Source organism: Dysidea avara, chromosome 4 (assembly GCF_963678975.1).
Source record: "Dysidea avara chromosome 4, odDysAvar1.4, whole genome shotgun sequence".
Lineage (NCBI taxonomy): Eukaryota > Metazoa > Porifera > Demospongiae > Dictyoceratida > Dysideidae > Dysidea > Dysidea avara.
This window is the reverse complement of record NC_089275.1, coordinates 46008342-46142331: the sequence shown is the minus strand read 5'-3', so window position 1 is coordinate 46142331 and position 133990 is coordinate 46008342. Positions and strand designations below refer to the sequence as shown.

The 133990-nt window shown below is 38.5% G+C and overlaps 8 protein-coding genes and 6 long non-coding RNA genes across 31 annotated transcripts; 9 read left to right on the top strand and 5 right to left on the bottom strand.

Moving 5' to 3' along the window:
• Nucleotides 1–27926: 27926 nt before the first annotated feature.
• LOC136253911 (protein NLRC3-like) lies at nucleotides 27927–30275 on the top strand. Its single transcript, XM_066046570.1, has one exon. It carries the CDS (start codon nucleotides 27927–27929, stop codon nucleotides 30273–30275), a length of 2349 nt encoding a protein of 782 aa, XP_065902642.1.
• A 3566-nt stretch (nucleotides 30276–33841) lies between these two features.
• LOC136252449 (uncharacterized) lies at nucleotides 33842–34641 on the bottom strand. Of its 3 annotated transcripts, none has more exons than XR_010699573.1 (4): nucleotides 34546–34641; nucleotides 34278–34490; nucleotides 34169–34216; nucleotides 33842–33917 (listed from the first exon to the last, which is right to left on the bottom strand). It is a non-coding gene; the product is annotated as an uncharacterized lncRNA (long non-coding RNA). The 3 variants fall into 3 exon arrangements; XR_010699572.1 differs by having other exon boundaries at nucleotides 34542–34638; XR_010699571.1 differs by lacking the exons at nucleotides 34169–34216; nucleotides 34278–34490; nucleotides 34546–34641 and adding an exon at nucleotides 33969–34120.
• A 21177-nt stretch (nucleotides 34642–55818) lies between these two features.
• Nucleotides 55819–57441, top strand: LOC136253910 (protein NLRC3-like). The gene has a single exon (XM_066046569.1). It carries the CDS (start codon nucleotides 55819–55821, stop codon nucleotides 57439–57441), a length of 1623 nt encoding a protein of 540 aa, XP_065902641.1.
• Nucleotides 57442–58852: 1411 nt separating this feature from the next.
• LOC136253909 (protein mono-ADP-ribosyltransferase PARP3-like) lies at nucleotides 58853–60199 on the bottom strand. Its single transcript, XM_066046568.1, has 5 exons — nucleotides 60136–60199; nucleotides 59935–60024; nucleotides 59285–59374; nucleotides 59057–59234; nucleotides 58853–58911 (listed from the first exon to the last, which is right to left on the bottom strand). Exons 1-5 carry the CDS (start codon nucleotides 60172–60174, stop codon nucleotides 58853–58855), a joined length of 456 nt encoding a protein of 151 aa, XP_065902640.1. The 5' UTR covers nucleotides 60175–60199.
• Nucleotides 60200–60218: 19 nt separating this feature from the next.
• LOC136253908 (protein mono-ADP-ribosyltransferase PARP3-like) lies at nucleotides 60219–67850 on the bottom strand. Its single transcript, XM_066046567.1, has 7 exons — nucleotides 67608–67850; nucleotides 63492–63616; nucleotides 62348–62512; nucleotides 61388–61564; nucleotides 60888–61035; nucleotides 60466–60524; nucleotides 60219–60422 (listed from the first exon to the last, which is right to left on the bottom strand). Exons 3-7 carry the CDS (start codon nucleotides 62501–62503, stop codon nucleotides 60219–60221), a joined length of 744 nt encoding a protein of 247 aa, XP_065902639.1. The 5' UTR covers nucleotides 62504–62512; nucleotides 63492–63616; nucleotides 67608–67850.
• A 9891-nt stretch (nucleotides 67851–77741) lies between these two features.
• On the bottom strand, nucleotides 77742–100028 carry LOC136252442 (protein mono-ADP-ribosyltransferase PARP3-like). 9 transcript variants are annotated; one of them, XR_010699567.1, is made up of 19 exons: nucleotides 99803–100028; nucleotides 89865–89989; nucleotides 88715–88879; nucleotides 87744–87920; nucleotides 87259–87406; nucleotides 86911–86966; nucleotides 86700–86867; nucleotides 86581–86649; nucleotides 86380–86469; nucleotides 85532–85621; nucleotides 85301–85478; nucleotides 85002–85148; nucleotides 84656–84922; nucleotides 79171–80115; nucleotides 78925–79118; nucleotides 78763–78866; nucleotides 78470–78701; nucleotides 78151–78252; nucleotides 77742–78090 (listed from the first exon to the last, which is right to left on the bottom strand). XR_010699567.1 is itself a non-coding variant. In XM_066044869.1 (14 exons), the coding sequence occupies exons 3-13, from the start codon at nucleotides 88868–88870 to the stop codon at nucleotides 84664–84666; spliced, it is 1455 nt and encodes a 484-aa protein (XP_065900941.1). In that variant the 5' UTR covers nucleotides 88871–88879; nucleotides 89865–89989; nucleotides 99803–100028; the 3' UTR covers nucleotides 82917–83033; nucleotides 84656–84663. The 9 variants fall into 9 exon arrangements, 1 of the variants encoding a protein (XP_065900941.1); XR_010699565.1 differs by having other exon boundaries at nucleotides 78151–78701; nucleotides 78925–78953; nucleotides 79018–79118; XR_010699564.1 differs by having other exon boundaries at nucleotides 78151–78701; nucleotides 79171–79992; nucleotides 80042–80115.
• On the top strand, nucleotides 77753–81333 carry LOC136252441 (protein NLRC3-like). Its single transcript, XM_066044867.1, has one exon. It carries the CDS (start codon nucleotides 77910–77912, stop codon nucleotides 81219–81221), a length of 3312 nt encoding a protein of 1103 aa, XP_065900939.1. The 5' UTR covers nucleotides 77753–77909; the 3' UTR covers nucleotides 81222–81333.
• LOC136254246 (uncharacterized) lies at nucleotides 95231–96111 on the top strand. Its single transcript, XR_010700387.1, has 2 exons — nucleotides 95231–95510; nucleotides 95760–96111. It is a non-coding gene; the product is annotated as an uncharacterized lncRNA (long non-coding RNA).
• Nucleotides 100029–111557: 11529 nt separating the features above from the next.
• On the top strand, nucleotides 111558–115554 carry LOC136252430 (protein NLRC3-like). The gene has a single exon (XM_066044858.1). The coding sequence runs from the start codon at nucleotides 111970–111972 to the stop codon at nucleotides 115063–115065; it is 3096 nt and encodes a 1031-aa protein (XP_065900930.1). The 5' UTR covers nucleotides 111558–111969; the 3' UTR covers nucleotides 115066–115554.
• Nucleotides 115169–116383, bottom strand: LOC136252431 (uncharacterized). 4 transcript variants are annotated; one of them, XM_066044859.1, is made up of 8 exons: nucleotides 116144–116383; nucleotides 116002–116099; nucleotides 115920–115957; nucleotides 115786–115862; nucleotides 115682–115737; nucleotides 115489–115630; nucleotides 115387–115441; nucleotides 115169–115334 (listed from the first exon to the last, which is right to left on the bottom strand). In XM_066044859.1, the coding sequence occupies exons 5-8, from the start codon at nucleotides 115686–115688 to the stop codon at nucleotides 115185–115187; spliced, it is 354 nt and encodes a 117-aa protein (XP_065900931.1). In that variant the 5' UTR covers nucleotides 115689–115737; nucleotides 115786–115862; nucleotides 115920–115957; nucleotides 116002–116099; nucleotides 116144–116383; the 3' UTR covers nucleotides 115169–115184. The 4 variants fall into 4 exon arrangements, with proteins under 4 accessions (XP_065900931.1, XP_065900934.1, XP_065900932.1 ...); XM_066044862.1 differs by having other exon boundaries at nucleotides 116006–116099; XM_066044860.1 differs by having other exon boundaries at nucleotides 116002–116383.
• A 908-nt stretch (nucleotides 116384–117291) lies between these two features.
• On the top strand, nucleotides 117292–121084 carry LOC136252440 (uncharacterized). Of its 2 annotated transcripts, none has more exons than XR_010699561.1 (4): nucleotides 117292–117357; nucleotides 120203–120299; nucleotides 120806–120930; nucleotides 121011–121084. It is a non-coding gene; the product is annotated as an uncharacterized lncRNA (long non-coding RNA). The 2 variants fall into 2 exon arrangements; XR_010699562.1 differs by having other exon boundaries at nucleotides 120984–121082.
• A 300-nt stretch (nucleotides 121085–121384) lies between these two features.
• On the top strand, nucleotides 121385–122942 carry LOC136252438 (uncharacterized). Of its 4 annotated transcripts, XR_010699558.1 has the most exons (10): nucleotides 121385–121591; nucleotides 121643–121765; nucleotides 121816–121870; nucleotides 121917–121980; nucleotides 122030–122189; nucleotides 122242–122305; nucleotides 122357–122454; nucleotides 122633–122734; nucleotides 122782–122828; nucleotides 122879–122917. It is a non-coding gene; the product is annotated as an uncharacterized lncRNA (long non-coding RNA). The 4 variants fall into 4 exon arrangements; XR_010699557.1 differs by having other exon boundaries at nucleotides 121386–121591; nucleotides 122782–122942; XR_010699559.1 differs by having other exon boundaries at nucleotides 121387–121591; nucleotides 121640–121765; nucleotides 122633–122942.
• Nucleotides 122943–123341: 399 nt separating this feature from the next.
• On the top strand, nucleotides 123342–124265 carry LOC136252439 (uncharacterized). The gene is made up of 4 exons (XR_010699560.1): nucleotides 123342–123469; nucleotides 123521–123627; nucleotides 123746–123837; nucleotides 123884–124265. It is a non-coding gene; the product is annotated as an uncharacterized lncRNA (long non-coding RNA).
• Nucleotides 124266–133093: 8828 nt separating this feature from the next.
• On the top strand, nucleotides 133094–133541 carry LOC136254243 (uncharacterized). Its single transcript, XR_010700386.1, has 2 exons — nucleotides 133094–133317; nucleotides 133371–133541. It is a non-coding gene; the product is annotated as an uncharacterized lncRNA (long non-coding RNA).
• Nucleotides 133542–133990: the final 449 nt, after the last annotated feature.

Here is a 133990-nt window from a genome sequence, read left to right as displayed (position 1 = left end):
CTTATCCAGTGAACATGCCTTCACCTTCTTGGGAGGAGCATCAGGCTCATCTCCCTTGACAACAGTTTCTACTTCCTGTGATGTAACATGACATCATCGTATACTGTGAGAATCTATATAAGATGGATGCAGACATCATTGGGAAATACATATGTTCTAGTGATGCATGTACTAAATTTATAGTGTCCTTATTATACTAATGATTTGGGGTCCCAGCAAAAACAACCCTTCAGTGTGACTCAACAGATTAGCCATGATGATGGCAGAAAGACATAGAAAAAGAAACAAAATAACATCAAGCTCAGCGCTGCTCATTAATTGGGTCAATTAAACATGAATAGTGAATTTTGTACTTGTATTTCAGTTACCAGGGGTCACACAATCTAGCCAATCAACTCACATCATCATCATCCACTTTTAACAAAGTGTACTTGTCAGGTGCTGGAACAAAGTTGTCTCTGTTCTCCCATTTGTTCTTTGTCTTGTCCATGACTTTCTTCTTGAATTCCTTAGCCGCATTGTCCACACTACGGAAAGGACCCTCAGGCATTCTGACCTGTTTCTCCCTATAGATGAGATAAATTTATGTTCTTTAATTAGGAATAGAATAGAGGTGGGCCAATATGAATTTTAGTTGATATTCCGATAACAACTAAAATCGATCCGATATGATGGCATAGACCTTTTCTCTAACAAGTTACACTCTAAATTCAGTTGCAAGTGTTGGATTTTATTTAACAGCTGACATTACATTAACAGATGTCACTAGGATATTACTACAGCACAAATGCCCATAAATATACACCTGTATCTGCTGATTGTTTACACATGTTATTAATCCGATACTGATATGAAAAAACAAGGCCAATATAGCTGATAACTGATAGTCGATCCCATTATCGATACAAAATAGACTAAATCAATAAATGTAAACTGAACATAAGAAATCTCTTTTAAAAACTCTCCAAATTAAGGACACAATAGTAGACACCTCCATAACAAGAACAAAGAATTCAGTCTAACAGGTCTCTGGGCTCATACTTTATGTAGGATAATATTCCTGTGTTGCACACTTTGTATCACGTACGTGTGTAATCATTATTGAGTTCATACATGCGCTCCGAGCAGGGTCAGAATCCTAACCTTAACGATCGTTTTTTGTCTTACTGACCGTCCTCAAGGTTCCCTAGTGCCGGCAAGAGGCACCCAGAAAGGTTACAGAATTATTGTTCACGTTGTGTTTTTTGTTGCCATTTTATCCCCTACCAGACACTATGCCATTCACCTTCCGCCAAGGAGACCTTCCAAACTGGACCTGTCAGTGGACGTGGGACCGACTTCGCGGCGTAGGATGACACAATGGGAGTCTTACTGCAGCCTGTCCGATGAAAACGCACAAAACAGGTACAAGCCCTTATGCCATGCTTCTCTCGTGACACCCTGTCGATCGTACAAAACCTTGGGTTAACCGAGGAAAGAAAATGGAAATGATTCGCGCCGTTAAACGCTACGTAGATGGCCACGTCAATGAAACGGTTGAACGAAGACACTTCCGCAAATGCACACAACAAGTGGGTGAGTCGTTTGATGACTTTCTCGTGTCCCTTCGCGAACTCGTAAAGACGTGCAACTTCTGTTCAGATGCCTGCACTAGCAAAAACATTCGCGACCAGATCATTGATGGGCTGCTAGATGCAGATACCACCGAAGACCTTAGCTAAGGCAGTCAGCAAATGTCAAGCACAGGAAGCTGCCAAAAAACAGCGTGCTCACCTACACAACTACAACCCTGAAGTAGCTGCACTCCGCAAGCCACAAGACCAGCACCCTCGTCCTCCAACATCCACATGTCAAGACTGTGGTGCTCCAACCCACCCAGCCGGCCGGACCCAGTGCCCAGCTTACAATCAAACCTGCTTTAACTGCCATAAAGTTGGCCATTTTGCAAGGTTTGCCGAAGCAAGGCTAGGCACCATGGTCCCTTTACCGCCCCAGCCACCACGCCTCACCCCAGAAGACTATCTAACATTCGCCACGTGGCTTCCTCTGATCCAGCTCCATTAATCACAGTTAACATCACTTCTGCAAATGGTTCTTATTACTGTAAAGCTCTCCCTGATTCTGGTGCTGATATCTCAGCAGCTGGGAAAGAGATACTCGTTCACCTCAATGAAGACATCAACACTCTGGCACCTTCTAATGTGATCCCAAAGCAGTAAATGGAGCCAAGATGTTCCCCATTAGGAAAGCTTCCAGTCAAATTCCACCTTGGACAATCGGAACACCTTGAAGATGTACACATTTACCCAGACATCCAGGGTACCCTCCTCTCTTGGACGGCATGCAAGGCCCTCCAAATATTACCACCTTGCTATCCTAACCCCATAACATATCCAAAAGTACATGAAATGACTCTGCCACCAACCCCCTCCATCCCCACAGCACCCCTCACAGCTGATCACCTCACATTAGAATACCCTACTGTCTTTGATGGACAAATCAGGAGCATGAAGGCGAGCAGTTCCACATTTCCTTAACCGACGATGTAAAGCCTTTTTGTATCAACACACCACGGTCCATTCCATTTGCCTACCGCGACAAACTTCAAGCGGAATTAGACCTTCTACAATCGCAGCACATCATAGCACCAGTCACCACTGCCACAGAATGGTGTGCCCCCATAGTAGTGACCCCCAAGAAGGACACGGACAGAATCCGAATGTGTGTGGACCTCTCACACCTCAATCGTCACGTCCGCAGAGAACGATACCAATCAGATACCCCTGCACAGGCAATTGCTGACATTGCAGCCGCCAACGCGAAATTCTTCACCGTATTAGACGCCATGAAAGGCTACCATCAGTGCCCATTAGACCAAGATAGCCAAATCCTCACCACCTTCATCACACCCTTTGGCAGGTTTAAGTACCTCCGTGCTCATATGGCGTCTCCTCTATATCAGAACACTATGATCGTCGGATGGCCGAGGCTTTCTCGGGACTCACAGGTTTTCGCCGTGTCGTTGACGACATTATCATTTACGATAGTGATGAACATCAACATGCTACCCACGTTAGGCAATTTCTCCAACGCTGTGCAGACAAGCACATAGCCCTAAACCCAACGAAGTGCAAATTCAATCAGCGCGAAGTAACCTTTTGCAGGATTCACCCTGTCAGCACAAGGCTACCAAGTCGACTGTTCCATCACAGATGCCATCTCTCAGTTCCTACCCCTACTAACCGAACAGATTTGCGGTCATTCTTTGGCTTAGTCAATCAGCTGTCATCAAGCACACAAGCTGTAGCCTCACTACTCACACCACTCCGCCCACTCCTCAGCACCAAGAACGACTTCCTATGGTCACCTGATCATCAACAAGCCATCGAAGTAGTCAAAGATGCCCTCACAACTGCACCAGTTCTATCCTATTTTGATGCTAACAAGCCAACTCGTCTGTCAACTGATGCCAGCCGCCATGGCCTTGGCTTCATACTACAACAAAACAATGCAGGCACTTGGAATCTCATCCAGGCAGGGTCAAGATTCCTCACTGACACTGAATCAAGGTATGCCGTGGTGGAACTAGAAATGCTGGCCGTATGTTGGGCCGTCTCCAAATGCAAACTATTTCTAACAGGCCTACAGCACTTCACCATCATCACAGATCACAACCCCCTGATTCCGATCCTGAACAGCCACCGTCTAGACGAAATCGAAAATCCCTGACTTCAATGACTCAAAACACGGCTGATGGCGCACAACTTCACTGCACAGTGGCTCAAGGGCTCTAAGAATGATGCCCCTGATGCTTTATCACGGCACCCGGTGCACGACCCTCAGACAAGCGAAATGCTGGCTGAATTAGACATACATGATAATCCTGAAATGTCCTTTACAGAAATCAGGGCAATCATCAACACACACCCTGAAAGCTTACGCTTGCAAAAGCTACGCGAAGAAGCCGAACGAGATGAGGAATACCAGCTATTACAAAACTTTATAGTCAACGGGTTCCCAAAGACCCGTAAACAGTTACCAGAGCCCTGCAAAAGATTTTGGAATGTTCACCAACACTTAACCCTAGACGATGACCTGATTGTATATGGGTGCAGACTCCTCATACCCTCCACTATGCGTACCAAGTCCTTGCCAATCTTCACGAAGCCCACCAAGGAGCACTACGAACCAAACAACGTGCTAGACTAACCATATATTGGCCAGGGCTGGACAATGACATCGAAAATATCACACTTGCCTGTCAATAGTGCCAAGATCACCTTCCATCAAACTCTAAAGAACCCATCATTCAAAAACCAAGACCCACCCAACCATTCCAGGAACTCGCCGTGGACCTCTGCTCATATGCTGGCCATGATTATCTAATTATGGTAGACTGCTACACTGACTGGCCCGCTATCATCTCCATGCCACATAACACCACTACACCCCAAATCACTGCAGCTCTCAGGCAAGCATTTTGTAGGACTGCCATCCCAGACATTCTCTGGTCCGAGGTGGACCCCATCAGTTTGCACAACAATGGGGCTTTTTTCATAAGACATCATCTCCGTACCACCCACAGAGCAATGGCAAAATCGAATCCACAGTTAAATCGATGAAAAAAATTATTTACACCTCATGGAATGGTTGCTTCTTAGACGATGACAAATTTTGCCGTGCCCTACTTCAATACAGGAACACACCCTCTCCAAAAGATGGTGTGTCGCCAGCCCAAAAGCTTTTTGGACATCCTACCCAAGACACCCTTCCTGCTCATTGTCGCTCTTTCTCCCAAGAGTGGTAACGGAAAGCTGAAGAGACTGAGCAACAAGCTGAAACCATACAGAGATCTGCTGCAACCTACTACAATGCACATGCTCAACCCCTCACTGAGATTGAGATTGGAACTAATGTCGCCATCCAAAACCCCCGCACCAAACTGTGGGATATCTATGGCATCATCACAGCCATTTCACCAAACCGAAGATATTACGTCAAAACCTCCAGTGGCCGAGTGTTGGTTAGAAACCGTCGATTCTTACGCCGAAGAGTCCCCCTTTCTATACCACTACCGTCAGGTACCACAACGCTAGATCCTCACACAGACCCACTTCCTCCACCACCCCGCCACTCTACACGGGTCAAGTATCCAACCAAGCGTCTCATTGAAGACCCCACATGGAACTGACGTGATACTTATTGACTGTAGTTATTGACTGTAGCTAACCTAAATAAACATTTGTGATTTTTGTATGTACAACCTCCCAAATGCTTGGTGGGAGGTGTAGGATAATATTCCTGTTGTTGCACACTTTGTATCACGTGCGTGTGTAATCATTATTGAGTTCATACACTTTAAGGTTACGGAATAGTTTAAAATGTGTGGGAGGAACAAATTACAAAACCTGCTTTAAACCAAACTGGGTTAAATAATTTCAACAACTGTGTTGTGTTAGCAATACAACTAATTGTGCTTGTTTGTTTTTACTGCAGAACAACGACTGTTCTTGGGTGTGTGATCCACAATAGAGGATGTTTTATAAAAACGTGCTGCCAAAAACCAGACTAACAGATTACTGAATCCTTATAATTTCAACACAAGTGACTAAACAACTAACAGGGCTCAACCCAGAATATAAACCTAGAGGGGGCGAAGTAAGTTGCTTCGGATTCTAGGGGGGTCTGGGGGCATGCTCTCCCAGGAAAATTTTGAAAATTTAGGTGTAAATATACTCAATTTTGGTGAAATTTTACTATGATGCCATTGAATATTGACCATTGGATTATACAACTTTGGGACCAATTAAACCTTTCCATTTCTCAATATCTAGGTCCTGTGGAAGCGATTTTTAAAGCTACTGGTTGTATAGACGTTGTATTGAACTTTTAGTTGTTTTTTTTTCTCGAGTGAAACAAGCTCTTTGAAGGATTGTATTTGAGTTACTACTAGGAAGCAACACGCCAAAAACATTTCCACAGGACCTAATAAATCAAGACACACGGTAGTGTGTCGTGCGGCCCAAGAAGCCAGCGCGCAACACCCGTGAGTATATTGACAGGAAGAACGAAAATGCAATTTTCGCACCTCCGTAGCTCTGTGCTGCCTTGATGAAACAAGACAATTTTCGCTGTGGACACTCCCTCCAACTTCAGTACTCCACATTCCAAATTTGAGCGAAATCGCTTCAAGCGTTCCCGAGATATGTGACTTCAAAAATTGGCTTAGTTTCTTCATTTTTCTTCTTATTTTTCTTCCTCTTTTCGCACACTTACAAAAACTGATATAAAAGGCAAACGCAATATCCGATTGCCTTGAAATTTGGCACACAGAAGGGGGATATAAAGGCACATCTCTGTGCCAAATTTGGCTGGCATACGATAAACAGGCAAAGAGGTATTAGCAATTATTCACAAAAAAATAACACCAATATGTTGTCATACCTACAGGGTAAACCGCTTACGGGAAGAAGCTGAAAATCAGTGGGTGAATAGGTTAACTATTGAACCTCAAACCTTTTGTGGTTTGAAAGAAATCGAGTTAAAAACCAGGAAGATACAACGAAAAAACCAACAGTGTGTAACAGTTACGCAATCGAGATTAACTAATAAACAACGACTATACTTTCCACGCCCACCAGAAAAACCGCTTGGGGCAATGCTTTGAAATTCGCTGCACAGATGGAGTAATCATCTTAGAAAGGATCTTCAATGGTGTAGAAGAATCAGACTTAAAGCCACGGAGTTATAACACGAAATCAAACTTGGTGTAGCAAGTGCGAGATCAAGATACTCTAATAGAGCAGTCACCCTGAAAAGAATTCAAAAGATCAGCTAGAAACAAGTAACCTGTAGAGATAAGCTAGAAACAATTCACCCTATAGAGATATCAGCTAGAAGAAGTCACCTTGTAGAGAGTTCAGCTACATACAAATCGCCCTGTAGAGGGATCAGCTAGAAGAAATTACCCTGTACAGAGTTCAGCTACAAAGAAACCATCATGTAGAGAGTTCAGCTGCAAACAAACCACCTGTAGAGAGTCCAGCTACAAACAAATTACCCTGTAGAAAGGTCAGCTAGAAGAAGTCACCTTGTAGAGAGTTCAGCTACTAACTAGTGACCCTGTAGAGACATCAGCTAGAAGAAGTTACCTTGTAGACAGTTCGGCTACAAACAAATCATCCTGTAGAGAGATCAGCTAGAAGAAGTTACCTTGTAGATAGTTCAGTTACAAACAATTCACCCTGTAGAGAGATCAGCTAGAAGGACTCACCTTGTAGAGTGTTCAGTTACAAAGAAATCATGCACCATGTAGAGTTCTGTAATAAATATATGTATTATATATATATATATATAATTTGTACATTTATTGATAAAATTAAAGTATTCATCTGCTTCATCTTTCTTCTTCCTGTGGAAAAGAAAAAAAAGATAGGTTAAAAAAGCCCCAAAGCTGGCCATAGGCCGGCTTTGGGGTATACAAATACAAAAAGAAGTGAAATCTAAACCAAAACAGCTAAACTGTAAAAAAAGAGTGCGGCCCTCAAAAAGGCTATGGTGAAAAAAGATGTGAATTCCAAGGTGGCGGCCAAGAAATGGCTATCATGGTAGGTTAATGGTAAAAATTTTAATAACGACAATTCAGGTGAAATTTGTGCCAAGACCAAGCGGCACCACAATTCACCTGAATTGTTGTTATTAAAATTTTTACCATTAACCTACCATCACAGCCATTTCTTGGCCGCCACCTTGGATTTCACATCTTTTTTCCCCATAGCCTTTTTGAGGGCCGCACTCTTTTTTTACAGCTTAGCTGTTTTAGATTAGATTTAATATACAGTATCACTATGCCCCAGAAATGCCAATAGAGCCTACAGCTTTTGCTGTATGCTGTATTTCGCTGCGGAAAAATATGGTAGTGACAGCTGGAGCTGAGCGATGTATGGGCTGGTTTATTTGTGTTACTACAACAAATTGTAATGTTCCACCTGCCTCAAACTACACTGTAGCTATATAAAAACATTAAATATGAAGGGCTTCACCTTTATTTAAAAATTTTCACGCTGCTAGACTGGTTTTATGGGCTTCTCAAAAAGTATCGATAGACATTCAAAATTTTGAATGATTGCCCGTGACTATACCGTAACCATAATTATTACACAAATGGCAACACTTGAGAATTTTTTAAATTTGACAACAAACTACTACAATGTAGTGCTGAACAATACTAAAAATTTTACTGTCATGATAGTTATATCGCAATAGTGAATACTATCCCGATAGTTTATGAAACACTTTGCTCTTCACAAAGTCTTAGTTGTATAGCTATGATTTATGAGAGTTATTCTGCATCTACAGGACATTTATCAATTAACTGCGTGGGCAGCCAATGAATATGGACTTTTGGTATGGCTTTTACAGGCCACTCCTTTGTAAGAAAGCAGGGCCGAGCCCACGTCCAGCCAATCCGGCATTGGCTGGACCACTTTCAGCTACTTGAATTGTATAAAGATCAACATACTCTAATAGAGCAGTCATCGCAATACTCTAATAGAACATTTGGTATACAATATAGCCACTGTTCTACTTAGTCTAAGCCATTATACATGTACAGAAGCCATTGAGATTATAATTGCCAATGCATGCAATGCCATGCAGATAACTCACTGGAACTTTTGAATGATTTGAAGACAATTAACATACCTCAAAGATTACTAAAATTGTGAAAGTAAAATTTTAGATATGAAATTGAATTAATTGATATTGTTGTACAAAATTACCAGGATATATCCTTGATGTTAACAAAAAGGAGAAAGAGGCCTTGCAAATAAAATAGCTTCTAGATGCCATTTCAGAGCATCTATTTTCTTGGGGAGCATATCCCCCCAAACCCCTCTAGCTTGGTATGCTGTGTGTACTTATCACATGCAGTTGAATTGAGTATCACATGAAAGCAAATAATCTAAAAATCACATCAGATCAAGTGTACATGACTATGACCTCCATTGCAGTCCATGGATAGCCGGATCACTCAAAATCTCTGGGCTTCAGCCTTGTAAGAAAGCTGGTAATACTAACGTAAAACAGTATAGAAGGCTTGTTAATACCATTTTAATGCATATCTGACCTTATAACTATCGCGATAGTGATATCACTACTATCGCTATCATGATTTACTATCGTGATATATCGCACTATCGCTCAGCCCTACTACAAAGTGCATCAATCTTTGAACTTTGACAAAAAATCATTACCATTTACACAGTAAATTTGACACAACATCACAAGTGCTCAATCCCACTAGGAAAGGGCCTACCACTAAAGTCTATAAAGGTAATTAAAACTCCAATGAATAAAGAAAAAATCACAGACACTGTGGAGACTTGATCCTCCAGTCTAGGGATGTACCAAGCCCTTTACACACCATAACACAACACACAGTTACCACTCGGCTCCATCTGTAGTACATCTAGAATGCTCCCTGTAACATTAGGATCAGGTAGTATTTGTTGTTCTGTCCGATGATACTTTGGTTGAGCATACAGTTCCAGTCATCAACCACAGTGTAGCCATGGGCACCAGGTACCAAGTGGTCAACCTGTAGTGGATTATTATAATTGTATGTCAAATACTATAAACTTTATACATAACACATACAAGAGACGAGTAGATCTTACAGTTGCATGGTTTCCACTCTAAGTTCCACACACAACCAACTCATGATGAAATGCGCTTACGAGAAGACAAAACTCTCCCAATACTGGTACAAAAACTGAACACTAATTATTTTAAAGGCGCCTGATTGTCACATGGCGCTTACATCTCGTGTCACATACCGCGACCGCAGGTGTAGTTGCGGCGACTGGATCTTCGAGGGAATCGCTCTTTTCACAACTTTCATGACATTTCATCACTTAACCACAAGCGCCTGATGCCAATGAACGAAGGTAAATTAACGCATTGATCTGTCAATGCAGCTAACATCACGTGACCTATAAAAGGTTACGTAATGACCCTCAAACAAGGTATTGCACTGAAGCCTGATAGGCCTCTTACAGTGACGAAATTCTTCAACGTCTTATATAGCGAAACATGAGAGAATCAATGGTGGTTCCCACGTGTAGTTCTTTAAAAGTAACATCATTATGCATGCTACATAGAGCAGTGCTGGTATTTAATGCTTGGTCTTTGTTCCTGGCATTAAAATGTGGGTCGTGCATGTAGGGCAGGTACCAATGCTAGTAAGCATATAGTTTTTACTTTTGTGTGGTGAAGTTGGCTATTTGTCAATTTTTACAACTAGCCCAATCATCGTTTACAACTAGCCACTAGCTTTTTGGCCACAACCAGTCCCTTATGAAACCCAGGAGCTAGGTACGTAGCCCTCACACCTCTGAAACCTGCTAACTTATTTTCCAACTCCATCACCAAGATAAAATCATGATAAATAATTTCCTACCATTGATGCGTCATTTTCCTTCTCTCCATCACCATCCTCAAGTAACTCTTGTTTGCTGCCAGCATCATTTGTACCGAGATTTGGGTGATTGAAGTGCGTATTCCCCATGTGGTGGTAGTAGCAATCCTATGTAATTGTAGCACTGGCTCTATAAACGTTCCACAAATCCACTATAGTAGTTCCCATGTTTCTTTAGCCCAATACACCACACCATCACGTTTAAACTTCGGCGCCACTCGACATCACGTGATACCAGGTGTTTATGCACGATTTACAGGCGCTTGTGGTTAAGTGACGTAATGTCATGAACAGTTGTGAGAATGGCTCAAGTGAGGACCAATGCAAGTGGTCAGTAAGGGTAACCATAGTTAACGCTGCGTAATGCTGTCATTTAAACATATCTTTTTAGGGCGTGATCGTCCTGAATTGAGAGATCTAGTAAATCACGTGGTACCATCAGTAGCGAACCACTGGTATGACCTAGGACTACAGTTACTGGACCCAAAATATGAAAATGAATTAGACATCATTGAAGGAGATAAGAATGACACCAAAACATGTTGTAGGAAAATGTTTAGTAAATGGCTGAAAACTGATGAGCTGGCTAGTTGGGATAAAGTGATAGAAGCTCTTATACTTATTGGACTGAACAATGTGGCCAGTAAAATCAAGACTCTGCTAGGACAAAGTGAGTTAGAGACAGAGTTAGGGTCATTACTAACTCGTTAGCTATTACTTGCCATGTGACGTGCTACAGTTACATATTACTAACAGAAAAAAGTAACAAGTTACATATTACTTGTTAGGCTGTAACAAGTATTATATTATATTTATTTGTTACCAGCTATGAAGTAGCTCAACCTTCTAAATAAAGGCTATCAGCTTACAACTACAAGTAACACGAGTAAGTCATGGATTTCTCTGGTGTAATTCAGCCACAAAAATACTTTGTTGTAGTATCTTGGCCTCAAAGGTACTCCCCATACACTATCACTCTTTATTCATGCCTGCGACTCTGTCTCTAGTACTGTCTGGGCCCAAAAAGAAACCAACCACGAGGCTGACTACAATGTGCCTTAAAAAGAAGTGATGCGTTGTATTCGTTACAATTATTGTTATTGTTATTAGTGCTTTACAGTGACCAGCACTGAAGGTCTTATAGCAACATGTGCTGCAGCATTTGGATTACCTAACATAGCAAACTGGAACCTAAGAACAGTACTTGACCTAGCTAGCAAATAAGGTGTAACAGAACAAGCCCAAAGAAAGGAAAAAATTCCCAGGATTCGAACTGCAGATCACCCAATGTCTAGTTGGGGCCATGCACACTCATTGGATGTAATATCCGTTATATATTACTTGCTACTTCACTCTTTACTGCCCTGTCACGCGTTTACCCCCAACTCTGGTTAGAGATGATTAAACGCCACTCCAAGTAAATTTTCCACTTCCTGTACTCCACTCATGAATATTTGCATACAAGCGGGTAATCCATTATACCAAGAGTTCATAGTGTTAAGAAGAGAAGAGTTACTATGCATGAACTCTTGATTATACCACTTAATAGTTGAGAAACTTCTCTTGTATAGCTGCACCTTGTGTTGGAGCTTTGTGTTTGTCTTCATGCACTTATCAACTATGATTAAGTACTGTATACCGTATATCAATTAAATTTGGCGGCAAACTAAATTTGGAGAATTGGCAATTTGTCACTAAACCGTCAAATTTAAATTTTGTCAATATTATGTACAAACCTTGGGTCAAGCAGTTGTTGTAGTAGTTTCGACAAAACTGGTAAATTAGAATGTGTGTGGCTTACAGACTAGACTAGACTGAACTCGTACTTTATTAGTGGGTGTGGCTTCACATAAGCTGGGTTGCAGACAGCAACAGACATGAATTTGTACGCTGCCATTGATAAATGGTTGAGTATGCCTACAGACAGCAAATGATCATGATAAGTGGGTGTGGCCACTAAAATTGGGCTGCAGCAGTACAGATATTCAAGTACAGTAGGTACTAATTTATCTATGGAAGGAGGACCCGGATATTCTTTAAAGCAGATCAAATCCAGACTAGGGTATACAGGCTTTGCCTTTACCTGTATTTAATCATAATCATAATCAGCGACTCAGCCAGACTGATGCATGCAGTGACTGAATCCAGCGTAGACTACAGCATTGTCCTTATACTACTCGCCAATTTTTCAGTGAGAACATTTCGCCGAATTAAAATTTCGCCAACTGCAATTTTATAGCAATCGCCAAATATTATTGTTGCCAATATTTGTTGTTATACGGTATTAGGAACTTGGTGAATTTGCTGCTATAGGATTTTTTGAGAAAAAGTTTGGGATGGATTTGTAAGTAGCTGATACAGACCACTGATTTGGCGGATTTTATTTTGGTGAAACACCACCCACTCACCAAATTTGCCAAACTTTCCTAAAACATACTATAGGCTGTACAGTATGCAAGACAAACTGGAAGGTAATGAAAGAATCAGGTGAAGTTTTTAAATTCTAAATCCACAGCAGCTACAAGCTGCATAGTTGTGGGGTACACTTTGCATCACCATACATTCATGTGTGGTTGTGTGAATGGTTATCCGTTATTGCAGGTAGCGTGCATGCACGAGTGTGCGTGGGTGTGTATGCGTGCTCAGGGTTGTAGGTGGGGCTTTAAGTGCCTACCCTTCACCTGTGAGATATCCTGTGGGTTACTAGTCCTGCCCCAAGAGGATTTGCCTGCACTGGCTCACAGCACCTGAGTAATACACAGGTATCCCAGTGTTGGTTTACTTGGTAAACATGACTGTGCTAGCACGGTAGCGGACAGCTTTGTGTGAGTGCGTGTGTTACGTTATGTAACAACTTTACAGTGTCCAGCACTGAAGGTCGGACAGCATCATGTGCTGCAGCCTTTGGATTATCTAACCTTATACAGAATTAGAATTTAAAGAGATTACTTAACCTACGTAGCTGTGTGCATGTATCAGATTGTTTATAGCTGTTATCATTATCATTGTGTTGTCAGCTATCATTGCTTCTGCATACATTAGACCAGCTGTGATTTTGTAGAGCAATCTGGAATGCTCAGAAAGTACATATGCATGTATAATAGAGAATTCATTGATAATGTGGTACCATTTTTTATGATCAGGTGAATCATACAGTACGATAGTACTGTATAGTAGGGACCACAAAGGAGTAGGTGTGGCCCACGAAATAACATCACCCAAAACTAGCCTCAATTTTCCCTGACGACGATGAATCAGTATTGGTTAGGTGAAACTAAGCCCAAACAAGTTTTGAGATCAACCCGAAACACTTTCAACAAGTTGCTACGGAATTTTAAAAATAATTTATTTAATGGAATTTTCTACTGACTGACAGCCTGACTGACTGATGCTTCCAGACGAACGTAACTCGATAACAGCTAAGGCTACGGGCTTGATTTTTTCACTGTTCGACGTCGCTTTGGCCTGAGAGGTGCTACCACAGTATGTACAATGCATTCTTCATGGACTTACCAGTGTCCTCCTTTGTGTCCCATTCATCTTTGCTGACAGCAAAAAGTGTCAATTTGGGGGTGATAGCACGTGATGGCTTCCCTTCGTAACGGAAATCATCCGTATTTTTCATAGTGGCTGTTTTGATCGCAGAGGTGCTTTCAAACAGTTCTTGATTCGTACTGCTGTGTAACAGGTTGAACACAGCTGACAACAAAACGTAATGGATACTTCACTTTTCAGATGATAATTGATATAGCTGGGACGCGCAACACCATTTCAGATGCGGTATGCATGGGTTTACCAGTCATAATAATACTATTTACAAAAAAAGTTAACAACAAGTACACAGAAAAATTAGGAATTTTCAACTAGAGTAGGGACCATAGCACATCAATGAAAAGTACTGAAACAAGCTGGAGTAGTGCACGATATTAAATCACAGTAAAACAATAAGAAGTTTTATATCCCTTAGTTGAAAATTCCTAATTTTTCTGTGTACTTGTATTTTAATAGAATAGTGACTGTTTTGTTAGAGCATCTTAATCTTTATACAAAAAATTGAACTCCTTTACCCAATTGCTTAGTAGTAATACAGTTTCTACATGTAAACATATCCTTTGTCCTATTGGTTGAATAACTCCCAGCTTATTTTTGGTGTGAATCTTCCTCATAACAGATGATCATGATGGTGAGTATACCCACACTAAAACTGTTACCACTTGATGCTCAGTGAAGATGTCACTTTAGAGGGAAAGGTTGTTTGGAAGTTTATGACTTGATACACAATAATATCAGGCAAAGCATTTGTGCCTATGGTATAACCACTGCATGTTATTTATTTTGTGTGTGTATATAGTCTATCTGGCGTGCAGATCTCGTGCCACATTAAACACTTGTGCAAATGGAATACAATTAAATTAAAACATGCGTGTAACCACATCTGGTTACTCTGTAGATGATGGTGAGACTTGAATGACAACAAATCCGCCGGTTGTAGAGTTGATATAACAAACGATCGAGGCTGCTGTGCACTGTTGCCTGTCAATATATGTTGCATAGTTTTTGGCACAGGTGTGTAATGTGGCTGTTGCATGTTATTATAGTTAAAGTACTGCTGCACGTGAGTACAGAAAATACAGCACAAGGGGGCATTCTGAGAGAATAATACAGCACAAGGCAAAGCGGTATGCTGTATTTGCTCCAAGACCCCACCCGATGCTGTATTTTTCGTACACACAAGCATAGGCAATGCTTTAAGTGTTATATTGTACTTCCTGGTTTTCTAATTGTTCTGCATAACTGTACTGTACTTGCCCAATTTAAACTGTACTGTATATCTCACACAGTACAATTATGTGGATAATTGACATAATACTGAATGTGGAAAATACAGTATGCGTTGTTGCTCCCACGCAAGTACAATTATTATTATGAAATGAAATGATAACTTGCATTGTCTAAATGTATATTTTCATTACCAGGTTAAAAGTAATATATTGTGTAACTTGGTTATAAAAGTAACTAGATACCTCCAACTCTGTAATGGTTGTGCCATATATATATATTTTATAGGTGTTGCCATAAATATCAGCAGTGATGATCAAGGTAGACATGAAATAGTCACCAGCTATGATTCACATCAGTTAGGTATGTAAATAGATGGTATCATACAGTACGATAGTACTGTATAGTAGGGACATCGAAGGTGTGGGGGTGATCCATGATATAATATAACCCAAAACCTGCCACGATTTTTCCTCACAACGACATGACAGTATTGGTTGGGTAAAACCAAGCCCAAAAGTGTCTTCAGATCGACCTGAAACGTTTCCGTCACATTGCTACAGGATTTAAAAAAATTAATTCAATGGAATTTTCTACTGCTTGCCTGCCTGACACCTTCAGTCAAGCGTAGCGGAAATCTGGTTACAGCTACAGTCCTAATTCTTTCGCAGAAACGTTTCTAGTTTGCTTAAGAAAAAACCTTTGGTATATTGATAAGCATACAATGCTTGCGCTATTGTCTTACCTTTTATCCTTCTTTACCATGGCCATCAGTCAAGGTTCTACTGCTGAGTGTTAATAAGAGTACAGTACGGCTTCCATCTACCAGTGTATATTGCATCAAACTATTCGAATAGTACCCATAGTCGCTGGTTGCACCAAACTATTTGAACACATGTATGTGGCTTGCTGTTGATATCGATCACTCGCGGCGAGCTATATAGCAATGTGTAAGGTAAGTCAATAAAGATAGTTTATTTAGTAACAATGTTAAACTGAGTCTGGTCATCCAGGTCCCACTTTACAGATTATTCTGGTCTGACCCCACGTGCTAAATTAAATGTGGACGTGTTACTACACATCATAGCGTAGCCCTGCTTCTTTCATGAGCCACGCCCACTTACATAAATTACTGTCTGTAGACAGATGGTAGCCACGCCCATTCATCAGTCTGTAGGTATGCATGAATCCACGTCCATTATTGTCTGCAGGCTTATGTAGAGCCACGCCCACTGATCAGTTGTTATTGTATGAGTCATAATCTAGTATAATAGTGCTGTGATTAACTCTTTAAAAATATTGTAACTGGTTTTGTGAAAAGCAGGCTATTTAAATTAGTGGTCATGAGCTTACAAAAAAATTCACAAACAAGTATAAGAAAAAAATTAGGAATTTTAAATTAGAGTAGGGACAGTGTATAGTGCTGCAATAAAAAGTACTGAAACAAGCTGGATTGGAGTAGTGCGTAATGTACTACTGTGCATTGAGCACAGCACAATAGGGATATTCACTTATTATTGTTTTACAGTATTTGGACATTACGTACTACTCCGATTCAGCTTGTTTCAGTACTTTTTATTGCAGCACTATACACTGTCCCTACTCTAATTTAAAATTCCTAATTTTTTCTTATACTAGCTTGTACAAATCAGATATCATACTTTTATTATATAAGTATATAGCACTTTAGCGTGGGTGCTCAAAAGCGCCGCTCGGGGTTTAACTCGCATATTTCCCGGGCTATATCATGGGAAAGCGCTTTGGCAATGACTTTGATACCCAAGAAATGATGCGCTTTGACTCGTTATATTTAGCGACACAGAGCTTTGTATTGTGGGTTTCATTTTTGTAGTGGTTGCTAAGCTGAATATATTTGCTAAGATAGACTAGTTGGTTGTTACTAAAGGATAATGAAGGCACAAAATAATTGTTTGGACGATCGTGGATGTGTATTTCTACCCACCGCGTATCAGCCTTTGAACAGACCACGGAACAGCAAAGCTACTACTGCTATGTTGAAATAGGTTAGTAACTTACAGTCCTAAGTACTTAGCTTAATATAATAACTTACTTACTGTCCCAATAGCGAAGTTAGTTGGCTTAACTTAGTACAAAAATGATAACAATAAACTCCATCCCACAATTGCAAGTTCTCTAACATTGCGTGTTGAAGCATAGTAATGTGTATTAATGACATTTTAACGTATGGATAACGTTCTGATGACTATTAGCCCACGCTATTAAAGCCACGATTGATCTTCAGGTGCTACTGTATAAAACAAACGGGATGAGTTCTTGCTAGTTGTTTCACCTATTAGGTGAGTGTGCCCCAAGTGATATATATCACTTATACCACGGCTGCTTGGTATTTGCTGATATTATAGACCCGCAGCCCTCGGGCTTTGGGTATATATATCAGCAAATCCCTTGCAGCCGTGGTATAACTATTAAACATATATTAAGAGTTCACTATTTGTAAAGTAAATATTGTTGTAGTAACTGGATGTACTGTTGAAAACTGTACCAGTGTGTGAAATGTGATAATAATCTTTTCATCATTTTCCGTCATACAGTATATCATGGGTCATATATCACCTATCAATCTCTCACACCATGATTATTTATTTAGCATTGTAGCAACATCAACATTACCTAAATGTTTTTATACCATTGTGGGAGTATAGATAACGAATTTGGGAGGCAACCTTTCATGTTCACAGCACTGTAAGTAGAGGTCATATGAACTGTTAAAGTTTTTAACAAGTAGGTCAATAGTAAGCCATGACTCAATACAATAAATTTAATTTATTTACATACAATAGTTGCATGTTGTAGACATAAATCTAATCCAAAACAGCCAAGCTGTAAAAAAAGAGTGCGGCCCCCAAAAAGGCTATGGTGAAAAAAGATGTGAAATCCAAGATGGTGGCCACTAAATGGCTGTGGTGGTAAGTTAATGGCAAAAATTTTATTAATGACAATTCAGGTGAGTCTGGTCTTGGCACAAAATTCACCTGAATTGTTGTTAATAAAATTTTTGCCATTAACCTACCATCACAGCCATTTCTTGGCCGCCACCTTGGATTTCACATCTTTTTTCACCATAGCCTTTTTGGGGGCCGCACTCTTTTTTTTACAGCTTGGCTGTTTTGGAATAGATATCACTTCTTTGTATCTGTATACTCCAAAGCCGGCCTATGGCTGGCTTTGGGGATTTTTAACCTATCTTTTTTTTCTTTATCACAGGAAGAAGAAAAAGTTTTAAAGAAGATTTTAATACTTTAACAATTTTTGATTTATCAGTAAATATACAAATGATATATATATATGTACTACTTTCACACCTCAGATCAAAGGAAAGCCAGTGCATATATAATAGTTATACCATGGCTGCGAGAGATTTTGTTGATATATACACCCAAAGCCCGAGGGCTGCGGGTGTATATGTCAGCAAAATACCAAGCAGCAGTGGTATAAGTGATATATATCACTTGGGGCGCACTTACCTAATAGGTGAAAGAACTAATGAGAACTCATCCCGTTTGTTTTATACAGTAGCATCTGAAGATAGATCGTGGTTTTAATAGCATGGGCTAATAGCCATCAAAATTTTGTCCATACGTTAAAACGTCATTACTATGCTTCAACATGCAATGTTAGAAAACTTGCGATTGTGGGATGGAGTTTATATTGCTATCATTTTTGTACTAAGTTAAGCCAACTAACTTCACTATTGGGACAGTAAGTAAGTTATTATTTTAAGTTAAGTACTTAGGACTGTAAGTTACTAACCTATTTCAACGTAGCAGTAGTAGCTTTGCTGTTCCGTGGTCTGTTCAAAGGCTGGTATGTGGTGGTTAGAAATACACATCCACGATCGCCCAAACAATTATTTTGTGCCTTCATTATCCTTTAGTAACAACCAACTAGTCTATCTTAACAAATGTACTAAGCTTACCAACCACTACAAAAATATACAAAGCTCTATGTCGCTCAATGTAACAAGTCAAAGAGCATCGATTCTTTGAACTGGCTGGGTATCAAAGTCATTGGAAAACCGCTTTCTTATGATATTGCCTGGGCAATATGCAAGTTAAACACCGAGCAGCGCCTTTGAATGCCCACGCTAAAGTGGTATATGTATATATCACATATCGCACTGACTCAAAATCTTAATGAGATATATGCACTGCTACCAGTGCGTATATCTCGTTAACTTGAGACATTGCACACCTAATAGGAGTGCACACTATATCCAGAAATCATCAGATTTCTTTGATGTTATACTGTTATCCTCTTCTCTTATATAGGGAATCAAGCAAGCTGTGATTGTGGGGTTGAATTCTGCCAAACAACCTGTGATTGTGGGATTCAATTTTAATACATCAACAGTAGTTTGTTTTTCACTTTAGTAAATGTAGCAATTAAAGTAACATAATTAACACTAGTCTCTTAAAATTGCTATATTAACAATAATAAAATCAAACTACTGTTTGATGTATTAAAATTAAATCCCACAATCACAGTTTGTTTGGCAAAATTCAATCTCACAATCACAGCTTACTTGGTTCCCTATATAAGAGAAGGGTATAGCAACTAAAGATTTTGCCAATTAGGTGAGTCTACATGCTAAAGTAGAACATATTAGTTATACCACGGGCACTCGTGCTTTGCCTGTATATACGTACTCGCACTCGGGCCTGCAGCCCTCGTGCTTGTGCGTATATATCAGGCAAAGCACTCATGCCCGTAGTATAACTATTACATATATTACATGCAAATTATTCCCTACAGGATAACTTGTTTGCAGCTGATCTCTCTACTAGGGGACTTGAAATGTACTGAACTCTCTACAGGGTGATTTGCTTGCAGCTGAACTCTCTACAGGATTCTCTCTACAGGGTTTCTTGTTTCTAGCTGAACTCCCTACAGGGATATCTGTTTGTAGTTGAACTTTTACAGGGTGATTTGTTTGTAACTGAACTCAGTGATGTTGTTTAAATTGATCTCTCTACAGGGTGACCTGGTTCTAGCTGATCTCTCTACAAAACGACTTGTTTCTAGCTGATCTATCTACAGGGTGATTTGTTTGTAGCTGAATTTTCTACAGGGTATTTGTAGCTGAACTCTCTACAGGGTGACTTGTTTGTAGCTGATCTTTCTACAGGGTGAATTGTTTTTATCTGATATCACTATGGTGATTTGTTTGTAGCTGAACTCTTTACAGGGTGACTTGTTTGTAGCTGATCTCTTTTACGCGAATAATCGGTCATAACTCCATGAATGTTCATCGGATTCCTACCAAACGTGGTACTGAGATCTGCTGTAATGAGCCCGTTAAGTGTACCAAATTTCAGCCCGATTGGAGCACGCATTCGTGTTTTATGGTGGATTTTGCAATGTATGCGAAATGAAAAAAAACGAAGAAATTAAAATGAAATTTTGGTCGCTCATATCTCAGAACTGTGTGGAGCGATTTGCTTCAAATTTGGAGTGTAGACTCCCCTATCTGGCCGGCACTTCTGTAGTAAATTTGGTTCCAATTGGATAAGGGATCACAGAGCTACATAGGTGTGAATATTGCATTTTCTTTCTTCCTGTCAATATACTCACGGTGTGGCGCGCCAGTTTCTTGGGCCGCACGACACACTACTGTGTGTCTTGATACTAACTGATGCAATACAAAATGATCATCAAGGATGCCAGAAAAGATGCAACAACTGAGGTAAGGGCCTTACAAAATATTAAAACACTTGATGAAGCCAGAAATACGATAATGACCATTGCAGCACTTGATAATAAAGACAGTATTACAGAGGTGCTACTGCTGTCACGTTTCTAAGTTTTATCTCTTGACTAGGGATATAGGCAATTATTCAATTATCATGATAATCGTGATTATTTTATTGGCAATAATCAACATCATGTACTTTTCATCGATTAGCGATAATTGAAATCGGCAATTATCGTGTAATAATTGTGATAGTCAGAGAAATATTTGTAAATTTTCAGTGTAATTTTTCCGTTTAATTTACAACTCATGATATGTTTAGTGTTTTTCAATACAAGAGTTGAGTGGACAATAATCATGATATTCGTGATACTTGTTCATGACAATCATATAGCAAAATATCAATGTCTCCCATCACTACTCTTGACATTGATGCATTAGCTATAGTACCTTGCTAATATCAGCTTCATAAAATGGGCAAAAATGCCCCAAGATAAAATTGTAAAATGTAAAATTTTCAACATTTTAGTACCTCAGACAATAGTTGCCTTCAGCACAGCATTGAGTGTATTTTTCACTGTGACATCTGAGTCTTACCATTTTCATGTTTGTTCTATTTACCCTGTTGATCATTTTGATATTTATCTGTGCTAGACAAGCACAACTAAATACTTACACTTGTTGATTATATCACTAAATACAACATTTTATCATGCAGTATGGTAGTGGGATCATGGAGGTTCACACTTTCTCCCAAAAAAAAAAAAAAAAAACATTGACAAGAAATCAGTAGTACATGTACTGTATACGTATTAGGGATCATGGGGATTAGCAAAAAATATATCATCAGTCTCGTAATAGCTTCATGACACCTTAGCAGTATTGGTTAAGTAGAATCTAACCCAAAAGTGTCTCTAGAATAGCCAAAAATTCTTCTACGGAAATGTTTATTCAGTGGAGGAAATTACTGCTGACTGACTGACTGATGGATGGACGGACTCACTGACTGGTTGATTGACTGACTAATGCCTTCAGACAAGTGTAACTCAATAACAGCTAAGGTTACGGGTTTGATTTTTTTCACTGTTTGATGTCACTTCAGCCTGACAGGTGCCTTTTGGCATAGCAGTACGTATAATGCACTCATAATAGACTTACCTTTGTTCTCCTTTGTGTCCCATTTCTCTTTGTTGACAGTTCAAGGTATCAATTTGTGGTAGCACATAATGGCTTCCCTGCATTTGTAATGGGAATCATCTGTATTTTTGTAGTGACTGGATTGATTGCAGAGGCGCTTCTTGTACTGTTCTTCATTTTTAATGCTGTGTGTAACAAACTGAACATGAGTAGCGTAGTGGCCACTTCGCTTAGCTGGGATGCATGTTCAGACAAAAGGATTAAGCTACTGTATTTTGTCTTGATATGGTATGCACAGGTTTGCAGTCATGATTATGTTACAAACAAATTGATGATGTGTTCTTCTAAAAACCAGGCACCATGCAGCAAACAAACCTAACTGGAATTAATTAATAGTGTATTAAACTAATATTTATTTTGGGTTTTGCTTTTTTGCTATAATTATACAAAATTATCAACTGAATTATAATAATGTAATTGATGTGATTCTGTAGTTACGTTGCTATGCACTGCTAAGAAAATGTACCTTGAACAAACCACTTTAACCCACTAATAATGCACAGAAGTATCTTCTGTTTAATAGTTTGTCTATATCATTTTATTATGCAAATTCTCCAAGCAAAGCCTCAAAGCTGCTCTTAATTTTCGTTTGCGTATATACGGGCATGCCCCCTTCAACTCTAAGGAATTTGTTATGGTAGCTTAGGAGGCCAGCTGTGCTGTTTTTTTTGGCTGTTTGATGCCATTGGTAAAGGCCTTTACCGTATCCTTATAAACTTGCTTCACCCGTATTTCGAACCAGCACATATTAACCAGATTACCTGCCCGGAAATTTAATATGGGTTCTATATAGCCTTTATTTCTCATGTAAAGGCTACTTGTAATAGCACATACAGGTGTTACCTGTACTAAAATACTACATCGTAATGACGTACATTATGTATGTGTGTAGCTCCTGGTCTGTTACTAATTCACCAACCACCCAGCTACAGTACTAAAGCCAAGAAATTTTGGAGACCAGCTTAGACACAAATTCTACATTATACTAAGATATCACCAAGTGTGCTGTTAATAGCATTTCTCACCACAAAAGAGGTGACTTCCTAGTTGGTAGATAGACATCATCATACGGTACGATAGTACTGTATAGTAGGGACCACAAAAGAGTAGGCATAGCCCATGAAATAACATCACCCAAAAGCAAGCCTCAATTTTCCCTGACAATGATGAGGCAGTCTTGGTTAGGTAAAACTAAGTCCAAACAAGCTTTCAGATTGACCCGAAATGCTTTCAACAAGTTGCTACGGAAATTATTTAATGGAATTTTTACTGACTGACTGAGTAACTGTCTGATGCCTTCAGACAAACATAACTCGATTAGGGTTCCACCGATACAGAAAAATACCTACTGATCCGATACCGATACCTAGCAGTAAATTCTCACCGATACAGATACCGATACTGATAATTGCCATACACTTTACACACCTCTCAAGTTAGCTATGTGTGACTGCTCTATTAGAATATTTTATTGTGCACAGTGACTGTTCTATTAGAGTATTTCGATCTTTTTCATGCAAACATAGTAAATAGCAGTTGCTCAATGTTTAACAAAGCAATTCCTGCACCTTTTATGCTAGAATAATGCTCAACACTATTTCCAGTTTGTTGTACCTCACGTTTTGCTAGCATAGCATTTATGATGATAGTTATGATGATGACGATTGGCGCGAGTGGCCATTGATCGATATCGGAGTACCTAAATAACCGATACCGATCGATATCAAAAGCTCAATATTGGCTCCGATACGATACCGATCCGATTATCGGTGGAACACTAAACTCAATAACAGCTAAGGCTACGAGCTTGATTTTATCAATGTTCGACATCGCTTCGGCCTGAGGGGTGCCTTTTGGCATACCGCAGTACGTACAATGCATTCTTCATGGACTTACTAGTGTCCTCCTTTGTGTCCAATTTGTCTTTGCTGACTGCAAAAAGTGTCGATTTGGTGGTAGCACGTGATGGCTTCCCTTCATAACAGAAATCGTCCGTATTTTTCATAGTGGCTATTTTGATAGCAGAGGTGCTTTTCAAACAGTTCTTGATTCGTACTGCTGTGTAACGGGTTGAACATAGCTGACAACAAAGCGTAATGGATACTTCACTTTTCAGACGATAACTGGGGCGTGTGGCACCATTTCTTTCTTTCGGTATGCGTGGATTGCAGAGGTGCTTTTCGAACAGTTCTTGATTCGAAATGCTGCGTGACAACGAAGTGTAATGGATGCTTCACTTTTCAGACGATAATTGGGGAGCGCGGCGCCATTTCAGATGCGGTATGGGTGGGTTCACCAGTCATAACAGGACTCGAAATAACGTTCGAGAATCAGCCAATTTCTGGTCCATATTGTGCATTAATTTTATTGTTGTCCGGAAAATGTGGCTGAATAATTCAGACAGAATGCTGCACTACTGCTGGAGAGCAGCCTTACAAAGGTAGCAAAATTTAATTAAGCTGTTTGTTTATGGTTTGTGGCCACATGCTTTACCTCAAACCAAAACAGTGATGTTTCAACAGGGAGTCCAAAAACATGGAATACGGAATAACGGAATAAGCGGAAATTGTATTCTTAACATTTTACTACTATTTATACCCTCTACAGTATTTATACAATACTCACCTCATAACAATTCCACCGAGAATGCAATCGCGATGGCAGACAACCCAAAGGCGATCCTCAGGGCAATCTTTAAATAGAATGAGCACAAAACTAACCACTCCATCTAAGCTAAACTACTTTCTAATACACTTTGCTACACAATCGCTACAACACTATAAGTTCTTTCTGCTATACTTGCTTATACCAACTGTCGCACACGAGTAACTGCCCGAATTAATTAGTGACAAAACACTCCATCCCCAAGAAATTTACTCTGAAATAATCTAACCTTCCTCAACTTTGTGAATTATCCATCACCAAACAGTTAAGTGCTGTATTTAGCTCCCATCACTTTACTCTAATAAATTCGGGCAGTTACTCGTGTGTGGTGGCTGGTATAAGCAAGTGTAGCAGAAAGAACTTATAGTTTTGTAGCGATTGTGTAGCACAGTGTATTAGAAAGTAGTTTAGCTTAGTTAGATTATTCTGGAGTGGTTAGTTTTGTGTTCATTCTATTTAAAGCTTGCCCTGAGGATCACCTTTGTGTTGTCTGCCATCGCGATTGCATTCTCGGTGGAATTGTTACGAGGTGAGTATTGTATAAATGCTGCAGAGGGTATAAATAGTAGTAAAATGTTAAGAATGCAATTTCCGCTTATTTCGTTATTCCACTGTTCCATCATATCAAAACTTGTGTAAAATATACTGGATTTCCGAATGGGTTATGCCCGTTTCGTATAAAATAACACCGTCTTCTAAACAAGGCGCCATAACTTCTGCGTACTTTGGTTGACAGACACGAAGTTTGGTTTATTAGATTCCTTGATGAAAGGCGATTCGATTCATGTGTAAGTTCTTTGTGTAGTAACGAAGGGGAAGCTAAAAAGGAGCCTTTTACCGTGAAATTTATGTGTTCAGAATGCCCGTAAAAACACGTGTTTTTAAACATATTTCTGTAAACTAACCTGTTTAACAATTTGTACAGTCGGAGTCTTACGTATTAAGCATCCTTCGCTGCATAGAATGATACCAAATTTAGCGAATTTGGTTGAGGATAACAACTTGTACATTGGGATTTTCCTGCCGAGATTATTAAATTTTTCAATAGGTTAATGTATGGAACGCGTATTATGTCATCATCAGCAGTAAATAACTGTCGCTATGGCGACATTTTCCCATTTATACGATTGGAATTGGATAGAGAAATTCAAGGGCTTTCTTTTATTGTATGGTGTGCTGTAGAGATTTTGTGAGTTAAAGGTTGTACATTAGTGGTTTTGTGTGTAGTGTAAAATACATGTATTTTGTATTGGACAATGAATGACAAGGAATGATGAGATTTTATGATCAGCCTGTTTTACCAAGTCGAGGTTTCAAAAAAGATATTAAACAGATATTAGATTTATTTAATGCATAATTCTTAATTTTTAAAGGTTTAACCCAGTGTTTTGAAAACTTTTAATGTTAACCACCTGAAAATGATTGATTTGACAAATCCCATACATATGTTTTGATATGCTATTCCGTATTCTGTATTTTTTGGACTCCCGTTTGAACACCAGCCTACTTGTACTTGTCAGCTATATATGAATGTGCAAAATGTATTTAAAACCATGTTATCCAGTGTTATACCTTTGACTTGTGGGATGCATGAAGTACTGTTGTACTGGACTAGAAACAGTGTGTTACATTTTATGACATGGTTACATTACTCATCCCTGTTCTAAATTGAGTTAATGACTCTATCCACACCCTATAGTGACTATATTTAGAAGTTCTCTGGAGATGCAGCTGCACACCAAATGCCAGGATTATCTATATCCTTAAAAGTTTTTGTGATGCTTGTGCAGGGGACCTTATGTTAATTCTAACATTTTCAACTTAATTTCAGCCAAAATAGCACCAAAATCATTCTCAAAAAGTCAAATTTTCAAACTTTCTTTATAAATTTTATAGCCACTAACAGCTCAGTAGCTTCCAGCATTGAATTTTCATTAGCATTTGCAAATTTTAGTCAAAATTGCTACCAAATTCAATCTAACAATCTTAAGTTTTCAAAATTTCATTAGGGAGCAGTTTAAGCTAATATTCTGGTTTTCAACTCAGCATCTTCCAGTGTTTGAACTATCAACAAATTTCAGTCAAAATTGTTACCAAATTCAATCTCAGAATGTTAATTTTTCAAAATTTCTTAGAGAGCAGCCTAGGCCTTTACACTAATTCTGGTTTTCAACTCAGCACCTTCCAGTGTTCAAACTATCAACAAATTTCAGTCAAAATTGTCACCAAATTCAATCTCAGAATGTTAAATTTTCAAAATTTCCTGGGGGGGGGGGGGGGGGGGCAGGCCCCCAGACCCCCCTAGAAAGCTCATGCTTCGCATTTCGTGGAGTGTGCTTTGCACACAGTGGAGTGTGCTTTGCACACAGTGGAGTGTGCTTTGCACACAGTGGAGTGACTTCTACCTGTGTGCCCCCCTTTAGCAAAATCCTGGATCCGCCCCTGCAACACACTGAATACTTAAAACCAGCATTTCTCGATGCTTTTAAATAGGTGATAAGACCAGCTTTTCCACAATGGGTCACAATTGTTCATTCTTCACTGAATAGTAGGGTTCCACCGATACAGAAAAATACCTACCAATTCGATACCGATACCTAACAGTAAATTCTCACCGATACAGATACCGATACCGATAATTGCCATACACTTTACATGCCTCTCAAGTTATTTATATGTGACTGCTCTATTAGAATATTTTATTGTTCAGTGACTGTTCTATTAGAGTATTTCGATCTTTTTCATGCAAACATAGTAAGTAGCAGTTGCTCAATGTTTAACAAAGCATTTCCAGCACCTTTTATGCTAGAATAATGCTCAACACTATTTCCAGTTTGTTGTACCTCACGTTTTGCTAGCATAGCATTTATGATGATAGTTATGGTGATGACGATTGGCACGAGTGGTAATTGATCGGTATCGGAGTACCCATAGTAACCGATACCGATCGATATCAAAAGCTCAATATCGGCTCCGATACGATACCGATCCGATTATCGGTGGAACACTACTGAATAGCACATGTATATGTTATATATTACACCCGTACTGCAATAATATGTCTTGGATGATATCTGTATGTATGTAGGTCCTGTAGGAAGTGGTCAGCTACCACCACAAGCTATTGACAATATCAAGGAAAGGTATCAACGTAAAGGATTGGTGAAATCTTCAGCTGAACAAGACCCATGGCCTCCATTCCATGCTAAATCCTTTACCAACTTAGCCCTATTACATCAGAAAATATTGCAGTTGCAAAGTAAAGAAAACACAATGTTGGCAGCTAGGATACGCACTAAAGGAGACATACACAAAATACCTGAACTAACATCATCAATTAAACTAGACAATATCCATCAAATATTCACTCCCATCACTTCAGGTGGTCAATTTCCCATTAGTATCCTAATAGAGGGTCACCCTGGAATTGGGAAGACAACACTGGCTAAGGAGATCTGTATACAGTGGGCTAACAATAAACTGCTCACATCAGATAAACTGCTACTATTACTGATGTTAAGGGACCCCAATGTACAGAAGATCACTAGCACAGAAGAGCTGGTGAAATATACATTACCTGCAGATCAGGTACAACCTGTTTTGAGATACTTATGCACCACTAATGGAGTTGGAGTGACCTTCATCATTGATGGATTTGATGAACTCAGTAATGAACTACGCCACACATCTTTCTTTAGGAAACTCATTGAAGGGGACACTGTACATAATGCACGAGTAGTGGTGACATCAAGACCATCTGCTTCAGCTTGTCTACATCAATGTGTTGACAGAAGAATAGAAGTTCTTGGATTTGAGAAATCTAGTAGGGAACAATACATTGATGATGCTTTGAAGACTTCTCCTTCTAAACTACAAGCATTAAAGAGACATTTTCAACAGTATCCCAACATTGATGCGATGTGCTACATACCATTAAACATGGCAATCATAGTATTCCTGTGTCTGCTAGGATCCCTGCCACAAACTGCTACCAAAATGTTTGCAAGCTTTATCTTGCACACAGTCTGTCGTCATCTTAAGAGGACAGGGAAGGATGAATATATCAACAAAATGGAACACTTACCACAGATAGTCCAACAAGCACTACAAAAACTACAGAAAGTTGCATTTGATGGTCTTGTAAAGGACAAAATAGTATTCACAATGGATGACTTACCTGACATGTGCAGGGATGATCCCACTTGTTATGGACTATTACAATCTGTTGAATGTTATTGTTCAAATGAAATTGGTACTCCAACCAAATCCTTCAACTTCCTACACTTGGGAATACAAGAATATTTTGCTGCCAAATATGTAGCAACCTTACCAGAAAATAAGGTGTACACACTCCTGGAGGAGTCATTTTTAGTTACAGAGTATGATCCAGATAGTAAGAGTGCCCGTCTCTCCAACATGTGGATCATGTATTGCGGCATAACCAGTGGACAAAGTAATTCTTTAAGAAGGTATTTGTCGTATTGTGATCCTAGCAACAGTAAACATGTTACTGCTAATTTCAACACACAAATGACCTCAGGAAAGATGACTGCTCCATCCCAACAAGGATCAACTTCTGATCAGGAAATATCCAACACTCTAACTATCTCACAATTCATCTTAAATAACCCAGTGCAGGTTCTCTACTTGTTCCAGTGTTTCCAAGAGGCTCAGGTTGACAATTTATGTGACATCTTGTCCAAATCATTTGACAGTGGTGAGATTAACCTCAACAATCACAGGCTCCTCCCACACCAGGTGGTGTCCCTGGGATTCTTCCTATCAAGTTCACACAAGAAATGGAAGGGGCTAAACTTGTTGGGTTGTTACATTGGAGATCATGGCATCAACCTACTTCACCACTACCTCTGTGGGGACAAAACTAACAAACAAGAAATAATAGTAATTATTAATCTTACAGACAATAACCTCACTGCAGCATCATCATCTCTCATTGGTGACATCATCTCTCACCTTCAGCCACATAATTTGGTGCTGCATAATAACAATATTACTAGTGTGAGGGACATCTCCACTGCAGTAATAAACACTGACAAACTGAGATTATTGGACATCAGTAGGAATGACATCACATCCATAGGAGCTGCAGCAATTGCAAACAGTTTACTACACAACACCTCACTTGAGGAACTATACATGAGTAACAATGCTATAGGTAAAGATGGAGCCACAGCAATTGCTCAAGCCATTACTAATAACAAGACACTAAAGAAACTGTCATTGTGTGATAATACAATAGATGAAGAGTCAGCCATAATTATAATAAGAAGCATACACCACAACAACATCATTACCAAACTTTGGCTTTCTTACTCACTAAGAAATGATGCTAGTGTGAAGAGAGAAGTTGGATACATCAATAGTACAAGGAGAAAATGTAATATACAAGAATTAAGTACTGCATGATAACATCTAGTAACCCACTACTCTACAACATCAACACATCACCATAGTAAGTGCATACATAATTTTCAGTACATGTTCTATATTAATAACTCGTCACTGTATAGTATTGTATCATAGACATACATACATATATACCCAGTATATATATATATATATATGCAGCTATTAGAAACGTCATTGCCAGATTGGGTAGTTGGTAAAACAAATTCAAACATTACTTAAGTGTGAAACATGGATCATTATGAAGATTATTTCATAAATTCTGAGCATCTACTTTTCCATACAGTTTGCATGTACATAGCTAATTGTAATCTTTACTGCAGCTGGATGGAAAATAAACTATACACAAGGCTATAAACAGCTTTTAAGACTTCACTACCATCTGCAAAGGCTTATAATGACAAAAATCAACCTACTAAGGAGTGATCATTGCCACTCAAAAATACAGCAGCTACTGAACAAGAGAATCGTGCCCCTCCCCTTGCCAGCTCCTGGATCTGCCTCTGGTTAATGGTATTGTGGAAATTGCATAGCAGAACCAACTTATGTTTCCACAGAATGTTCTATTAGAGTAGTCAGGTGACTGCTCTCAATTTCATGCATTCTTACATCATATAAAATCCAAAAAAAATTGCTACTAAGTAGTGCAATGGTTGCACTGTCCGTCCACTAGTACTCTGAGGGTAGGGCCCCATTTCTCCCATTGTCCCTCTATTTCTCTGCCCCTGTGTTAAGTCATGGCCACCTACCCTGGGTCCAGCAACGGTGGCAATTTGCAAATGCTTTTTGATACATTATCCAACTTCATGAAATGGACTATAACATTTCTAAATTACGCTGTGCTGCTTCAGACTAACATTTAATGAATGAGAATTGTGTCATACACCAGGTATATAATCTTGACTTCAAAATAATGATACTGAACTTGTGGCCATTTATTCACACAAAAAGTCAATTCTTGTACAGTAGGACCTCGATTATCCGAACAGTAGCGGTGACTGTTCTATTAGGGTATTTTGTCAACAGGTGTATGTTCTATTAGAATATTTTGTCACAGGTGTATGTTCTATTAGAGTATTTCAACAGAGCTCTGTATATAAATGTATGGGCTTCAGTTTTCCGAACAAATTCACTTATCTGAACACTTTTGTGATTTAGCTGACAAAAGTGTTCGGATAATGGAGGTCCTACTGTAATAATGATACATGGTGTGTTTTACATGCATTTAAATGTCTAAAACTATTTAAAGATGAGGTGTCTGTCTTTGCACTAAGGGTCTGGCCCAGTCTTTGATGTGAGACCCATTTGGCAGTCTACTGAACAAGATTTTAGACAAAAGTTTTTAAGTGAAACAATAGGGGTATAGCTATAAGCAGAGATAAACATTTGATGTAGTCTTTGGTTGTAGATTTTTAACTTCCTGCTTCACAGACTTAGTATTATTGTAGGGCCCTAGTTTGACATACAGTGGGACTCACCTACAAGAAATTAGCTATAATGTACAGAAGTCACTATATTAATTATATTATTTTAATGATAGCTAGTGCAATGTGCACAATACTTTAATTGCATTCATTCAGTGTTTTATTTCAGGCCATGCATGTTTATGTACATATGCACAACTTTGTACCAGTACCAGTATGAATGTATAATTATTACATCACTTGCATTGCTAGTATAGTGTACAGCTACGTATAGATTAGGGTTGGGCAATATTTCAATAAATCGCCAATATCACCTAAGCAAGTGCTTGCAATACCATTATCGCATGTATTTTGCCTTCACAGTATTATCGCTTAGGCAATATTTATTGCATTTCACAATAATTATCACATTTTGTGTCTCTTCTAGGCCTCATATTTGATACATTTCATGCATATTATTGCTAACTATGTCAATTGGTTAACTTGTTAGCAAAGAAGTTGTGTTTGTAGCAGTGAAAATAAGTAGTCATATGGACTTTTCAAACTATGTGGTTGTGTTTCAATTTTCACATGCAATATTGCAATAATCATATTAAATGACTCATGCATTAATCGCATGTCACAAATTCAATATTTCCCAACCCTAGTATAGATATACATGATGGCAATAAGGCCATGCACATAAACTTACTTATTAGTTTCTCATCCTCATGCACTCAAAATAGCAGTGCAGGAGGGCACTCCAGATTTTTATCCTATTTTTTACTAACTATATAGCTGAATTAGCTAGCTAAAATGACTCAGAATGCATTTATCTTAGACTGCTCTAGCTGCGTGATGTGCACTCTATAGTATGTAGTTGAGCTGGATCCTGAAAAACAGCTAAAAATTAAAGTGGAATTTTTCTCAAGAGAGTAAACATTTCAGCCAACCAGATGATTAATGTTGACAGCAAAGGTGTCATCAACAGACACGTACAATTTGGCTCCACTAGCTACAAGTTCAGGAAAGGGCTGTAATGGACATTGCACTTTTATGGCTTCCCCATATGAAATGTATGGCAAACATTCTAATTGGCCGTAAATATTATGTCAAACATTTGAACAAAGTTTTTAGTGGGTCAAGCAGTACTACAAATGAGCCAAATTTTAAGGCTGTGTGTAATTGCATCTATGAGTTAATAGAGCTGTACTGATATGGGTTTTTGGCATGTACCGATATCCGATATGGATACCACCAAAAGAAGCCGATAACCAATAGTCGATCCGATATTTGCATTACAAACAAAAGTCATAGTTAATCTATACAAAAGTGTACATTACCTACTCTACAACCAGTGTTGGGAGTAACGCGTTATGTAATATTATTACTTTTGTGGTAACTAAGTAATATAACAGAATATGCTATAAAAACACACTGTGAAAAAAAGCTCAGAATAATAAGGTCTATAACAGTCTTATTATGTTAGTATTAGAATGAAATAGTACAGCATATATTATTAGATTAGGACTTTACTATAACAAGCTTATTGAATACATTTAAGACAGTCATATATTAGAGATTAAACTACTAGTATAGTGCGGTGTATTATCAGACTATACTAAGCCTATTTCAACCATTTATTGGCTACTATACTACTGTACTTTTTTACTTTCCTATAATCTGTGGCTACCTTAATTAAATAATTTCATATTTGTAATGAATTTAATTCTGTAAACATGTTAAAACCACAATAGGTACAGCTAGTAAATCAATGTCTCCTTGGCCATGACAGTATCAAATCAATTTCGTCATTTATCAGTCTTTATCCAACTACAGCAGGTAAGACAGTAAATACAATTCACAAGTTCCATTACTAATTACCTGTATTATCATCACCATGTATATAGAACTCTGTGACAATCTGTTAGTCATCTGGTAGGACTGTCCCACAGCTCTAATACAAAGATGGTAAATATAATGTGTATTCTGGACAATCGTTGGACTTACAGTTTGTAACAACAAGAATCTCATAAAACCGAGACCTTGCCTAGAAACCTAGTATTACCATGTAGAACGGCGGCTAGGTCCTATAACTCTATTAAAGATGGTAAATATAATGCGTATACTGAACCATTGTACTTACGGTTTGTAACAATCTAGTAAAACTGAGACCGAGTCTGAGACTGACAATCCATGTAGAACTAAGACAAGTCTGATAAGACCAGGTCTCACAACCCTAAATGGAGGGCAAACATAATTCATATTCTTGATTACTTGGTGTACTTACAGTTGTTATCAGTGAGTCTAACCAGACATAAAACGGCCACTTAGTATGTGACTTTGTTGGGCTAATATCAGACGAAGATTTTTGAACAGTCACATCTCAGCCAAGAACAATGATATCAAGCTGTAACTAGCAGGTATACCCAAAAAACTCACAAAAATACTCCTACCATGTGGCCATTTTTGTCTGTTACGTGAGCTCACAAGAAGCATCTGATACACTGATAACCAAGTCCAAGAATCTTGTAATCACTAAAGTACAAATGAAACAAGACTAAATATAATATAATTTGCATACTTTCAGTGGACTTACTTTTGTTAGCAATACGAGCATGGTCAGTGAAATAAGGACAAACAAGATGGAACAGGTTCTTGAAAGCACTCAACTTATTTATAGTGCCAGACGTACATGAGGTAGCAGCCATTAGCTGTTGATAAAAAGTAGTAGAAAACATGAAGAAATGAGACCGGTTCCCAGAAGAAATGAGACCAGTTCCCAGAAGAAATGAGACCAGTTTCCACAAACCTAAACAAAGGTAAATATAAATTGTATACTGGACACTCTCAGTGTACTTACTTACAGATGTCAGCAATAAGAAGAATCTCTTAGAACTGAGACTAAGTCTGTAATTCCTACCCTATTGAAAAGAAAATGAATAAAAACACAATCAGGCTTACAGCTGTAAATAATTAGAAGATGAGGTTGAACAACTCCGTAAAAAAAGAACAAAACTGTCCACATATGGTCGCTACCAGATTCTTTAAAGGAAGCAGCTGCCATTGAAGGAAACTAACACTGCAGATGTTGTACACTGACAATCTGTAGAACTAAGAGGTCCGACAAGAAACTGTACCTCTGAAGAGATACGTAGTATACAAAATCATAAGAGCAGACAATGCATACTCTTACCGCTGATGGCTGATGAACTGTGTCCACTCGTCATCCGCCATAAGCTGAGATAATAGATTATAAAATATGTAATACGTACACAGCAACACCAAAGTTGAATCATTTGCGGGCCCGCATTGTCATACAATACACAATAAACAACTTAATACGGCTAAACCTATCGTACAAGCTATCATTTTAGTCTAATACTTACTCATCTAGAGCTGTTTTTGATCACTGCCATCGTAGGAATTGTCCACCACACCGCGCCACTCCACCACTACAGCAGCTACAGCCAGCAGGGATGTACAGTTGTGGTCCATAAGTATCATTGTGCGGAGCATGGCTCATTGGACGATGGCACCGATCACGCACACTCTCTCCGCGAGATACACCCATCATGATCACTCACATATAAAACCTCTGATACAACAATAGCGACTGACAAAGATGGCGACTTAATTGCATCTGATACGCATGCGCACACCACTGACCCCTTCAATTTTAACAAGCATTACTACGAACTTTTGCAGGTGTGCTAACTGTGCAAGAAAATCTGGATTTGTACTCTTAGAAAGAATTGATTGAATAATTAATTTTTCTGGTATTATATGCTTTGCCGTATGAAGGTGTGCGCGCATGAAATTATCACAACAAAGCTAGCATTATTGCTATAGTGATTAACAGAAGTGTACTTATTGTAAAATCATCATGACTTTGTTTGATACAGTAAAAAAGTCTGAAGTCACGTGCTGTCTGTATAAACAAAAGTCCATGAGATGGTGAAGCTAAAAAGTTATCACATTTAGTTAAGTAAACAAAGCCATACAAAGAATGTGTATTAAACTAAAGTATAATCTGTTTCCCATAATATAAGATGGGGTTTATACTAAAGTATAAGATAGTTAGTATAATGCAAGGCTATACTGAGATTATTTGTATAGTTTAAGCCATTAGATATACCATCTTATATTCCTCTTTTTCACAGTGACAGGTAATATAACTCAAGTTACTTTACTAACAAATGTAACGCGTTACCTAAGTAATATAGTTACTGTAACGAGTCTAATTTTATGTAATATTATTACTACAAGTAACGAAGTTACTAATCTCGTTAGTAATCCACTGAGTAACGCCTAGCCACAACGAAGTAATGAAGCCTACTGAATGAAGTTTATTCATCAGCTTCTTACTTATAACCAAGATTTACACATTGCCCAACAACGCCATCATGGCATGTGATAAGGTGGTAGTTTCACACGTGAGAGCTTAAGGCTGTGGACACAAAGTAATATAATATGTAATATTATTATAGTTACTTTATTTTTGGGTAATATGTAACTGTAACTAAATAGTTCTGTCGCAAGTAATATGTAATATGTAACTAGTTACTTTTACAAAGTAACTTGCCCAACACTGGTGGTCAGACAATTAAGGCACTCACAAATAGTTTTAATTTTAATTAACAAGACCACCCAACTTGAGGCTTTGTGTGGAAAGGAAATGGTTTATAGAAACTACATTCATAACCAGTGTTGGGAGTAACACGTTACATAATATTATTACTTTTGTGGTAACTAAATAATATAACGAAATACGCTATAAAAACAGGTAATATAACTCAAGTTACTTTACTTACAAATTTAACGCGTTACCTAAGTAATATAGTTACTGTACAAATCTAATATTACATAATATTATTACTACAAGTAACGAAGTTACTAATCTCGTTAGTAATCCACTGAGTAATGCCTAGCCACAACAAAGTAATGAAGCCTACTGAATGAAGCTTATTCACTAGCTTCTTACTTATAACCAAGATTTGCACATTGTCCAACAACACAATCATGTCACGTGATAAGGTGGTAGTTTCACACGTGACAGCTTAAGGCTGTGGACACAAAGTAATATAATATGTAATATTATTATAGTTACTTTATTTTATGGGTAATATGTAACTGTAACTAAATAGTTCAGTTGCAAGTAATATGTAATGTGTAACTAGTTACTTTTACAAAGTAACTTGCCCAACGTCTACAACGACATGTAGATATATTCATTGCTCACTCTATGCCTGTGGTGATAGTGGCTTGGGTTTCTATTGTGCAATCCAGACAATTAGACACCCACAAACATTTTTATACATACTCCCATGAAGCCATAAATGGATATTCCCATGAAGCCATAAATGGATATTTCTGCATTACTCCGCATTTTATTGCTTGTGTGAAGGCGGAGTTTAGACTACACCTAAACTTTAGCACCCGTCACGTCTATACTAAAGGTTTTCAGTATTGCAGCAAACTCCTCTAATTAAGAAAAGTTTTAAACATGTGGTATAACTGAGACCTTTACTATAAACATTTTATCTTGCTGGGTTAACTGAAAGATTTGAAACCTTTAGTATAAACGTTTTAGCATTGGGTTAACTGCAAGATTTGAAACCTTTAGTATAAATGTTTTAGTATTGCTGGGTTAACTGCAAGATTTGCAACCTTTATTATAAACATTTTAGCATTGCTGAGTAAGCCTGGGTTAACTGCAATATTTGAAACCTTTAATAGAAAGGTTTTCGTAATGCTGGGTTAACTGCAAGATTTGAAACCTTTAGTATAAACGTTCTAGTATTGCTGGGTTAGCTGCAAGATTTGAAACCTTTAATAGAAACATTTTAGTATTGCTGGAATAACTGCAAGATTGTAAAAAAATACATTCATGTTTACTGTATCCTGTTGGAATAACTGCAAACTTATAGCAGAAAACTTTTCAGTCTTACTGGAATTACAGAATTAAAGTGATTACCTATACTACATTCAACACACACATAATAAACTGTACACATTTTATTTACAGTATGTGATATTTTTTTTAATTATGATACTGAATTGTAATTCTTATTTCTTAATCATAAGTGAAATATGATAGCCATGAAGTTACAAGTAACATGTTTCAATTAATCAATGGTTTACTGTTATGAACAGTGTCAGCTATAATATCTTCAACTCCCCACATCCACTACTTCATTTTCTTCTGGCCCAAAGCTGTCAAATAAACAACATATCCTCTCCTGCTATAAGATATGACAGTATACCCTTGTACCATGTTGTACTATCACCACTCTCATATTCTGGTTTAATAATTAGAAATGGTAGTATAATTATGAGACACCCACACACTGCTGGACAGTAACAGTAATTGTTTATCTGATTTGTATATAATTATAATTAGTATAGTTAAGTACATAATGTATAATTTTTTATGGATGTACAGGCGCAAGCCTTTATCCTTACAAATACAAAATAATACAAAAGGAACTCCATACTGATCCTTCAACCAACTGCCCTTTTGCCAACTGGCACATTTGATGTTGCAAGACTTAAGCGTTTTGAGGATTTTCGACCACTTTTATCAAACGGTACGGTCGTACCGTTTAAGTAGGGATCCTAGTGAAATTTTTGCGTGCCACTCAAATTCCGCCTTTAAAAAGCATCCTAGAGATATCTTATGAGACGAAAATCACCTTTATGGAATAGTATACTAGTCGATATAATGCATAAAACAGCATTAAATACAACAAAACACTGACAGGTGGCCGGATATAGAATTTTTAAAAATCGCCAAAACATGATTTTTAGACTGACTGACTGACTGACTGACTGCCTGCCTGCAGTGGCGTATCTACACCCGGGCCTACCCGGGCCTACCCGGGTTAATTTGACTTGTGCCCTGGTAAATGCTTTTCACCATCAGTGTTGAATAACCACAAAACATTAATGATTGTAAAGAATACTTACGCAACGCTGATCCACGTCAAATCAAGCTTTTCATTCCAGAGGAGAAACGGCGATCTTGAAATGGTTTCGATTGTGGTATTTCCAATGACTTAATAATAGAAAGACGATCACGTGACTACCAACTGCAGCATCATGACAAGGATTATGATTATGATTATGATTAAAGTACCGGTAAAAGCACAGCCTGTATACCGGATCTGCACACAATAGTACAATTAACCATTATACAAAAGTAAATCTCGAATCAAATAAGTGATTATCTAATAAGGATTTAAAATTATTTCAGTACAGAATTTACGTTAACTACAACTGCAGGCAAAGCGTTCCAATCATTATTAACCTATTAAAAAATATTTTGATCGACAGTTTAATCTTGAGTGACATTTGAAAAACTTAAACTGATGCCCCCTTGTAATGGTGGTATTGGAGTAGGTATATAGAGTGGAAAAATCTGAATTGAAATAGTTATTGATAATCTTGTAAAGTAGTATCATATCACCTCTATGACGCCTGTGAGCCAGGGATGGTAGCTGTAGCGCTGCTAGTCTCTCTTCGTACGGTTTATCTCTTAATGATGGCAATAAACATGTAGCCCTACATTGGACTTTCTCCACTTTCCTTTGATCAAGAACAAAGAAAGGCCCCCATACTGCGTTATTATATTCAAGTGTTGGACGTACGAAAGCTGTAAATAATTTAGTCAACATATCAGAATCTAAATAATCAAAAGATTTCTTAATTAATCCTAGTAATCGATTAGCTTTTACAGCAACCTCTGTGGTATGCAGGTGGAACTTAAGTTGGTGGTCCAAGATAATGCCCAAGTCTTTGTAAGAATCAATATTGTCAATAACTGTTCCATCCAAATAATAAGGACTGAATGAATGTTTCATAGCTTGGTGAATAGCGCCCATTCAAGGTTAAGTCAATTTCAAAATGCAGGTGTGAACAGACGCGAGCAAGTTTTGAGACATGCACCCTGTATGGCTGTGTGATGCCTTGGTAGATGATAGCTAGCTACTGACTAGTCCAAAGGTATGGAGTATTTTGTTTAGTCAATGTTTTCATTTATTCTATTTGTTTTGTAGGTTGACTACTTTAGTCCACAGTTGTCACGTGATTGTATAAGCGCCTGGTGCTTTAAATCCAAGTCTCGAGTGTTATGCATTGCTGTATTGTATGTGTGAAGAAGACGATAGTAATCAACGTTTGTGTCTAGTGATATTAGCTCTTGCATGCAGTTAGTGTAGGTATAGCACATAGATAGTGATGCACAACACATTTTAGATGTTATATTGATGTCCATAATATTATGAAGATGGGCATGTGTATGTGGTTGAGTGGCTTGCCCACCCAGTGCCCGGGTGAAGTAAGAAGTCCAGATACGCCACTGACTGCCTGACCACAGTCGCAAGCCTAGAGGCCAAACGAAACAGTGCACGGCCACCATTTTACGCCACAATAACAAACTCACCAGTGCGGATGTGCCTTTTGGGGTTCCGATGAGTGTGTGCCCTCTGCGCCTTGTCTTTTCTTTTATCTTCAATCCGCAGGCGCAGGCTGCTTGTCTTCTTCTTCATCCAACACAGTGTCCAGCACTGAAGGTCGGACAGCAACATGTGCTGCAGCCTTTGGATTACCTAACCTTATACAGAATTAGAATTTAAAGAGATTACTTAACCTACGTAGCTGTGTGCATGTATGTGATTGTTTGTAGCTGTTATCATTATCATTGTGTTGTCAGCTATCATTGCTTCTGCATACATTTGACCAGCTGTGATTTTGTAGAGCAATCTGGAATGCTCAGAAAGTACATATGCATGTATAATAGAGAATTCATTGATAATGTGGTACCATTCTTTATGATCAGGTGAATCATACAGTACGATAGTACTGTATAGTAGGGACCACAAAGGAGTAGGTGTGGCCCACGAAATAACATCACCCAAAACTAGCCTCAATTTTCCCTGACGACGATGAATCAGTATTGGTTAGGTGAAACTAAGCCCAAACAAGTTTTGAGATCAACCCGAAACACTTTCAACAAGTTGCTACGGAATTTTAAAAATAATTTATTTAATGGAATTTTCTACTGACTGACAGCCTGACTGACTGATGCTTCCAGACGAACGTAACTCGATAACAGCTAAGGCTACGGGCTTGATTTTTTCACTGTTCGACATCGCTTTGGCCTGAGAGGTGCTACCACAGTATGTACAATGCATTCTTCATGGACTTACCAGTGTCCTCCTTTGTGTCCCATTCATCTTTGCTGACAGCAAAAAGTGTCAATTTGGGGGTGATAGCACGTGATGGCTTCCCTTCGTAACGGAAATCATCCGTATTTTTCATAGTGGCTGTTTTGATCGCAGAGGTGCTTTCAAACAGTTCTTGATTCGCACTGCTGTGTAACCAGTTGAACACAGCTGACAACAAAACGTAATGGATACTTCACTTTTCAGACGATAATTGATATAGCTGGGACGCACAACACCATTTCAGATGCGGTATGCATGGGTTTACCAGTCATAATAATAATATTAACAAAAAAAGTTAACAACAAGTACACAGAAAAATTAGGAATTTTCAACTAGAGTAGGGACCATAGCACATCAATGAAAAGTACTGAAACAAGCTGGAGTAGTGCACGATATTAAATCACAGTAAAACAATAAGAAGTTTTATATCCCTTAGCTGAAAATTCCTAATTTTTCTGTGTACTTGTATTTTAATAGAATAGTGACTGTTTTGTTAGAGCATTTTAATCTTTATACAAAAAATTGAACTCCTTTACCCAATTGCTTAGTAGTAATACAGTTTCTACATGTAAACATATCCTTTGTCCTATTGGTTGAATAACTCCCAGCTTGTTTTTTGTGTGAATCTTCCTCATAACAGATGATCGTGATGGTGAGTATACCCACACTAAAACTGTTACCACTTGATGCTCAGTGAAGATGTCACTTTAGAGGGAAAGGTTGTTTGGAAGTTTATGACTTGATACACAATAATATCAGGCAAAGCACTTGTGCCTATGGTATAACCACTGCATGTTATTTATTTTTTGTGTGTATATAGTCTATCTGGCGTGCAGATCTCGTGCCACATTAAACACTTAGGCAAATGGAATACAATTAAATTAAAACATGCGTGTAACCACATCTGGTTACTCTGTAGATGATGGTGAGACTTGAATGACAACAAATCCGCCGGTTGTAGAGTTGATATAACAAACGATCGAGGCTGCTGTGCACTGTTGCCTGTCAATATATGTTGCATAGTTTATGGCACAGGTGTGTAATGTGGCTGTTGCATGTTATTATAGTTAAAGTACTGCTGCACATGAGTACAGAAAATACAGCACAAGGGGGCATTCTGAGAGAATAATACAGCACAAGGCAAAGCGGTATGCTGTATTTGCTCCAAGACCCCACCCGATGCTGTATTTTTCGTGCACACAAGCATAGGCAATGCTTTAAGTGTTATATTGTACTTCCTGGTTTTCTAATTGTTCTGCATAACTATACTGTACTTGCCCAATTTAAACTGTACTGTATATCTCACACAGTACAATTATGTGGATAATTGACATAATACTGAATGTGGAAAATACAGTATGCGTTGTTGCTCCCACGCAAAGTACAATTATTATTATGAAATGAAATGATAACTTGCATTGTCTAAATGTATATTTTCATTACCAGGTTAAAAGTAATATATTGTGTAACTTCATTATAAAAGTAACTAGATACCTCCAACTCTGTAATGGTTGTGCCATATATATATATTTTATAGGTGTTGCCATAAATATCAGCAGTGATGACCAAGGTAGACATGGAATAGTCACCAGCTATGATTCACATCAGTTAGGTATGTAAATAGATGGTATCATACAGTACGATAGTACTGTATAGTAGGGACATCGAAGGTGTGAGGGTGATCCATGATATAATATGACCCAAAACCTGCCATGATTTTTCCTCACAATGACATGACAGTATTGGTTGGGTAAAACCAACTTCAGATCGATCTGAAACGTTTCCGTCAAGTTGCTACAGAATTTAAAAAAATTAATTCAATGGAATTTTCTACTGCTTGCCTGCCTGACACCTTCAGTCAAGCGTAGCGGAAATCTGGCTACAGCTACAGTCCTAATTCTTTCGCAGAAATGTTTCTAGTTTACTTAAGAAAAAACCTTTGGTATATTGTAAACATACAATGCTTTCACTATTGTCTTACCTTTTATCCTTCTTTACCATGGCCATCAGTTAAGGTTCTACTGCTGAGTGTTAATAAGAGTACAGTACGGCTTCCATCTACCAGTGTATATTGCATCAAACTATTCGAATAGTACCCATAGTCGCTGGTTGCACCAAACTATTTGAACACATGTATGTGGCTTGCTGTTGATATCGATCACTCGCGGCGAACTATATAGCAATGTGTAAGGTAAGTCAATAAAGATAGTTTATTTAGTAACAATGTTAAACTGAGTCTGGTCATCCAGGTCCCACTTTACAGATTATTCTGGTCTGACCCCACGTGCTAAATTAAATGTGGACGTGTTACTACACATCATAGCGTAGCCCTGCTTCTTTCATGAGCCACGCCCACTTACATAAATTACTGTCTGTAGACAGATGGTAGCCACGCCCATTCATCAGTCTGTAGGTATGCATGAATCCACGTCCATTATTGTCTGCAGGCTTATGTAGAGCCACGCCCACTGATCAGTTGTTATTGTATGAGTCATAATCTAGTATAATAGTGCTGTGATTAACTCTTTAAAAATATTGTAACTGGTTTTGTGAAAAGCAGGCTATTTAAATTAGTGGTCATGAGCTTACAAAAAAATTCACAAACAAGTATAAGAAAAAAAATTAGGAATTTTAAATTAGAGTAGGGACAGTGTATAGTGCTGCAATAAAAAGTACTGAAACAAGCTGGATTGGAGTAGTGCGTAATGTACTACTGTGCATTGAGCACAGCACAATAGGGATATTCACTTATTATTGTTTTACAGTATTTGGACATTACGTACTACTCCGATTCAGCTTGTTTCAGTACTTTTTATTGCAGCACTATACACTGTCCCTACTCTAATTTAAAATTCCTAATTTTTTCTTATACTAGCTTGTACAAATCAGATATCATACTTTTATTATGTAAGTATATAGCACTTTAGCGTGGGTGCTCAAAGGCGCCGCTCGGGGTTTAACTCGCATATTTCCTGGGCTATATCAAGATATTGCCCGGCATGGGATAGCAGTTTGCCAATGACTTTGATACCCAGCCAGTTCAAAGAAATGATGCGCTTTTACTCGTTATATTGAACGACACAGAGCTTTGTATTGTGGGTTTCATTTTTGTAGTGGTTGCTAAGCTGAGTATATTTGCTAAGATAGACTAGTTGGTTGTTACTAAAGGATAATGAAGGCACAAAATAATTGTTTGGCCAATCGTGGATGTGTATTTCTACCCACCGTGTATCAGCCTTTGGACAGACCACGGAACAGCAAAGCTACTACTGCTATGTTGAAATAGGTTAGTAACTTACAGTCCTAAGTACTTAGCTTAATATAATAACTTACTTACTGTCCCAATAGTGAAGTTAGTTGGCTTAACTTAGTACAAAAATGACAACAATAAACTCCATCTTACAATTGCAAGTTTTCTAACATTGCATGTTGAAGCATAGTAACGTGTATTAATGACATTTTAACGTATGGATAATGTTCTGATGGCTATTAGCCCACATTATTAAAACCACAATTGATCTTCAGGTGCTACTGTATAAAACAAACGGGATGAGTTCTCGCTAGTTGTTTCACCTATTAGGTGAGTGCACCCCAAGTGATATATATCACTTATACCACGGCTGCTTGGTATTTGCTGATATTATACACCCGCAGCCCTCGGGCTTTGGGTATATATATCTAATCAAAAACAGCCAAGCTGTAAAAAAAGGTGCGGCCCCCAAAAAGGCCATGGTGAAAAAAGATGTGAAATCCAAGGTGGCGGCCAAGAAATGGCTGTGATGGTAGGTTAATGGTTAAATTTTAATAACGACAATTCAGGTGAATTTTGTGCCGCTTGGTCTTGGCACCAAATTCACCTGAAATGTCGTTATTAAAATTTAACCATTAACCTACCATCACAGCCATTTCTTGGCCGCCACCTTGGATTTCACAACTTTTTTCACCATGGCCTTTTTGGGGGCCGCACCTTTTTTTACAGCTTGGCTGTTTTTGATTAGATATCACTTCTTTTTGTATTTGTATACTGCAAAGCCGGCCTATGGCTAGCTTTGTGGCTTTTTTAACCCATGTGTTTTTTTCTTTATCACAGGAAGAAGAAAATAACTTAAAGAAGATTAATTTTGTAATACTTCACTTATTTTTAATTTTATTAGTAATTATACAAATTATATACATATATTTATTACATGCCTATTATTCCCCACAGGATATTTTTTTGCAGCTGATCTCTCTACTGAGTGACTTGAAATGTAGCTGAACTATATACAGGATGATTTCTTTGTAGCTGAACTCTCTACAAGGTGACCTCTTCTAGCTGGTCTCTCTACAGGGTGATTTGTTTGCAGCTAAACTCTCTACATGGTGGTTTCTTTGTAGCTGAACTCTCTAAATGATGGTTTCTTTGTAGTTGAACTCTCTATAAGGTGACTTCGTCTAGCTGAACTCTCTACAGGGTGATTTTTTTGTAGCTGAACTTTCTACAGGGTGATTTGTTTGCAGCTGAACTCTCTACATGATGGTTTCTTTGTAGCTGAACTCTCTACAAGGTGACTTCGTCCAGCTGATCTCTCTACGGGGTGATTTGCTTCTAGCTGAACTATCTACAGGTGATTTGTTTGCAGCTAAACTCTCTACATGGTGGTTTCTTTGTAGCTGAACTCCCTACATGATGGTTTCTTTGTAGCTGAACTCTCTACAAAGTAACATCTTCTCTACAGGGTGATTTGTTGTAGTTGAATTCTCTACAAGGTGGTTTGTTTGAGGCTGAACTCTCTACATGGCGGTTTCTTTGTAGCTGAACTCTCTACAGAGTGATTTGTTTGCAGCTGAACTCTCTACATGATGGTTTCTTTGTAACTGAGCACTCTACAAGGTGACTTCTTCTAGCTGATCTTTCTACAGGGTGAATTGTTTGTAGCTGAACTATCTACAAGGTAACTTCTTCTAGCTGATCTCTCTACAGGGTGATTTGTTTGTAACTGAACTCTCTACATGATGGTTTCTTTGTAGCTGAACTCTCTACAAGGTGACTTCTTCTAGCTGATCCCTCTACAGGGGGATTTATTTGTAGCTGAACTCTCTACAAGTGATTTATTTGCAGCTAAACTTTTTATGTGGTGGTTTCTTTGTAGCTGAACTCTCTACAAGGTGACCTCTTCTAGCTGATCTCTCTACAGGGTGATTTGTTTCTAGCTGAACTCTCTACAGGTGATTTTTTGCAGCTAAACACTCTACATGGTGGTTTCTTTGTAGCCGAACTATGTACATGATGGTTTCTTTGTAGCTGAACTCTTTACAAGTTGACTTCTTCTAGCTAATCTTTCTACTGGGTGATTTGTTTGCAGATGAACTCTCTACATGGTGGTTTCTTTGTTGCTGAACTCTCTACAGGTGAATTCTTCTACCTGATCTCTCTACAGGTTAATTTGTTTGTAACTGAACTCTGTACAAGGTGCATTTTTGTGGGTGATCTCACTGCAGGTTGATTTGTTTGTAGCTGAACTCACTAAAGGGTGATTTGCTTGTAGATGAACTCCTTGCATTGTGTCTAGTTTCTAGCTGATCTCTCTACAGGGTGATTTGTTTGTAGCTGATCTCTCTACAAGTTGATTTGTGTGTAGCTGGTCTTTCTACAGGTTGATTTGTTTGTAGCCGATCTCTCTACAGGGTAATTTGTTTGTAGCTGAACTCTGTACAAGGTGCTTTTTTGTAGGTGATCTCACTGCAGGTTGATTTGTTTGTGGCTGAACTGCTTACATTGTGTCTAGTTTCTAGCTGATCTCTCTACAGGGTGATTTGTTTGTAGCTAATCTCTCTACAAGTTGATTTAAGTATAGCTGATCTCTCTGCAGGTTGATTAATTTGTAGCCGATCTCTCTACAGGGTAATTTGTTTGTAGCTGAACTGTCTATAAGGTGATTTGTTTGTAGCTGATCTCTCTGCAGGTTGATTTGTTATAGCTGAACTCTCTACAGGCTGATTTACTTGTAGCTGAACTCCTTACATTGTGTCTAGTTTCTAGCTGATCTCTCTACAGGTTGATTTGTTTGTAGCCGATCTCTCTACAGGGTAATTTGTTTGTAGCTTAACTCTCTATAAGGTGATTTGTTTGCAGCTGAACTCTCTACATGGTGGTTTCTTTGTTGCTGAACTCTCTACAGGGTGTTTTGCTTGTAGCTGAACTCTCTACAGGGTGATTTGTTTCTAGCTTATCTCTCTACAGGTTGATTTGTGTGTAACTGGTCTCTCTACAAGCTGATTTGTTTGTAGCTGATCTCTCTGCAGGTTGATTTGTTTGTAGCTGATCTCTCTACAAGTTGGTTTGTTTGTTGCTGATCACTCTAAAAGTTGATTTGTTTGTAGCTGACCTCGCTTCAGGGTGATTTGTTTCTCTCTACAGGGTGATTTTTTGTAGCTGACCTCTCTTCAGGGTGATTTGTTTCTAGCTGATTGCTCTACAGGTTGATTTGTTTGTAGATGAACTCTCTACAAGGTAATTTGCTTGTAGCTGAACTCCTTACATTGTGTCTAGTTTGTAGCTGATCTCTCTACAGGGTGATTTGTTTGTAGCTGATCTCTATACAAGTTGATTTGTGTGTAGCTGATCTCTCTGCAGGTTGATTTGTTTGTAGCCGATCTCTCTACAGGGTAATTTGTTTGTAGCTGAACTGTCTATAAGGTGATTTGTTTGTAGCTGATCTCTCTGCAGGTTGATTTGTTTTAGCTGAACTCTGTACAGGGTGATTGCTTGTAGCTGAACTCCTTACATTGTGTCTAGTTTCTAGTTGATGTCTCTACAGGGTGATTTTTTGTAGCTGAACTCTCTACAGGATGATTTGTTTCTAGCTGATCTCTCTACAGGTAGATTTGTGTTGATTTGTTCATTGCTGATCGCTCTAAAGGTAATTGATTTGTTGCAGTTGAACACCCTGCAAAGTGTTTTGTTTGTAGCTGATCACTCTAAAGTGTAATTTGTTTGTAGCTGAACTCTCTCCACAGTGACTTGTGTGTAGCTGAATTCTGTGTAACTGAATTCTCTAGAGAGTGACTTAATTGTAGCTGAATTCTCTACACAGTGCATGACTTGTTTATAGCTGAACTTTCTTCAGTGTGACTTGTAATGTTCTGAATCTCTATAGTGGTATATTTGCTTAACTCTCCACATGGTGACTGTCTTCTTGCTGAACTGTCTATAAGATTAACTGTTTGCAGCTGAACTCCCTACAGAATAACTTGTGATGTAATAAAATTCTATAATGGAGTAAATAAATTAGCCGAATGCTCTATTAGCGTGACTGTTCTATTAGAGTATCTCGATCTCGCATTTGCTACACGGAGTTGGCTTTCGAATCATAACTTAGTGGTTTGTAATCCGATTCTTCTGTACTACTGCAAGGACTTTCTATGAAGATTATTCCAGCTATACACCGATTTTCAGCTCATTGCTCTAAGCGGTTTGCCTAGTAGGCGTGAAAACTAATACTTTTTTATTCATAAAAATCGATCGCGTAATTGTGACACAGGTTGGGTTTTGTGTCATATCTCCGTGGTCTTTATCTCGATTCCTTTCAAACCACCAAAAGGCACTCCTACGATGGTTACTCCATCTAGTCTACATAGCAATTTTCAACTCATTCCATGAAGCGGTTTACCCTGTAGGCGTGACAACAAATCGATCTTGTTTTACGCGAATAATCGGTCATAACTCCTGAACCATTCATCGGATTTGTACCAAATTTGATGCTAGGATTCGCCTTTGGACTCCCTTTCTGTGTGCCAAATTTCAAGGCGATCGGAGTACGCGTTTGCTTGTTATAGCAATTTTTGCAAGTGTGCGAAAAGACGAAGAAGAAGAAAAAAAAAAAAAACCAAGAAAAAAAAACGAAACTTTGGCAGCTCGTATCTCGGAAATGGCTCGAGCGATTTCCTTCAAATTTGGAATGTAGACTCCCTTGGCTGGCGGGCAACTGTGTAGTAAATTTGGTTCCAATCAGATAAGTGATCACCGAGATACAAAGGTGTGAAAATGACGTTTTCGTTCTTCCTGTCAATATACTCACGGTGTGGCGCGCCGGCTTCTTGGGCCGCACGACACACTACCGTTTGTCTTGATCAGCAAATCCCTTGCAGCTGTGGTATAACTATTAAATATATATTAAGAGTTCACTATTTGTAAAGTAAATATTGTTGTAGTAACTGGATGTACTGTTGAAAATTGTACCAGTGTGTGGAATGTGATAATAATCTTTTCATCATTTTCCGTCATACAGTATATCATGGGTCATATATCACCTATTAATCTCTCACACCATGATTATTTATTTAGCATTGTAGCAGCATCAACATTACCTAAATGTTTTTATACCATTGTGGGAGTATAAATAACGAATTTGGGAGGCAACCTTTCATGTTCACAGCACTGTAAATAGAGGTCATATGAACTGTTAAAGTTTTAAACAAGTAGGTCAATAGTAAGCCATGACTCAATACAATTAATTTAATTTATTTACATACAATAGTTGCATGTTGTAGACATAAATCTAATCCAAAACAGCCAAGCTGTAAAAAAAGAGTGCGGCCCCCAGGTGAAAAAAAAAAGTGAAATCCAAGATGGTGGCCAAGAAGTGGCTGTGATGGTAGGTTAACGGCAAAAAATTTAGTAACGACAATTCAGGTGAATTTGGTGCTGCTTGGTCTTGGCACAAAACTCACCTGAATTGTCATTAATAAAATTTTTGCCATTAACCCACCATCACGGCCACCACCTTGGATTTCACATCTTTTTTCACCATAGCCTTTTTGGGGGCCGCACTCTTTTTTTACAGCTTGGCTGTTTTGGAATAGATATCACTTCTTTGTATCTGTATAGCCGGCCTATGGCTGGCTTTGGGGATTTTTAACCTATCTTTTTTTCTTTACCACAGGAAGAAGAAAAAGTTTTAAATAAGATTTTAATACTTTAACTATTTTTGATTTATCAGTAAATATACAATATATATGTACCACTTTCACACCTCAGATCAAAGGAAAGCCAGTGCATATATAATAGTTATACCATGGCTGCGAGAGATTTTGTTGATATACACACCCAAAGCCCGAGGGCCGCAGGCCCAAAGGCTGCAGGTGTATATGTCAGCAAAATCCCAAGCAGCCGTGGTATAAGTGATATATATCACTTGGGGCGCACTTACCTAATAGGTGAAAGAACTAATGAGAGCTCATCCCATTTGTTTTATACAGTAGCATCTGAAGATCGATCGTGGTTTTAATAGCATGGGGTAATAGCCATCAAAATGTTGTCCATACGTTAAAATGTCATTAATACATTACTATGCTTCAACATGCAATGTTAGAAAACTTGCGATTGTGGGATGGAGTTTATATTGCTATCATTTTTGTACTAAGTTAAGCCAACTAACTTCACTATTGGGACAGTAAGTAAGTTATTATTTTTAAGTTAAGTACTTAGGACTATAAGTTACTGACCTATTTCAACGTAGCAGTAGTAGCTTTGCTGTTCCATGGTCTGTTCAAAGGCTGGTACGCGGTGGGTAGAAATATACATCCACGATCGCCCAAACAATTGCTTTGTGCCTTCATTATCCTTTAGTAACAACTAACTAGTCTATCTTAACAAATGTACTAAGCTTACCAACCACTACAAAAATGAGTCCCACAATACAAAGCTCTATGTCGCTCAATATAACGAGTCAAAGAGCATCAATTCTTTGAACTGGCTGGGTATCAAAGTCATTGGCAAACCGCTTTCCCATGATATTGCCTGGGCAATATGCAAGTTAAACATTGAGTGGTGCCTTTGAATGCCCACGCTAAAGTGGTATATGTATATATCACATATTGCACTGACTCAAAATGTTAATGAGATATATCACATATCGCACTGACTCAAAATGTTAATGAGATATATGCACTGCTACCAGTGTGTATATCGCACTATACGCACTGCCTTAACGAGATATACGCACTGCCACCAGTCCACCAGTGCGTATATCTCGTTAACTTGAGACATTGCACACCTAATAGGAGTGCACACTATATCCAGAAATCATCAGATTTCTTTGATGTTATACTGTTATCCTCTTCTCTTATATAGGGAATCAAGCAAGCTGTGATTGTGGGATTGAATTCTGCCAAACAACCTGTGATTGTGGGATTGAATTGTGCCAAACAACCTGTGATTGTGGGATTCAATTTTAATACATCGACAGTAGTTTGTTTTTCACTTTAGTAAATGTAGCAATTAAAGTAACATAATTAACACTAGTCTCTTAAAATTGCTATAGTAGCAGTAATAAAATCAAACTACTGTTTAATGTGTTAAAATTAAATCCCACAATCACAGTTTGTTTGGTAAAATTCAATCTCACAATCACGGCTTACTTGGTTCCCTATGTAAGAGAAGGGTATAGCAACTAAAGATTTTGCCAAGTAGAACATATTAGTTATACCACGGGCACTCGTGCTTTGCCTGTATATATGCACTCGGGCCTGCAGCCCTCGTGCTTGTGCATATATATCAGGCAAAGCACTCGTCTCCGTGGTATAACTATTACGTATATTACATGCAAATTATTCCCTACAGGATAACTTGTTTGCAGCTGATCTCTCTACTAGGGGACTTGAAATGTACTGAACTCTCTACAGGGTGATTTGCTTGCAGCTGAACTCTCTACAGGATTCTCTCTACAGGGTTTCTTGTTTCTAGCTGAACTCCCTACAGGGATATCTGTTTGTAGTTGAACTTTTACAGGGTGATTTGTTTGTAACTGAACTCAGTGATGTTGTTTAAGTTGATCTCTCTCTACAGGGTGACCTATTTCTAGCTGATCTCTCTACAAACGACTTGTTTCTAGCTAATCTATCTACAGGGTGATTTGTTTGTAGCTGAATTCATAGGCGGCGGAAAGGGGGGGGGGGGGGGGGGGCTAGGGGGCTAAAGCCCCCCTTCGGTCTGCTGAAGGGGGGGCTTAGCCCCCCCTCAGAATGATATCACACCGAAATTATCTTTCTTGAAGACCGTGATAAAGATCGAGATACTCTAATAGAGCAGTCACTCTAATAAAGTAGTCAGTGTGTAGCGAGCTATGTAAGGATTTTTATGTAGTTTATCAGCTAGAAATGGTAGCTGGTGAGGTGGAAAACTCTTGTCAGTTGGTTGTGACCTTTTTTTTTTTTGGTCTCACCTTACCAAACTATAGAAATAAGTCTGGGTCAGCCCAGCAGAGCCCCCCCCTCATATCAACTACTTCCTCCGCCGCTGGCTGAATTTTCTACAGGGTAGTTTGTTTCTAGCTGAACTCTCTACAGGGTGACTTGTTTGTAGCTGATCTCTTTTACGTGAATAATTGGTCATAACTCCATGAATGTTCATCGGATTCCTACCAAACGTGGTACTGAGATCTGCTGTAATGAGCCCGTTAAGTGTACCAAATTTCAGCCCGATTGGAGCACGAATTCGTGTTTTATGGTGGATTTTGCAATGTGTGCGAAATGAAAAAAAACGAAGAAATTAAAATGAAATTTTGGTCGCTCATATCTCAGAACTGTGTGGAGCGATTTGCTTCAAATTTGGAGTGTAGACTCCCCTATCTGGCCGGCACTTCTGTAGCAAATTTGGTTCCAATTGGATAAGGGATCACAGAGCTACATAGGTGTGAATATTGCATTTTCTTTCTTCCTGTCAATATACTCACGGTGTGGCGCGCCAGTTTCTTGGGCCGCACAACACACTACCGTGTGTCTTGATACTAACTGATGCAATACAAAATGATCATCAAGGATGCCAGAAAAGATGCAACAACTGAGGTAAGGGCCTTACAAAATATTAAAACACTTGATGAAGCCAGAAATACGATAATGACCATTGCAGCACTTGATAATAAAGACAGTATTACAGAGGTGCTACTGCTGTCACGTTTCTAAGTTTTATCTCTTGACTAGGGATATAGGCAATTATTCAATTATCGTGATAATCGTGATTATTTTATTGGCAATAATCAACATCATGTACTTTTCATTGATTAGCGATAATTGAAATCGGCAATTATCGTGAATTAATCGTGATAGTCAGAGAAATATTTGTAAATTTTCAGTGTAACTTTTCCGTTTAATTAACAATTCATGATATGTTTAGTGTTTTTCAATACAAGAGTTGAGTGGACAATAATCGTGATATTCATGATACTTGTTCATGACAATCATATAGCAAAATATCAATATCTCCCATCACTACTCTTGACATTGATGCATTAGCTATAGTACCTTGCTAATATCAGCTTCATAAAATGGGCAATAACAGCTAAGGTTACGGGTTTGATTTTTTCACTGTTTGATGTCGCTTCAGCCTGACAGGTGCCTTTTGGCATAGCAGTACGTATAATGCACTCATAATAGACTTACCTTTGTTCTCCTTTGTGTCCCATTTCTCTTCGCTGACAGTTCAAGGTGTCGATTTGTGTTAGCACATATTGGCTTCCCTGCATCTGTAATGGGAATCGTCTGTACTTTTGTAGTGACTGGATTGATTGCAGAGGCGCTTCTTGTACTGTTCTTCATTTTTAATGCTGTGTGTAACGAACTGAACATAAGTAGCGTAGGGGCCACTTCACTTAGCTGGGATACATGTTCAGACAAAAGGATTAAGCTATTCTGTCTTTTGATATAATATGCACAGGTTTGCAGTCATGATTATGTTACAAACAAATTGATGTTTTCTACTTCTAAAACCAGTCGCCATGCAGCAAACAAACCTAACTGGAATTAATTAATAATGTACTAAACTAATATTTATTTTGGGTTTTGCTTTGTTGCTATATACAAAATTATCAACTGAATTATAATAATGTAATTGATGTGATTCTGTAATTACGTTGCTATGCACTGCTAAGAAAACCTACCTCGAATAAACCACTTTCACCCACTAATAATGCCAGAAGTATCTTCTGTTTTATAGTTTGTCTTATAACATTTTATTATACAAATTCTCCAAGCAAACCTCAAAGCTGTTCAATTTCAGCTGTTCAAAGCAAACCTCAATTTTTGTTTGCATATATACAGTCACGCCCCTTTCAACTCTAAGGAATTTGTTATGGTAGCTTAGAAGGCCAGCTGTGTTGTTTTCAGCTGTTTGATTCCCGTAGGGCCCATTGGTAAAGGCACTTACCACATCCTTATAAACTTGCTTCACCCGTCAGGGGCGTACATAGGAATTTTGAAAAGGGGTTTTCACTACAGCTAAGTGACTGTTATATTATATTGCCTGACTGCTTTATTAGGGTATCTCGATCTTTTCACCAAAATCATAATTCAGAACAATGCTATAAGTGTTGCTATCATGTGAGAAACTGTTGTTAAGTGTCCTGTTCCATGACAGATTCCAGATTCTGGAAACCTGAAGTTTCAATTTCTTAATGTTACAAGTAGTGTGTAAAATCCACAGGGGGTTCCTGAAATCCTTGGAAACCCCCCTCCATATGCCCCTGCCCGTATTTCAAACCGGCACATATTAACCAAAGCTTACCTGCCCAGAAATTTAATACGGGTTCTATATTATGGCCTTTATTTCTCATGTAAAGGCATGTGTAATAGCACATACAGATGTTACCTGTACTAAAATACTACATCGTAATGACATACAGTATGTATGTGTGTAGCTCCTGGTCAGTTACTAATTCACCAACCACGCCTACAGTACTAAGGCCAAGAAATTTTGGTTCAATTGAGACCAGCTTAGACACAAATTCTACTGTATACCAAGATATTACCAAGTGTGCTGTTAATAGCATTTCTCACCACAAAAGAGGTGACTTCCTAGTTGGTAGATAGACATCATTAGATAGACTACTTCTTACACTGTTTCACATGGACAATGGCAAGCTACAACACACTGAATACATAAAACCAGCATTTCTCGATGCTTTTAAATAGGCTAGTTTTTCCACACTGGATCACAAATGTTCATTCTACACTGAATAGCACATGTGTATGTTATATATTACACCTGTACTGCAATAATATGTCTTGGGTGATGTCTGTATGTGTGTAGGTCCTGTAGGTGGTGAACAGTTACCACAGGCTATTGACAATATCAAGGAAAGGTATCGACGTAAAGGATTGGTGAAATCTTCAGCAGAACAAGACCCATGGTCTCCATTTCATGCTAAATCCTTTACCAACTTATCCCTATTACATCAGAAAATATTGCAGTTACAAAGTGAAGAAGACACAACAATGGCAGCTAGGATATGTACTAAGGAAGACATACACAAAATACCTGAACTAACATCATCAATTAAACTGGACAATATTCATCAAATATTCACTCCTATCACTTCAGATGGTCAATGTCCTATTAGTATCCTAATAGAGGGTCACCCTGGAATTGGGAAGACAACACTGGCTAAGGAGATCTGTTTACAGTGGGCTAACAATAAACTGCTCACATCAGATATACTGCTACTATTACTGATGTTAAGGGACCCCAATGTACAGAAGATTACTAACATAGTATCGCTGGTGAAATATACACTACCTGCAGATCAGGTACAACCCGTTTTGAGCTATTTACACACCACTACAGGAGATGGAGTGACCTTCATTATTGACGGATTTGATGAACTCAGTAATAAACTACGCCACACATCTTTCTTTAGGAAACTCATTGATGGGGACATTCTACCTAAATCATGAGTAGTGGTGACATCAAGACCGTCTGCTTCAGCTTGTCTACATCAATATGTTCACAGAAGAATAGAAGTTCTTGGATTTGAGAAATCTAGTAGGGAACAATACATTGATGATGCTTTGAAGACTTCTCCTTCTAAACTACGAGCACTAAAGATACATTTTCAACAATATCCCAACATTGATGCATAATGTTACATTCCATTAAACATGGCAATCATAGTATTTCTGTGTCTACTAGGATCCCTTCCACAAACTGCTACCAAAATGTTTGCAAGCTTTATCCTGCACACAGTCTGTCGTCATCTTAAGAGGACAGGGAAGATCACTGAGGATGAACACATCAACAAAGTGGAACACTTACCACAGCCATTTCAGCAAACACTACAACAACTACAGAAAGTTGCATTTGATGGTCTTGTAGAGGACAAAATAGTATTCACAATGAATGACTTACCTGACATGTGCAGGGATGATCCCACTTGTTATGGACTATTACAATCTGTTGAATGTTATTGTTCAGATGAAATTGGTACTCCAACCAAATCCTTCAACTTCCTACACTTGGGAATACAAGAATATTTTGCTGCCAAATATGTAGCAACCTTACCAGAAAATAAGGTGTACACACTCCTGGAGGAGTCATTTTTAGTTACAGAGTATGATCCAGATAGTAAGAGTGCCCGTCTCTCCAACATGTGGATCATGTATTGTGGCATAACCAGTGGACAGTGTATTTCTTTAAGACACTACCTATCAAATTTTGAACAGCATAATATGATTAGAAATGATTACTCACTTCCTCAGACTGGACCATCCGATAATAGATCAACTTCTATCTCACAAGACATCTTGAAGGACCCAGTGAAGGTTCTCTACTTGTTCCAGTGTTTCCAAGAGGCTCAGGATGACAAGTTCTGTGGCATCTTGTCCAAATCATTTGATAGTGGCAGGATTAACATTAGTACCCACAGGTTCCTCCCACACCAGGTGGTGTCCCTGGGTTTCTTCTTATCAAGATCACACAGAAACTGGAAGGAACTAAACCTGGAGGAGTGTTACATTGGAGATAATGGCATCAACCTACTACATCACTACCTCTGTGGGGACAAAGCTAACAAAGAAGAGGTAATAGTAATTAATCTTAATCAGAATTACCTCAGTTCAGCATCATCACCTCTCATTGGTGACATCATCACTCACCTTCAGCCACATACTCTGAAGTTAGATGGTAACCATAATACTAGTGTGAGGGACATCTCCACTGCAGTAACAAACACTGACCAACTGAGAGTATTGTACATCATTAGGAATAACACCACATCCACTGGAGCTATAGCAGTTGCCAACAGTTTACTACACAACACCTCACTAGAGGTACTAGACACGAGTTTCAATCCCATAGGTCAAGATGGAGCCACAGCAATTGCTCAAGCCATTACTAATAACAAGACACTAAAGAAACTGAACATTAATAATTGTAAAATCACATCCACAGGAGCTAGAGCAATTGCAAACAGTTTACTACACAACGCCTCACTGGAGGTACTGCTCATGAGTAACAATGCTATAGGTCAAGATGGAGCCATAGCAATTGCTCTAGCCATTACTAATAACAAGACACTAAAGATACTGTACCTGTATGGTGATGGTACAATAAATGAAGAGTCAGCCATAATTATAATAAAAAGCATACACTACAACAACATCATTACTAAATTGTGGCTTTTTCCCTCTCTAAGGGACAATGGTAATGTGAAGAGAGCAGTTGAACGAATCAATAGTACGAGGAGGAAATGTTATATACAAGAATTAGAAGTAGAGTACTATTAGTCAATCAACAAATCACCATAGTAAGAATTACCTGTACATATACATAATTTTCAGTACATGTATGTTCTATTATATTAGTAACTTGTCACTATGTAGTTAGTACTGTATTATATAATTTATGCAGCCATTATAGTATGTTCACGTTGAGCTGAATCCTGAAAAACGGCTAAAAATTAAAAGTGGATTTTTTCTCAGCAGAGTTAACATTTCAGCCAACCAGATGATTATTGATAACTCGTGGCGATATTATCACCCACACGACGACTCGTCAATAAATTTGGGGGGCGCGCTATTTTCAGAGGGGGTTTCAGCTGAAACCATTGCAACCCTCTGTATCCGCCACTGATCATTAAGTATCCTTTTATCTGAATGTTGAGTGAAACACCAAAGGTTATTAATAATATATGGCAATATTGTGGAAATAGCATAGCAGAACCAACTTTTGTTCTTGCTGCTTATTATGTCTTAGTTGAAAGCTACCGTAATTCACTTTATTTTCATGCAAAAAATTTTTGTGATAAAAATTTCATGTAAAATTTTTGCATACGAAAATTATTTTACAACGAAAAAAAGAGCAAATTACGCAACTATAGTATAATTATTAGCTAATAGCAGTAAGCCACAGTTAAAAAAATTTGTGCAAAAACTTTGTACAAGAAATTAAATATTCATATAATTTGTGAAAAGGGGTCTTCTCACACATCCAGTTCTATGAATGAGACCATAACAAGTAACATATAAATCTGCAATGTTCCTCATCCATTAAGCCATGTTGGTGCTCACTACTAACTAAGTTTCAAGTCTAGAGTTTTTCAATCTCAAGTTATGAATCATCAAAGTTGGTTTGCATGATGTGTGTGGAAGACCCCTTTTCGCAAATCCAGGTCACATTTTTGCATACGGAAAACCCGAAAATTATGACAACAAAAATAAAGCAAGTTATGGTACATGTGCTGATACACTGGTACATTATTTTATTGCCACCATGTATAGCTAACTGTACACTATACTAGCAGTACAAGTGATGTAACTTATACTGCTGGTACTGGTACAAAGCTGTGTATATACATAACATGGCCTGAAATAAAACACTGACTGAATGCAATTAAAGTACTATGGCACTGGCTATCATCAAAATAGCAAGTTCAGTTCATTAGCCAATTTCTTGTCCTACTATCTGTCCAACTAGGGCTCTGCAATAATACTAAGTTTGTGAAACAGGAAGTTAGAAACTATGATCAAGGACTATGTTGAATGCTTATCCCGTCTTCCTGCCTTCTTGAGCTCTTGCAGCCCGGCATCATGATGTGCACTCTATACCATGTACAAGCTGAGCTGGATCCTGAAAAACAGCTAAAAGTTGAAAGCGGAATTTTTCTCAAGAGAGTAAACATTTCAGCCAACCAGATGATTAATGGTGACAGCAAAATTCAAGAAACATCACCCCAATTGAGTCATTAGTCGTACCAACTGTAATTACATTACAACACTATACACAATACACAAGTACGAATGCATATCTCATCAAACTAAGAGATTCCTTACAAGTTTATGACTCTTGCACAATAAATTATTAGAAATTTAATTTGACACATACTTAATATCATGTACTCACCATAACCAGCTGATTTACTATTCTCAGATGCAAAGTAAATTCCTTTGCCAACACGTCCCCCAGAATGTGGCATGATGCGTAGACCACTCTTCAAAATGGCTGCCACCACAGCAACGTTGGTGCCATGCCATAGCAACCGTCGATTCACCAGATGATCATGTGATTCAAACCTTGTGTTCTACACACAATTCATATTATTAACAGTGTGCAGTAATTGGAATACCATACCGCTCCACTTCTGTCTACTTCCCATGCATCCAACAGTTGTACCTTCTGCCATGTTTTGTCTTCCGTGGCCTTGATATAGTTTTCTATGATCTGTTGAGGGGAAAAAGATAGACACTTTGTACTGTGATATGTGCTACACAGAACACACAAGTGCTGCTCCTGTTCTCCTCTGACACTACATATAACACAAACACACACTACTGTTACACTGATAATCAGATCAGTAACCCTATCTATCAGCTGCTGCTTTTGTACATAATATTCCAATGGGCAAAACAGCAAAAGATACATTCCTTTCTTAAAATTGTTGATGGAGCCAAACCACAAGCTTCGCACCTTAATTGTCATTTCTCTAATAAACTGAAAAGCATTATCTTGTTCTCTGAGGCATTAGCTCAATGTGAACATACTATATTTAAAAATGTTCCTTTGATAATCAAATTTCTAATTTATAATCCTCATTGAATAAAAAAGTGTGCTTTATCACATTTGTTAATTTGAAATGAATATTAGCTATAAAATATTGACAAAATGTCTTGTTGGTCTAACACCACACACACACACAACACACGCACGCACACACACGCACATGCACACTACGCACACACACACATGTACGCACACTACACACCAACACACACAACACAAACTTTATAATTCTCATCCTTTGTGTCAACATGGCTCAATCTAGTTTGTAGTAGTTCATAGTTAATATCCAGGGGGTGTGGCACCTCCTCAAGCTATAATACACAGCAATACAACATTTAACCAGTCACATAGTAAATAAACATGAGAAACAGCAACTCAAAAAGCAAAGAAAATCGCTTCACAAAATAAACCATGGTTTATACCTCTTCTTTCTGACTGGCTTCTTGTTGGTCTTTTTGCATTGACTGAGCTATTTCAATATCTCCCAACACCTGTGGTGGGGTAATCACCTTATTATGTAATTAATTATGACATTACTGACCAATAACATGTCAAATTTCTTCCTTAATGTTTCCTCATCATCGATCAACGGGGGAACTTTACGACCAAAGTCATGAGGTATGATGGTATAGAAACGGGAGCTCAACTCTGAAAGCCTTGCTCTGTTGGCTGATTTCTTAGCAAACAATGCCTCAATCTCCTCCAGCACCTAATAACATTATCAACATCATGTGTACACCAGATGTCATCACCTCAAATCCTTTAGCAATTTGTGACTTGCTTAACTTGCCCAGGGGCATCTTCTTTGTGTCTGTGAGTAGGTAAACAACAACAAAGGAGCAGTCATTAACAACAGTTATTAGGGACTTAGGAGCTGTTTATTGTTACACAAGGAAATTGCAGTGAGTGTATATAGTGCATGCGTGTTTGTGTGTGTGTGTGTGTGTGTGTGTGTGTGTGTGTGTGTGTGTGTGTGTGTGTGTGTGTGTGTGTGTGTGTGTGTGTGTGTGTGTGTGTGTGTGTGTGTGACTGCGTGTTGTACGTTTGTGTGCATGTGCGCTGTGTAGTGAGTGTGTGCGTCACTGCGTGTTGTGCATTTGTGTGCATGTGCGCGTACTGTGTAGTGAGAGTATGTGTGCATGTGTGCATGCGTGTGTGTATGTGGAGTGCTCACCCAGTTCCAGTTTCTGCATGGCATTATTGAACATGTCATTATCAAAGATCATCCTAACTAATTCTTGTGTTGGCTTATCCAGTGAACATGCCTTCACCTTCTTAGGAGGAGCATCAGGCTCGTCTCCCTTGACAACAGCTCCTGTTTCCTGTGATGTAACATGACATCATCATAGGGTAAACACACGTATACTGTGGGGATCTATATAAGCTGGATGCAGACACCATCGGGAAATACATATGTTCTAGTGATTCATGTACTAAGTTTATAGTGTCCTTATTATACTAATGATTTGGGGTCCCAGCAAAAACACAAACCCTTCAGTGTGACTCAACAGATTAGCCATGATGATGGCAGAAAGACAGAGCAAAAGAAACAAAATAACACCAAGCTCAGTGCTGCTCATTAATTGGATCAATTACTAGTTGGAAACATGAATAGTGAATTTCGTACTTGTATTTCAGTTACCAGGGGTTACACAATCTAGCCAATCAACTCACATCGTCATCATCATCATCATCCATTTCTAACAATGTGTACTTGCCAGGTGCTGGAACAAAGTTGTCTCTGTTCTCCCTTTTGTTCTTTGTCTTGTCCGTGAATTTCTTCTTGAATTCCTTAGCTGCATCGTCCACACTACGGAAAGGACCCTTCATGGCGTTCTGACCTGTTTCTCCCTATAGATGAGATAAATTTATGCTTTTTAATTAGAAATAGACTAGAGGTGCACCAATATGAATTTAGTTGATATTCCGATAACTGATATATTATCAATCCAATATGGTGGCATAGACCTTTTCTCTAACAAGTTACACTCTAAATAGTGACAGTGTTGGAATCTATTCAACAGCTGACATTACATTAACAGATGTTACTAGGGTATTACTACAGCACAAGTTCCCTTAAATATACACCTGTATCTGCTGATTGTTTACACATGTTACCAATCTGATACTGATATGAAAAAACAAGGCCAATATAGCTGATAACTGACAGCTGAACCCATTATCGGTACACCTCTAAAATAGACTAAAGCAATAAATGTAAACTGAACATATAAGAAATCTCTTATAAAAACTCTCCAAATTAAGGACACAATAGTAGACACCTCCATAATAAGAACAAAGATTTCAGTCTAACAGGTCTGGGCTCATACTTTAATTCTACAATATAATTACGCTAATGGCAACACTTGAGAATTTTAAAATTTGACAACAAACTACTACAATGTGCATAAATCTTCAAACTTTGACAAAAAAAAAATCATTACCATTTACACAGTAAATTTGACACATTACAAGTGCTCAATCCCACTAGGAAAGGGCCTACCACTAAAGCCTATAAAGGTAATTAAAACTCCAATGAATGCAGGAAAAATCCCAGACACTGTGGAGACTTGATCCTCCAATCTAGGGATGTACCAAAGCCCTTTACACACCCCTAACACAACACACACTTACCACTCGGCCCCATCTGTTCCACACATAATACATCTGGAATGCTCCCTGTAACATTTGGATCAGGTAGTATTTGTTGTTGTTCTGTCCGATGTTAGTTTGGTTGAACATACAGTCCCAGTCATCAACCACCGTGTAACCATGGGCACCAGGTACCATCTGGTCAACCTGTAGTGGATTATAATATTGTATGTCAAATACTATTAACTTACATAACACATACAAGCACACACACACATGTATGCACCACGAAACATAGCCTTATCAATCAGTTAAAAACAAGTCACCCTGTAGAGAGATCAGCTTGAAACAATTACCCTGTAGAGAGATATCAGAAGACACTAGCACACTACTCAGGTTCTAGCAATCTAGAACAAGCAGATCCTCTGGGACTCTGGAACAGGACGTTGAAACGTTGGCCTGGTCTTCCCAATTTATATATAATCAGCTGTGCTAGCTAGCTATTATTGTTGCAGTTTCAGGTAGTATGGCTGCTATTTGTGACCGTCTCAGCAAAAACCTGACCAGTTTGCACAAGTATGTGACATGTGTATTGAGAAAAATGAAATTTAGAAAAAAGGGGACCCTACAAAGAAAAATACATAAGTTTTGATTGGGCCATTTCTCAGAGAATACTCAAACTGATTAAAACTATACACCATCTTATTTGCCTGTTCATGAAGAGTCTGAAAATCTTCATTTCGTTTCTGTAGCCCCAACAGTATGCGTGCCACATGCATTTGTTTATGATGCAGTAAAACGTAAACAAGATCGTCATCAATTCTTCAACTAAACCGTGTTCATACCCACATGCGTAAGTGACTACAGGGCTAAAACTATACCTTGAAAATCTATGGTGAACATTTTAAGCCAAATCCCAATGTTGTAGACTAATCCAAACGGAAGTTATGGCTGGGAATGTCAGCGCCTGTAGTTTAATTTCAATAGGGTTGCTGTACAAATTGATTTCCTTGCTCTTCCTACTGTGTAGCACTATAATTCAAATACTACTCACCACAATATGCTGAAACTTTGGTGATCCATTCCTTGGACACTGTAGATAAAGTTTTAAAAAATGCGAACAAGGTGGGTTTTGGCTTAGACGGTCACATTCAATTATTTTACACACTCACACAATTATACTAACTTTTGGTGTTCGTTTCTTCTGTTCTCCACTCTTCAACTTGGCCACAACTTTATCATAATCACTACTACTACCAGCTGCCTCTTCTTCCTTATTAGGTTGAGCAGCTGCAGTCTTGCCATCATCAGCTGTTCACACAATAACAAAATGATATAGCAGGAGAGTGTTGGTAGATTGGTTAACCTCTCTATAGTACACTGTATTTCAGACACCTTAGAATCATGGCTATTAGTGAGGTGTCCTTATTTCAGGGGTCTACACTATTACAAATAGGATCATGGACAAGTGTCCTTATTATCAAGGTGTCCTTATTTCAGGGGTCTAAATGTGTACACTAATACAAATGGGATTATGGACAAGTGTCATGGTGTCCATTTTGAAGCTTCAACCGATTAACAAATACAATAAAAAATTATACAGTACTACCGTACTGTATATTAGGGAACATGGAGGTTTGTGTTTTTCTGGCCAAAAATATCACCCAAAAACAATACCTTCCTAGTACCTTGGCAGTATTGGTTAGGCATAACCAAGCCTGAAAGTGTCTTCAGTACGATCCAAAATGCTTCCAATAAGTTGATAAAAATTCTAAAACTTTATTTTATTTACAGGAATTTTCTGCTGACTGACTGAGCATGACCTACATACTGATGCCTTCAGACAAGCGTAACTTGATAACGGCTAAGACTATGAGCTTGATTTTTTCACTGTTCAACATCGCTTCAGTCCAACTGGTGCCTTTTGACATACCATAGTATGTACAATGCATGCTTCATGGACTTACCAGTGTCCTCAAGTGCACCGATACAAGTTTTAGCTGATATTCCGATAACCGATACAAAATAATATTATCAAGCCAATAAACAAAGCCGATCTGATATGCAGCATGGACATTTTCTCTAACAATTTGCACTCTAAATTTAGTTAATAAGTGACAGCATGGGACTGTGACATTACATAAACAGGCGTTGCTAGGATATTACTAGAGCACGAGTGCCCATAAAGAGATGTATATGCATATATATATTAGGGCTGAGCGATACTGCCATTTTAGTATCACGATCGATACTAATGCCACTATTCACGATACTTACAAATAAGTCTGGTGCTCCATAGTGGATTGCTCAGCATTCCTTCAGGAAGTCCTTATAGGTGATAGCAAACTAGCCTGTTTACAGTAACAGTTATTGCACCACGGTTATGTTATGGTGTTCATACTTCTCTGCAGGGGTAACAAGGTTATCACTTACAAGGAGTACTGCATAACAAATGGATTTTAATGACAGTAATGCACAGGCGAGGTACCACGATAGTTAATAATGAAATATTGCGATATCGAAATTTCAAAATATCGCGATATATTGCTAAAAAGATAATATCACTCAGCCCTAATATATACCACTTTAGCGTGGGCATTCAAAGGCGCCAGTCAGGGTTAAACTCACATATTCAGTATGAACGCTTTGACTCGTTTTATTGAGGCTCAAGGCTCAGTATAGTTGCGAAGTTTATATGATTTGACAATAACTAAACTACATTCTAAGACAACTGATCTGTAAAACAATTGCTTGGACGATGCGTGAATGCCTATTTCTACCCACTGCGTGAGGGACATGTCAGCCATTGAGCAGACCAAGAAACAAGAAGAATATGACAACTAGGTGAGTAGCTTATAGTCCTAAGTACTTAACTTAATGTCTTACTGCCACAATAGCAAAGGTTTAATGTTGTATTAAAACTTTACACTCCAAAAATCGATATCGCACAATCGAAAGTTTCTGAAACATAATGACATAGGAATAATGTTCTGAGAGCTATTTGCCCATGTCATTGAAACCACAATTGATCATCAGATGCTAGTGTATAAAATAAATGGGGTGAATGATCTGTAGTTCTTTCACCTATCAGGTGAGTGTGCCCTGAGTGGTATATATCACTTATACCACAACTGTGTCAGGATTTTGCTGATATATACACTTTACCCCTCAGGCCTGTGGCCCTCGGTATTCGGGTGTGTATATCAGTAAAATTCCTCACAGCCTTGGTATAACTATTACCTGTATCTGCTGCTTGTTTACACGTCTTACTGATCCAATACCGATATGCAAAAACAAAGCCGATACAGCCGAACACCTCTACTTCTTTGTGTCCCATTCATATTTGCTGACAATACAAGGTGTCAATTTGTGGTAGTGCCACATGATGACTTCCCTAAGTATGTTTGTAAGGGGAATCATCCGAGTTTTACGTAGTGACTGGATTGATTGCAGAGGTCCTTCTCATAGTGTCCTTCGGTTGTAACACTGTGTAATGGGCTGAAAACAGGTGAAAATGAAGCATAGTGCATATGGCCACTTCAATATTTCAGCAACTGATAGCTAGGGCACACGCTCAGACGAAAACAGTAACTCTGCAGGCACCATTCTTTCTTTTGATGAGGTATGTACAGGTTCACCAGTCATAATTATAAGTAAACAAACATGTATAAGAAAAAAAATTCTGAATTTAAGATTGGTTAGGGATCATAGAAAAAGGTAGGGAAACAAGAGAGGTCACCTACAACTGCAGATATACTATGGCGACCTCCACTAGTATATCTGCAGGTGTAAGCAACCTCCCTTGTTTCCCTACTTTTTTTCTATAATCCCTAATTTTAAACTTTTCCTTATAGCGTAAATCGCCTATTATCAAATGGTACGTATTATCGAACTTAACACACTAGACAAGCTACTCAACATACCAAAACCAATAAACACTAACTAATTATAAAGACCTTTTGAGCTGTATGGACCACCAATACAACATCTACAACAGTTTTCTTCAGTGGTTTCTATTGGTAAAGGGCTCCAGAGGCTCTAGTGGATATGCGGTGGCACAAAGCGAGCAAATTACAATTATTTTAACAAACGTCTATAACTTCTCACCACAACAACGCACGTACTTTCAGTTTGGGTCATTCAATAGAGGAGTCTTTTGTTCTCCCTGAGTACCAAGTTTTAAGTAAATCGAACCAGCAGGCCTCAAGTTATGAGCAAAACGGTAGCGCATATAACAACCATGGTTTCAGTGTAACTTGAATAACTCGTGAACGACATATTCAATCTCCATAAAATATGTCACAGATTTTTATCCGGTAGTTGGATATCCCATAGAAACCTCAAAGTGACAGGGTAATTCCCTAGTATGTTATTCATTGGAATGTGGGAATTGTTCGAAAATTGGTCATTGAGTGAAGTACGGCTGTTCGATAATACGTACCGGTGTTTGAGGAGTGGTAAATGATAGGCTCTACTGTTTCGTACATAACTCGCAATGTGTTGGTGTGATTTACTTACAACTTGGTATTCAGAGAGACCAAAGGCTGCTAAGTTGAATAGTCCAAATTGGAAGCTGTGTTGTTGTGGTGAGGAATTATAAGTGATCATTGAAATGTGTTCGATAAATGGCGATTTACGCTACTTGTGTTATTAGCTTTTATCTCCACCCAAGTCGGCCATTCCTTTCCAACAGATATATCAATTTTTTTGTAACATATTGGTTGAAAGCAGATGTTACACATTTTAAGCTAGAAACTAGCTAAGAATGTTGCATTTTTGAGTCACATGAGCTACCTAATACCTAGTTAATTAATTTTAAAAATCTGCCTGTCCACTAATATTGGGATGATAAACTAATAAACAAGTTTGTGCGTTCACAGCTTTACAGTACAATAGAATGGAGAACTGGAAATTGAAGACTTATGAAGTTCTGGTACCAACTTGTGCTACAACCTTTTAGTGAACTAAACAAATGGGAGAAAAGAAAACCCTTAAACTGCACGGCATCTTGCTGAACACCACACACAATTCACAGAATTCCTTCATGCTATAAGAGTGAATAATTTTATGTTTAACTGCACGTCACATGCTGGGTACCTGGAAAGTGATAAACTTAAAATTTTAAATGAATTCTGCAGTTACCAAACACAATCAACACAAGCATTCATATCAAATATTCTACATCTTGCTGTAGTCTATGTGTTGTTGAATTGTCAGGTCATAACCAAGTATCCACCTGATCACTTGGTGATGTACAATTAGCACTCTTACGCACTACACGTGGTTTACACGTTCAACATACTTGAATCCACTTTCGCCTTTTTAGCTGATGGAGGTTGTCCTGAGTCTGTTTCATCGGAGCCCTTCACGCACCTTCTAGTCTTGATACCAACTCAGCCTTTCTGCCCGTCGTGTCTAAGTTTCGTGCCAGCAGCTCTTTCCGTGTTCCGCCACAGTCATCTTGACCGGTTCCTTAGCGCCTTGTTTACTAGCATCACCTGTAGATTCCTCATCAGCGACTTGTTTTCTCTTCCTTGTTTTCTCTTCCGGTCATTTTATGCCGTGACGTCATTTCGGATAGAGGTCATTATGGTTAACACGTACTAGAATGGCTCAAGCGAGGATCAATGCAAGTGGTCAGTAAGGGCAACCATAGTTAACGCTGCGTAACGCTGACATTTAAACATTATCTCTGTTATCTTTTTAGGGTGTGATCGTCCTGAATTGAGACATCTAGTAAATCACGTGGTACCATCAGTAGCTAACCACTGGTATGACCTAGGACTACAGTTACTGGACCCAAAATATGAAAATGAACTGAACATCATTGAAGCAGCTGATATGAAGAATGACACCAAAACATGTTGTAGGAAAATGTTTAGTAAATGGCTAAACACTGATAAGCTAGCTAGTTGGGATAAAGTGATAGAAGCTCTTACAATTATTGGACTAAACAATGTGGCCAGTAAAATCAAGACTTTGCTAGGACAAAGTGAGTTAGAGACAGAGTTGGGATTGTTACTCTAATAATGTAACTCGTATGGCTCCTAATTTTCGTAGAATAAAATTTTCGTAATCATTGCAACATTACGAAAATAATTTTTACAAAATTTTAAGGTATTTCGGTAGCCACACGAGGCGACACGTGAGCAGAATGAAGAGCCTTTACCATTATTTTAGTACTGTCTTTGCCCAAAATGCAACCAATCATGAGGCTGACTACAATGTGCCTTAGAAAGAAGTAATGCGTTGCATTCGTTACAATTTTTGGATGCAATAATTATCAATTATAATATTACTTGCTACTTCACTCTTTATTGCCCTGTTACGCGTTTACCCCCAACTCTGATTAGAAATGATTAAAAGCCACTCCAAGTAAATTTTCCGCTTTCTGTACTCCACTCATGAATATTTGCATACAAACAGGTAATTACCATTTCCATTATAACAAGAGTTCATAGTATTAAGAAGAGAAGAGTTACTATGAACTCTTGATTATACTGCTTAACAGTTGAGAAACTTCTCTTGTATAGCTGCACCTCGTGTTGGAGCTTTGTGTTTGTCTTCATGCACTTATCAACTATGATGATGTACTGTATATTAGGAAACAACTTGGTGAATTTGCAGCTATAGGATTTTGGTGAGAAAAAGTTTGGGGTGAATTTGTTAGTAGCTGGTACAGAGTAATGATTTGACGGATTTAATTTTTTGCAAAACACCACTCACTCACCAAATTTTCCAAACTTTCCTGGTATACAGTACAAGAAATTTAACAAATATGTGTGAAATAAATGATATGTGCTTAATATACATGTATGATTAACAACTAGACTTTGTGATAAAATTGGCTTTCAATATTTACCTGAGCACAGTCATGGCTAACTGCATAAAAGCATACTATAGGCTGTACAGTATGCAAGAAAAAACTGGAAGGTAATGAAAGAATCAGGTGAACGTTTTAAATTCTAAGTCCACAGCAGCTACAAGCTGCATAGTTGTGGGGTACACTTTACATCACCATACATTCATGTATGGTTGTGTAGAATGGTTATCTGTTATTGCAGGTAGCGTGCATGCATGAGTGTGCGTGGGTGTGTGTGCGTGTTCAGGATTGTAGGTGGGGCTTTACGTGCACACCCCTTCACCTGTGAGATATCCTGTGAGTTACTAGTCCTGCTCCATAAGGATTTCCTGCACTGGCTCACAGCACCTGAGTAATGCACAGATATCCCTGGGTTGATTTACTTGGTAAGCATGACTGTGCTAGCACGGTAGCCAACAGCTTTGTGTGAGTGTGTGTGTTCCGTTATGTTACAACTTTACGGTGTCCAGCACTGAAGGTCTGACAGCAACATGTGCTGCAATGTTTGGATTACCTAACCTTATACAGAATTGGAATTTAAAGAGATACTTAACCTATGTGGTTGTGTGCATTTATGTGAATGTTTGTAGCTTTTATCATTATCGTTGTCAGTTATCATTGCTTGTGTATACATTTGACCAGCTGTAATTTTGTAGAGCAGTCTGGACTGCTCAAGAAGTACATATACATGTATAGTAGAGAATTCATTGATGATGTGGTACCATTCTTTATGATCAGGCAAATTGCTATTAGAATAGTGACTGTTTTATTAGAGCATCTTAATCTTGATACTAAAAATTGAACTCCTTTTCCCTACTACTTAGTAGTAATATAGTTTCTACATGTAAACATATATGCATCCTTTGCCCTATTGGTTGAATAACTCTCAGTTTTTTTTTTTGGTGTGAATCCTCCTCACAGCAGATGATGGTGAGTATACCCACACTAAAACTGTTACCACTTGATGCTCAGTGAAGGTGTCACTTTAGAGGGAAAGGTTGTTTAGAAGTTTATGCCTTGATACACAATAATATAGGCAAAGCACTTGTGCTTGTGGTATAACCACTGCATGTTATTTATTTTTTGTGTGTGTATAGTCTTATCTGGCGTGCAGATCTGGTGCCACATTACACACTTGTGCAATTAAATTAAAACATGCGTGTAATCACATCAATAATTCTTGATCCGAAATGCTATGTAATGGGTTGAACATAGCTGACAATGAAGTATAATGGACACTTCACTTTTCAGATGATAACTGAAATAGCTGGGGCACGTGGTGCCGTTTCAGGTGCAGTATACGTGGGTTCACCAGTCATAATAATTATTTACAAAAAAATGTTAACAAACAAGTGCAGTTCTTATTGTTTTACTGTGATTAATATCATGGACTACTCCAACTTTTTTCAATACTTTTTATTGATGTGCTATGGTCCCTACTCTAGTAGAAAATTCCAAATGTTTTTGTGTACTTACTGTGTGTGGCCAGAAAGCCAGTGACCACATAGTGAGTATATTAACAGGAAGAAAGAAAACAGCTTTTCATGCATGCATAGCTCCATGGACTCTTACCCAAAGCACACCAGTTGTGTTGTCCTCCAGGTAGGGTACGCCACACAACAAATTTGATTAAATTCGCAACAGCCATTTGCGAGATATGGGTGTTAAAAGTTTCGTTTTAATTTCTTCGTTTTTTTCTTCTTATGCCGTATGGGGGCTACGAGGGCTTTGATTTCTTTTTGCATGCTTTGCTAAAATTGCTATAAAATGTAAATGTGTAACTAGATTGCCTCAATCTTTGGCACGAATGAAGAACGTGTAACGGTGGATTCACGTACCAAGCATGTTGTGAATCTGAGGAATATTCAATGAGTTATGAACATTTATTTTTGTAAAAAAAGATCAAACTTCTGTCACGACTACAGGGTAAACTGAGTATAGAAATAACTTGAAAATTGGTGTTTAGATAGGCTGATCATCATAGCAGTGCCTTTTAATAATTTGAATAGCAATAGGGTTACAGCAACAAAGTTATAAAGCAAAGTGTAAAATTGCGGGATAGAGATACTCTAATAGAGCAGTCACCGCGGGGTAAAAAAGTGTGCAAAAAATGTCAAAAAAAAATTACCAGAATTTGAACCAGGGACCTCCATACCTAACACCTGCATCCTTAACCACTGAACCACTGCTACCTTGGCTGATCACCTCATTTAATTTCTGCTTTATAAATGAAATTTCCAGTTGAAATCTGCTTATAATCAAACATTTGTAATTTCGTAGATCTACCAATAGAAGTATTAGATTGGTGTAGAACATTCTATGTATGTTCTATTAGAAGTCCTCAAAAAATGTGCACTCTATTAGAGTATTACAATAATATTATCAAATATTAAGCAATGAAATACATTTATAAGTCTGTCTTCAATAATCATCATTGTATCTACGTAGAAAAGAAGAAATGTGCACTTTTACAAAAAAAAATTCTGTAAATCCGGCATGCACCCGCAGCTGGCCTTCGGCTGGGTGTGGGCGTGTGCCTGGTTTAAAAAGTTGTGAAATCAAGGTGGTGGCCAAGAAATGGCTGCAATGATGTTAATGCTAAAAAATTTTAATAATGGCAATTTATTAGCATTAACATCATTGCAACCATTTTTTGGCCACCGTCTTTGATTTTACAACTTTTTTCATCCAGGATTTTTAAGGCCACACCATTTTTTCACAGCTTGGCTGTTTTTGTGTGGATTTCACTTCTTTTTGTACTTTATAATACATGTGTATATCCACCACTTTCACACCTCACATCAAAGGAAAGCCAGTGCATATTTATATCTATGGTTAATTCCAGATGAATTAGCTAGCTGCATGGTGCCTGGTTTTTAGAGGTAGCACAACATCAACTTGTTTTCATCCAGGCCACAACATTTTTTTCACAGCTTGGCTGTTTTTGTGTGGATTTCACTTCTTTTTGGACTTTATAGACCCCAAAACTAGCCTATGGCTGACTTTAAGGTTTGTTTTTACTGATAGTATATGCTACTATGAATTAACCAACTATGTATTACTATTTTACAATAGGGTAGTTTTTGGTTGTACAATAATATTATTAGCTAATTCTCGTATTTTGTAATTCATGAAATTTTCGTAATTTGATCAATTACGTTGCTAAACGCCTGAAAACCTCAAAGGAAAGGTAGTTTACAAAGCCTGAGAATTAAAAGTCGCCACACCTGTATTTCAGTCCACCGAAAAGAAACCACCTCAGAGCAAAGTTCACCTGTGCAGAAGTTTAATACAGACTTCATTTTGCTTTTACTTCTTATGTAAAAGCTGCTTTTATCATTATTTAACAATTTTGCTCACATGGGTGCGTACAGACAAAGATAGGTATATTGCTAGGTACACAACATATTGCACTAGCTCAAAATGTTAATGAGATATAACACTGCCTTAATGAGATAGTGTGTATATCTCATTAAGGTAGTGCATATATATCTTGTTAATTCAAGATGTTGCAGTTAAGTGTGCATATGCCATTCCGAGAAATCCTCAGGTTTCTTTTATGTTCTTTGCTATCTCTTTGTGCCATTATATAGTCACACATCTTAAGATCGATTGTGAGATTAGGTTTATTTGTAGTTTCTCAAATTGTGTTAGTTCCTTTGACTGAAATGGAGCTGTTTTAATATATATATATATATATATATATATATATAAGTGAGTTCTGTTTTGATAAGTTTTAGATGCCTGTCTCAGTGTTACATAATGTACACTAAGTAAATTGAGCCATTAGAGGCAAAGTGGTATTTATGCTCGACTAATTTTATTCATGGATACAATCTATTCACGATTATTATAGTAAATACTTGGAAGCACTTATAACAGTCAAGTCACACTGTCCTGTGTCTCATGCTAAATAGATTGAGCCATTGGTGGTGAAGTGGTATTCATGCACGACTGTAATGGCTATAATTTACTCACGATTATTATGGTGAATACCTGGGAGCACTTATACCAGCATTAAACCATCATTATCAAGTTGCGTTTCAATGTTCTTGCTCACTGTATAAAACCACAATCAAACTGTATGCTCGTGTCATTGCACATACATTTGAACTCTTAGCATAGCAACTCCTTGTAGTTATTCTTATGTTGTTTCCAGTGTCAACTACATATTATTAGTTATACCATGGGCACTCATGCTTTGCCTGATATATACGCACTTGCCGTTGTGTTCATGCGTATATATCAGGCAAAGCACTCATGCTTGTGGTATAACTGGCCTGAGCGATATACCATAACCGTTTACAGGGCTGGACACTTTTCAGCTACTTAAATTAAGAAACTGAAGATTGAGATACTCTAATAGAGTAGTCACCACAATATACTCTAATAGAACAGTCATTGCAATACTCTATATATAGCATTCGGTATAAAATATAGCCACTATTCTAATTACATTGCTTGGTCCAAGCCATTACACGTTAGTTATCCTTTCAATTTTGCTTTTCAAAACTTCCAGTGAAATTGTATAGTAGCACAACTAAATTATGCAAGATACATCCTTGTGATGTTAACAAAAAGGAAAAGAGACCTTGTATGAATTAATAGCCTCCAGATGCTATTTCAGAGCACCTATTTCCATAGATTTCTCTGGGAGAACATGCCCCAAGGCCCCATAGCTTAGCATGTTGTATGTGCTAACCACATGCAGTTGAGTATCACATGAAACCTGATTTAAGTGTCAAAAATAAAAAGTACTGTGCATGACTATAGTGTGGAACCTCTCATAACGAACTCTCCGAATTAAGGACACAATAGAAAAACCTCCATAGTAAGGACAAATATTTATACTTTTTTACTTCTATAAGAGAAAAACCTCTGTATTGCAGCAAAAAGTGGCCAAAAATTCTTGGTCCCAATATGTCCAGAGCAGAGTTGGGGGTAATGCGTTATGTAATAATATTACTTTTACAGTAACGAGTAATATAACATGTTACATGACAAAGTAGCGAGTAATATGTAGCGGATATTACATCCAGAAATTGTAACGAATGTAACGTGTTACTTCCTTTTAAGGCACATTGTATTGCAGTGTGCAGTGCCCTTGAGGCCAAGATACGACAACAAAGTATGTGTTTGTGACTGAACTACACCAGAGAAACATGTGTCTCGCTCGTGTCACTTGTAGTTGTAGGTTGGTAGCTTGTATTTAGAAGGTTGGACTTACTTTATAGTTTGTAACGAACAAATGTAATATGTAATATTATTACTAGTAACAGCCCTCAGAGTAGCGAGTAATATGTAACTCGTTACCTTTTTCAGTAAGTAATATGTAACTGTAGCGCGCTACATCGCGTAAAAATAACGAGTAATATGTAACTAGTTACATTTTTAGTGTAACGACCCCAACTCTGGTCCAGAGGTACTGTATGATCTCCATGCATTTCAGTCCATGGATGGCCTGACCACTCAAAATCTCTGGGCTCCGGCCCTGATCATTTATTGTGATAAATTAACATAACCGGTTATCATACTGTAACGTGTGCATGCTGTAGTATACAATCCCTTTTGTGCTGAAATGTTATGGATTCATTTTCTGTATGCATCTAGTCACTTTCATGATCGAACCGGGTTCGGATCTGACTCGCTTTAAAGAATATCCTGGTCTTGTTGCACAGCCCAATTTGTTTCGTGGGCCATGCCCACTTGTCAGGATCATTTGCTGTCTGTAGGCAAACGAAGAGTTCCACCCATTTATCAATGGCTGCACATGAATTTATTTCTGTTGCTATGTGCAAGTTTATGTGGAGCCACACCCACTAATCAAGATTAGTGTACAAGTTCTAGCCTAGCCTGTAAGCCACACCTATTGCATGCGTGAAACCACACTAATTTGTATTTAAGTAGTTAGTTTGTCGAAACCTGTTTCAAAAGCCTTGTCACAAGTTATGAAAATAAATTTAAACTTGGCAGTTTAGTGACGAATCACCAATTCACCATATTTAGTTCACTGCCAAATTTAATTGATATACAGCATTAGACTCATTACAGTAACTTCATTACTTAGGTAATGCATTACATTTGTAAGTAAAGTAACTCGAGTTGTATTACTTGGCATAATTTGCAAGACAACTACAGTAACCCTCAGTGCGCAACACCTATAAATTGCAGATACAGCATAACTCACTTGTACACAGAGTTGAGGGTACCTACTTACTTTTGTAACTAAGTTATGCAATATAATGATTATTGTTACTTTTAAAGTACAGTAAGCTAGTAATGAAAACATCACTTTATTACGTTTGACAATGCAAGTGTCATTTATACTAATTATGCTTTCCTTGGGAGGAACAAAGCGACAATGCATACTGTATTTTCCATACAGTACTAGTATGTCAATTATCCACATAACTGTACTGTGAGAGTAATACAGTACATTTTACACAAAATCGGTCAAGTAAAAGTACAGTTATGCAGATACGCAGAACGGTTATGTAAGGAATGTTACAAAGCAACCCCTCTAAGACAACACGAATAATCATGTGCGTGACATAGCCAGCCATAGTTTAACTTGAATGTACCATGGCCAGCCAAGGTTTATGAGATGTGTACTCTGAAATTAAGAATTTTAAGTTTGATTAGGGATCATAGAAAAAAAGTAGGTAAACAAGGGAGGTCGCCTTATACTAGTGGACATTTAATCCCTAATTCAGTCTACCTACCATGAGCACAATTAGAGATTAAATGTCTGCTGGGACACTGTATATCTTCAGGTATAGGCAAAATCCCTTGTTTCACTTCTATGATCCCTAATCAAGCTTAATTTTTTTCCAAGTGCAATACTTGTTTATTTGTAACATAATTATTATCATGGCTGTGAACCTGTACACACCACATCAAAAGAAAGATTGCTGTCAGACTTAAAGCTTTTGTTTGAACATACGATACACCCCAACTAAGTGAAGTGGCCACTATGCTTTGTTTTCGATCATGTTCAGCTTGTTACAAATGAAGAACGGTATACAAGAAAGGCCTCTGCAATCAATCCAGTCATTACAGATATACAGACAATTCCTGTTATCAATGTAGGGAAGCCATTGTGTGCTACCACAAATAGACAGTCAGAAACTCCTTCTGAATTATTTTAAAAACTTCATAGCAACCTTCATATTAGAAGTATTTCGGAGCACTTTTGTACTTGGTTGTACCTACACTCTGTAACCAACACTGCCAAGGCATAATAAAACACTATGAGGCTGGTTTCTGGTCAATCTTTTTTTGTGAAAAAGTGTAAACCTCCATGATCCCACTATGATAAAATGCTATATGCAAATGGGACATGCAGTGATGTAATCTACAAGTGTCACTTCAATAGAGTTTTTAGTCACTGTGTGTTCATCTAGCACTGATAAATATCTACATGGATGATTAGAGCAAACATGAAAATGGTAAGACTCAGCTGTCACAATGAAAGATGTACTGATTGCTACTCTGAAAGCGTCTATTGTCTAGGGTATTTCCCCAGAAAAAAATTGACATTTTACGATGCCATCTGGAGGAATTTTTGGCCACTGATACTAACAAGGCACTAGCTACTGCATCAATATCAAGAGATAAAACGCCATAATAACATTTCTGCAATGCTGTTTTTATAGTTGCTACGACTTAGTCATGGCTTTATCAAGTTTTAGTATTTCTCTTAAAATAGTAAGGCCTGCCCACATCTCAGTTGTTGCATCTTCTCTGGCATCCTTGATGATGACAATGTGCATCATCTTGTATTGCATCAATTAGCATTTATGCCTACAACTATGTACGTACATCAGTTAATCTACTGTATTGAGTCAGGGCTTATTGTTGACCTACTTGCTTAAAACTTTAACTGTTTACATTCAAAGAAGTACCATGAAGCTAAAATGCAAATTTTCCTTATATTTGTTTGTTTACTTTTTTGTAACATTATTATTATACCTTTTTATTATTTCTGACTGAACACGCACCCCATATATCAATCACTGACTCGAAAGTGAAGTGTCCATTACGCTTCGCTTTCAGCTATGTTCAGCCCGACACACAGCGCTACATACACTAGCCTCTGCAATCAATCCAGTCATCACAGAAGTACAGATGGTTTCTGTAGGAGCTACCGCAAATCAACACCTTTAGCCGTCGGCGAAAAGCAATGGGACACAAAGGAGGACAAAGGTAAGCCCATGATATGCTCACTGTACATACTGCGGTATGCCAAAAGGCACATCTCAGGACAAAGTGACGTCGAACAGTGAAAAATCAAGCCCATAGCCTTAGCCATTATCAAGTTGCACTTGTCTGAAGAGATCAGGCATGCAGCAGTAGAAAAGTATTTTTTTTAATAAATTTGTAGCAATCTATCAGAAGCATTTAGGGTTGTACTGAAGACACTTTTGGCAGAGTTATGCCTAACCAACATTGCCAAGGCACCAGGATGGCATTGTGAAGCTGGTTTTTGGTGATATTTTTGGCCAGAAAAACCCAAACCTCCATGATCCCTAATATACAGTGCTATTGTACGTACTGTATGATGATCCCAGCTGATTGAATGAAATTCCTCATTTTTTTATATTTGTAATAGCACATACAGGTGTTACCTAAGTTACAATAGTCTACAATGTAAGTACAACATTAAATGTTCATTCTACACTGAATAACACATACTGCATATATGTTACATTTGCTACAATATTATTTCTAGATAATATCTGTATGCATGTAGGTCCTATAGGAGGTGGTCAATTACAGCAGGCCACTACTGACAATATCAAGGCAAGGTATCGACGTAAAGGATTAGTGATATTGTCAGCAGGAAAAGATCCATGGCCTCCATTCCATGCTAACACCTTCACCAACTTAGCCCTAGTACATCAAAAAATTAAACAGCTACAGTCTAAAGAAGACACAACAATGGCAGCTAGGATACGCACTAAAGGAGACATACACAAAATACCTGAACTAACATCATCAATTAAACTGGAAAATGTTCATCAAATATTCATTCCTGTCACTTCAGATGATCAATGTCCCATTAGTATCCTAATAGAGGGTCACCCTGGAATTGGTAAGACAACACTGGCTAAGGAGATCTGTTTACAGTGGGCTAACAATGAACTGCTCACATCAGATAAACTGCTACTATTACTGATGTTAAGGGACCCCAATGTGCAGAAGATCACCAGCACAGAAGAGCTGGTGAAATATACAATACCTGCAGATCAGGTACAACCTGTTTTGAGCTACTTGCACAACACTAAAGGAGCTGGAGTGACCTTCATCATTGATGGATTTGATGAACTCAGTAATGAACTACGCCACACATCTTTCTTTAGGAAACTCATTGAAGGAGACACTTTACATAATGCACGAGTAGTGGTGACATCAAGACCATCTGCTTCAGCTTGTCTACATCAGTGTGTTGACAGAAGAATAGAAGTTCTTGGATTTGAGAAATCTAGTAGGGAACAATACATTGATGGTGCTTTGAAGACTTCTCCTTCTAAACTACAAACATTAAAGACACATTTTCAACAGTATCCCAACATTGATGCAATGTGCTACATACCATTAAACATGGCAATCATAGTATTCCTGTGTCTACTAGGATCCCTGCCACCAACTGCTACCAAAATGTTTGCAAGTTTTATCCTGCACACAGTGTGTCGTCATCTTAAGAGGACAGGGAAGATTGCTGAGGATGAATGCATCAACAAAATGGAACACTTACCACAGCCAGTCCAACAAGTACTACTACAACTACAGAAAATTGCATTTGATGGTCTTGTAGAGGACAAAATAGTATTCACAGTTGGTGACCTACCTGCCATGTGCAGGGATGATCCTACTTGTTATGGACTATTACAATCTGTTGAATGTTATTGTTCAGATGAAATTGGTCCTCCAACCAAATCCTTCAACTTCCTACACTTGGGAATACAAGAATATTTTGCTGCCAAATATGTAGCAACCTTACCAGAGGATGAGGTGTACACATTAATGAAGGAGTCATTTCTTGAGAAGCAGCTGCTATTTGATGACCCTGATCCTGATAGTAAGAGTGTCCGCCTCTCCAACATGTGGATCATGTATTGTGGTATAACCAGTGGACAGTGTAAGTCTTTAAAAAGGTATCTATCATATTCGAAACCTTCTCATTCACATAGTTCTCGTGCTTTTACAACAAATCATGATCACTTATCACCCTCTATTACACATGGGTTCTTATCAGCTAGTTGTTCCTCATTACCAACTACTCCAACCCAACCAGTCAGGTACCCGCTAACACGATCAAGAAGTCAAAACTTCACATCTTTCTCTCAACCATTAATGGAACGCCACAATATGTATCATCCTTACCAACAACAACAACTGGGGTATCTTCCTGTATCCAGTCATCATGATCTTAACAACAGTGAACATGTTACTACTAATATTAACACACAAGTGACCTCAGGAAAGGTGACTGCTCCATCCCAACAAGGATCAGCTTCTGATCAGGAAATATCCAACACTCTAACTATCTCACAAGACATCTTGGAGAACCCAGTGAAGGTTCTCTACTTGTTCCAGTGTTTCCAAGAGGCTCAAGATGACAAGTTATGTGAAATCTTGTCCAAATCATTTGATAATGGTGAGATTGACCTCAGTTACAACAGTCTCCTCCCACACCAGGTGGTGTCCCTGGGATTCTTCCTATCAAGATTACACAGGAAATGGAAGGAACTAAACCTGAATGGGTGTGACATTGGAGATCATGGCATCAACCTACTTCACCACTACCTCTGTGGGGACAAAACTAACAAACAAGAAATAATGATAATTAATCTTAGTGTCAATCACCTCACTGCAGCATCATCATCTCTCATTGGTGACATCATCACTCAACTTCAGCCACATACTTTTAAGGTAGGTGGTACAACTATAGGTGAGGATGGAGCCACAGCAATTGCTCAAGCCATTACTAATAACAAGACACTAAAGAAACTGATCATAATTAAATGTGAAATCACATCCACAGGAGCTACAGCAATTGCAAACAGTTTACTACACAACACCTCACTGGAGGAACTAGACATGAGTGGCAATGCTATAGGTCAAGATGGAGCCACAACAATTGCTCAAGCCATTACTAATAACAAGACACTAAAGAAACTGATCATTAATAGATGTGAAATTACATCCACAGAAGCTACAGCAATTGCAAACAGTTTACTACACAACACCTCACTGGAGGTACTATACATGAGTTACAATGATATAGGTCAAGACGGAGCCACAGCAATTGCTCAAGCCATTACTAATAACAAGACACTAAAGAAACTGATCATTAACAGATGTGAAATTACATCCACAGGAGCTACAGCAATTGCAAACAGTTTACTACACAACACCTCACTGGAGGAACTAGACATGAGTGGCAATGCTATAGGTCAAGATGGAGCCACAGCAATTGCTCAGGCCATTACTAATAACAAGACACTAAAGAAACTGATCATTGATAATTGTGAAATCACATCCATAGGAGCTACAGCAATTGCAAACAGTTCACTACACAACACCTCACTGGAGGTACTAGCTATGGGTGACAATGCTATAGGTGAAGATGGAGCCACAGCAATTGCTCAAGCCATTACTAATAACAAGACACTAAAGAAACTGATCATTGATAATTGTGAAATCACAACCATAGGAGCTACAGCAATCACCAACAGTTTACTACACAACACCTCACTGGAGGTACTAGACATGAGTTACAATGCTATAGGTGAAGATGGAGCCACAGCAATTGCTCAAGCCATTACTAATAACAAGACACTAAAGGAACTGTACCTGTGTGGTCATGCTACAATAGATGAAGAGTCAGCCATGATAATAATGAGGAGCCTATACCATAACAACTCTATCACTGAACTGAGGTTTCCTTATAAACTACGGCATAGTGATAATGTGAAGAGAGAAGTTGAACACATCAATATTACAAGGAGGAAATGTAATACACAAGAATTAGAAGTAAAGTGCTGCTAGTCACCCACTACTCTACAATCAACACATCACCATAGTAAGAATTACCTATACACACTTAATTTTCAGTACACGTTTTAATATATTATTCACCATATAGTATTATATCATCGCATATATTTCTGAAAAAAGTCATGGCCTGATTGGGTAGCTGGTAAAATGTGCTAATGAAAATTCAAGCATTACTTGTGAAAGCATCAGATTATAATATTTTCTTAAGTTTCTGAACTACTTTTCCATACACTTTGCATGTACATACTACATAGCTAATTGTGATTGTTACTGCAGGTGGATGGAAGCTGCTTTATCTAAACTCTACACATTTTTATTTGACCATGCAGAAACAACTTTTATAGTACCATAAATTACCATATAAGGATCTAGCTTGCTTGTACAATATATTTTTTCATGCGATGATATAATAATCTTATTGTCATCATAACATCATTAAGTATCCTTGTAGCTGAATATTGAGACCATCCAGTGAAACACCAAATTAGGGTATTAATAAAATTAATGTGTTAATGGTGAGGAGTAGGTAACAACCTGGAATTTCATGGATCACTTCTGAAATTATTTCTGAAAGATGAAATATTGCCTGAAATAATACTAAGTTTGTGAAGCAGGAAGTTAGAAACTGTGACCGTGTTGAAAGTTTATCCCTACTTTTCCATCTTCCTTGAGTTATTGCAGCCCAGCATCGTGATTCATTACTGAGTCTAGTGACCATGCACACAGCTATTAATTTATTAGTACATAACCATCCTGCAAGGAGGCTACAGGCCTACAGAAAGCTATATGAGAACAACATGATACGTACAGTCAGGGCCGCCCAGAGAAATTAAGGGGCCCAGGGCAAAGAGTTAAAGTGGGGCCCTTGACCCAAGTTGTAAGGTGAAGACCAAAAAAAAAAAAAAAAGGTCACAACCTGCTGGCAATGACAATAACTACCCATCACCAACCATATGTGACCGGATTTGACAAAACCAGGCTTCCACACACATCCAAATTTACGACTTTGAAGGACCATAATTCAGTATGAAAGTGAGCTATCAGCTTCAAATTTGGACTTGTTATTGCATAAAGCAATGAAAGCATTGTGTAGAAATTGTAGGGCAATAGCATACTGCGTTGTCAAGTTACTAGCAATTAAAGTCAAAGAATTGGATGTGTGTGGAAGCCTGGTTTTGTCAAATCCGGTCACATATCTCCTTATCTATAAGCTTGCTACACTGCTCCTCTGAAGAATACTGTGACTGCTCTATTAGAGTATATTGATCTTTTAAACAGGTATTCAGGGGGCCCTTCATGGGGCCTCCTGGGGCCCGGGGCAAAATGCCCCAGTTGCCCCCCCTGTGGGCGGCCCTGCGTACAGTTTAGCAGAGTAGTGTTGACAGCGAGCTCAGCTCATAGGCAATAACTACTCAAGAGAATATACAGGTAGCTATAGCATCCTTACATGTGATGCTGTTGATGACCGTGCAAATTAATAACGGACACTTCAGGAACCATAGTGGGTCTTGGTGTATGAGTCAGACCTGTTATTTGTCCTCATTATGGAGGATTTTCTGAAGTGTCCCTAATTTGTTGAGAGAAGTTCCACTGCAAATCACATCAGCAGTGTATAGGGATGACACTTTCAAAATGTCAACAGTTTGAATGTAAATATGAAGTATATATAAAACTCTTGAGCACACACACACACACACAGCAAATACAAACAATATGTTATGTATACACAACAACATATCCTAGTCTGTGATGATGATGATAGATGGAGAGGAGGAATAGGTGGGGATTCCATAAAATGTGTTCCTGTATGGATAAATAGAAAAGTTATTACTGTGAAGAGAAATATTCTAGAAAAGTTAGTTACTAAACACTTAAGTCACTAAAAGTTTGGACACCAGACATACTCATGATTATACATACTCTAAACTACTTGTGGGTCATTAAAAGCTACGTGGGAAAATCCCTACATTGGACATATTATTACTAATTCCAAAGTAGGGATTTTCCCACATAGCATTGTAATACAGTAGACCCTCGGTTATCCGGAACCTCGATTATCCGGAATTGAAAATGACTGTTCTATTAAAGTATTTTGAGTATAGGTGTGCGTTCTATTAGAGTATTTCAACGGAGCTCTGTATATAAATGTATGGGCTTCAATTATCCGAACTATTCATTTATCCGAACACTTTTATCATTTCCTGAGAACAAAGGGGTTCGGATAACCGAGGGTCTACTGTAGCATCATCATGCTTCCTGTTTCACTATTATTTTATCATAAGATTAATTTTAAATAACTACATGTATTAGAACTGTATTACTTAACATTTAAACCTACAAAACTTCACAAAACACATGCACCTTGTCCACATAGGCCACTAAATGGCTAGTGGTGTTCATCAAACCATAACTTGTTCACTGAAGGTCATGGTGGCTAGCAATTTACATTCACATAAAGCTGGCATCATAAGCAACAAACAATGAACAATATTTACTGATCAATGTTTCTTCCCTTATGTACGGTGTGTTGTTTAAACACGATGGTACAACTAATTCACGATGTGTTTTAAAGAAGAAAGATATAGTTGCCGGCTCATGCTTGAAACTCAATCATTTTCTATTATTCTCAAAACTATTATAGGGAGAGATGGACAAGAGTTTATCAAAGGGGGTGAGCACCCTGAGTATGTCATACTGACCTAGCATATAGTACTGTATGATAAATGTGACCCACTGAGTGAAAACTGGCCGTTTTAGCAAAATTCTATTTTACTATAAAATTGTATTGAAAAACTGGGTAAAAGTACAAGCGCTACAGAAAAATTTTACACACATTTCAATTGCTTTGTTATGTACCAAAACAAAGCTCAAATAAATAAATCATATATACCATCAGATTCTCCTGTTCATTGAGAATATGAAAATCTTTGTTTCATGTTTGTATAGTATACAGTACGCGAGGTGTGGGCACTTATTCACTATGTGGTAAAAATAAAGTTTACCATCGTCATTTAGATGCTGAAATGGCCATCTTCTTTGTCCACATGGAGGCGTACACGGAAAACACTATAACTTGATTGATGTGCCAGTTCATGGTGAACAGACTGAGCCAAATCCCATCTTCGTAGCTTGTTTCAGTCGTGAGTTATGGTCGATTAAGTAAGTGCCTGTAATGTATTTGCTGTATTGTTGCTTTATAAATCGAGTTTATTCCTGTTCCAACTGTTTATCGCTATAACTCCAAGATTATTCTTCACAAAAGGCTGAAACTTTGGCTGTCCACTCCCTTTGTTACCACAGATAACAGAGAAGTAATAAAATGGAATTCGAGGAATGTGTGAAAATGGCCGGGTTTTGCTCAGCGGGTTACAAATTACAAAGCCTTATGCCACTACACACAATGGTCAACTATCAATGAGTCTTACCTATTAATTTAGTAGCTAAACTTCATCTTCAACAAGTAGCGTAGCCTACACTGACTCTCCTTGTAAATTAGGTACCCGCTCTGTGAGAAAGAGCTGTGACTGTAGGTTGCCATGGGGATGGGTTTGCCCTGAGGCACAGTGACTTGTTTGTTCTCCAATAAGATGGTTTTATCGTCCTTAGGATCTGTAGGCAAGCAGACACTGAAATAAATCCTTGCATACCTTCAGAGTGTTTGTTTTCAAAAATAAGCAAGAGACAATAGATAGCTACAATACACATACAATACTAAACAGAATAGAAACAATTTTTGGTCATAAAAATAACTTTGTGGCTCACACAGCTTACCTGGTTCAGTTTGCCCCCAGGCTACAATAGAGTCGTGTCCATCAGGAGGTTTGGTGAGGGTGTGGTTATCCCTGTCAATGTGTTTTTCTCTGCCTAGGGCAACCTCCGCCAGAAACATCACCCCAATTGAGTCATTAGTCGTACCAACTGTAATTACATCATATTACAACACTATACACAATACACAAGTGTGAATGTATATCTTATCAAACTTAGAGATTCCTTACAAGTTGGTGACCCTTGCACAGTAAATTATTAGAAATTTAATTTGACACACTTAACATCACATAGCTACTTACCATAACCAGCTGATTTACTGTTCTCAGATGCAAAGTAAATTCCTTTGCCAACGCGACCCCCAGAATGTGGCATGATGCGTAGACCACTCTTCAAAATGGCTGCTACCACAGCAACATTGGTGCCATGCCACAACAACCGTCGGTTCACCAGATGATCATGTGATGCAAACCTTGTGTTCTACACAGAATTATCCGTATTGTCAATGGTGTGCAGTAATTGGAATATCATACCGCTCCATTTCTGTCCACTTCCCATGCATCCAACAGTTGTACCTTCCGCCATGTTTTGTCCTCCATGGCCTTGATATAGTTCTCTATGATCTGTTGAGAGGAAAATGATAGACACTTTATACTGTGATATGTGTTACCTGGAGCACACAATTGCTGTTCATGTTCTCCTCTGATACATATAACACAAACACACGCTACTGTTACATTGATAATCAGATCAGTATAACCCTATCATCAGCTGCTACTTTTGTACATAATATTCCAATGGGCAAAACAGTAAAAGATACACTTCTTTTTTATACTTGTAATGGAGCCAAACCACAAGCTTCACACCTCAATTGTCATTTCTCTAATAAACTGAAAAGCATTATCTTGTTCTCTGAGGTATTAGCTCAATGTGAACATACTATATCAAACATGTTCCTTTGATAAATATAGTTCCTTTGATAATCAAATTCTAATAATTCTCATTGAATAGAAAAGTGGACTTTATCATCAGATTAGCTACATTACCTACTGTACGAGTTGGTCGATGACAACGGTGCACAGTGTTGTTCTGCCATGCTTGTGTGTGTGGATTGTGCCAGCCGTGATCAGGTCATACTTTGCCAATCTGGACCTCAGATCAGGCTAGGCTACCCGCTGAATTTAAGCATATCAACAAGTGGAGGAAAATAAACTAACAAGTTGTTAATTTGAAAGATTATTGAATATCAGCTATAAAATATTAACAAAATGTCTTGTTGGTGCAACACCACACACACACACACACACACACACACATGCTCGTGCGCACACACATACAGTACACGTGTACTCGCGCGCGCGCGCACACACACACTACACACCTTATAATTCTCATCCTTTGTGTCAACATGACTCAATCTAGTTTGTAGTAGTTCATAGTTAATATCCAGGGGGTCTGGCACCTCCTCAAGCTATAATAAACAGCAATACAACACTTAACTGGTCACGTAGTAAATAAACATGACAAACAGCAACTCAAAAAGCAAAGAAAATCGCTTCACAAAATAGACCATGGTTTATACCTCTTCTTTCTGACTGGCTTCTAGTTGATCCTTTTGCATTGATTGAGCTATTTCAATATCTCCTAACACCTGTGGTGGGGTAATCCCCTTATTATGTAATTAACGATGACATCACTGACCAATAGCATGTCAAATTTCTTCCTTAATGTTTCCTCATCATCGATCACCGGGGGAACTTTACGACCAAAGTCATGAGGTATGATGGTATAGAAACGGGAGCTCAGCTCTGAAAGCTTCGCTCTGTTGGTTGATTTATTTGCTAACAATGCTTCAATCTCCTCCAGCACCTAATAACGTTATCAACATCATGTGTACACCACATGTCACCACCTCAAATCCTTTAGCAATTTGTGACTTGCTCAACTTGCCCAGGGGCATCTTTGTGTCTGTGAGTAGAAACAACAACAAAGGACCAGTCATTAACAACAGTTATTAGGGACTGAGGAACTGTTCATGGTTACACAAAGAAATTGCAGTGAGCATATGTAGTAAGTACGTGTGTGTACGTGTAGCACATATGCGTGTGTGTGTGTGTCGTGTGTTTGTGTGCATGTGCGCGTATGTGTGTGTACTGCGTAGTGAGAGTGTGTGTGTATGTGTAGCACGTATGCGTGTGCAGTGTGTGAATACACGTGTATGCATTCGTGCGTCTGTTTGTAGTGTGAGTGCAGTGCTTACCCAGCTCCAGTTTCTGCATGGCATTATTGAACATGTCATTATCAAAGATCATCCAAACTAATTCTTGTGTTGGCTTATCTAGTGAACATGCCTTCACCTTCTTAGGAGGAGCATCAGGCTCATCTCCCTTGACAACAGCTCCTGCTTCCTGTGAGGTAACATGACATCATCATGGGGTAAACACACAGGAATCTATATAAGCTGGATGCAGACACCATCGGGAAATACATATGTTCTAGTGATTCGTGTACTAAATTTATAATGTCCTTATTATAGTAATGATTTGGAGCAAAAACACAAACCCTTCAGTGTGACTCAACAGATTAGCCATGATGATGGCAGAAAGACATAGCAAAACAAACAAAATAACAACAAGCTCAGTGCTGCTTATTAATTAGGTGAATTACTAGTTGGAAACGTGAATAGTGAATTTCGTACTTGTATTTCAGTTACCAGGGGTTACACAATCTAGCCAATCAACTCACATCATCATCATCATCATCATCCATTTCTAACAAGGTGTACTTGCCAGGTGCTGGAACAAAATTGTCTCTGTTCTCCCATTTGTTCTTTGTCTTATCCGTGAATTTCTTCTTGAATTCCTTAGCTGCATCGTCCACACTACGGAAAGGACCCTTCATGGCGTTCTGACCTGTTTCTCCCTTTAGATAAAAGATAATTTATGCTCTTTAATTAGAAATAGACTAGGGGTGCATCAATATGAATTTTAGTTGATATTCCAAAAAGCCGATATATTATCAATCCGATATGGTGCATAGACCTTTTCTCTAACAAGTTACACTCTAAATTTAGTTATAAAGTAACAGTGCTGGAATCTATTCAACAGCCGACATTACATTAACAAATGTTACTAGGATATTACTACAGCACAAGTGCCCATAAATAGATGTCTATGTATATCTGTATCTGCTGATTGTTCACACATGTTACCAATCCGATACCGATATGCAAAAACAAGGCCAATATAGCCGATAACCGATAGCTTATCCGATTATCGGTACACCTCTAAAATAGACTAAATCAATAAATGTAAACTGAACATATAAGAAATCTCTTATAAAACAAGGACACAATAGTAGACACTTCCATAATAAGAACAAAGATTTCAGTCTAACAGGTCTGGGGTCATACTTTAATTCTACAATATAATTACACAAATGGCAACGATTGAGAATTTTAAAATTTGACAACAAACTACCACAATGTGCATCAATCTTTAAAATTTTAACAAAATAAAATCATTACTATTTACACAGTAAATTAGACACATCATAAGTGCTCAATCCCACTAGGAAAGGGTCTACCACTACAGCCTATAGAGGTAATTAAAACTCTGATAAATGCAGAAGAAATCCCAGACACTGTGGCAACTTGATCCTCCAATCTAGGGATGTACCAAAGCCCTTTACACACCCCTAACACAACACACACTTACCACTCGGCCCCATCTGTTCCACACATAATACATCTGGAATGCTCCCTGTAACATTTGGATCAGGTAGTATTTGTTGTTGTTCTGTCCGATGTTAGTTTGGTTGAGCATACAGTCCCAGTCATCAACCACAGTGTAACCATGGGCACCAGGTACCATCTGGTCAACCTGTAGTGGATTATAATATTGTATGTCAAATACTATTAACTTACATAACACATACAAGCACACACATACACATGTATGCACCGCGAAACATAGCCTTATCAATCAGTTAAAAACAAGTCACCCTGTCGAGAGATCAGCTTGAAACAATTACCCTGTAGAGAGATATCAGAAGGCACTAACACACTACTCAGGTTCTAGCAATCTAGAATAAGCAGATCCTGGAACAGGACGTTGAAACGTTGGCCTGGTCTTCCCAATTTATATAATATATATATAATCAGCTGTGCTAGCTAGCTATTATTGTTGCAGTTTCAGGTAGTATGGCTGCTATTCGTGACCGTCTCAGCAAAAACCTGACCAGTTTGCACAAGCATGTGACATGTGTATTGAGAAAATGAAATTTAGAAAAAAAATATGTACCCTACAAAGAAAAATACATAAGTTTTGATTGGGCCATTACTCAGAGAAGGAATACTCAAACTGATTAAAACTATACACCATCTTATTTGCCTGCTCATGAAGTGTCTGAAAATCTTCATTTCGTTTCTGTAGCCCCAACAGTATGCTAGCCACATGCATTTGTTTATGATGCAGTAAAACGTAAACAAGATCGTCATCAATTCTTCAACTAAACCGTGTTCATACCCACATGCGTAAGTGACTACAGGGCTAAAACTATACATTGAAAATCTATGGTGAACATTTTAAGCCAAATTCCAACGTTGTAGACTAACGCAAATGGAAGTTATGGCTGGGAATGTCAGCGCATGTAGTTTATTTTCACTAGGGTTGCTGTACAAATTGATTTCCTTGCTCTTCTACTGTCTAGCACTATATTTCAAATACTACTCACCACAATACACTGAAACTTTGGTGATCCATTCCTTGGACACTGTAGATAAAGCTTTAAAAAATGCGAACAAGGTGGGTTTTGGCTTAGACAGTCACATTCAATTATTTTACACACTCACACAATTATACTAACTTTTGGTGTTCGTTTCTTCTGTTCTCCACTCTTCAACTTGGCCACAGCTTTATCATATTCACTACTACTACCAGCTGCCTCTTCTTCCTTATTAGGTTGAGCAGCTGCAGTCTTGCCATCATCAGCTGTTCACACAATAACAAAATGATATAGCACTTTATTTCAGACACCTTAGAATCATGGCTATTAGTGAGGTGTCCTTATTTCAGGGGTCTACACTATTACAAATAGGATCATGGACAAGTGTCCTTATTATCAAGGTGTCCTTATTAGTGAGGTGTCCTTATTTCAGGGGTCTAAATGTGTACACTAATACAAATGGGATTATGGACAAGTGTCATGGTGTCCATTTTGAAGCTTCAACCGATTAACAAATACAATAAAAAATTATACAGTACTACCGTACTGTATATTAGGGAACATGGAGGTTTGTGTTTTTCTGGCCAAAAATATCACCCAAAAACAATACCTTCCTAGTACCTTGGCAGTATTGGTTAGGCATAACCAAGCCTGAAAGTGTCTTCAGTACGACCCAAAATGCTTCCAATAAGTTGGTAAAAATTCTAAAACTTTTTTTTTATTTACTGGAATTTTCTGCTGACTGACTGAACATGACCTACATACTGATGCCTTCAGACAAGCATAACTTGATAACAGCTAAGACTATGAGCTTGATTTTTTCACTGTTCAACATCGCTTCAGTCCAACTGGTGCCTTTTGGCATACCATAGTATGTACAATGCATGCTTCATGGACTTAACAGTGTCCTCAAGTGCACCGATACAAGTTTTAGCTGATATTCCGATAACCGATACAAAAATAATATTATCAAGCCAATAAACAAAGCCGATCTGATATGCAGCATGGACATTTTCTCTAACAATTTGCACTCTAAATAAGTGACAGCATGGGACTGTGACATTACATAAACAGGCGTTGCTAGGATATTACTAGAGCACGAGTGCCCATAAAGAGATGTTTATGCATATATATATTAGGGCTGAGCGATACTGCCATTTTAGTATCACGATCGATACTAATGCCACTATTTACGATACTCACAAAAAAGTCTGGTGCTCCATAGTGGATTGCTCAGCATTCCTTCAGGAAGTCTTCATAGGTGATAGCAAACTAGCCTGTTTACAGTAACAGTTATTGCACCACGGTTATGTTATGGTGTTCATACTTCTCTGCAGGGGTAACAAGGTTATCACTTACAAGGAGTACTGCATAACAAATAGATTTTAATGACAGTAATGCACAGGCGAGGTACCACGATAGTTAATAATGAAATATTGCGATATCAAAATTTCAAAATATCGCGATATATTGCTAAAAAGATAATCTAATCCAAAACAGCCAAGCTGTAAAAAAAGTGTGCGGCCCTCAGAAAGGCTATGGTGAAAAAAGATGTGAAATCCAAGGTGGCGGCCAAGAAATGGCTGTGATGGTAGGTTAGTGGTAAAAATTTTAATAATGACAATTCAGGTAAATTTTGTGAAGCGGCACAAAAATTCACCTGAATTGTCGTTATTAAAATTTTTACCATTAACCTACCATCACAGCCATTTCTTGGCCGCCACCTTGGATTTCACATCTTTTTTCACCATAGCCTTTCTGAGGGCCGCACACTTTTTTTACAGCTTGGCTGTTTTGGATTAGATTTCATTTCTTTTTGTATTTGTATACCCCAAAGCCGGCCTATGGCCAGCTTTGGGACTTTTTTAACCTATGTTTTTTTCTTTACTACAGGAAGAAGAAAAGATGAAGTAGATGTACTTTAAATATTTTATCAGTAAATGTACAAATTATATATACTGTATAATACATATGTGACCGGATTTGCGAAAAGGGGTCCAATTTGCCAACTTTGACAATTGATAACTTCAGATTGGAAAGAGCTATTGCCTTGATATTTGGGCAGTGGTGAGCACCACTATAGCTGAATACATGGTGAAATGTTCAGGTTAATAATTATGTTACTTGAACACTGAGTTATGGTCTCCAACATTTACGGAATTGGATGTGTGTGGAAGACCCCTTTTCGCAAATCCGGTCACATATATTGATTACAGAAATCTCCATGGTGGTTTCTTTGTAACTGAACACTCTACAAGGTGACTTCTTCTAATTGCTCTCTCTACAGGGTGAATTGTTTGTAGCTGAACGATCTACAAGGTAACTTCTTCTAGCTGATCTCTCTACAGGTGATGTGTTTGTAGCTGAATTTTGTATAGGTGATTTGTTTGCAGCTGAGCTCTTTACAGAATGGTTTCTTTGTAGCTGAACTCTCTAAAAGGTAACTTCTTCTAACTGATCTTTCTACAGGGCAATTTGTTTCTGGCAGAATTTTCTACAGGGTGATTTCTTTGCAGCTGAACTCTCTACATGGTGGTTTCTTTGTAGCTGAACTCTCTACAAGGTAATTTCTTCTAGCTGATCTCTCTACAGGGAGATTTGTTTGTAGCTGAACTATCTACAAGGTAACTTCTTATAGCTGATCTCTACAGGGTGATTTGTTCGTAGTTGAATTCTGTACAGGTGATTTGTTTGCAGCTGAGCTCTTTACAAAATGGTTTCTTTGTAGCTGAACTTTCTCCAAGGTAAGTTCTTCTAACTGATCTTTCTACAGGGTGATTTGTTTGTAGCTGAACTATCTACAAGGTAATTTCTTCTAGCTGATCTCTCTACAGGGCGATTTGTTTGTAGCTGAATTCTGTACAAGTGATTTGTTTGCAGCTGAGCTCTTTACAGAATAGTTTCTTTGTAGCTGAACTCTCTACAGGGTGATTTGTTTGTAGCTGAAATCCCTACAAGGTAACTTCTTCTAGCTGATCTCTCTACAGGGTGATTTGTTTGTAGCTGAACTCTCTACAGGTGATTTGTTTGTAGCTGAACTCTACAAGGTGATACTTCTAGGTGATTTCTCTACAGGATTCCTTGTTTCTAACTGAACTCTCAACAGGGTGATCTGTTCATAGCTGAACTTTCTACTGGGTGATTTGTTTGCAGCTGAACTCTCTAAATGGTGGTTTCTTTGTAGCTGAACTCTCTACAATGTGACTTCTTCTAGCTGAACTCTCTACAAGGTGACTTGTTTCTAGCTGATCTCTCTACAGGGTGACTTGTTTGCAGCTGGATTCTCTACGTGGTAGTTTCTTTGTAGCTGAACTCTCTACAATGTGACTTCTTCTAGCTGAACTCTCTACAGGGTGACTTGTTTCTAGCTGATCTCTCTACAGGGTGACTTGTTTCTAGCTGAATTCTCTACAGGTGATTTGTTTGCAGCTGAACTCTCTACATGGTGGTTTCTTTGTAGCTGAACTCTCTACAAGGTAACTTCTTCTAGCTGATCTTTCTACAGGGTGATTTGTTTGTAGCTGAATTCTCTACAGGGTGATTTATTTGCAGCTTAACTCTCTACAAGGTGACTTCTTCTAGCTGAACTCTCTACAGAGTGATTGATTTTTTTTGCAGCTGAACTCTCTACATGGTGGTTTCTTTGTAACTTAACTCTCTACAGGGTGATTTGTTTGTAGCTGAACTCTCTACAGGGTGATCTGTTCATAGCTGAACTCCCTATAAAGTAACTTCTTCTAGCTAATCTTTCTACAGGGCGATTTGTTTGTAGCTGAGTTCTCTACAGGGTGATTTGTTTGCAGCTGAACTCTACATGGTAGCTTCTTTGTAGCTCTACAATGTTACTTCTTCTAGCTGAACTCTCTACAAGGTGACTTGTTTCTAGCTGATCTCTCTACAGGGTGACTTGTTTCTAGCTGAACTCTCTACAGGTGATTTGTTTGCAGCTGAACTCTCTACATGATTGTTTCTTTGTAGCTGAACTCTCTACAAGGTAATTTCTTCTAGCTGATCTCTCTACAGGCCGATTTGTTTGTAGCTGAACTCTCTACATGATGGTTTCTTTGTAGCTGAACTCTCTACAAGGTGATTTCTTCTATAGCTGATCTTTCTACAGGGTGATTTGTTTGTAGTTAAACTCTCTACACGATAGATTCTTTGTAGCTGAACTCTCTACAAGGTGATTTCTTCTATAGCTGATCTTTCTACAGGGTGATTTGTTTGTACCTGAACTATCTACATGATGGTTTCTTTGTAGCTGAACTCTCTACAAGGTAACTTCTTCTAGCTGATCTCTCTACAGGACAATTTGTTTGTACCTGAACTCTCACATGATTGTTTCTTTGAAGCTGAACTCTCTACGAGGTGATTTCTTCTAGCTGATCTTTCTACAGGGTGATTTGTTTGTAGCAGAACTCTCTACAAGGAAACTTCTTCTAGCTGATCTCTCTACAGGGAGATTTGTTTGTAGCTGAACTCTCTATACATGATTTGTTTGCGGCTGAATTCTCTACATGATGGTTTCTTTGTAGCTGAACTCTCTACAAGGTAACTTCTTCTAGCTGATCTCTTTACAGGGTGAATTGTTTGTAGCAGAACGATCTACAAGGTAACTTCTTCTTACTTATCTCTCTACAGGGTGATTTGTTTGTAGCTGAACTTTTTACAAGGAAACCTCTTTTAACTGAGCTCTGTACAGGGTGAATTGTTTGTAGCTGAACTATCTACAAGGTAACTTCTTCTAGCTGATCTCTCTACAGGATGATTTGTTTGTAGCTGAACTATCTACAAGGTAACTTCTTCTAGCTGATCTCTCTACAGGGTGATTTGTTTGTAGCTGAATTCTGTATAGGTGATTTGTTTGCAGCTGAGCTCTTTACAGAATGGTTTCTTTGTAGCTGAACTCTCTACAAGGTAACTTCTTCTAGCTGATGTATCTACAGGGTCACTAGTTTGTAGCTGAATTCTCTACATGGTGGTTTCTTTGTAACTGAACTATCTACAAGGTGACATCTTCTAGCTGATCTTTCAACAGGGTGATTTGTTTGTATTTGAACTCTCTACAAGAAATCTTCTTCTAACTGATGTTTTAACAGGGTGAATTGTTTGTAGCTGAACTCTCTACAGGGTGATTTGTTTGTAGCTGATCTCTATACAGGTTACTTATTTCTAACTGATCTCTTTAATTCTGTTCAGGGTGACTGCTCTATTAGGATGACTGCTCTATTAGAGTATCTCGATCTCGCACTTGCTACACCAAGTTGGATTTCGTGTTATAACTCCGTGGATTTAAGTCTGATTCTTCTACACCATTGAAGAGCCTTTCTAAGATGATAACTCCATCTGTACAGCGATTTTGAAAGCATTACCCCAAGCGGTTTACCTGGTAGGCGTGGCAAGCATAATTATATAACCAAGTACTAAGAATAATACGAAACGCGGTTAAAATTACGTAATAAATAAATAAATAAATAAATAATTAAATAAATAAATAATTAATTAAATAATTAATAATTAATGTTTGAGAAAACTACGAGGCCTAGAGACATGAACTAACCGGGGATAGATTCGCCTGTGAATGAAGGCACAAACGTATAATCGTCGCTCCTGTTTGTGCTGATGACTTGACCATACGTGTAATTCTATATAACGCCCAGTACCACACCCTTGCTTAATTACTTACATATTGCGCGAAGAAGATTAGTGATGCCCGTGCAGGAGAGCCAGAAGCCACTTGTGTAAACAAGAAGATTACAGAAGCCACTTGTGTAAACAAGAAGATTACAAGTAAGTTTTTATGTTTGTAACATCTCAAGTCTCCATGCCAGCTGCCAGTGGATTCACTGATTCATGTAAATAAACAATACAAGAAAACATTAAACTGACATATGCCACGCTCTTTACAATAAGCTTACAGTTACATATAAAATACAAGTAAACAATTTTGTCTTGTGCAGCTGGCATGGCGAACTTTCTTTGTGTTGGTGTCAGGCAATTCAATATGTGCTTAATCTTTTTTGCCTTCACCTGGCGTAGCTACTAGGCTCTAGTGGCTTGGCTGTCTTCCTTTATCTGGTTCATCTGGCTTGCATACGCCTACAGCATTGTGTAGCTATCTCCTGAAAGTTGTGTATGCATAACTATGGTGTGTCACCCATCACTGTGCCATTGCTACATCACTGATGAACCTTACTTAGCTCTAGTTGATGTTGATATGCATTGCTGTATATTGGCTAATAATTTTTATCTGCATGGTGATGTTGCCTATAATGTATTGCTGCATACAATACTGCAATAATGTATAGTTCTCTCCTGTATGTTTTGTATACATATACTTTGTACACATCACTGTGCCATTTATACCACACCAATGATGTACTGGCACTTAGCTACTGGTGGCCTTTAGTTACGATGCCACTATTGTGTTATATCTGTCACCACTGTGACATATTGAGTTGATTTGGGGATAATGCATTCACCACCTAATAGCCTCAGCGGGGGGCTGTCACGTTGGTGTATGTACTTGGTTATATGTGACGCGGTCCTAGTAATAATAATAATAATAATAAAATAAAAATATTAAAAATTAGCTAATCTCGATTGCGTAATTGTTACACACTGTTGATTTTTTCGCTGTATCTTCCTGGTTTTTAGCTCGATTTCTTTCAAACCACAAAAGGTTTGAGGTTCAATAGTTAACCTATTCACCCACCGATTTTCAGCTTCTTCCCATACGCGGTTTACCCTGTAGGCGTGACAACATATTGGTGTTATTTTTCGTGCATAATCGCTCATAACTCTTTGTCTGTTTATGGTATTCCAGCCAAAGTTGGTACCGAGATGCGCCTTTATACCCCCCTTCTGTGTGCCAAATTTCAAGGCAATCGGATAACGCGTTCGAGTTTTATAGCAGTTTTTGTAAGTGTGCGACAAGAAAAAGAAAAATAAGAAGAAGAAGAAAAAAAAAACGAAGAAACTCAGCCAATTTTTGAAGTCGCATATCTCGGGAACGCGCAAAGCGATTTCGCTCAAATTTGGAATGTAGAGTGCTGCAGTTGGGGGGCATGTCCACAGCAAAAATCGTCTTGTTTCATCAAGGAAGCACAGAGCTACGGAGGTGCGAAAATTGCGTTTTCTTTCTTCCTGTCAATATACTCACGGGTGTTACGCGCCGGCTTCTTGGGCCGCACGACACACTACCGTGTGTCTTGATATCACTCAGCCCTAATATATACCACATTAGCGTGGGCATTCAAAGGTGCCACTCAGGGTTAAACTCACATATTCACCGGGCAATATCTAGATATTACCCAGGAAATATCATGGGAAGGCAGTTTGCTCATGGCTTTGATGCCCAACCAGTTCAAAGATACCTGTACGAAACGCTTTGACTCATTTCATTGAGCAACACAGAGTATTTCATTGTGAGTTTTAGTTTACACATTAGGTAAGGCTCAGTGTAGTTGCAAAGTTTATATGATTTGACAATAACTAAACTACATTCTAAGACAACTGATCTGTAAAACAATTGCTTGGACGATGCGTGAATGCCTATTTCTACCCACTGCGTGGGGGACATGTCAGCCATTGAGCAGACCACGAAACAAGAAGAATATGACAACTAGGTGAGTAGCTTATAGTCCTAAGTACTTAACTTAATGTCTTACTGCCACAATAGGAAAGTTTTAATGTTGTAGTATTAAAACTTTACACTCCAAAAATTGATATCACACAATCGAAAGTTTCTGAAACATAATGACATAGGAATAATGTTCTGAGAGCTATTTGCCCATGTAATTGAAACCACAATCGATCATCAGATGCTAGTGTATAAAATAAATGGGGTGAATGATCTGTAGTTCTTTCACCAATCAGGTGAGTGTACCCTGAGTGGTATATATCACTTATACCACGACTGTGTCGGGATTTTGCTGATATATACACTTTACCCCTCAGGCCTGTGGCCCTCGGTATTCGGGTGTATATATCAGTAAAATTCCTCACAGCCTTGGTATAACTATTACCTGTATCCGCTGCTTGTTTACACGTCTTACCGATCCAATACCGATATGCAAAAACAAAGCCGATACAGCCAAACACCTCTACTTCTCTGTGTCCCATTCATCTTTGCTGACAATACAAGGTGTCAATTTGTGGTAGTGCCACATGATGACTTCCCTAAGTATGTTTGTAAGGGGAATCATCCGAGTTTTACGTAGTGACTGGATTGATTACAGAGGTCCTTCTCGTAGTGTCCTTCGGTTGTAACACTGTGTAATGGGCTGAAAACAGGTGAAAATGAAGCATAGTGCATATGGCCACTTCGCTATTTCAGTAACTGATAGCTAGAGCACACGTTCAGACGAAAACAGTAACTCTGCAGGCACCATTCTTTCTTTTGATGAGGTAAGTACAGGTTCACCAGTCATAATTATAAATAAGAAAAAAAAATCTGAATTTAAGTTTGGTTAGGGATCATAGAAAAAGGTAGGGAAACAAGGGAGGTCACCTACAACTGCAGATATACTATGGCGACCTCCACTAGTATATCTGCAGGTGTAAGCAACCTCCCTTGTTTCCCTACTTTTTTCTATAATCCCTAATTTTAAACTTTTCCATATAGCGTAAATCGCCTATTATCAAATGGTACGTATTATCGAACTTAACACACTAGACAAGCTACTCAACATACCAAAACCAATAAACACTAACTAATTATAAAGACTTTTTGAGCTGTATGGACCACCAATACAACATTTACAACAGTTTTCTTCAGTGGTTTCTATTGGTAAAGGGCTCCAGAGGCTCTAGTGGATATGCGGTGGTACAAAGCGAGCAAAATTACAATTATTTTAACAAACGTCTATAACTTCTCACCACAACAATGCACGTACTTTCAGTTTGGGTCATTCAATAGAGGAGTCTTTTGTTCTCCCTGAGTACCAAGTTTTAAGTAAATCGAACCAGCAGGCCTCAAGTTATGAGCAAAACGGTAGCGCCTATAACAACCATAGTTTCAGTGTAACTTGAATAACTCGTGAACGGCGTATTCAATCTCCATAAAATTTCTGTCACAGATTTTTATCCGGTAGTTGGATATCCCATAGAAACCTCAAAGTGACAGGGTAATTCCCTAGTATGTTATTCATTGGAATGTGGGAATTGTTCGAAAATTGGTCATTGAGTGAAGTACGGCTGTTCGATAATACGTACCGGTGTTTGAGGAGTGGTAAATGATAGGCTCTACTGTTTCGTACATAACTCGCAATGTGTTGGTGTAATTTACTTACAACTTGGTATTCAGAGAGACCAAAGGCTGCTCGGTTGAATAGTCCAAACTGGAAGCTGTGTTGTTGTGGTGAGGAATTATAAGTGATTATTGAAATGTGTTCGATAAATGGCGACTTACGCTACTTGCGTTATTAGCTTTTATCTCCATCCAAGTCGGCCATTCCTTTCCAACAGATATATCAAATTTTTTTTGTAACATATTGGCTGAAAGCAGATGTTACACATTTTAAGCCAGAAACTAGCTAAGAATGTTGCATTTTTGAGTCACATGAGCTACCTAATACCTAGTTAATTAATTTTAAAAATCTGCCTGTGCACTAATATTGGGATGAAAAACTAATAAACAAGTTTGTGCGTTCACAGCATTACAGTACAATAGAATGGAGAACTGGAAATTGAAGACTTATGAAGTTCTGGTACCAACTTGTGCTACAACCTTTTAGTGAACTAAACAAATGGGGAGAAAAGAAAACCCTTAAACTGCACGGCATCTTGCTGAACACCACACACACTTCACAGAATTCCTTCACACTATAAGAGTGAATAATTTTATGTTTAACTGCACGTCACATGCTGGGTACCTGGAAAGTGATAAACTTACAATTTTAAATGAATTCTGCAGTTACCAAACACAATCAACACAAGCATTCATATCAAATATTCTACATCTTGCTGTAGTTTATATGTGTTGTTGAATTGTCAGGTCATAACCAAGTATCCACCTGATCACTTGGTGATGTACAATTAGTACCCTTACACACTACACGTGGTTTACACGTTCAACATACTTGAATCCACTTTCGCCTTTTTAGCTGATGGAGGTTGTCCTGAGTCTGTTTCATCGGAGCCCTTCACGCACCTTCTAGTCTTGATACCAACTCAGCCTTTCTGCCCGTCGTGTCTAAGTTTCGTGCCAGCAGCTCTTTCCGTGTTCCGCCACAGTCATCTTGACCGGTTCCTTAGCGCCTTGTTTACTAGCATCACCTGTAGATTCCTCATCAGCGACTTGTTTTCTCTTCCGGTCATTTTATGCCGTGACGTCATTTCGGATAGAGGTCATTATGGTTAACACGTACTAGAATGGCTCAAGCGAGGATCAATGCAAGTGGTCAGTAAGGGCAACTATAGTTAACACTGCGTAACGCTGACATTTAAACATTATCTTTGTTATCTTTTTAGGGTGTGATCGTCCTGAATTGAGACATCTAGTAAATCACGTGGTACCATCAGTAGCTAACCACTGGTATGACCTAGGACTACAGTTACTGGACCCAAAATATGAAAATGAACTGAACATCATTGAAGCAGCTGATATGAAGAATGACACCAAAACATGTTGTAGGAAAATGTTTAGTAAATAGCTAAACACTGATAAGCTAGCTAGTTGGGATAAAGTGATAGAAGCTCTTACAATTATTGGACTAAACAATGTGGCCAGTAAAATCAAGACTTTGCTAGGACAAAGTGAGTTAGAGACAGAGTTGGGATTGTTACTCTAATAATGTAACTCGTTACCTACCGTATGGCTCCTAATTTTCGTAGAATAAAATTTTCGTAATCATTGCAACATTACGAAAATATTTTTTACGAAATTTTAAGATATTTCGGTAGCCACACGAGGCGACACGTGAGCAGAATGAAGAGCCTTTACCATTATTTTAGTACTGTCTTGGCCCCAAAATGCAACCAATCATGAGGCTGACTACAATGTGCCTTAGAAAGAAGTAATGCGTTGCATTCGTTACAATTTTTGGATGTAATAATTATCGATTATAATATTACTTGCTACTTCACTCTTTATTGCCCTGTTACGCGTTTACCCCCAACTCTGCTTAGAAATGATTAAAAGCCACTCCAAGTAAATTTTCCGCTTTCTGTACTCCACTCATGAATATTTGCATACAAACAGGTAATTACCATTTCCATTATAACAAGAGTTCATAGTATTAAGAAGAGAAGAGTTACTATGAACTATTGATTATACTGCTTAACAGTTGAGAAACTTCTCTTGTATAGCTGCACCTCGTGTTGGAGCTTTGTGTTTGTCTTCATGCACTTATCAACTATGATGATGTACTGTATATTAGGAAACAACTTGGTGAATTTGCAGCTATAGGACTTTGGTGAGAAAAAGTTTGGGGTGAATTTGTTAGTAGCTGATACAGACTAATGATTTGACGGATTTTATTTTTTGCAAAACACCACTCACTCACCAAATTTTCCAAACTTTCCTGGTATACAGTACAAGAAATTTAACAAATATGTGTGAAATAAATGATATGTGCTTAATATACATGTATGATTAACAACTAGACTTTGTGATAAAATTGGCTTTCAATATTTACCTGAGCACAGTCATGGCTAACTGCATAAAAGCATACTATAGGCTGTACAGTATGCAAGAAAAAACTGGAAGGTAATGAAAAAATCAGGTGAACTTTTTAAATTCTAAGTCCACAGCAGCTACAAGCTGCATAGTTGTGGGGTACACTTTACATCACCATACATTCATGCATGGTTGTGTGGAATGGTTATCTGTTATTGCAGGTAGCATGCATGCATGAGTGTGCGTGGGTGTGTGTGCGTGTTCAGGATTGTAGATGGGGCTTTACGTGCACACCCCTTCACCTGTGAGATATCCTGTGAGTCACTAGCCCTGCTCCATAAGGATTTCCTGCACTGGCTCACAGCACCTGAGTAATGCACAGATATCCCTGGGTTGGTTTACTTGGTAAGCATGACTGTACTAGCACGGTAGCCAACAGCTTTGTGCGAGTGTGTGTGTTCCGTTATGTTACAACTTTACAGTGTCCAGCACTGAAGGTCTGACAGCAACATGTGCTGCAATGTTTGGATTACCTAACCTTATACAGAATTGGAATTTAAAGAGACACTTAACCTATGTGGTTGTGTGCATTTATGTGAATGTTTGTAGCTGTTATCATTATCGTTGTCAGTTATCATTGCTTGTGTATACATTTGACCAGCTGTAATTTTGTAGAGCAGTCTGGACTGCTCAAGAAGTACATATACATGTATAGTAGAGAATTCATTGATGATGTGGTACCATTCTTTATGATCAGGCAAATTGCTATTAGAATAGTGACTGTTTTATTAGAGCATCTTAATCTTGATACTAAAAATTGAACTCCTTTTCCCAATTACTTAGTAGTAATACAGTTTCTACATTTAAACATATATGCATCCTTTGCCCTATTGGTTGAATAACTCTCAGCTTTTTTTGGTGTGAATCTTCCTCATAGCAGATGACAGTGAGTATACCCACACTAAAACTGTTACCACTGAAGGTGAAGGTGTCACTTTAGAGGGAAAGGTTGTTTTGATACACGATAATATCAGGCAAAGCACTGGTGCCTGTGGTATAACCACTACATGTTATTTATTTTTTGTGTGTATAGTCTATCTGGCATGTAGATCTGGTGCCACATTACACACTTGTGCAAAACATGCATGTAATCACATCAATAATTCTTGATCCGAAATGCTATGTAATGGGTTGAACATAGCTGACAACGAAGTATAATGGACACTTCACTTTTCAGATGATAACTGAAATAGCTGGGGTACGTGGTGCCGTTTCAAGTGCAGTATGCGTGGGTTCACCAGTCATAATAATTATTTACAAAAAAATGTTAACAAACAAGTGCAGTTCTTATTGTTTTACTGTGATTAATATCATGGACTACTCCAACTTTTTTCAATACTTTTTATTGATGTGCTATGGTCCCTACTCTAGTAGAAAATTCCAAATGTTTTTGTGTACTTACTGTGTGTGGCCAAGAAAGCCAGTGACCACATAGTGAGTATATTAACAGGAAGAAAGAAAACAGCTTTTCATGCATGCATAGCTCCATGGACCCTTATCCAAAGCACACCAGTTTTGCTGTCCTCCAGGTAGGGTACGCCACACAACAAATTTGATTAAATTCGCAACAGCCATTTGCGAGATATGGGTGTTAAAAGTTTCATTTTAATTTCTTCGTTTTTTTCTTCTTATACCGTATGGGGGCTATGAGGGCTTTGATTTCTTTTTGCATGCTTTGCTAAAATTGCTATAAAATGTAAATGTGTAACTAGATTGCCTCGATCTTTGGCACAAATGAAGAACGTGTAACAGTGGATTCACGTACCAAGCATGTTGTGAATCTGAGGAATATTCAATGAGTTATGAACGTTTAATTTTGTAAAAATAAGGTCAAACTTCTGTCACGGCTACAGGGTAAACTGAGTATAGAAATAGCTTGAAAATTGGTGTGTAGATAGGCTGATCATCGTAGCAGTGCCTTTTAATAATTTGAATAGCAATAGAGTTACAGTAACAAAGTTATAAAGCAAAGTGTAAAGTTGCGGGATAGAGATACTCTAATAGAGCAGTCACCGCGGGGTAAAAAAGTGTGCAAAATATGTCAAAAAAAACTTACCAGAATTTGAACCAGGGACCTCCATACCTAACACCTGCATCCTTAACCACTGAACCACTGCTACCTTGGCTGATCACCTCATTTAATTTCTGCTTTATAAATGAAATTTCCAGTTGAAATCTGCTTATAATCAAACATTTGTAATTTCGTAGATCTACCAATAGAAGTATTAGATTAGTGTAGAACATTCTATCTATGTTCTATTAGAAGTCCTCAAAAAATGTGCACTCTATTAGAGTATTACAATAATATTATCAAATATTAAACAATGAAATACATTTATAAGTCTGTCTTCAATAATCATCATTGTATCTACGTAGAAAAGAAGAAATGTGCACTTTTACAAAAAAAAATTTCAGTAAATCCGGCATGCACCCGCAGCTGGCCTTTGGCTGGGTGTGGGTGTGTGCCTGGTTTAAAAAGTTGTGAAATCAAGGTGGTGGCCAAGAAATGGCTGCAATGATGTTAATGCTAAAAAATTTTAATAATGGCAATTTATTAGCATTAACATCATTGCAACCATTTTTTGGCCACCGTCTTTGATTTTACAACTTCAGGCTTTTTAAGGCCACACCATTTTTTCACAGCTTGGCTGTTTTTGTGTGGATTTCACTTCTTTTTGTACTTTATAATATATTACATGTGCATATCCACCACTTTCACACCTCACATCAAAGGAAAGCCAGTGCATATATATATCTATGGTTAATTCCAGATGAATTAGTGGTGCCTGGTTTTTAGAGGTAGCACAACATAAACTTGTTTTCATCCAGGCTTTTTAAGGCCACAACATTTTTTTTCACAGCTTGACTGTTTTTGTGTGGATTTCACTTCTTTTTGGACTTTATAGACCCCAAAACCAGCCTATGGCTGACTTTAAGGTTTGTTTTTACTGATAGTATATGCTACTATGAATTAACCAACTATGTATTACTATTTTATAATAGGGTAGTTTTTGGTTGTACTATAATATTATTAGCTAATTCTCGTATTTTGTAATTCATAAAATTTTTGTAATTTGTTCAATTACGTTGCTAAACGCCTGAAAACCTCAAAGGGAAGGTAGTTTACAAAGCCTGAGAATTAAAAGTCGCCACACCTGTATTTCAGTCCACCGAAAAGAAACCACCTCAGAGCAAAGTTCACCTGTGCAGAAGTTTAATACAGACTTCATTTTGCTTTTACTTCTTACGTAAAAGCTGCTTTTATCATTATTTAACAATTTTGCTCACATGGGTGCGTACAGACAAAGATAGGTAGATAGCTAGGTACACAACATATTGCACTGGCTCAAAATGTTAATGAGACATAGCACTGCCTTAATGAGATAGTGTGTATATCTCATAAGGCAGTGCATATATATCTTGTTAATTCAAGATGTTGCTGTTAAGTGTGCATATGCCATTCCGAGAAATCCTCAGGTTTCTTTGATGTTCTTTGCTATCTCTTTGTGCCATTATATAGTCACACATCTTAAGATCGATTGTGAGATTAGGTTTATTTGTAGTTTCTCAAATTGTGTTAGTTCCTTTGACTGAAATAGAGCTGTTTTGATCTATATAAGTGAGTCCTGTTTTGATAAGTTTTAGACGCCTGTCTCGGTGTTACATAATGTACACTAAGTAAATTGAGCCATTAGAGGCAAAGTGGTATTCATGCACGACTGTAATTTTATTCATGGATACAATCTATTCACGATTATTATAGTAAATACTTGGAAGCACTTATAACAGTCAAGTCATGCTGTCTCATGCTAAATAGATTGAGCCATTGGTGGTGAAGTGGTATTCATGCACGACTGTAATGGCTATAATTTACTCACGATTATTATGGTGAATACCTGGGAGCACTTATACCAGCATTAAACCATCATTATCAAGTTGCGTTTCAATGTCCTTGCTCACTGTATAAACCCACAATCAAACTGTATGCTCGTGTCATTGCACATACATTTGAACTCTTAGCATAGCAACTCCTTGTAGTTATTCTTATGTTGTTTCCAGTGTCAACTACATATTATTAGTTATACCATGGGCACTCATGCTTTGCCTGATATATACGCACTTGCCGTTGTGCTCATGCGTATATATCAGGCAAAGCACTCATGCTTGTGGTATAGCTGGCCTGAGCGATATACCATAACCGTTTACAGGGCTGGACACTTTTCAGCTACTTAAATTAGGAAACTGAAGATTGAGATACTCTAATAGAGTAGTCACCACAATATACTCTAATAGAACAGTCATTGCAATACTCTATATAGAGCATTCGGTATAAAATATAGCCACTATTCTAATTACATTGCTTGGTCCAAGCCATTACACGTTAGTTATCCTTTCAATTTTGCTTTTCAAAACTTCCAGTGAAATTGTATAGTAGCACAACTAAATTATGCAAGATACATCCTTGTGATGTTAACAAAAAGGAAAAGAGACCTTGTATGAATTAATAGCCTCCAGATGCTATTTCAGAGCACCTATTTCCATAGATTTCTCTGGGAGAACATGCCCCAAGGCCCCATAGCTTAGCATGTTGTATGTGCTAACCACATGCAGTTGAGTATCACATGAAACCTGATTTAAGTGTCAAAAATAAAAAGTACTGTGCATGACTATAGTGTGGAACCTCTCATAACGAACTCTCCGAATTAAGGACACAATAGAAAAACCTCCATAGTAAGTACAAATATTTATACTTTTTTACTTCTAAAAGAGAAAAACCTCTGTATTGCAGCAAAAAGTGGCCAAAAATTCTTGGTCCCAATATGTCCAGAGCAGAGTTGGGGGTAACGCGTTATGTAATAATATTACTTTTACAGTAACGAGTAATATAACATGTTACATGACAAAGTAGCGAGTAATATGTAGCGGATATTACATCCAGAAATTGTAACGAATGTAACGTGTTACTTCCTTTTAAGGCACATTGTATTGCAGTGTGCAGTGCCCTTGAGGCCAAGATACGACAACAAAGTATGTGTTTGTGACTGAACTACACCAGAGAAACATGTGTCTCGCTAATGTCACTTGTAGTTGTAGGCTGGTAGCTTGTATTTAGAAGGTTGGACTTACTTTATAGTTTGTAACGAACAAATGTAATATGTAATATTATTACTAGTAACAGCCCTCAGAGTAGCGAGTAATATGTAACTCGTTACCTTTTTCAGTAAGTAATATGTAACTGTAACGCGCTACATCGCGTAAAAATAACGAGTAATATGTAACTAGTTACATTTTTAGTGTAACGACCCCAACTCTGGTCCAGAGGTACTGTATGATCTCCATGCATTTCAGTCCATGGATGGCCTGACCACTCAAAATCTCTGGGCTCCGGCCCTGATCATTTATTGTGATAAATTAACATAACCGGTTATCATACTGTAACGTGTGCATGCTGTAGTATACAATCCCTTTTGTGCTGAAATGTTATGGATTCATTTTCTGTATGCATCTAGTCACTTTCATGATCGAACCGGGTTCGGATCTGACTCGCTTTAAAGAATATCCTGGTCTTGTTGCACAGCCCAATTTGTTTCGTGGGCCATGCCCACTTGTCAGGATCATTTGCTGTCTGTAGGCAAACGAAGAGTTCCACACATTTATCAATGGCTGCACATGAATTTATTTCTGTTGCTATCTGCAAGTTTATGTGGAGCCACACCCACTAATCAAGATTAGTGTACAAGTTCTAGCCTAGCCTGTAAGCCACACCTATTGCATGCGTGAAACCACACTAATTTGTATTTAAGTAGTTAGTTTGTCGAAACCTGCCTTGTCACAAGTTATGAAAATAAATTTAAACTTGGCAGTTTAGTGACGAATCACCAATTCACCATATTTAGTTCACTGCCAAATTTAATTGATATACAGTATTAGACTCATTACAGTAACTTCATTACTTAGGTAATGCATTACATTTGTAAGTAAAGTAACTCGAGTTGTATTACTTGGCATAATTTGCAAGACAACTACAGTAACCCTCAGTGCACAACACCTATAAATTGCAGATACAGCATAACTCACTTGTACACAGAGTTGAGGGTACCTACTTATTTTGTAACTAAGTTATGCAATATAATGATTACTGTTACTTTTAAAGTACAGTAAGCTGGTAATGAAAACATCACTTTATTACGTTTGACAATGCAAGTGTCATTTATACTAATTATACTTTCCTTGGGAGGAACAAAGCGACAATGCATACTGTATTTTCCATACAGTACTAGTTGTCAATTATCCACATAACTGTAGAGCAGCTCATGTATTTTCGACCCCCATGAGTTTTCGGACGCGATATTTCCTAGAAGAGCAATGAGAGCCGATCATTTATGGCACTATTATGAAGACCTATCACTATAACCTCCATGTATAAAATGTGAAAGGATTTGGTTATATCGTGTGGCTGCAGTGACCTTCGAAAGCCACTGTCCAAAAAAATGGATGCTCGGACAAAGTAACGTTCGTTCGGACTCCTCCATGTCTACCCTTCCCATGCAACTTATATGCTATTGTGTGGTAGCAATTGGTAGACCTATCCTTGAGCTATCCCGTGATATAAGCAGATTAGATTTTTATCAGTTACAGTTTCAGCTATTGCCTTTTTCCCAGACGTGGTAACTTGACGAATCGTCGGACACAAAATTGCAATTATAATTCCGGACACAGCAATTTATTGCTATTACTTTGGAATTTTTTGAGTTTAAGTATAGTACTAGCTAAGAAACGTTTGAAAACAGCTATTTAGGCACCTGTGTAGAGTGATTTTTTATCAATTCGAGATGGAAATAGTAGCTACCTCATATAGCTACAATACATTAGGCCTAGAGTAGCTACATAAAATTGCTCAAACTTAAAATATTTTATATATTTGAACTTACTTGAGACAAGGGAGGTAAGAAATAAACCACAACAATGCACAGGAGGTCGCCACTGCTTTATCGCCTTAGTGACTGTTCTATTAGAGTATATTAATTTAACGCAGTTTTTAAACTGGTTTTTGCACTAGTGCACCCTTAGATAGTCTGCATATACATAAAAGTATACTATTGATGCAATTAATGAAGTTTAATTAATATAGCATTTAATATACTCTAATAGAACAGTCACTAAAGCGATAAAGCAGTGGCAACCTCCTGTGTGTTGTTGTGGTTTATTTCTTACCTCCTTTGTCTCAAGTAAGTTCAAATATATAAAATTATTAAGTTTGAGCAATTTTATGTAGCTATTCTAGACCTAATGTATTGTAGCTATATGAGGTAGCTACTATTTCCATCTCGAATTGATAAAAAATCACTCTACACAGGTGCCTAAATAGCTGTTTTCAAATGTTTCTTAGCTAGTACTATACTTAAACTCAAAAAATGCCAAAGTAATTGTAATAAATTGCTGTGTCCGGAATTATAATTGCAATTTTGTGTCCGACGATTCGTCAAGTTACCACATCTGGGGAAAAGGCGATAGCTGCAACTGTAGCTGATAAAAATCTAATCTGCTTATATCACGGGATAGCTCAAGGATAGCTCTACCAATCGCTACCACACAATAGCATATAAGTTGCATGGGAAGGGTAGACATGGAGGAGTCCGAACGAACGTTACTTTGTCCGAGCATCCATTTTTTTGGACAGTGGCTTTCGAAGGTCACTGCAGCCACACGATATAACCAAATCCTTTCAAATTTTATACATGGAGGTTATAGTGATAGGTCTTCATAATAGTGCCATAAATGATCGGCTCTCATTGTTCTTCTAGGAAATATCGCGTCCGAAAACTCATGGGGGTCGAAAATACATGAGCTGCTCTACTGTGAGAGTAATACAGTACATTTTACACAAAATCGGTCAAGTAAAAGTACAGTTATGCAGATACGCAGAACGGTTATGTAAGGAATGTTACAAAGCAACCCCTCTAAGACAACACGAATAATCATGTGCGTGACATAGCCAGCCATAGTTTAACTTGAATGTACCATGGCCAGCCAAGGTTTATGAGATGTGTACTCTGAAATTAAGAATTTTAAGTTTGATTAGGGATCATAGAAAAAAAGTAGGTAAACAAGGGAGGTCACCTTATACTAGTGGACATTTAATCCCTAATTCAGTCTACCTACCATGAGCACAATTAGAGATTAAATGTCTGCTGGGACACTGTATATCTTCAGGTATAGGCAAAATCCCTTGTTTCACTTCTATGATCCCTAATCAAGCTTAATTTTTTTCCAAGTGCAATACTTGTTTATTTGTAACATAATTATTATCATGGCTGTGAACCTTTGCACACCACATCAAAAGAAAGATTGGTGTCAGACTTAAAGCTTTTGTTTGAACATACGATACACCCCAACTAAGTGAAGTGGCCACTATGCTTTGTTTTCGATCATGTTCAGCTTGTTACAAATGAAGAATGGTATACAAGAAAGGCCTCTGCAATCAATCCAGTCATTACAGAAATACAGACAATTCCTGTTATAAATGTAGGGAAGCCATTGCGCGCTACCACAAATAGACAGTCAGAAACTCCTTCTGAATTATTTTAAAAACTTCATAGCAACCTATGTATTGGAAGCATTTCGGAGCACTTTTGTACTTGGTTGTACCTACACTCTGTAACCAACACTGCCAAGGCATAATAAAACACTATGAGGCTGGTTTCTGGTCAATCTTTTTTTGTGAAAAAGTGTAAACCTCCATGATCCCACTATGATAAAATGCTATATGCAAATGGGACATGCAGTGATGTAATCTACAAGTGTCACTTCAATAGAGTTTTTAGTCACTGTGTGTTCATCTAGCACTGATAAATATCTACATGGATGATTAGAGCAAACATGAAAATGGTAAGACTCAGCTGTCACAATGAAAGATGTGCTGATTGCTACTCTGAAAGCATCTATTGTCTAGGGTATTTCCGCAGAAAAAAATTGACATTTTACGATGCCATCTGGAGGAATTTTTGGCCACTGATACTAACAAGGCACTAGCTACTGCTTCAATGTCAAGAGATAAAACGCCATAATACCATTTCTGTAATGCTGTTTTTATTGTTGCTATGACTTAGTTATGGCTTTATCAAGTTTTAGTATTTCTCTTAAAATAGTAAGGCCCGCCCACATCTCAGTTGTTGCATCTTCTCTGGCATCCTTGATGATGACAATGTACATCATCTTGTATTGCATCATCTTGTATTGCATCAATTAGCATTTATGCCTACAACTATGTACGTACATCAATTAATCTACTGTATTGAGTCAGGGCTTATTGTTGACCTACTTGCTTAAAACTTTAACTGTTTACATTCAAAGAAGTACCATGAAGATGCAAATTTTTCCTTATATTTGTTTGTTTACTTTTTTGTGACATTATTATTATACCTTTTTATTATTTTTGACTGAACACGCACCCCATTTATCAATCACTGACTCGAAAGTGAAGTGTCCATTACGCTTCGCTTTCAGCTATGTTCAGCCCGACACACAGCGCTACATACACTAGCCTCTGCAATCAATCCAGTCATCACGGAAGTATAGATGGTTTCTGTAGGGAAACCATCAAGCTACCGCAAATCAACACTTTTAGCCGTCGGCGAAAAGCGATGGGACACAAAGGAGGACAAAGGTAAGCCCATGATGCGCTCACTGTACATACTGCGGTATGCCAAAAGGCACATCTTAGGACAAAGTGACGTCGAACAGTGAAAAATCAAGCCCATAGCCTTAGCCATTATCAAGTTGCGCTTGTCTGAAGAGATCAGGCATGCAGCAGTAGAAAAGTATTTTTTTTATAAATTTGTAGCAATCTATCAGAAGCATTTAGGGTTGTACTGAAGACACTTTTGGCAGAGTTATGCCTAACCAACATTGCCAAGGCACCAGGATGGCATTGTGAAGCTGGTTTTTGGTGATATTTTTGGCCGGAAAAACCCAAACCTCCATGATCCCTAATATACAGTGCTATTATGTACTGTATGATGATCCCTGATTGAATGAAATTCCTCATTTTTTTATATTTGTAATAGCACTCAGGGCCGCCCAGAGAAATTAAGGGGCCCAGGGCAAAGAGTTGAAGTGGGGCCCTTGACCCAAGTTGTAAGGTGAAGACCAAAAAAAAAAAAGAAGAAAAAAAAAAAAAAAAGGTCACAGCCTGCTGGCAATGACAATAACTACCCATCACCAACCATATCTCCTTATCTATAAGCTTGCTACACTGCTCCTCTGAAGAATACTGTGACTGCTCTATTAGAGTATTTAGATCTGACTGCTCTATTAGAGTATATCGATCTTTTAAACAGGTATTCAGGGGGCCTTTCATGGGGCCTCCTGGGGCCCCTTTCAGGCTGGGCCCGGGGCAAAATGCCCCAGTTGCCCCCCCTGTGGGCGGCCCTGATAGCACTTACAGGTGTTACCTAAGTTACAATAGTCTACAATGTAAGTACAACATTAAATGTTCATTCTACACTGAATAACATTTACTGCATATATGTTACATTTGCTACAATATTATTTCTAGATAATATCTGTATGCATGTAGGTCCTATAGGAGGTGGTCAATTACAGCAGGCCACTACTGACAATATCAAGGCAAGGTATCGACGTAAAGGATTAGTGATATTGTCAGCAGGAAAAGATCCATGGCCTCCATTCCATGCTAACACCTTCACCAACGTAGCCCTAGTACATCAAAAAATTAAACAGCTACAGTCTAAAGAAGACACAACAATGGCAGCTAGGATACGCACTAAGGGAGACATACACAAAATACCTGAACTAACATCATCAATTAAACTGGACAATGTCCATCAAATATTCATTCCTGTCACTTCAGATGATCAATGTCCCATTAGTATCCTAATAGAGGGTCACCCTGGAATTGGTAAGACAACACTGGCTAAGGAGATCTGTTTACAGTGGGCTAACAATGAACTGCTCACATCAGATAAACTGCTACTATTACTGATGTTAAGGGACCCCAATGTGCAGAAGATCACCAGCACAGAAGAGCTGGTGAAATATACAATACCTGCAGATCAGGTACAACCTGTTTTGAGCTCCTTGCACAACACTAATGGAGCTGGAGTAACCTTCATCATTGATGGATTTGATGAACTCAGTAATGAACTACGCCACACATCTTTCTTTAGGAAACTCATTGAAGGAGACACTTTACATAATGCACGAGTAGTGGTGACATCAAGACCATCTGCTTCAGCTTGTCTACATCAATGTGTAGACAGAAGAATAGAAGTTCTTGGATTTGAGAAATCTAGTAGGGAACAATACATTGATGATGCTTTGAAGACTTCTCCTTCTAAACTACAAACATTAAAGAGACATTTTCAACAGTATCCCAACATTGATGCAATGTGCTACATACCATTAAACATGACAATCATAGTATTCCTGTGTCTACTAGGATCCCTGCCACCAACTGCTACCAAAATGTTTGCAAGTTTTATCCTGCACACAATCTGTCGTCATCTTAAGAGGACAGGGAAGATTGCTGAGGATGAATGCATCAACAAAATGGAACACTTACCACAGCCAGTCCAACAAGTACTACTACAACTACAGAAAATTGCATTTGATGGTCTTGTAGAGGACAAAATAGTATTCACAGTTGGTGACCTACCTGTCATGTGCAGGGATGATCCCACTTGTTATGGACTATTACAATCTGTTGAATGTTATTGTTCAGATGAAATTGGTCCTCCAACCAAATCCTTCAACTTCCTACACTTGGGAATACAAGAATATTTTGCTGCCAAATATGTAGCAACCTTACCAGAGGATGAGGTGTACACACTACTGGGGGAGTCATTTCTTGTTACTGAATACGATGATGATGATGATGATGATGATGATGAACTTGATCCTGATAGTAAGAGTGTCCGCCTCTCCAACTTGTGGATCATGTATTGTGGTATAACTAGTGGACGGTGTAGGTCTTTAAGAAGGTATCTATCATATTCTAAACCTTCTCATTCACATAGTTCTCGTGCTTTTACAACAAATCATGATCACTTATCACCCTCTATTACACATGGGTTCTTATCAGCTAGTTGTTCCTCATTACCAACTACTCCAACCCAACCAATCAGGTACCCGCTAACACGATCAAGAAGTCAAAACTTCACATCTTTCTCTCAACCATTAATGGAACACTACAATGTGTATCATCCTTACCAACAACAACTGGGGTATCATCCTGTATCCAATCATCATGATCTTAACAACAGTGAACATGTTACTACTAATATTAACACACAAGTGACCTCAGGAAAGGTGACTGCTCCATCCCAACAAGGATCACCTTCTGATCAGGAAATATCCAACATTCTAACTATCTCACAAGACATCTTGGAGAACCCAGTGAAGGTTCTCTACTTGTTCCAGTGTTTCCAAGAGGCTCAAGATGACAAGTTATGTGACATCTTGTCCAAATCATTTGATAATGGTGAGATTAACCTCAGTTACAACAGTCTCCTCCCACACCAGGTGGTGTCCCTGGGATTCTTCCTATCAAGATTACACAGGGAATGGAAGGAACTAAACCTGGATGAGTGTGACATTGGAGATCATGGCATCAACCTACTTCACCACTACCTCTGTGGGGACAAAACTAACAAACAAGAAATAATGATAATTAATCTTACTGACAATCACCTCACTGATGCATCATCATCTCTCATTGGTGAAATCATCACTCAACTTCAGCCACATACTTCGATTAATAACTCCAATACTATAGGTGAGGATGGAGCCACAGCAATTGCTCAAGCCATTACTAATAACAAGACACTAAAGAAACTGATCATTAATGGATGTGAAATTACATCCACAGGAGCTACAGCAATTGCAAACAGTGTACTACACAACACCTCACTGGAGGAACTAGACATGAGTAACAATGCTATAGGTGAGGATGGAGCCACAGCAATTGCTCAAGCCATTACTAATAACAAAACACTAAAGAAACTGATCATTAATGGATGTGAAATCACAGCCACAGGAGCTACAGCAATCGCCAACAGTTTACTACACAACACCTCACTGGAGGAACTAGACATAAGTTTCAATGCTATAGGTGAGGATGGAGCCACAGCAATTGCTCAAGCCATTACTAATAACAAGACACTAAAGAAACTGATCATTAATGGATGTGAAATCACATCCACAGGAGCTACAGCAATCGCCAACAGTTTATTACACAACACCTCACTGGAGGAACTACACATGAGTTTCAATGCTATAGGTAAAAATGAAGCCACAGCAATTGCTCAAACCATTACTAATAACAAAACACTTAAGAAACTGATCATTAATAATTGTGAAATCACAGCCACAGGAGCTACAGCAATCGCCAACAGTTTATTACACAACACCTCACTGGAGGAACTACACATGAGTTTCAATGCTATAGGTAAAAATGAAGCCACAGCAATTGCTCAAGCCATTACTGATAACAAAACACTAAAGAAACTGATCATTAATGGATGTGAAATCACATCCACAGGAGCTACAGCAATCGCCAACAGTTTACTACACTGTAAAAACAGATGTGTATATATAATTTTGTGTGAAATTGTTGCCACAAATACCACACTAGTACATGCGTAGTATTTACACATTTTTTTGTGTGTAACACACACAAAAGTTCTTGTAATCCCAACACACCTTTTTTCATTAGTTTTACACAATTTTACATGTTTTTTTACCACAATCAGTTATTTCATTCTTTAAATACATACACACAAAAAATACAATTGTTCTGTAGGTGGAGGAAGCCAGTTGAGCCTAGTCTGCTCAGATGTTCTGATCAATGAAGAAGATGGCAGTAACAAATCTACTGCTAACACCTGTCGTTGCTTGACCATGTTGCACTTTGTCTGAAATAACACAACATTGAATATCATGCATCGTTAAATAAAATATTTTTACCTGTACTGTATTCACAGCAAAGTAGCCAACATCATCGTCTTTCAGATAGCTACACCTACAGCAGATGGTATAAAGAAAAATGCTTGAAAGCACAGGCAATACCTTGCACAGAACAATTGTACATGAATCAATAGGCACACGGTACTACAATATGAGGCATTTAAGTTCAGTCTGCTCCAAATGTTGAAGATGACAGCTACAAGCTTACGCCACCATGCCATTACTCCGCTATGCCACGTTTCGTCTAAAACAGCACAAACATCAAATATCATTGTCACAATAAACTGTTTTTTACCTGCCATTTTATGCACAGCAAAGTAGCCAACATTGTCGTCTTTCAGATAGCTACACCTACAGTTGAAGAGTAGAAAGAAATATAATTGGGAACACATTCAATACCTTGCATAGAACACTGAAGTGTATACAAGTCAGTAGACCAACGGCACTGCAATGTGATTTTGGATATGGTTGCTGACCTAAAATCAATTGGAGCATTACACTTTAATTACCAAACCACAAAATATTTTCCACACCTGTGTAGTAGAATTTTCGTCAGTGAGTATTCCCATGGCTGTTGGGAAAATGTAAAGTTAGTCACTACACAGCTTCCAATACCTACTGCTCTGACGTATTCCCCGGCCGCTGCCATGGGTTCCTTATCTTAGCCTTCAATGAAGTAAGTGCAGTCAGCCTCTGGGACTAAATTACGACAACTGCAAGAAAAGTGTCTAACATGTCAGGAAACCCGTTTACTTACGGGTTGTCAGGTTGATACTGGCTTCTCAGTCCCTCAGGTTTCCTTCCTTCCTTCGGACGTTCCAATGAGCTCGAGTGACTGAAATAGCGAAGCTACCACTTTCCCAAAGGTACTCTGCAGTCACTTCAGGCTCTACCGCTGTTTTGAACGAAGGTTGAAAGAGCGTAAAAAGCAACAACTTCACCGAAAAAGCGCCAAATATTGTATCACCAAGGTAACTACAATTTTTGCATCGACTACCAGTCCAGGTTGTATTTTACAGCCAAGCCTGCAGGAGGAACCTGAAAAATGCATCGTAAGGTGACAGACTATGCTAATTTATGGTGCTATAATAGTTGGCAGGGGCGTAGGGAGGGGGGGTTCCGAGGGGTTCAGGAACCCCCCCCCCCCCCTCTAAAATTTAGACTTCTGAATTTACAGCATGCAGGACCCTAACATACCATGTGGCAGGACAAAATGAGTGAGTAATATAGTGTATGCATGGCACAGCACAACATTTGATAAAGCTTGCATTCATCTCTAGCTCAGGGAAGGATTTACAGAGGTAACATGAGCCCTCTTCAAAACTTGTTAAAAAGATCGATATACGTACTCTAATAGAGCAGCACGTATAGCTATTCTAATAAAACATGCATGTGAACATCCATATCCATACATTAAGGAATTAGTGAAGTTTATCAGACATTCTAACATTGAATGCAAAACTGAGCATGACCTTATACTACTATAGCTTTGGTGTACAGTGTATAAAGATATAGAACTCCAATAATTTGATATGCAAAATGAATCCACTATGCTATGCAATGCATATTTTGTAGTTAATTATAATGTTTTGATTGTAATTTATTAAATTTGTATCAATGGATTCATGGTTCCTATAGCTACCAGTGAGATAACTATCACTATATGTGTCTCTATGTGTTATGCTGTCTGTTTCTACTAGGTAGCTTTATCTAGTCCTAGCTTCATCCCAAAGGCACTTATAAGTAATGTACTTTTTTGCATAAATATAGCAATTTGCTGAGTTTTGATTCATTAAAATATTGAAAGTCTCTCAGCGGCTGGGGGCTGTGCCCCCAGATCCCTGCTTCTGGTAACTCTATACTGCTCTTGGAACCCCCCTTCAAAATTTCCTGGCTTCGCCCCTGGTTGGCTTCGTGGAACTGACTTACGCCAGGAGACAAGTGTATTCAGTGACACGTAGGCACGTGCACGTGAGTTGTGTATACGTTGAGTCATAGATCAAAGGATCTATGGTTGAGTCAAGTTTTCTGAACCCTGTAACGGATCATTTGCTAATGATAGCAGACCTTGTCCTTCAGATTTTGTCCATGAGTGTAATTGGTTTACTAATGTGCACTCCAGTATTTTGATATTTGCTCATAGCTTGAACCCAACCATAAGAGTAATGCGCTTGTCAATTTCATGCCCCACCCCCCACCCCGGGGGATGGGGAATACAGGGGATTTGACAGATCGTGGTGTCAAATTCCCCACTACTGGGGCAAAATCGGCTGTCAAATCCCCACTATGTCCCCACCCCAATAGTAGGGTTTTGACAACACCTCAAGGATGACTAAGCGTATATTTCATGCATGCGACTAGTAATAAACCTGCCCTGTAGCTAGTAAAATTATAGCAAGTGCAATTTTATTGTTTAGAAATGTAACTACTAAAAATTGGTCAGTGAATTGGACAACTGTCAATTGCCCCACGGGTGGGGACAAGAAGCAATGTCAAATCCCCACCTGGGGTGTGGGGACGCCTGGGAGTGGGGCATGAAATTGACAAGCGCATAATCATGATGCACCTATGAATGTAACCCCGACTACCACAGATACGGGCTGAGGTGGGGAAAGGTGGAGATTTGTACCACTGAAAGCTACTATTCCTCACCTACTGGGCGAGGATTGGCGATACAAACCCCAACAAATTCTCCACTGGAATACCCTGGGGGATAGAGGGGCTAGGTGGGGTTTTGTACGGTCGAGTGGCATGAATCTATAGATTCGGTTGCGAATCAGTTCAAGTGGGCCCTAGTACTAATGTAGTAGCTAGAAATGCTTCTAAAGGCACACACTTCTGCATTGGTAAATGTCTTTGGTGAAGACAAATCCCATACTTCAGGGAATTTAGCAATCAGTTCTCCCACCATCCCCGACCTTCCCCCACCCTTAATCCGTATCTGTAGTACTCAGGCATTACATTGATAGGCATATTAAGCCGGATGTATGCAAGGATGTATGCTTAATCTCAGCTCCTATAGACAGTCTTACAGCTGTATGATTAATACTCTTACGATAAAATGTAATATTGATTTTTTAATAGAAATAATGGTTTAAAGCTACTTATTTCAATTTAGCCATATGCAATGTGACAAAACTGCCGATATTTGCACACAAGGGGTTGCCAATGTCCACATGGATATGTTGTACACTTTCTATTTAAAACCCTGAAATTTGAAATAACATACAAAATTTGGTCTATCCATTTACAAGACTTGACATTGAATTAGTACTAGCTAGGCAACTGGTTGTACATCATCATGTCTTTTGCTAAAGTGGTATAGACAGCCACATGATTACTATGGAGTGCACTAATTAACTTTGTAATAGCCTATTATGCTTTTGAGCAGTGCTCAAAAAAGTGCTCAAAAAGCCAGCCTATTATGCTCAAATTATGCTTTCAAATCAAGGTATGTTCTAGAGTTGGCTGTTTTGTTAGGGTATATCAGTCTTTTCTGACTGCTGTATTAGAGTATATCGATCTTATTTCCATGAAGCATTAATAATCAGCCAAGAAACAATGAAGATAATAACATTGCACATTTTCTTAATATGAAATGCAGTATTAAGGTGTAGTGTGTTCACTTTTTACTGTATTTTGGCATGCGCATTACACATTTAATTAAAAATCTTGGAAATCATCCTGTTATGCTGGCATAATTCTTGATGTTTTTGCCAGCCTATTATGCTCAAAATTATGCCGGCATAATGGCGCAAGCCCACTCACCTTGTAGAATAATTCTATGCTTTCCATTTTACTGTTAACAATTTGGAAAGTGCGCGGCTGTGGACTACAACATTGGCTGACAATTTCATCAAGCCCGAATCACAAAAATTTGAAATAATGCATACCCAATGTCCACACCAAATTTTAATGGTCTGTAGTGCGAAGTTATTTAGTGAGAAAGGAGACCGTGTGGCTAGTCAGGGCACACTCTGTATAACAGTAATCACGTGATGGCAGCTGGTGCCGTTTGCCAGGGAATTAACCAGAGTTGTGACAAGCTGATACCTTTAATGGATGAATAATGTTAGTTGTATCAACAACAGTAGCTGGATAGTCTGACAGAGCTTGTTCTGTTAGTCCATAATTGAGACGTTTTGCTGTGGTCTATGAATTTCTGTGTTTGTTCATGAATTACCACAAACATGCTGTCCAATTAACTTTGTGCAGCTGCCCTTAATCCGTTCGCCACCTTAATATACTAGTTGATAGTTTTTGTTATAGCACACAGCTACTTTATACACATGTGACTGTTATCATTCATGACTGTTGTATAGGGTGACTGGCTGACTGCTGTATTAGAGTATCTCGATTGTGCCTCTCTCGCCTATGTGATATCTCAAGGCTTATTTTTACCATGCAATTATTATAAATGCACACACACACATACACAGACAGACACAACACACATACAAAACCCTAACAGAGTTTACATGTAGCTGGTAATTTTCGAAGCGGTTTTCCATGTCTGGTGGTTCTTCAAAAATAAATTCCCGCTAATAAAAGTAACTTGCTTTCCATATCAAAAGAATTTTAAGCAAAGTAGAGTGGTGCTGCACTGCTATACTGCTCTTTAGGGAAGACCCTGTTTGTGTGTGTGCACACATGCACATACACGCATGCAAGCACACATACTACACTATGCACACACGCTACACTATGCACACACACTACACTATACACACACATGTGTGCTCTGCACACTACTTGCACACGCAACACACATGCAGAAATTCACACCATTTTATATGCAACTTTGTACTTTCTAAAGGTTAGGAGTACTAAAGAGGAAGCCAGTGTTCTCAAGAAGATAAAAAAAAAACAGATGATGCTTTTATAATTATGTTTATTACAGACAAGAACTAAAGGTACACACAATACAGTGAATGTACAAACGTGAACATGGGATACATACTGTAGTTAAGCTCTGTCAGAGATACAGTACTCTAATAGAGTAATCATGTAAAATAAATTTGTGACCAGATTGAAAACCTGTGCATTTTCGAATTCACCAACATCAAATTACTTACACTGTAATGTATGATTCTGGCAAATGTATGTTTGGCAACACTTTTTGTGCTGGTCATTTTTGTGTGAGACTGTAGTTTCTGTGGTGTCATATCTCTTTTGGCGATCGTCCATTTTGTACAGGTCATGTTGTTTGAAACTGTTGTTGTTGTGGTGTCATATCTCATTCTGGCAATCACACATTTTGTGCAGGTCATGTTGTTTGAGAATGTTTGTTGTTGTGGTGCTGTAAATCTCAATCTAATGACAATGTTTCTGCTTGTCCTGTCAAATGAAACTGTAGTTGTCATTGCTGTCATATTTGTTTTTCGGTGATCCTTATGTCATAATGAAGTGTGTCTTTCAGAGAACCATTTGTTGAAACAGAACAGAAAACGGAATATGAAAAAGACAAGCTGTAAAAGAAGCATGCCATGTGAAAAACTTATTGTCGGATTGGCGATCATACTACTTGTCCTCTTTGCCATACATGTAAGAGTGAATTTTACCATTAATTTTGTATTTTAATTTATTGTGATTATTAGGAGACTTCACACTATCATCCTACATAGTGTCCTTGGCAGAGGATTTTTCATAAAGTCATTGAAATTGTGCAACTTGACCCTAGGCATTTTAAACTTACATGTAAGAGTGAATTGTATCTTGTATTCTAATTTAGCTATTTGTGATTGTTAGGAGACTTCAAATTCACAGTGTCATGGTACTTGGTCTCCTTGCAAAGTGTATTATTGGATTTACTACTTCATGCATGTAGGAGTGAATTACATTTGTGACCGGGCCTGCAAAAATAGGGCATGTGGGCACATGATTTTTGCCTACTTTTTCAAAGTTTCATCTCTCATAACTTTTTTACCATTATGTTGTGGCATTGCAATTTTCAGCTCTTAGTAGGCATTTAATTGGCATCATGCTATAGCTACAAGTTGCAGAATGGACTTCCAATACTGAGATATGACCTGGAGAGTGACGGGGTGTAGTTTGTGCCCACATGCCCTGTTTTCACAGGCCCAGTCACATTTTATATTCTATTTTATTTGTGATTGTTAGGAGGCTTTGCACTTTCTTTCTACTTGACGCCCTTGTGGGAATATTTTAAAATAACTTTTTGGATTTTCTACTTAGCCTCGTTCATGTAAGATTAACTCACTTTTTGTATTCTAATTTTTTGTGATTGTTCCAGAAGTGTAATAAATGGATTTAGTTATATCAGACTGTCATATTCTATCTACTTGACCACAACATAATTGTTACAAGGTGTAATTCTTTGATCTGGCAACTTAAGACTTGTGGACATTGGCAGCATGAAGTAAGTATGAACTGTATTTTTGTATCCTATTTTTATAGTGGTTGTTACAGGAGTGCAAAAACTGTGATTGAGGAAATGGAGATTTAGAATGCCGTACATCTTACGGTAAGAGTGAAGCGTATTTTGTATTTTTATTTTGTGATTGCTACAGGGGTGTGATAATTGTGATTGTTGACATTGAAGACATACACCATGGGTCACCTTGGCAGTAAGAAGTGAGATAAAGTGTTCCGTATTCTATTGTATTGGTAATTTTTTTTACAGCTGTGTTATTTTTGGATTTGGGGAGTTACACATCTTGAATCTCCTTGGCAGCATGAAGTAAATGTGAAGTGTATTTTTATATTCTACTGACTGTTACAGGGACTTGATAACTGTGGTTTTTAAAGTGGGTACGTACACTGTTGTACATCTTGCTTTGGCGGTAAGACTGAATTATATTATTCTGCATTCTATTTTATTTGTAATTTTTGCAGAGGAGTAATTTTTGGATTTGGAGAGTAGACTGTCACACAACTTGAGTCTCCTTAGCAACATGAAGTATGTGTTAGTAGTATTTTTGTATTCTATTTTATTAGTGATTGTTACAAGGGTGATGTACTTGTGATTGTTGAAATAGAGATGGCAGTGTATTTTAAAACTTACTGATGGATTGGAGATCATGCTACTTGGCCTCTTTACTGTACCATGTAAGGATGGATTACTGTTTGTATTTTAATTTATTATGATCAGTAGGAGACTTCACAGTATCACCCTACTTAGTGTCGTTGGCTTTGATAAAGTCATTGCTGGATTGAAGATTGTCCTTTTTAATGTACAAGTAAGAATAGATTCCATTTTGTATTCCAAGTCGTTTGTGACTTTTAGGAGACTTCACAGTATCATCCTACGTAGTGTCCTTGGCAGAGAGTTTTTGATAAAGTCATTGCTGAATTGGAGATAATACAACTTGACTCTTTAAACGTAGACGTAAGAGTGAATTGCATTTTGTATTCTAATATATTTGTGATTGTTAGGAGACTTAATATTGTTGGGTTTAACACTTGGCCTCTGTAACATACATGTAAGCGTAAATTACATTTTGTATTCTAAATTATTTGTGACTGTTGTGAGGCTTTGTACTTTCTTCTTGGTAACCTTGTGGGAGTATATTTGAGTAAATTGTTGGATTTGTCTAGTTGGCCTCCCGGCATTAAGCAAGTATAAACTATATTTTTGTATTCTATTTTGATAGTGATTGTTATTTAGTAGTGATTGTCACAGGGAATTGGAGATTTGTAATGCGGTAAGAGTGAAGCATATTTTGTATAGTATTTTATTTTGTGATTGCTACAAGGATGTGATGATGTGATTGTCAACATGGAAGACATACACCATTGTACGTCTTGGGTCACCTTGGCAGTAAGAAGTGAGAGTAAAATGTATTCTATATTTTATTTTATTGGTAATTTTTACAGGGGTGTAATTTTTGAATTTGGAGAGTTAAAGTATTGCACATCTTGAGTCTCCTCTGTAGCATGAAGTAAAAGTTAAGTGTGTTTTATATGTTTGTTATAGGGACTTGTTAGCTAACTGTGTGGACACGTACACTGCTTTGCCTTGGCAGCATGAAGTAAGAGTGAAGTGTACTCTATTCTATTTGTGATTTTTGCAGAGCAGTATTTTTGGTTTGGAGAGCATCTTGAGTCTCCTTGGCAGTATGAAGTATGTGTTAGCAGCATTTTTGTGTTCTATTTTATTAGTGATTGTTACAAGGGCGAGGTAACTGTTGAAGTTGGAGACGGCAGTGTATTTATAAAATAAAAAAAACTTATTGATGGATTGGAGATCATACATGCTACTTGGGCCTCTTTAATGTACATGTAAGGATGAATTACCATTTGTATTTTAATTTATTACCATTTGTATTTTAATTTAATTATGAATTACCGTTTGTATTTTAATTTATTACCATTTGTATTTTAATTTAATTATGATTAGTAGGAGACTTCACAGTATCATCCTACGTAGTGTCATTGGCTTTGATAAAGTCATTGCTGGATTGAAGATCACTATTGTCCTTTAATGTGCAAGTAAGAATGGATTCCATTTTGTATTCTAGTCATTTGTGTCTTTTAGGAGACTTCACGGTATCGTACTACTTGGTGTCTTTGTCAGAGAATTTTTTAATAACTCGTTGGATTTTCTACTTGGCCTCCTTTGTCAATTAAGAGTGAATCCGATTTTGTATTCACAATTATTAGAAGATTGCTTCTGTTACCTGGTCTGTTGGCCTTTTCCAGAACACTTAGCTTGAGTAAACAATAATCATTACGAATTATATAATGCTTGCACGGCTGCTCTATTTGACAGTTTTAAAATGGTTCTGACATAAATCATGTAATGGTACTACTGATAAGTCAGTTGATGTATCTTTATTGGTCAAGTAGTGGCCTATCTAACTAATGTAGTCCATACAATTGCAAATTATATTCATATGGTAATTACATGTCATTTAGACAAGCCTATGTTGCCACCATTATTTTAATCAAGATTCATAATTCATTAATTAAATAACTCATACACAACAGCTAATAATGTTGAATGTCAGTGTGGTGTAACAAAAATGGGAGACTGCTTTATTAGAGTAGTGATTGTGCAACTGTTACAGTATTATCTCAGATAGTGACCTGGACGTTTATTTCTTTTGAGCAACTTTCACCCAGACCTAGTGGCCTGGGTGAAAAGCTACTTCAGTGAAATAAACATGTAAGCAACTTTATACCCAGGCCATTATTTGAGACCAGGCCACTGTTCAAGGCAATATAGTAACTACATTCACACCGTTACTGGTGACAGGCATGGCACTTCTGACTTCTAAACGTGATTTGTTATGAAAGTAAGTTTACGGTGTATATGTCACTGTGCTAATTATTTCTGCTAACCAGTGTTTTGTATTACAGTACTGAAATGTACTCACTCTAATAGAGCATTCACCAAATTCACAAAATTGTTATGTAATTAATTTTGCTTGTCTTTAGCAAGAATTTTCCTACAATGTACTATATATCTGGTAAACTCTGTGCAGTTATGCTCTGGTGACATGTTGGTATCATTGCTGAAAGGAAACCGAGGCTGGACTGGGTAGGGATGCTGGAGAGTAGTAAACAACAGTGTAAGAAAATTCAGGTTCAAAGGTGAAATATGGTGTTTTAAAACGGTTGTACAAATTCCTGAAGAAAAAGAAACAGAAAGTGCAGCGTTGTATCTTTGCTGCTGTTTACACCACTTGTAGCAGGTAGAGTGTAGTAGGCTAGCTAGATGTTCACTGCTTCACTGTACATTTCCACTGTTTCGATAAAACTTCAGAATACAGGCACTACTTTGTCAATTGTTTAGCTCAAGCTGAGCAGTACTGTAGCATAAAATCTATTTCAATATATCACACATTTCTTTGGTTGTGTAAATGCAGCAACATGTACAAGAAGATGGCTAATAGTACTGTTGCTGAATTATTAGCTGGTGAGTACCTGCCATTGTCACTTGTCGCAAACAATATTTCTCCCAATGTCCACAAACATGCTGTGTTCTTGTTTAGTACACAACACAACACAAAAAACAATGTAAAAGGAATATCCATGCCTTCAAACTGGTCTTGAGAGAAAGCCAAACAACCACTCTGTACATTTCCTAATGTAATTGGCACACTGAAACTAGGATATTCATAGGAAAACAATTTAACGTGCGTTTCCAATCCATTAGGAATGCATACATTATCTATGATAGCACACATGCATGGACAAATAGCTACTACAAATTTCATGTGAAATTTCCCTGTAGCTACCTTTGAGTTGGACACATCAACATGATACAATGCAAAGTACCAATGAATCATGGATGGTGTGTTTCAGTAGATACTAATTTGTTACGTACCATGAATTCTTCCATACACAATAAGTTGCTAGTATTAAATGCGTTTGATATACAAATTCTATTTAATGAACATCACGGATATACTTTTAATAATTCCTAAACAACATAAAGCTACTTTTAGGTATCTAAGTGGCCACTATTAGACTCGCATAGACAGTAGTGTGACGGAAGTATCAGCGTGTAAACTCATGGCACCTACAACCGGGCCCACAGCACGCCCCGAGAACTGCGCTCACAATGAATTCTATACAACTCACCCTTTTGCTTTTCAGGTGAAACAGCCCTATTCAGGTGAAACAGCCCTATTCAGCCCTAAACAGGTGAAACAGCCCTAAACAGGTGAAACAGCCCTAAACAGGTGAAACAGCCCTAAACAGCCCTATTCAGGTGAAACAGCCCTATTCAGCCCAGCCCTTTTCAGGTGAAACAGCCCACTGGCAGACTGGTATCTTTCAACTGTCTGGTCACACAATTGTCACCCGCGCTTTAATTTGTGTAAATATAACACTCGTTTTGTGTAAATATGACACAATACGCATGTTAGTATAACCATAGATAATAGAGTACTTAGCACATATTTATCGAATCACTTATAGTTGTGGTTGTTGGTGGTATTAAGTATTCATCGAATTACATTTAGTAGATGCTGGTAGTATCACTATTAACTATATTTTTTGGCAGGTGGTCAGGTTGTTTAATCACGTGATCAGGTGCACGTGATCCCCTCTCAACGCAGGTCGGTGACAAGCACGTAGCTGCTATTGCGTTTTCGAGCCTTTGTTGTAATCTGTATGGCTCGATGTAGGATTTTTGGCCCCTGCAGCTAACTCGAGCCTATCTGGACGAGAGTTCCATAGCCCAAAGAAAGCCCATAATGGGGTAGCAGGGGGTTCTAAGTGGCTAGTTGGAGTAGTTTAAACCTTGTCAAAAATGATCATCTTGTTTGAGCTTGGTTTTCCTATCGCCCAGATGAGGTCTTGTCGCCTTTGATAGGCACTGTTAAGCGTTAGCGCCATAGGGTTAGCACATGTGTCTGCCTATTCATGGTTACCTGGCCACCTCTGTAAACCGTGCCAGCAGCGCAGTTTAGGAGCTGCAAATTGCTATTGGTTGTTGATACTGGCCGGTATAGAAAGGAATATATTTCAAAACGTTAAGTGAGTGATGTTGTATCAGTGCCATGCCCTGGTCTGGTGAGCAATCCGCTGTACGCGGACTACCCCAGCTTCATCGATACTTAGCTGCGTGACACTACAGCCTTTGTTTGATTGAAGTTTAATGGTCATAGTTATGACTTATGCTAAGACTGCTTGCTATAGGTGTGTCACCAGCGTGGTGCAAAGTTGGCAGTATCAGTAGCCGTAGCTATAGCTTGTTATTAATCTATGATATACGTGTGTATGCAAGTGCGTTTTAGTGGCTGCATGGCCTGTTGGATTTTAGCACTGTAGTCATGTGATGACCTAGCTGATGTGCAGTTGCGCTCTGTCCCCAGCTCGCAGTGCAGTCATAGTGAGTAATATTGGCTCACCTATTTGTGCACTTTTGACACAATCATAATTGACGTGTTCCCCGTATCCGGAGAATTGAGGCACAGCCCAGTCTGATGTGTCTATGTGTCCCTAATCTGATACTGCTTAGGGCAATCTCACATCTCTATTTAAAGTGTAAGTATGTGTGTTAACCATGCCTGGTGTGATTTCAATAAACTGGTGCATGATACCGCTGGCATGTGGTAATGATCAAATACCTTAGTACAACTTTGTCTTGTTGCCTGAAGTAGTGCTACTAGATCTAGACTCAGTTGGTTGCTTTGTTCGGTGGTCACCATAGCTGTTATAGTGTGCTGCTTATCTGTCACATCCTGACTAGCTGGATATAGAATATTCTAGTCTGTTTTTGTTTGTTTTTCTTTTTTTTGATTGCTAGGAGTTCTAGTCAAGGTGTTCCCAGCAAGTGAGCTGTACTAGTCGCAGCTGGTCATCTTGATTATTGGTTATTGATTTAGCTGATATGTGTGTACTGTACATGTGCTACTGAACATCGCTGCCACATCTAGCTACAGCAAATAATATAGTCTGGTGCTAACGCTCAAGTTGATGACTGACTACACTGTGCTGGTCACTTAGCAGGTATAGTCATATGCTCTCGGTGTAGCTGAAGCGTGCTTAAACTGTGGCCACAGCTGCTGCAAGTCCTGCCATTTAGTGGTAGTGACTAGCTGATGTGTCACTGTACCATGCTACAAATGTAGCTGTCCTGTCGTTCAGTTAAGTGCAGTAACTGATATGCTACTGTATAGGCAACTGAGTAGCCATTTTGTTTACTGCCATCAATGTTGTCATGTATAGCTGATACATATCTGTAGTGAACTGTGCTATACCACTGTATAACTGTCAAATATACTGCAAATGACACTGTCAGGTGCTATCGTTATAGCTGATGCAGGAACTAGGCCTTTATGATCAGTGTGGGTGAAGAGGAGTCTTTGAGCACATGGTTGGACATGCTAAGTATGTAAGATTTTGCAGAGACCGAAGCCCAACCTCATGCGATTGCTATGGCTACTGTACTGCATTACTGACATAGTTGTCTCACCCACTGTGACTGATACTGAGTGATAGTGATGCAGTCAGGTGAGAAAGCTCATAGCTGCCCTGTGCTGTTACTATCTGTAAAATCTGTCGATGGTGCAGGTACAAATAACGCAACTAATGTGTAGCCGCAATCGTGATGTGGTCAGGATTATCTATCCTGGCATGGTTGTTACGTCTGCAACTAATGCGTCAGGTGTTTTCAGTATGCAGTTGAAATTCCTGACACTTCTGCTGTACATTATTCATAGCAATCTATCTGATGTGTGGATGTAGGATCATGACAAAGCCAGATGTCACATCTATTACAATTGATGCAGTCAGATGTAACCATATACCTGATATATGTGACTGCACAGTGCTACTGATGTAGCTGTCGTGTCCACTGAAGCTGCAAATTGATGAAGTGAGCGTGTGTGGCTACACTGGTGATATTTCTGCTACCTCCATTGTAATTGATATGGTCTGATGCTAACAGTATAGACTGTACAGTGCTACTGGTGTAGCTGTCCTGATCATGATGCAGTCAGGTGATGATATAGCTGATATGTAGCTGCCCTGCTGAAGTTTCTACCACCTCGGCTGTGACATGTTCCTATGTAACAATATAGTTGATGTGTGGCTGTTGCTACAGTGCATGGTAATAATGTATAGCAGTACTATGGCTGTCCCATTTTTCATTTTATTTTATTTTTTTATTTTTTTTTACCACTGATGTAGTCAGAAGCTAGCAATATAATGACTGTACAGTGTTGTTGACGTAGCAACTACAGCTGATGCATGCAGTATAGCTGTCGTGTAAATGTGTGATGACAAGAGGTCGTGTTCACTGTGATTGATAGTCAGGTAGCTGATGTATGCATGATTGTACTGTGATACCAACATAGTTATCACATTAATTTTACTAGAATTGATGTTGCATCATTCCTGTTTGAGAGCTACCAATGTAGCCCATGTTTGAGTACTATGGATGTAGCCCACGTTTACTGATGTAGCTCATGGTTGAGTGCTATCGACATAGCTCACGTTTGAGTGTTACTGGCGTAGCTCATGTGTGCTTGCTACTGACATCACTCATGTTTGAGAGCTGCCAACTTACCTCATCTGAGTGCTACTGACATAGCTCATGTATGGCTGCAACTAATGTAGTTCATGTCTGGTGCAGCTTGTGTTTGAGTGCTACCAGCTTACCTCATTTGAGTGCTACAGACTTACATAGCTCATGTCTGGGAGCTCCTGTCTGGGTACTATCAATATAGCTCATGTCTGAGTGTTACCAATGTAGTTTCTGTTTGAGCATCAGCGATGTAGCTCATGTAAGCATGTTTGAGTACTACCAACATGGCTCATGATCATGTCCGCCTAATGCTAATGATATAGCTCATGTTTGAGTGTTACTGACATAGCCCATGTTTGAGTGTTACATGGACGTAGATCATGTTTGAGTGCTACCAACACAACTCATGTCTGAGTGCTACTGATGTAGCTCGTGTTACCAGCTTACCTCTTTTGAGTGCTATGTACCAAGTAGCTCGTGTATGAGTGCTACTGATATAGCTCATGTTTGCGTGCTACCAAACATAGCTCATGTCTGAAATTGAGTGCTACTGATGTTCGTAGCTCATGTTTGCATGCTACTGATGTAGCTCATGTTTGAGTACTGCTGATGTAGCTCATGTTTGTGTTTGAGTGCTACCAACATAGCTCATGTCTGAGTTTATTAGCCCGTGTTACCGACTTGTATAATTACCTCTTTTGAGTGCTACTGACATAGCTCCTGTCTGAGTGCTATTGATATAGCTAATGTTTGAGTACTACTGACTGCTCGTGTTTATGTGCTACCAAGATAGCTCATGTCTGATACTGAGTGCTACTGATGTTTGTAGCTCATGTTTGCTTGCTACTGACATAGCTCGTGTTTGAATGCTACCAGCGTACCTCTTTTGAGTGCTACTGATGTAGCTCATAATTGAGTGCTACTCACTCTTGACTGTTTGCAATGTAGCTCATGTTTTGAGTGCTACTGATGTAGTTCATGCTTGAGTGCTACCAATATGTTTAAGGTGGAGTTCTACTGTTGTAACTCATGTTTGAGTGGTACCGACATAGCTCATGTGTGAAAGCTTTTAATTTACCACATTAATTATGGGTGCTACCGATGTAGCTCGTGTATGGGTGCTACCGATGTAGCTCATGTCTGGGCACTACCAATGTAGCTCATGCCTGAGTGCTACCGACGTATAGTAGTTCGTGTTTACGTGCTACCGACATAGCTCGTATTGTGAGATGTAGACTCATGTTTGAGTACCAACTTACCTCATTTGGGTGCAAGCAACATAGCTCATTTCTGGGTGTTATAGCTGCTCATGTCTGGCTACTAGTGATGTAGCTCATGTCTGAGTGCGACTGACAGCTCATTTTGGGTGTTGAGTGCTACCGATGTAACTCAGATTTGGGTACTACCAATGTAGCTCATGATCATGTTTGAGAACTGCTGACATAGCTCATTTGAGTGCTATACCGTCTTAACTCATGTTTCGGTGCTGCTGACATAGCTTATGTGTGAGTGCTACCAATGTAGCTCATGTTTGAGTGCTACCGGCGTAGCTTATGCTGTGTGAGTGCTACCGACGTGGCTCATGTTGTGAGATGTAGCTCCTGTTTGAGTACCAACTTGAGTGCTACCAACATAGCTCATGTCTGGCTACAGCTACTGATGTAGCTCATGTCTGGGTGCTACTGACAGCTCATGTCTGGGTGTTACTGACATATTGAGTGCTACCGATGTCACTCAGGTTATTACCGACGTACCTCATGTTGAGTGCTACCAATGTAGTTCATATGTGACTGCAACCAATGTATTTTTCTACAGTTGTGACTCATGTTTGAGTGCTACCGACATAGCTCATGTGTAAATGCTTTTAACTTACCACATTTGAGTGCTACCGATGTAGCTCATGTATGGGTGCTACCGACGTAGCTCCTGTCTGGGTATTACCAATGTAGCTTATGTCTGAGTGCTACTGATGTATAGTAGTTCAGTTTGAGTGCTACTGACATAGCACATGTTTAAGTGCTACTGACATAGCACATGTTTAAGTGCTACTGACATAGCTCATACTGTGAGATGTAGCTCATGTTTGAGTACCAACTTACCTCATTAGAGTGCTACCAACATAGCTCATCTCTGAGTGCTATACGTGTCTGGCTACTAGTGATGTAGTTCATGTCTGGGTGTTACTGACATATTGAGTGCTGTTGATGTAACTCAGGTTTGGGTACTACCGATGTAGCTCATGTTTGACTGCTACTGACATAGCTCATGTTTGCAACATAGCTAGTGTTTGACTGAGTGCTACCAATGTAGCTCATGTTTGAGTGCTACCGTTGTAACTCATGTGTGAGTGCTACCAACATGGCTCACATTGTGAGATGTAGCTGATGTTTGAGTACCAACTTACCTCATTTGAGCGCTACCGACATAGTTCACATCTGAGTGCTACTGACAGATGGTGTCTGGGTGTTAATAACAAATTGAATGCTACTGACAGCTCAAGTCTAGGTGTTAATGAGATATTGAGTGCTACTGATGTAGCTCCGGTTTGAGTACTACTGATGTAGCTCATGTTCGAGTACTATTGACATAGCTCATGTGTAAGTCCTACCGATGTAGCTCGTGTGTGAGTGCTGCCAACGTAGCTGATGTTTGAGTGCTACTACCGTTGTAGTTGATGTTTGAGTGCTACTACCAATTAGTGTAGCTGATGTTGAGTGCTACTACCAATTAGTGTAGCTGATGTTTGAGTGCTACTACCAATTAATGTAGCTGATGTTTGAGTGCTACCAACGTAGCTGGTGTTTGAGTGCTACCGACGTAGCTGGTGTTTGAGTGCTGCCAACGTAGCTGATGTTTGAGTGCTACTGAAGTAGCTGATGTTTGAGTGCTACCGACGTAGCTGGTGTTTGAGTGCTACCGACGTAGCTGATGTTTGAGTGCTACTGACGTAGCTGATGTTTGAGTGCTACCGACGTAGCTGATGTTTGAGTGCTACCGACGTAGCTGATGTTTGAGTGTTACCGATGTAGCTGATGTGAGTACTACTGAAGTAGCTGATGTTTGAGTGCTACCAACGTAGCTGATGTGAGTGCTACCGACGTAGCTGATGTTTGAGTGCTACTGATGTAGCTGATGTGAGTGCTACTAAAGTAGCTGATGTTTGAGTGCTACCAACGTAGCTGATGTGAGTGCTACCGACGTAGCTGATGTTTGAGTGCTACCGACGTAGCTGATGTTTGAGTGCTACTGATGTAGCTGATGTGAGTGCTACCGACGTAGCTGATGTGAGTGCTACTGATGTTTGAGTGCTACCGACGTAGCTGGTGTTTGAGTGCTACCGACGTAGCTGATGTTTGAGTGCTACCGACGTAGCTGATGTGAGTGCTACCGACGTAGCTGATGTGAGTGCTACCGACGTAGCTGATGTGAGTGCTACCGACGTAGCTGATGTGAGTGCTACCGACGTAGCTGATGTGAGTGCTACCAAAGTAGCTGATGTGACTGCTACTGACGTAGCTGATGTTTGAGTGCTACTGATGTAGCTGCCAATCCGCCTGTCCCCAACTGAACCAGGCCTAGCTATCATTCCCCTTTTCCCTCCCTCCTAGGGGCTATACTTTAAAATGTGGGATCCAACCAGCTTAATTTGCGGTCAACCAATCCATAAATTCCTTTCAAAAGAAAATTCCAGCAACCTTACCCTAAAAAGGCCAGGTACCCTCTGCGCCTACCTCCAGGATGTACTATATTTCACTCCCTTCCTGTGTGAAGGGAGGAGAATGAGTATAAAATCGATGACTGGTTAGTGGGGACTTCCGGTGGTAGGTGATAACTCACTCGGCGAGACGATACTGGAGCATCTACCGATACAATCAGTTGTGATCTGTGTGTGCCACCGCGGCTAGAGCACTATTGATCAAACTAGTGCCGGAAACTTTCTTGAGAATCTTCCTGGTCACATTCTGACGGTTATCACTGTGGTTCGCGGGGTAAAAGTAGAAGTTGATACCCTATTATTCATCACGATATCACTCCGTTTGAGGTAGAGATGAAATATCATTGCTCTCCGTCTCGCACTTTTACGCACGACGAGTTGAAGTTCGATCACACGAGCCAACAAATGGCGCCTTCTGCATCACGTGCGTAACTGGCTGGAGGCATGCGTGATTCTTTTTGTGCTAACCACAGTTAAGCTATTAACCTCCATTTAAAAGGGATAGGAAACGCAATAACGTGACGTCACAAAATGCGTACATTTCTATTGGAATTCCGTGTAGTACGTCACGAACATACTCGTTACGCTTGCTGCGCTTGTATCAAAGAGAAACAAATTGTTGTAACGACAGAATTTTGTAACCAACGACTGTGAAACTTCGCTACAGTGAACTCAAGTAAGCAATCGAGGGAACTAGGATGGTACCAACCCTCAAGGAAGTTATACGCAAAATTAAAGGAGATTGAAAGTGAAAAAACTGCCCAAAAATTACTTTAAACCACTTAACTTTCTTCGTAAATATATTCTATCCTTTTAACTGTGATAAACTTATTCCTTACCATTTAACAGAGGGAACCAGAGGAAATATCGGAGCAAAACAGGAACTGTTGCTTGAAGAAACGACTAAGTATCTTCCATTTTTTACCCAGTAGGCGTGTTTGATCGTT

Bases quoted from the DNA above. Each gene is read 5' to 3' on its own strand.
- LOC136253908 (XM_066046567.1), bottom strand. From the start codon at position 62,503: ATGGTACCTGGTGCCCATGGTTACACGGTGGTTGATGACTGGGACTGT. The intron at 61,565-62,347 runs GTAAGTGTGTGT...TCTCATCTATAG, and splicing joins GGAACAGATGGGGCCGAGTG to GGAGAAACAGGTCAGAACGC. The intron at 61,036-61,387 runs GTGAGTTGATTG...GTTACATCACAG, and splicing joins ATGATGATGATGATGACGAT to GAAACAGGAGCTGTTGTCAA.
- LOC136253909 (XM_066046568.1), bottom strand. From the start codon at position 60,174: ATGCAAAAAGACCAACAAGAAGCCAGTCAGAAAGAAGAG. The intron at 59,375-59,934 runs GTTTGTGTTGTG...TCCCCTCAACAG, and splicing joins CAAAGGATGAGAATTATAAA to ATCATAGAAAACTATATCAA. The intron at 58,912-59,056 runs GTGAGTACATGA...ATGTAATTACAG, and splicing joins TAGTAAATCAGCTGGTTATG to TTGGTACGACTAATGACTCA.
- LOC136253911 (XM_066046570.1), top strand. From the start codon at position 27,927: ATGTATGTAGGTCCTGTAGGAAGTGGTCAGCTACCACCACAAGCTATT.
- LOC136252442 (XM_066044869.1), bottom strand. From the start codon at position 88,870: ATGGTACCTGGTGCCCATGGTTACACTGTGGTTGATGACTGGGACTGT. The intron at 86,868-86,910 runs GTGGTGACATGT...TAACGTTATTAG, and splicing joins AAATTGCTAAAGGATTTGAG to GTGCTGGAGGAGATTGAAGC. The intron at 85,622-86,379 runs GTGTGTAGTGTG...TCCTCTCAACAG, and splicing joins CAAAGGATGAGAATTATAAG to ATCATAGAGAACTATATCAA.
- LOC136252441 (XM_066044867.1), top strand. From the start codon at position 77,910: ATGCATGTAGGTCCTATAGGAGGTGGTCAATTACAGCAGGCCACTACT.
- LOC136252431 (XM_066044860.1), bottom strand. The intron at 115,442-115,488 runs GTATTGCCTGTG...CATCTGCTGTAG, and splicing joins GTACAATTGTTCTGTGCAAG to GTGTAGCTATCTGAAAGACG. The intron at 115,335-115,386 runs GTAAAAATATTT...GTGTTATTTCAG, and splicing joins TTGCTGTGAATACAGTACAG to ACAAAGTGCAACATGGTCAA.
- LOC136253910 (XM_066046569.1), top strand. From the start codon at position 55,819: ATGGCAATCATAGTATTTCTGTGTCTACTAGGATCCCTTCCACAAACT.
- LOC136252430 (XM_066044858.1), top strand. From the start codon at position 111,970: ATGCATGTAGGTCCTATAGGAGGTGGTCAATTACAGCAGGCCACTACT.